General features: G+C 42.4%; 5 protein-coding genes and 1 long non-coding RNA gene across 10 annotated transcripts; 3 read left to right on the forward strand and 3 right to left on the reverse strand.

Moving 5' to 3' along the window:
• The first annotated feature begins 5,128 nt into the window (after positions 1-5,128).
• cltca (clathrin, heavy chain a (Hc)) lies at positions 5,129-38,168 on the forward strand. Of its 2 annotated transcripts, XM_084941411.1 has the most exons (31): positions 5,129-5,459; positions 16,072-16,279; positions 19,260-19,528; positions 19,685-19,846; positions 19,928-20,041; positions 20,571-20,744; positions 22,587-22,784; positions 22,876-23,076; positions 23,731-23,883; positions 24,037-24,159; positions 27,884-28,021; positions 28,113-28,277; positions 28,392-28,572; positions 29,376-29,539; positions 30,653-30,778; positions 30,865-31,007; positions 32,121-32,355; positions 32,461-32,583; positions 32,666-32,811; positions 32,897-33,080; positions 33,171-33,363; positions 33,635-33,792; positions 33,883-34,155; positions 34,306-34,623; positions 34,876-35,007; positions 35,107-35,217; positions 35,302-35,472; positions 35,561-35,782; positions 35,973-35,993; positions 37,307-37,382; positions 37,659-38,168. In XM_084941411.1, exons 1-31 carry the CDS (start codon positions 5,418-5,420, stop codon positions 37,790-37,792), a joined length of 5,058 nt encoding a protein of 1,685 aa, XP_084797537.1. In that variant the 5' UTR covers positions 5,129-5,417; the 3' UTR covers positions 37,793-38,168. The 2 variants fall into 2 exon arrangements, with proteins under 2 accessions (XP_084797537.1, XP_084797538.1); XM_084941412.1 differs by lacking the exon at positions 35,973-35,993 and having other exon boundaries at positions 5,130-5,459.
• Positions 38,169-40,279: 2,111 nt separating this feature from the next.
• On the reverse strand, positions 40,280-41,909 carry ptrh2 (peptidyl-tRNA hydrolase 2). The gene is made up of 2 exons (XM_084941413.1): positions 41,805-41,909; positions 40,280-41,458 (listed from the first exon to the last, which is right to left on the reverse strand). Exon 2 carries the CDS (start codon positions 41,447-41,449, stop codon positions 40,940-40,942), a length of 510 nt encoding a protein of 169 aa, XP_084797539.1. The 5' UTR covers positions 41,450-41,458; positions 41,805-41,909; the 3' UTR covers positions 40,280-40,939.
• Positions 41,910-42,701: 792 nt separating this feature from the next.
• On the reverse strand, positions 42,702-48,340 carry LOC146378570 (uncharacterized). The gene is made up of 5 exons (XR_014801475.1): positions 46,471-48,340; positions 45,662-45,718; positions 45,098-45,387; positions 44,713-44,773; positions 42,702-44,638 (listed from the first exon to the last, which is right to left on the reverse strand). It is a non-coding gene; the product is annotated as an uncharacterized LOC146378570 (long non-coding RNA).
• A 71-nt stretch (positions 48,341-48,411) lies between these two features.
• On the forward strand, positions 48,412-94,577 carry LOC146378571 (vacuole membrane protein 1-like). Of its 4 annotated transcripts, XM_084941418.1 has the most exons (12): positions 48,415-48,569; positions 50,093-50,192; positions 50,291-50,432; positions 53,329-53,419; positions 54,475-54,585; positions 65,363-65,587; positions 68,532-68,663; positions 76,522-76,602; positions 76,741-76,857; positions 79,558-79,619; positions 92,577-92,679; positions 93,730-94,577. In XM_084941418.1, exons 2-12 carry the CDS (start codon positions 50,105-50,107, stop codon positions 93,871-93,873), a joined length of 1,296 nt encoding a protein of 431 aa, XP_084797544.1. In that variant the 5' UTR covers positions 48,415-48,569; positions 50,093-50,104; the 3' UTR covers positions 93,874-94,577. The 4 variants fall into 4 exon arrangements, with proteins under 4 accessions (XP_084797542.1, XP_084797541.1, XP_084797544.1 ...); XM_084941416.1 differs by lacking the exon at positions 93,730-94,577 and having other exon boundaries at positions 48,412-48,569; positions 50,090-50,192; positions 92,577-92,984; XM_084941415.1 differs by lacking the exon at positions 93,730-94,577 and having other exon boundaries at positions 48,413-48,569; positions 92,577-92,983.
• Positions 94,578-96,648: 2,071 nt separating this feature from the next.
• rps6kb1a (ribosomal protein S6 kinase B1a) lies at positions 96,649-118,199 on the forward strand. Its single transcript, XM_084941414.1, has 15 exons — positions 96,649-105,253; positions 106,239-106,282; positions 107,018-107,138; positions 108,592-108,660; positions 109,179-109,326; positions 109,419-109,476; positions 110,616-110,716; positions 112,080-112,170; positions 112,261-112,351; positions 112,471-112,578; positions 112,688-112,750; positions 112,833-112,910; positions 113,000-113,107; positions 114,253-114,365; positions 115,707-118,199. Exons 1-15 carry the CDS (start codon positions 105,182-105,184, stop codon positions 115,969-115,971), a joined length of 1,530 nt encoding a protein of 509 aa, XP_084797540.1. The 5' UTR covers positions 96,649-105,181; the 3' UTR covers positions 115,972-118,199.
• Positions 118,200-118,344: 145 nt separating this feature from the next.
• rnft1 (ring finger protein, transmembrane 1) lies at positions 118,345-123,098 on the reverse strand. The gene is made up of 9 exons (XM_084941420.1): positions 122,915-123,098; positions 121,996-122,444; positions 121,838-121,914; positions 121,650-121,750; positions 121,368-121,521; positions 121,110-121,268; positions 120,941-121,006; positions 120,739-120,840; positions 118,345-119,243 (listed from the first exon to the last, which is right to left on the reverse strand). The coding sequence occupies exons 1-9, from the start codon at positions 122,938-122,940 to the stop codon at positions 119,109-119,111; spliced, it is 1,269 nt and encodes a 422-aa protein (XP_084797546.1). The 5' UTR covers positions 122,941-123,098; the 3' UTR covers positions 118,345-119,108.
• Positions 123,099-143,440: the final 20,342 nt, after the last annotated feature.

The raw sequence follows: 143,440 nt of genomic DNA on the forward strand, positions 1-143,440 counted from the left end.
GATAAATAAGACACACCAGGACAGAGCAAAACTACCAGTAACAACTTTAAACATGGAAAATATTATAATGCTGCAAGCGATGTATTATATGCATGAATCTGGGACCTGACTGGTGATGCCATTTCATATACACGCTAACCCAGCGGTCCCCAACCTATTTTGCGCCACGGACCGCTTTATGCCCGACAATATTTCCACGGACCGGCCTTTAAGGTGTCGCGGATGAATACAACAAAATAAAACTAGTACCGGTACCGAAAAAAAGATTTATTCATAACACACGTGAAAAGACCCAGGAAAACAGAGTTAACGATAAAAACGATAACAAAATAACGCTGAAAACCGATAAAAACCCTGAAAACCATACATTTCAGACCTGAGCCTCAACTCTCGCAGCCCGGTACCAAGCGACTCACGGACCGGTACCGGTCCGAGGCCCGGGGGTTGGGGACCACTGCACTAACCCACTGAGCTAACCAGGAACCCAGAGAATGGAAGTATTTCTTCGGACTTTTCTGCTGTTTAAATAATTTTCCATTTCCAGTCCTTCTCACTGCCTTTTTATTGAGTACTTTAGCATTTTGATTGTTCAGAGATCATATGCTTATGCTTAAATATGCGCCTCGTTTCAGTATGAGAACAGGGGCAAAACTCTTCCATCATTTTACATTCACAGAGGTCTAATTAGAGCCTCGTTCCACTAGGTGGCATCAAAATCCAAATAACTGCCTCGAGTGAAACCAGTCCTTTAAGGTTTTATTGAAATACAGAAAAACATGTTATTGTAATTCAATTATCTCAAAAATAGTCAATAAAAGGCTCATTATTTTTCACCTTTCACCTCATGCAAAAATGTTGTGACAATGCTGGTGCTGATTTAGACTGTCATCTGTGGCTTGTGACACACTATACTGCTGCCTGTTTGAAAGGAGCAAAGGCCCTCACACAGTCAATTAGTAACTTCCCCTTGAACTGTTGTTCAAAGGTTAGGCTACAATGTACATGTGACTGAGGTGCATGAGCAGAAATGTAAAGGGTCAAGATGGTCAAGCATTATTTAGCGTGAGTGTGTGTGTGTGTGGAATAAACTAGAAACTGCTAAATTATAAACACAAAAACACAGCGTGGCATGTGTCCCTTAACCACTGGCTGTTTTAGTGACACAGGCAGATGAAGGAAAAGAGGAAAGGGGAAAGAAACAGAAGAGGAGCTTTTCAATGTCAGTTCCGGATCCCAGTGTCAGTCCCTCTCAGTCATTCCTGATGGGATCCTCCCAGCCACAGGAAGACATGGAGCTCCCATCTGTGGCTAAATGCTTGCCAAAGCACTGGGGTGTACTAGCGGTCAAGAAATGGGTAAAGGAGACAGTCACCTTTTTGTAAGTTGCTTCCAGTTACACATATCCCTGAGTCCAAGCATGGCTGCTCCTTTCACTGAGCTACATGGAAGACGCTTCTGTTATAAGACAATCAGAATGAAAGACCAGGGCAAGGGTGGCATAACTACCAGTGCTGCCCCTCATTTTGCATGAAATCTGCAGCTATACTTTCAGTGTCAGCAGGCCAGTGTGACGTGCTGATAGTCCCAAAGCCACTCTTTCATCGTAACACACATGGTGTCTCTGTCTTGGGTTTCCTCGCCCTGTGAATCCATGGCAACAGCAGCCTGAATGGTCTATTCAGGACACTCTCTACTACGCTGTCCCCTGAAACTATAGATAAGTAAACAAACGCCATAGTTGGTCTGTTCCAGATACAGGCACACATTATAAGTAGATGAGTTCTTTTTATAAGACTTGGACAAACAAAATTCATCAGTTCATTTCCAGAAAAACCTAAATTAAAAAATCTCGTTGTCCTCTGCATCTCAGCAGCCTCCACTGAGCTTGCTTCATATGTGCTTCATGTGAGTCAAGAGTGACAGTCAGGCTGGTTTTCACACTGTGTGCATTCGTGCAGATGTGTTTATGTTTGTGGCCAAAAACCTTCATCCCAACAGCAGCCAGACTGTACAATATGCACAGAGGATAAATCAGTGTTGAAACAGCTAAAAAAATAAATATGGGTCAAAATGCCCTTGATGCAGTATAAAATGAAGTCTTTGTGACATTTCTGTGTATTTTTTGTGTATTTTTCTGTGTATTTTAGCACATTTTTGGCAGTTTTACTTTTTCCTCATTCATTTATTGTTTTCTACTGTATGTCTAATACAGTGTGTCTAACAACTGTGAGATTAATAAAGTCTATATCCATCTATGTTGTAGTAAAGAACAAATGTGATCAGATAAGATAAAAGTAAAGGAGCTTAGATGGGTGGGATCTAACCAATGAAGGGTGTCGATACATAAGAACATATAAGAAGAGTTGGCCATTCTGACTCAGTTATCTTTATTTTATTAGATATCCATTAGTCAGGGCAGCACGGTGGCACGGTGGTTAGACCTTCTTGCCGCACAGCAAGAAGGTCAATTCCACCATCAGGCCGGGTCTTTCTGTGTGGAGTTTGCATGTTCTCCCTGTGTTTGCGTGGGTTCCTTCCGGGTACTCCGGCTTCCTCCCACCGTCCAAAGACATGCAGTTTGTGCGGATAAGTTAATTGATTAATCCAAATTGCCCATTGGTGTGAATGTGAGCTCGAATGGTTGCCTGTGTCTGTTAGCCCTCTGACAGACTGGCGACCTGTCCAGGGTGTACCCTGCCTCTCGCCCAGCACCCCCTGCGACCCTGAAAAGGTGAAGCGGATGGATGATAGATATCCGTTAGTCATGCTATGAATCATCATCTTTCGTATAAACACTGAATCCTGTTTGTTTGTTTTTTAATGTGCAGAACTGGCTTAGTCTCTGTTGTTGTTCAGTTCCCATCTGCAGGGAAGAACAACAATAATCTGATCAGATGTTCACCACCTCAAATTTAATCCCCTTATAACCAGAGATGGGCAGTACCGCGTTACTTGTAACGCGTTACTGTAATCCGATTACTTTTTAAAGTAACGAGTAAAGTAAGGGATTACTATTGCAAAAACGGTAATTAGATTACCGTTACTTTCCCGTAGGAACGCTGCGTTACTGCGTTACTAAAACCGTGATTTTTTGCGAGAATGTCTCATGACAGTGACGTAAGCAAGTGCGACGTTCGTGACAACAGCTGTGTGCAGATCAACAATGGATCATATATCGAGTGCGGAGAGAGTATGAGCGTGCAGCGTTTAAAGCGTGGAAGTACTGACCTTACTTTGAGTTTGATTCCATAAAAAGTGACAAAAACATTAGTGTCCGTTGTGCGTGGGAAGAAAACTTCTTTTCACAGCGAAAAAAACCCCTAAACTTCCAAGCAAGCACCGAGTAGCTACGGCATAATTGGAAATTCACAGAGAAACTCGCGGATTCTTCCACTGACCGCTGCGGCTCACCTGCACCAGGGTAAACCTCCGCCTGCTTTACAGGTGAAAATAGAGCAACAGGACCGCTGAGTCTTTGACTTTATTTATTTTCTGCTGTGTTTTACTTGCATCTATTTGAAAGAGTGAGTGTAAACACAAAAAAATATTTTATTTTATGTGCTGGAATGTGCAGAAAATAGGTTTAAATGTTAAACTAATTTCTTCCAGTCAGAGAATGTTGCATATAATTAAATTTTTGCTTGATGCATAAAGTTAAAAGATTAAAACTAATAAAACAAGTTTTAAAAAGAGACTTTTCCATTTTATTACATTTTGTATGATGGATTATGCAAAAAAAGTAGAATTGGGCTGAAAGATCTATCGCTTTATCACCTATTCAGGTTGTAAATCGTGTTTTTAAAAACGAACTAAGTAACTAAGTAATTAGTTACTTTTGAAAATAAGTAATCAGTAAAGTAACGGGGTTACTTTTTTGAGGAAGTAATCAGTAATTAGTTACTGATTACTTTTTTCAAGTAACTTGACCAACACTGCTTATAACACACTTTATGCACAGTAATCTTGGAGGATGGTACCACAGCTAGGCATCTTGACACATGATTGACTAATACATGCAGATCTAGTCGTTTTCTTGCGATGTCTGTTTCCTCAGAAGCTATAATTGCTGGCTCGACAGAATAAAATTTCTGCTGAAAGGTCAGCTCACTTAAGAGATGGCTTTCCCATAATTCAGTTTTATGTTGAGCAATAAGGTTACATCCTCTGCCAACAGAAATTGTGGATGCAAAAAAGGGAAATGAATACTCACTAAAATGCATGCACACTCCACCCAACATGTATTGCATGCATCTGAACAAAACAGAAAATTTCTGCTATTAGACTTTCTAACCATAATATTTCACACATTATAATTCTTTTGACTGCCAAATTATAGAAAATAGATTCTAGTCGTCATGTGAATTCATAGGTATAGATTTCAGGGAGAACACAAGGGGACACAGCCTTACAAATATGTAGGACACACAAAGTTAATAAATAAATAAATAAATAAATAAATAAAAAGCTGTAAAACTACTGAGGAATGTGTTGACGTGTTAAGTATACTTTTACAATTAAAGACATTTTCTTGATAAATTAATGCAGGGGCGATTTCAAAAATTCACCAGAACAAGTCCCCCCAAACCCCAAGGCTGAAATTAAACAACACAAACACAATGGCCTGTATAAATAGGCACTGTAGTGAAAACTTAGTCCTTTAATGTGAACCATGCTGTGTACACTGCGTACTGACCAGTAAGTTCTTGTTAAGGATCAAGAAAATATATATTATGATAAGGAAAGAATCTCCTCTGAGCATTTAAAGTGTAATTTAAAGTAATTTAGCGCTGTCCCGAAATTAGAATAAAGTTGAATTACTCGTTTGAGTACCGAGTTATCGGATTGGCTGAGAGGAACAAGTGTACAGCTACTATACACCGCGTAGGAATGACGTTAATTTAGAAAGACGAATGATGTGGCAAAAATCAAAGGGCGAACAGAAAGAAGTAGTCCCACTTTTACGTTTGTTCTCATATATTTTTATGCTGAAGTTCATTGTCTTATTTTGATATTTTAAAGAACAATTAAAATGTTATAAATGTTTCAAACAAACGGCAACATACTAAGCACAGTTCACTTTTTAAAAGTCGAAATACGTATCCATCCGCCTTATTGAGTGCACTTCCATTTCCGGGATGTTTTCTCTGCTGACCAACCTCCACCGCCATTGCAGGTCCAGGGAGTCGGTGTAGTGACAGTCGTTAGCCGGGGAAGACCGCAAGTAAACAGTTAAGGGAAGGAATAAAAAACAAATAAAGTACAGTCACACCGACAGCGCGTTTTAAATAAGGCGTAGAATTCGCTTACAATTGGACTTTAGACTAGAGACTTCCTGGCTGTCCGGCTAGGATCTGAGAGAAGCAGCCGTAGTTTGTTAGCATTAGACGAGACCGGAGGAGAGTGAGAGAGGAACCGCCATGGCTCAGATCCTGCCTATTCGCTTTCAGGAGCACCTGCAGGTATGTGAATCAATGAATGGTTAAATTGTTTGATCAAGTTCATCTTTCGGTCGCAATAACTGCCAGACTGGCTGTCGCTTCAGAGACTCTAAACACAAGTTTGAGATTGCTAGCAAGCTAAGTTAGCGTTTGGTGCTACGCTAACTAGCTTGACAGGGTGGATGACGTTTGTCTTGGCTAGTAGCATCAAGCATTCTTGCTAACACTTTGCTTACCCACCCTTGTTCGCTTCTTTAAGTCTGAAATACAGAAATACAGCATATAAATAATGCTAATAGGTCGTAGTGATGAACGGAAATATGTGTTTACCATTTCTCATAAGTATTTGCCCCATTCACAGCAAAAGTGTTCATTTTCTCGGAGTGGCTATTGCTGTCGTTGGTATTAATCGTCACTATCAGTGCCTTGTAATCGTCTGATTCAGAAATGAAATAGTTATCCTTATTGTCGCCTGTTGCGACACCGCTCAATCGATTTCTTCAAATCACCATACGGCGCAAAAAAATTATTAAAACTTCTACACCCGCCTTATTTGTCTGCGCCCTGATTATATGTACCGTCGTGTTAATTTGAAAGTGATTATTTGACCTTAAGGGGATATCACGTTGGCTGGTTGTACAAATGATCATGTGGTATGTTAGATAGCAATCCAGCGCCCGTGCTGAATGACTTTGCCAAAGTTAACTGTGACTCAAGAATTTACGGAGCCTCCTTTTCTATTCAGTACTCTTTCTTTTTATCTCCGAGGCACACCTTGATCGCAACGGAGCTGCTATTAAAGATTTTTATACTATTAGTAAGTTCTTCCTTTTTGTGCACCCCCACGTATTACCTGGATTGTACGTACTTCATGCTTTAAATGGCCACACCTTTACTATAATGCCAATAAAACTGCTTTCGGGTCAGGTGGAGGAAACAGGAAGCCTATGGGTCAGTCTAAAGTGCTCCTGACTTTCAAGATGTAATGAATAAAACATAGACTTTTCGTGTCTAAATCAAGCTTCAAATGGGAACTCTGATCCACCCAAGTCTGTATTTGGTCTTTATTAAACAATTATCTCTGTTATCCAATGACTAAAGGCTTTGGGTGTCACATGAGAGTAATAATTTGGTGTCAAGAAAGACATTTTAAGCTTTGATCAGTAGAACTGAGTTGTAAAAAGGGGGTCAGACGTTATGTTCATTGGCTTTGGGGGTTATTGTAACATTAAGTCATTTGCTCAGTCACAGGTTAGCTGAGTGGATATTTGAACACCAGGTTCCTGATGTTACTTTTTCTTGCTGTTCAGACTCTGATCCTAATTGCATGTCTTAAGAGATTTAGCAATGTAGTAGTATGGTACTGCTGTTCTTGTTCATAGCAGGTAAATGCTATGGGTTAGTCAGACTGTAATTTGTGTCTGATAAATCTGTCAAACCAAAGATGATTAACATTTTCAGTACAGCGCAGCATTCCCTGTTACTACATTCTTAATTCATAAAGAAGTTAATTCATGTCACAGACATTGATGAGTTAATATGTAGGCCTATCACATGGGGTTGTATGGAGGCTGAGCTTCACAAAGCTATGCAAAGACCTTTTGTGCCTAGAGTTACAATGAAATTATTATTGAATGATTTTTGACTTGCTTATTAAGTCCTTTTGGTTGTAGAAGCAAACAGAGCAATACAAAATTGGCAAATTGCATTGTGACTTAACTAGTATTTTATCTTTAGTGAGGGGAAAAAGCGCTGTCATCCCCTAACAGTGCATCTTTCTCTTTCAAATGTGTTGAACATTTAATTCATTGAACTCACAAGTTTCACAGTCAGCTGCAAGGTGAATGTATTTTTTGTGCTTGTTCTTCGGTCCATCTTTAAAAACTGACGCCATAGCTTTTAATTAATGTACTGTACTGTAATTCTCAGACTCATCAGGTTATGTTATGTGACAAACACAAAGGGATCTTCAGCACATATCACTAATGCGTGACCTGCATATGCTGTTTCATTCATCATGCATATGGAGTTTCTGAACAAATGCATATTAGAATCACTGCAAGAATTTCTTTTACTTTTGACTTGGTCAAACTCTTTAGCTGTCCGTTTAATTATACTCATGAAGTAATCGTTTTTTTCTAATTATACCAGCTAATGGTTACCACTATTATGAGTGTGTTTAAGCTTGGATTATCTGTGAGAAACATCTTATATCTTTCTTAGTCCAATTACTGAAAAACCAGATGAAGCTGAACTCGTTTGATCAAATGAGTAACTGTCAGTGCCTGGATGCAAAGCCTGTCGTTTCACCTTATGGTTGATGTTCTTTTTGATTTGTTCATATGGAGCAGAAATATTTACATAGTGCTGCTAGCCGTGTTTTATTTCTTAAGCTAGTTGGCAGGAATCCATCCAATATAAGATTGTGGCCCAATGGTGATATTTTATAAACAGTACTATTGTGATCACTAGCCAGTGCCAAAACCATTTATACTTTTATTTTATGGACAAATAAAACATAAATTGTGCCATGGATACAAGAATGTTAAAAAAAAAATCAGTTTCTCTATCATTACATAACATATGAATCATCATCACATCTCATTTTCCAATAGGCTAATCTAAGTCCACAAAGCTGCCTACCAGTGTTCAGCTTATATTGTTGCATTCCTTTTAGGTACTAGTTAGTAGTAAATCACCGTATAGGCACTGTTTGAGTCTACACCACTGTGTGCTTAGCTGTGATTAACAATGGATTCAGAGCCTGTTAGATAGACTTGAAATTACCTCAGGTATCTCTTTTTTTGTTTGTTTAATGTCTTAGGCTGAAAAATTGGATGTATCATAAAACATTCTTTGTGCAAATATGCATATCTCAGTTATGGACCATTATAGCTCCTTCACATCTAGCTCTACTGCTTTATTTATACTTTAGACTCAAATGTCCACGGTGAGACCGTCCTGATGTCAGGTCATGGTTTATGCTTTTGTTTTTCACCCGTGAATTCTCAACCAAGCGAGTTCAAATACGGACAGACTTTAAGATTTGCTTTAGTGTTAAGTCAAAGTCAAACCCAATTTCAATCACTCACACAGTTTTGCATCATGATGTATGCAGGGATATTGTTTTCAATGCCATGTTCAAGGTTTTTTTTAAAGCCTAAAAGTGATTGTGGATCACCCTTCAAGGCTGCTGGGTGTCACCAGTGTTGGGTGATAGCTTAATTATTTTGCTCATTATTCATATTCTGACCAAACTGACATAAATGTCACGAACAAACTGGATGTTTGCTGATGTTGTGCTTAAATGGATATTTAAAGGTATGCTGGTTAATCAATTAGTCAGCACAAAGCTTGAATAAAAGCTTTAGATTAATCAGTAACTAAAAATTATGCTTGAAACCACATAAATTTGGTTCTATACTTTTGAATCTGAACTTTTATAGATGTAAAACATGTCAAAATAGGATTGTTGCATTAATCATGTCGATTTTACTGGATCTGAATTGGAGAGCTGAGGCACTGAGCTAGCAATACATGTTAAACTTGGTAGTCTCAGTCTTTGCAGTTTCCTCCCTCCCTTGGTCTCCCCCACACTATCCATCTGTGTGTCATCCGGTCTACTTGCACATCTTGCATTTTTATATATCATCCATTTATATAGTGTAGTGTTGACTCCAGTCAAACAGACATGATAGCATAAGTGACAGTGTCACATCTTTCCCTCACGTGGTATAACCTTCAGTTTGCCATTCAGAAAAAGAGATAATTGTCATTTAGGTTTTAGTGGTGTGATTGTTCTGACAGAAACCAGTCTCAAAGTAAGCATGGGAGTGTAATCTTCAAAAATGGCTCCAGTTTGCGTAATGGCAACATGGTATCATTCTCTGTTGATGAAGACTTCCATTTTGCATTTAGTAAGCAGGGTTTGACAAGGCAGGCTTCCTATCCAGTGCCCAAAGATAATCTGATGATATGTAGGGAAAACCATAGATTGTGTGTTGAGTAAATACAATATTTCACATGCATAAGTCCATAATTGCATGTTACTCTTATCTACTTTTGGTGTACACAGGTTTTTTTGTCTTGAATGTACACAGTAATTTGTTACATTTGCAAAAGATGTCTTCATTTATCTCCCTTGGTTAAGATTTTGAATTGTAATTGTAAAACACTGCATTAAAATACACTATGACAGAAAATGTATACATTTCCGTAATTGGGCTTTATTGCATGACAGCAGGCCCACAATATAGTGAAAATTTCAAAAAGTTTCTCTTACTTGTACTAGTCTAATTCGAATACTAATTATAGCTCAGAGTGTCATTATATTACTGGACTTGGCTGTCTTTTACAGTTGTACTAGCTTCTTTTCCTTTGAAATAGAGTTTGATATTCACAAAAAATAGTCATTTAGATAAATTTTGCCCTACATAGGAAGACCTTGAGTTAAATATGCAAATTTACGCAAGGTGCAAGAAAGAAGAGGATGTGATTATTAGTGGTGATCTTTCAAATAAGTGTTGTGGTTAGCTTTAAATTAGGTGTTTGTAGTCTGAGAAAGGATTTAGTTCCCTGAAAACCTGACAGCTTTGTATCTATAGTTAAATGCACTCACAGTAGTATTTAATAGCAAATTGATTTAGTTCAAAGCAAATACTTGTACATCCCGTCTGTTTGCCTGTTGAGGAGGGGCAGGTTGTTTGATGCTTTTTACAAAGGTTTGCATGTCACACTTTGACCTGTGCTAGTAAATGACCACCTGATACCTCGTGACAGGCTGGCAAGGATACAGATTTGCTGAACACTTGACATTCTGCAGCAGCCTCTAAATGTAAGATAAAGCTCTCATTTAGGGAAAGAAGGAAACTGTAGTCTCACAACCACCTCAGCAAGAAATGACCTGAACTGGAGACAGATGATGTTCAGAACCCCTTCCATCTTTTTTCCTTTCTAATACTATAATTGTAAAGGCAGCACTTTTTATGCCTCACCCATGATCCCATGTCCCCCTCCAGTGGCCCATGATAGCAGAGAAGGCAGGATTCGGCAGGCCTGTTGTTTCAGTCCTGGTAGACAATGACTCCCTGGCTTCCTGTTGTGGAGTATTGCAAACAAGTCCTGCTAGCCTCAGCACATTACATAGCACATCCTTCCCTACCCTGCCTTGAACTTTACATGTGCAAAGTTTATTTTCTGCTGAACAAGATGCTGCTTTCCTTTAAGGGAAGAGCATACAGGTTAAATCTACTGACAGGACTGACAGGTTGTTGGAGAATAGTTCAAATCGTTCTGTGGATTTATTGTCATTGTAAGATTATGCAGCAGCCATGTGCTCAGTTGTTGGGCCTTTACTAAATGTGTTTGACTTGACTTTCTTGGAGTCGATTAAAGTCCATTCTTACTAGGGTTATATATTTGTTTATAGAGCAGTTGCTTAAAATTTGACCTATTTTGGAACAGTACATGCTTGATATATTATTGCATTGGTTGCAAACAGGGTTTGGGGCTTCTTGTGGTAAAGAAAAATGTAAAGATTTTCAAAATATTTTTAAGCCTGTTAAATATTTTTTGTTAAGCAGAGTATTGACAGCATATCCAAAAATGGATGAAAGAAATTGAAACATTATTAAGATTATATAGTGTTTCCAACTTTTGGCCAGAATGGCCTCTCCCTCTCCAAGGGACTAAGTGAATAAGTACCATCATATGGGGTGTTAATTATATTTTTATCTAGTTAGTTCTCATTCCCAGGATATGACTTGCTTAGACTTGAGTTATCTGTCCTTCTCTGAAGTTCAGTTGTTGTCACTGTGATTAAAACTGATAATTTCCTGTACTGTGATCTCAGTTCCTGTTGCAACCTCACATTGAAGGTATTGGAGTCAGTCCATTTATGACATAAATCGAGGTCATGAGTGTCTATAAACCTTGGCTAATGTGCTTTTTCCCCCCCAGTAGATAAAAATGCAATCTGCATCTGCTTTGACTTTTTTTTGTCTCAAAGTTTCAAATTGGGATCTTTTTATTAGGCTTTTTGTTCTGAATGTCACGTTTGTCCCTTGTGCTGTTGAGAAATACATAATTATGCTAACTTGACTAATTGGTGTATAACTGCAGTAAATTGTCAATAAAGCATGTGGATGGGCACTTTCTGCCACTGATAAGATTACAGGGCACTAGTGGTGCAACGGATGAAAAATCTCACGGTTCGGATCGGATCACGGTGTTAAGTCACGGATCGGATCAATTTTCGGATCAGCGAAAAAAGACAAAAATTGAACATTTACTTATTGAAGTATTTTTTGCCTGTTAAAAACATTCAACTCAAGACTCATTCCACGCAATTATTAAAAAACAAATTATGGTACAATATAGGGCAGTATAGGGCTTTGTATCTACCACTCAATTCAATTCAATTTTATTTATAAAGCACCAAATCACAACAGCAGTCACCTCAAGGCGCTTTATATTGTAAGGTAGACCCTACAATAATACATACCGCTCATTATATCGCACTCTGCTGTGATATAATGAGCTGTCACGGTCACGTAGCTTTCCGTTGTCCCGGAGGTCCACCCATTTGTAGTAGTTAGGGCAACAGAAGATGCCTGGGACATTTCAGCCATAACTTAAATCTTTTCCTGCTCATACATGCTTGGAACGATCTTGCCACTAAAGTGGACGCGAAATGGGATATCATAGCGTGGCTCAAGCACGTTCATCATAGTTTAAACCCCTTGTTTTGCACAAAGGAATACGGCCTCCCGTCTGCAGCTAAACACCCCAATAGCTTTTGTAATAGCTTTAGCCCGGTCGGATTGGGCAGCAAAGGGCTGCTTAAATACCGCAAACTCCTCTGCTCCTCCACTTGGATCGCTAGCGCTGACCATAACTATCGCTTGACAGACCCACCACGCCACCATACACATACTTTTTTTTCTTCTTTTTCGAATCTTCGGATCACATGCGTGCCGAACCGTGGAGTGGGATCGGTTCGGATTACGGATCAACCGTGATCCGTTGCACCACTACAGGGCACATGGCCAGGTATCTTCCTTAGCTTATATAGCATAGCAATTTTCATCAGTAAAGGAAAAAATGATTGATCATGGAAAAAATAACTAGAACATTATAATCTGTCATTGAAAAAAAAATAAGGCTGGGCTTTATTAAGCTACTTCGTAGCTTAGCAAAGTCCTACTAAAACATTTTTTGACAGATTTTTGAGCGTCGTGTACCACATAAAATTGGTTCGAGGTCAGTAAACACAGCCAGAATTCATAGATAAGGCGCACCAGATTATAAGGCGCTCTGCCGATTTTTGAGAAAATTAAAGGATTTTAAGTGTGCCTTATAGTGTGGAAAATACGGTAGTCTCTGCTACATCAGCATTTACGTGTTCTAGGTGATCGATTCTGTAATTATCTTTCTTAAATGTGGTTTTTTTTTTTTTTCTTTTTCTTCATTAAAAAGTGTTTTACCAGGTACTTTGCCTACCCTTCATAGTTGTATGCATTCTTTATTCTCTTTGTCAACACTTTCTAAATACAGATTGGTTTGATTTTCACTCTTGCTTCATGCAAGTCTCTCGGAGGCTCTTCCTTTGTTATCCTATCATTGATCAACTGTGGAGGGCAATACAAACAAATTTTTAATTTCGATTATGATTTTGGCGTATCAGAATTAAAAGAACATGATCATACAATATTAAAAATGCATGCTCATCATATTGGCATATCATATTCAAAGAGTACTGTCTGTTTGCAGAGCAACAGAACTAATCTAACTAACCTTTACCCTGAAAACACACGACAGTCTGCGGTATAGTTAATGCGTAAAGACCAAAAAAAACAACGTTTTATGTGAATCGTTCAAATTGTCAACTTGGATATCAGTAAAAATGAGCTTGTGCAGTGTGTCAGTGCAGCACAGTGACATAATTGTGTAGCTCTAGTTGGTTGGTTGATGTGTTAACAGCTATGCAGAGCAGTGCTAGACTGAATGGTTAAATGATTTTCCACATTGTTTGTAGCTCCTTTGGGCTGACCTGCTTTCAGCCAAATTCCTGCTCAGTGATGTTGCAGCAGTGTTAACCCACAGTAGTGTTTTACTCTAAGGTTTCCATAGCAAAACAGTCTCCCAAACCAAACTGTGGTGTGGTCAATCAGTCTGTTTGCTTTTCTTTATTCCATGCAAGAGGGGTAGCATTCATTGTGATAAGGCCATGCTGGTCTTTCCTGTTTTAGAAATGCTTTTCATGTGTGAATGAAAGGGCTTCCTGCTGATCCAAGAATAGATGAGAGGGAAGCGAAACGCATAAACCTGTTTAGAAATATTGTGTAATAATAGCTTCTTCTTGTGTTTTAAAATGTAGAAATACATCTGTTTGAATTAAAGAGCACTCATTTGAAAGCAAACTAGTAGTTCATTTACACAGCAGCTGCATGGGATGTTGCCATAACTGAATAGTGAGTTCTTGGTTATGCTGAACATCTATTTAAATTAATTTAAGCTATGTAGTATCTCTTGCTGTGTTTTCATGAAACAAACTGTTGCTAGATATTAGTGAAAGCTGATGTGTTCAGGGTCAGAAGGATTCTCCACATAGGCCGTTTCCCTTTGTCCGGTGTTTGAATAAATGTTGTCTTAGTAAACAAGGCTTCCATACTGGAAAATGGCAACGATAAGAGGCATGGAAGCTGCAGTGACGTTACTGTATGATGTCACCTCTCCACTGTTCAAAAAAAAATGTTCAGATCAGTTTTCAGTTCTTTCCTCATAGCTTGTAGTAAGACTTGTTCTGTACAGTTGTTTGCACTGTCATTGAGAGGGAACCAGGTTACACACTGAGTGTGGTTGGGGCAGGGTTGTGGAGAGGGTGTGTCCTGTCATTGATAAAAGGTCTCTTTCGTTGAGCAGTTTTCAGAATTGTGAGTGTGTTTGCTGATTAGAATTGAACTGGGCAAAATTTTTAGAAGGGGGTCACATTTTTATCTCTAGAGTCTTAAAAATGAACATTTGCCAAAAAAGATGGGAGTGCTCCAATATGCTTAAAAAAAAAAAAACCCTCCAACATAAAACATTTCAGCACTACAAGTGAAAGTGTAAAATTTTATGGCTGGTTAATTTAAGCAGGCAGTAATAGTTTGTGCACCTTTAACACACAGATTAAGATTTATTAAGCGTTATTATAAGTATAGTAACAGCTGTCTACTAAAAAGACACAAAAGATATTTATGTCATTTGCACCCACGGATTTATTTTGAATAAAATGAGAAAGCATTGTAACATTTCTGAGGCCATTTTTCCTGAAAGCAAAGCATTATACAACCATTACCAGCTTTATTCACATTACTGCAATAGGATATATGTTTATTTTTTGTAAATGATTGCTGTGCATGATATAGCAGTTATGTCTGATCAAAGATGCAAATACTTGGCCATAAATAAAAATGTATATACACGGTAACGGTCTTGGGTTTAAACACAAAACCGTGTTCTAAATAGTTGTGATTATTCAGCAGTTGTACAACTGTGGTATATTACTCATTGACAGCCAAAAATTGGAGGAAGTTGCAACAGCAAAACATGGTGCATGGGATGGTTTTTGTAGTTTCATTTCCTTTTAATTTACGTTATACCAGTGTTGGCTGTATGTGGTTGATAATTGCCTTTTTCTTATTTTTCATGTTCAGTATTATTCGTATAGTTAAGCAATGAAAACTGCTTGTTCTTGATACTCTCGCTCAGAGCTGGCTTTGCCCATTGCTCCTCTGACTGTCCTCAGCAAGCACTGCTGTGTCAGGGTTTGTGTAAGGCAGGCAGGATACCCTGTTTCCAGCCTTTGTCAGTAAGCAGATCTGCAGAACTTGCTGGTGTTACATGCGGCAAATTGTTTCACACACAGCCTGAGGCTTTATTTTTACGCAGGTTAATTTTTTAAGGTCCTGTCTCTTTTCATGGAACACCTACAAGTAATTGAAGCTAAAGCTAAGGCGTGCTCTAATGTACTTGAGTTTCCCTCAGGGATTCAAATTGGTGTTAATTTAGGTAAAAGTTGGACAAAATAAAGCACCAGTGGCTGTCTATATGACGTGACAGAATCCTCTTCATGCACTGATATTGGTATATATTGTGTTGGCAAACCAGCTCCTGTGAAACATAATAATTTCTGAGAAGTCAGACTTTGAATAGTTACTGTTAGTCAGACTAAAGAGACACTTGAGTGTTATGTAATGATGTTGCAGTTTCCTCTTTGGCCCATACTTTGAGAACTTGGCTGTGCATTAGCTCTCCACCCAGGCCAGGCAATAACTGTTACATCCAGTACAAAACTACATGTGTCCAAAGAACTGCTGCCTAGCTCCAGTATGGTAAACTCATCCGCTCTCTGTGGTAGTGCACAGTAGCTGAGTTTAAAGTCCCAACATTCTTAGTGGACCCTGTTGTTTGGTCAACTCCTGGCATTAATTTGACTATAGATTTGTCAAAGGCTTAGGTTGAAATTGTGACAGGAACAATGTGACGTATTGTTTCCCGAGATGATCTTCATATTTACCTAACGAACCTTTTGCTGCCCAGTTCTGTTCAGGCTCACATGGTTCTGCTTTTTTCCGCTTGTTTCTTTTAGCTCCAAAACTTAGGGATCAATCCGGCCAACATAGGCTTCAGCACCCTAACCATGGAGTCTGATAAGTTCATCTGTGTGCGTGAGAAGGTGGGTGAGCAGACTCAGGTGGTGATCATCGACTTGGCCGACCCCAACACACCTATCCGCAGGCCCATCTCAGCTGACAGCGCCATCATGAATCCAGCCAGCAAGGTCATTGCACTTAAAGGTATGGCAGTTTATTTACATTTCAAAGGCTGCATGTCTCTGAGTGCAGTGCATTACCAGAGAGAGGAAAATGTGTTAAATCCTGTGTGTTAAATATCAGGGTTTAACACAAACGTTAACTAACCACTTGTAAGGGACTTACAGCATTTCATTAGGACATGTTTTTCTTCTATATAGCAACATGTTATCCATTTAAAATTTTAAGAATATTATGAATTATTTTCATTTATTTATGTCCATACACATCCAGCTACTTTAGTTTTCCATTGTGGATTAGTTTTTAATGGCCAACATGTATGTTTTTGTTTTTTTTCTTCCTCCAAACATTTGTCCTGTAAATACTCAGAATGGGATATTTTTTATTCTTTTTGTCCAGCATCCATGATTGCTTTGACTTTTTTGTTGTTTTTGTTTTTGTCTTCTCTTATTTTTTTTTCCTTTACTGCTTTCTTATGTGTTTGCAGACGGTGAGTTGAAATTTAACTACTTCATTGTGGAAGTAAAATCCTGTTTAAAGCAACATTTATAAGCTGAATGTCCATTTGAAGCATAGAGACTACTGTAGAGTTTGTTTGCTCTTAGAACCTCAGCACTAATGGGCTAGGTTTAAGTATTCTTTACACATATCTTTAACCAAGTTTTAGTGCATTCTTGAAATTCCTTTCCACATCTCAGCCAATATTCTGTAAACAGGATTTAGCTTTCACAGTCTTACAGCTTGCTGGCATTTCATCATTTTTGTTTTATGTACAAGTGATTTAGAACCTGTTGCAAGTGTGATAATACTGTGGGTAAAATGATTTCATTTTAATTTGCATTTCTTGGTTTCCGTTTGAAATCCATGTCCTCTTCCATCTGTGTTATGTTGTAATTAACTTTCTTCATTTGTCTCAAAGCTATGCTTAATAATTTTTATTAATTGTTCACTGTAATAAGAACTAAATATTACAGTTTGTTACAAGACCAGAGAGCACAGGAATTTATCTTGTAATCTGTGCGAGAAGTCTAATGCCACCTGTCATCAGCACTGACTTTACTTCACATGGTCCTAATGGGACTTTACTCTGTCACGTGTAGTGCCCGATGAGGATTGAATTGGGTCAAAACATAGAATGAATAGTAATCTGTAAGGCTTGCTTGTCAGGGTGTGGAAATGATAAAATGACACTTATATGTGATTGCTATTAAGAATGATGAAACGTTTACTGTGGTAGCTTATCCAAGAGCTCAGAAACCTTGAGTATCCTCACGTGTTTAGCCCATGAGCTTTTACTTATGCACCTTTTTAAAGATTTTATGAGCAAAGCAATTTTGTTTTGTTTTTTTTGGGGGGCGGCAAAGCTTTGTCCCTGTTTTCTCAGTGATATTATGTCACGACTTGGTCATTTCACACACATGCTGCAGCCCTGGTTTTGTTCAGGTTCATGCCTGATGGAGCTGCTTGTAAGAATGTGAGTGTCTCACTCACTCAGCTTAGACAGCTGCCTGCGCCCATATCATGAAACAGGTACTTGTTTGGTGATTGCACAATGAGCATGTGGGTGTTTTGGGTCCTGCCTCTTGCTCACTCAGGTCCAGGCAATAGTCTTGTCTAAATCAAGTGAATTTCCAGTAGGGATAACATGTATGACTCAGATTTTCTCCTGTTGTGCAGTAAGCACATGTTGACACCTGTGGACAATGTGTCAACATGAGTCCCTCCACATTGTCCACTATTCATGTGTGGAAAAAAACATACTGTATCAGTGATTTATTTATTGAGGGAAATGGTGTCCGTTTTTTTTAAGGCAGTTCATAAAAATGCTTTAAAAAAAAAAAAGTACCTTATCACAGCAAACAGGAGCTATATATGTACAGGAACAGGAAGCACAACAGTATATAGAGAGCAGCAGATGCAAACTGTTGCCTTGTATTTTTGCAGTGTAAGGTCAGTGTAGCTCTTTCTTGTTCAGTCCCATAGTGAAGATGCTTAGTTGACCTCGTCTTGTGACACAGTTTGAGCATTAACTCCTCCATGTAACCTAAGGTTGACCACAAAACACACACGTACACACACACCGCCAGACGCTAATCATGATTGAATTTCAAATATTGCATGCTCTTTGAAATTTGGCTGCTACTGCTGCAAGTGGTCCATTTACCAATCTGCTTATTGTACTTTGGCTTAGTAATGGCAAAATAATCTTCACGGTTTGGCTGATGCATTGGTCTTCGCTTTTCTGACACAAGGTAAAAAGTGAAGAAGTCACACTGCTTCTTAGTAAAGCTTTAGCTTCTCAAATTAACCCTAACTAATAATACAGAAAATGCAGGTGAGTGAACTTTCTTCTAATTGTTTCAAATATGTTTGAAACATTCCAAATATTTATTATTTTTAGCACACTATTTAATATTCAAAACACCGTACTCACTAGTCTGTGTTCTCTAATCTAGAATGACTTGTACTAAGAAAGAGGTAGGCATGTATTGACCCATTCGGTGACAGTCGGCACCTCTAATCCTTCATTAATTTTGTCACACGTGGAAAATGACTTTTCTCAATAATTGTATTCATGTTGATAATTCTTCATGCAGTCAGTGGCAGTAAGCAGAAGTGTTTTTATTGGCTTCCTACATTGATGCACCATTTGGTTTATAATATGAATTTGTAGGCGCTTAAGTTCACGTTGAGCCTATCGCACCTTTTGTATTCTGGCAATAAATTCACTTTCTCCTTTTTTTTCTCACTGCACTTCATATGACAAAAATTGCAAAATGCAGCTTGTTTTTCATCTTATCAGTTGTGGCCTTGTTGCTTGATGACCTCTGTGCCATCAAAACAACATTTCAAATTTCCTGTCTCTTTAAAAAAGGAAAATGGTGTGCTTCTTTTCCTATGGGAGGTTTTTGTGTGCGTCTCTCTGTGTGCACAGACTCGCTCTTATCATGAGCTGTAACGTTCTCCTGTGGCCTGGTTCCTGCCCTGTTTCTCCCCCTTGTAGCTGCCAAAACTCTTCAGATCTTTAACATTGAGATGAAGAGCAAGATGAAGGCGCACACCATGACCGACGATGTTACCTTTTGGAAGTGGATCTCTCTTAACACAGTTGCACTTGTGACTGACAATGCCGTCTACCATTGGAGCATGGAGGGTGACTCACAGCCTGTGAAAGTCTTTGACCGGCACTCTAGCCTGGCAGGCTGCCAGATCATCAACTACCGCACTGATGCCAAGCAGAAGTGGCTCCTGCTCATCGGCATCTCAGCTCAGGTAGTTTGTTCTGCATGTGTTCTGGTTTAACAAAAAACAAAGCCAAGGTTCGTAATCTATGGTCGAAGCATGTCAGTCACAAGGAATATGCATTCATAATTACCTTATGCATGTTTATATCTATCATTCTGGTGGGGGGGTTGTTTTTTCTTTCAGCAAAATCGAGTGGTGGGAGCCATGCAGCTGTACTCTGTTGAGAGAAAAGTTTCTCAGCCCATTGAAGGCCATGCTGCCAGCTTCGCCCAGTTTAAGATAGAAGGGAATGCAGAAGAGTCAACTCTGTTCTGCTTTGCTGTCAGAGGCCAGGCTGGAGGGAAGGTGACTGGTTTTTACAAACATAATTGTGAAAAGTGATTTCTCTCGTATGGTTTTGTTACAAATGTTTTGTCCTCATCATAGTTGCACATCATTGAAGTGGGAACCCCACCAACTGGTAACCAGCCATTTCCTAAGAAAGCAGTGGATGTCTTCTTCCCTCCAGAAGCCCAGAATGACTTCCCTGTAGCCATGCAGGTATGTTTGTGTAACTGAGCAGCTGGCTTTAACAGACTGAAATCAGTAGCATGAAAGGTAGTACTAGGTTGGCAAAACTGTAGTTTATCAGTGTTTTAAAAGACCAGTTTGGCTGATGATGTGTGGTGATGTTTTTGTTTTTTTAATTGTTCATAATTTCTCTTTTACTGACAAGGAAATCACTGTTAGAATAACTTTCTTTATAGAGCGCCAAATCACAATAACAGTTGTCTCCGTTAACCACCAGACCATTTGTCCACCAAATAGTGATGTACAACAAACATCAGCCACTATGGTTGCTAAATGTCATCTTATTTGCTGGTAGGCCCATATTTTTCATCATGGCTGGTCATCCGTGTATATTACACACATGAAATCCACACTTTCAAAAGCAAGTCTCTTTGATTTCTGTAGACATCCCTGACCTCTCACTGAACTCAGAAATACATTTTGAGTAGGTACTGCTTTGGTGATGTTTCAGATAGCAATGCACAGCTTTATGTAACATCACTAAATTGGTTTTCGACAGATAAGCTCCAAGCACAATGTGGTTTTCCTCATTACCAAATATGGCTACATCCATCTCTATGACTTGGAGACTGGCACCTGCATCTACATGAACCGCATCAGTGGAGAGACCATCTTTGTCACCGCTCCACATGAGGCCACCTCAGGCATCATTGGGGTCAACAGGAAGGGGCAGGTAAGAATGTCATGATGTGCTAATTCTAACTGCTCATGGAAATTAAAGTGATGCCTGGAGTTGCTGTCTTGTTCATGTCGAAACGGAACGTGAAACCGTATATTTTCCACTCATTTTCCGAAAAATCTGTATATAATATATCATAATATCTTAATTTATAGTTCAGTTTTACTATTTAAATCTTGTTTCATCTCTAGTCCTAGTAATATCCAGCAAATATGACGCTGGGCAACAACAAACATCAGCTGACAGCAGCATCTCTTTGTTTGTCTGTTGTCATCAGGCAGGTTCACTTTGCCAGGAGTCATTATAAATAATCCAAGGTGTAGTGTTTCACATACAGAAAGCAGCGACTGTTGTGTCTTACTGCTTTTCTGAAGCAGAACCAGAGAAGAGAACTGGATACAGCTAGCTGATGAATAATGATCCAGCCAGGCCACACACCACATGAATAATTGAGCGCAGAGAGGAAAGCTGATCTCAGACTGTGACAGATCTCACAGTCTGCCAGAGCATTGCCTGTGTGTGTGTGTGTGTGTGTGTGTGTGTGTGTGTGTGTGTGTGTGTGTGTGTGTGTGTCAGTCACACGCACACAGAGACAGTGATCTGAGAGAATAGGCCACTGTCTGCGCCACTTACTGATTCTGGTTAACTGGGTTGGTTACCAGCAAAATTAGTAATTGGATACTGAGTAATAAATTACTCCAGTGCTATATACTTCCATCAAGTAGCCAGGTGAAAGGAAAATTGGTCTCAACTAGACTAGCAGCATAATGTTTACCGGGGGCGGGGCGGTTAAATCAACATAACCATATTTTTATGGAAATGTCGGGGAGTAGAAAAACAGCACATCATTATTACCTCGTAAACATTTCAGGTGGGAAAACGGTGACATTACGTTATCATACAGTGCTAAGATGTTGAGCTCATGAATGTAAAATCAGTGAGTGCATGAGGAGTGCTCTATCCTGGCCTGTCAGTGACATGCATTGATTATAGGTGTAGCACTGAACTGCTGCACAGAAACCCGACAGGGGTGGGGGAGGTAACATGGAGAATTTAAATGACAGAGTACGGGTGGAAAAAGGCCCATGTCCCATCAGCGTGTGATGCAGAGTGGGAAGCACATCCTGGTGCTCTCTGTCAGTGTAGATCCTCCCGGTAGTGTCTGCCTGAAATGAGTTTTGCTATTTGTTCTTGGTGGATCTGTCTCAACTAGGTTTATCCTAGCATTTAGGAACAAAATGTTAGGCCACCCTGGGGTTAGTGTGCAGGCTGGTCTCCCTCATGATAGTAATTATCTGACTTTAATATCAGCCTCTACAAGCGTACTCTCCTCTGGACACATGTAGTGCGCACTGAGCAGAACACAGGATGAACACTAGGAAACCTTTTGTTAAACTCCTTTTCTTTCTTTTTTGTTTATTTTCATGTATTTACATTTCCACATTACTCCCATTTAGTCCAGTAACATTATAGTAAATAATCCTGCTTGAGTAGTTGCCAGACTTCACACACAAGCCCTGTGTTACACTGAGCCACTAAAATAACATTTGCATTCAGCACCCATATACCAGTGCTAGACGGAGTTTAATTTCATTGCACATACTTAAATTGAACATCTTGACTACTGCTTTATTTATTTTTGGTTACCTGAGAAAAGTGTATTGAATCATGCCTCTGTGGTCATAATGTATCTAAGATGAGTTCAAGTACAAAAGACTGTTTTCCCAATCAACGTTTCATTGTGTATTTGACCAAATCTGTGAATCTGTTCCACATGCCTGACATAAACTTCACAGATTGACTTGGACTTTAAAAATGTCTTTTCCTGTGGCACAGGTTCTGTCTGTCTGTGTGGAAGAGGAAAACATCATTCCCTACATCACCAACGTGCTGCAGAATCCAGATCTGGCTCTCCGCTTAGCTGTCCGCAACAACCTCACGGGAGCCGAAGAGCTGTTTGCACGCAAGTTCAACAACCTGTTTGCTGCTGGCAACTACTCCGAGGCCGCCAAGGTTGCTGCTAATGCACCAAAGGTACATTAGTGACTTTCATGGTCTTTTACTGCCCGTTTTGTCTTTTATCATTGCTGTATGGCTTTTCTCATGCTGACATTTCTTCACTCAGGGCATCCTGCGCACTCCAGATACCATCCGTCGTTTCCAGAGTGTTCCCACTCAGCCTGGCCAAACCTCCCCCTTGCTGCAGTACTTTGGTATTCTGTTAGACCAGGGTCAGCTCAATAAGTTTGAGTCCCTGGAGCTTTGCAGGCCTGTCCTCCAGCAGGGGCGAAAGCAGCTTTTGGAAAAGTGGTTGAAGGAAGACAAGGTACTGTACATCCATCTAAGCGCCAGCTCGCAGGAAGTCGCTCTTCCTGAGTTGCCTGTTATGTTTACACAACTTGCCTGTTATCTTGGATCAAGCAGGGTCATGTGATATGCAAGGAATTTAGGAAGTCCCCTTCAGAAACTTTGAATCTACAAATTCTCCATGGTTAAGAAAAAAGTGAATTATGCATTTGAGTTGATTTTCATTCACTTAATATTTGCTATATTTTCTATATCAGTGGAGAACCAATCCCAACAGTCTTAGAGAAGTCCATCAAGAGTCCATCAAAGTGTTAATACTATAATCTAGATCAGATCTCTAATCCCTAAACCTAACCAAGGAAGGTAAAAAGAAACTAAAATCCGGCAGAACAGCTTGTGATAAAAGACCGAAACAGCCTGTGAGGCACACAACAATGTGTCCCGCTGGTAAAGTTTCTGCCTTTCCTCAGCCATCCCTCAAGACTTTATTTGAAGCAGTGCATTGTCAGGGATTGTAACATCTAGTCCTTTTACTGAAACGGTGTTAAGATTTTTTTATTGTCATACATTTATTATTTGCATTTAAACAATGTTTTTTTTGGTTGTGGTTGTTGTTGTTGTTTTTTTCCATATTTGTCTCTCTTAAACGTCTGATGCTTCTTGTGTATTCCAGTTGGAGTGTTCTGAAGAACTGGGTGACTTGGTGAAGGCGGTGGATCCTACCTTGGCTCTCAGTGTGTACCTGAGGGCCAACGTTCCCAACAAGGTCATTCAGTGCTTTGCAGAGACTGGTCAGTTTCCTAAGATTGTCCTGTACGCCAAAAAGGTATGTCTAAGATTGCATTTGGCCATTACTTTTAATTATCTGTACTCTGGATTTTATTTATTTTTTAATCTAGTTTAATGAAATTGGTTCTGACCATTAAGTGGAGTGGAGAGAGCTTGTTGGTTATTGTAGCATTTTCTTTCTTTGTTCCAGGTCGGCTACACACCAGACTGGATCTTTCTGCTCAGGAATGTGATGCGGATCAATCCAGAACAGGGCCTGCAGTTCGCACAGATGCTAGTCCAAGATGAAGAGCCACTGGCTGACATTACACAGGTAGGATATGAAGGATATGTAGTGATGCAGCTTGTTTTTATTTTTGATACAGTAGTTCAACAGAGTTATTATTTTATTTTGAAATTGTGTTATGTGACCTTGAGGTCACTTAATTATCACTTTCTCTGTGATTAACCAGTCAGCCTGAAATTGTCCCAGAATGTAAACAAATAGAATTTTTAAGTGCAGAATGAGTTTACAGTGACAACAGTCACAATGCAGACTTTATTTGCAGTAGGCATGGTTGCAAACCGTATATGTGTGAAGTTAGAGAAGCATGCGCTTTCTTAAGTGAGTGAATGAATAAAACACGCTTCATGTTGTTTTCATGTTTATTTGTCAAGTACTTGGTAACAAATAAACAACTGACCAATACAAAGGACAACAGTCGTTGTTGTGCTCTGGAGCCTCCGTGATCTCAGTGTAGGGGCACATTAAGCAGTTCTCTGGCTGCCGCAGGTTCCGGTCAGTGTTTCTCTAGCTAGCAACAGAGCAACAAGGACTGCTGTCACCAGCTGCAGTTCAAGAAGGTGGAGTTAGCTGTATTTGGCCACAGAACCAGAGCCTCTCTGGGATGGCCTGAGAAAGACATTGAGGACCACTACAACAACAACCCGGCCACACAGCAAGGAGTGCAGGACAAGAAGGGTAGCTGGGTAGCATTAGCCGAACTTTCAAAATAAAGGCACGGGTGGTTCAGTAGTAAATTGAAAAGGATGTCATCATTCTGTTAGGCAGAAATGACAACCAAAAAAAATACTATTTGGTGTTTATTATTGTGTCATATACTTATGCCTGCCTACTTCAGTGTGGAAAACACTGAATAAGTTTATTGAGCATAAGTATTAGAGATGGCACGATACCACTTTTTTATGTCCGATACCGAAATCATAAATTTGGATATCTGCCGATACCGATATGACTCTGATATAGTGCTCTGATATAGTGCTCTGATATAGGCCAAATGCAATCTTAGACATACCTTTTTGGCGTACAGGACAATAGATAGATAGATAGATAGATAGATATGATATATAGAGATATTAGTATTTTATAATCAATAAAACTGTTTTTTTTTTTTAAATATCTTGTTCATACTCAAGTTTAAAAAAAAAAAAAAAAAAAAAAAAAAACCCACTAAAGCTATTCTGTTAAACCTGTATGCAAAAAATACACTGCATCCAAAATATTTCATAGTTCAGCAATACTGAGCTAATAGGGTTGCAAAACTCCCAGCAAAAATAATAGGAAACCACCCCCCACCCTCCGCCTCGTGATACTTAATCGACGTAATCAACCATAATTTAATGCACGTGTTAAAAAATAAAAAGCACAGAAATCAATTATTTTTCTACAATAATTAAATAGATTCAACATCTTTCTTCAACAGAACTGCAGACTGCACAGATGGTACTTTCCCAAAGGAAAAAGTACTATAGCTTACTAGGGTATGTTAGACTTAACAGTTACTATATACAGTAATGGACTTCTACACATTTACATCAGATTAAAACTTTGGTTGTAAGATTCAGATAATTATTTATTAAAAACTAGGGCTGCTCAATTAATCGAATTTTAATCTCGATTACGATCTGGGCTTTCAACGATCATTAAAAATGACCGAGCCGATTATTAGCCCCTCCCTCGTGCTTTACTCTCGCGCTGCTCCGTGTGGCAAATCGAGCGCACCTCTCTGCATTTCGAACACGTGTCACAACAATTAAGAGCAGCGGTCCCCAGCCTTTTTTGCGCCACGGACCGGTTTATGCCCGACAATATTTTCACGGACCAGCCTTTAAGGTGTCGCGGATAAATACAACAAAATAAAACTAGTACCGGTACCGAAAAAAAGATTTATTCATAACACACGTGAAAAGACCCAGGAAAACAGAGTTAACGATAAAAACGATAACAAAATAACGCTGAAAACCAATAAAAACCCTGAAAACTATACATTTCACACCTGAGCCTCAACTCTCGTGGCCTGGTACCAAACGACTCACGGACCGGTACCGGTCCGAGGCCCGGGGGTTGGGGACCGCTGATTAAGAGGACCCGAGGGAAGCTCGGAAAGCTAAGCAGACGTTATTTGGAGAGGAGAGTGACTGCTGTTGGTTGAAAAGAGAGGTAAAAAAACTTCAGTGGTGTGGAAACATTATGGGTTGGTGGAGTCAGACGTGGATCAAGTAGACACAGTGTGTAAACTTTGCTACAGTGTAGCTGCACCACAGAGCAACACTGCAAAGTTCACTAAACATAGATGTTTACATTTTTCATTTATTTTTTATATTGCAAACATTTGCACTGTTATCAGTATTTGCACTATTTTATATTATTTTTTGACAATCTTTAAAGTCATTATTCAACACATTGTTATTGTTAAATAAATATCGTCAAGTAATCGAGATCTCAATTTCAGTGAAAATAATCGTGATTATCATTTTTGACATAATCGAGCAGCCCTATTAAAAACTAGACATTTTAAATGAGAATAAGAAAGAAAAGTATGTCTTTGTGCCCCCTTTTCCCTGTTAATGCCCTATCGGCCCCCCTGGCTAAACTTTGCTAGATCCGCCCCTGCACAGTTACGTCGGCTACGTAGAAAAAGATCCTGGTGTAGAAAGTAATATTAAATACATTCTAACAACAGCTTATCAAGCTTCAATGTGCTGCTGCTGTTTATCTGCTGGTTTCCTCTTTCTGGTGCAAAGTGGGCCAAAAACAAACAAGAGAGACGGACTCACGACAGAAAAGCCGATCAGCTGATCATTGATCAGTTTCATGATTGAAGGAGAGAGAGAGAGAGAGAGGCAGTCGCTCCATATATCGGTTGTTAAGCTCAACGCTGGAATGCTTTACAAACATTCAGAGATGAACTTACACACTTGTTTTACTTCTCTCTGGGAAAACTTCCTCAGAGATGAAATGCTGGTTTGGTAGCGAGGCTCCAAATGCTCAACCAGACCACCGACAGGTCTTGCACGCCACAACCGCTCTATCACGTGACGTGTACTGCGCCGACGTGCTACGGTTATGAGCTGAGTTACGCCATGTCGCAAGTTTTGTGAGGTGCTTTTGTGATATTTAATGGATCGGATTACATTTTTTATTTCTCTCCGATATCCGATCCAGTAATTTAGGTCAGTATCGGACTGATACGTAATATCGATCGGTCCATCCCTAATAAGTATATAATATACTAGTTTATAATGGTGGAAAACACTGAACAAGTTTATTGAGCACATGTTTATGTTTCTAAATCTTGCCTTTCACATGGTATAAAGGAAATTCACCTCTTCCTTTACTTCCTGCCTGTGCATAACCTCCGTGCTGCAAGTGTCAACCGCTGACACAGCTCGTGTTCCTAAAGTGCAACAGAGCAGGTGATAGGAACACAAATCATTGCATCACAGGCAGGCTTTTTTTTTTTTTTTTTAAACAGTTACTGTATTCAGACAACTTTCACTTGTCATTGCAACTTGTCTAAAAGCTTCAGAGAACTGTGTGGGCTGCATTCCTCACATTTAATCCTTTAAGTGGTGCCGAACATTAGACTGCTGACAAGAATGTTGGGTTTATATCAAAGGTAAAAGCTACAGTAAATAAGTGCTACCATATTTGAAACAAACAGGCCTTTTTTGTTGTTTTTTTTAATACTTCTCAGCTGTACACATGTAGTCTAATTTTTGGTTTATTTCTTACCTGTGGTTCTGTTTTTGTCCAGATTGTGGATGTGTTTATGGAGTACAACCTGATTCAGCAGTGCACATCATTCCTTCTGGATGCCCTGAAAAACAACAGACCCTCAGAAGGACCTCTCCAGACTCGCCTGCTGGAGATGAACCTCATGCATGCACCACAGGTAGACCAATATGCACGCACTTGAATAAATGAAATGAATCCATTTGTTAAGCATGAATCACTGTTTTCTAATGATTCGTCTCATGGTGTAGGTCGCTGATGCAATCCTGGGCAACCAGATGTTCACCAACTATGATCGTGCCCACATTGCCCAGCTGTGTGAGAAAGCTGGACTCCTGCAGAGAGCACTAGAGCACTACACTGACCTGTATGACATCAAGCGTGCTGTGGTGCACACACACCTGCTCAACCCAGAGGTAGGCTTCACTTACCTACACAGTCAAAGTGTTTTCCCATCTGGCAAATGTGTCATTGCTTGTTGTAGATTGTACAGCCTCTGAATTAACATTTTTTCCCCACACAACCTCCAGTGGTTGGTGAACTACTTTGGCTCATTGTCAGTGGAAGATTCTCTGGAGTGCCTCAGGGCCATGCTCTCAGCTAACATCCGCCAGAACCTGCAGATCTGCGTCCAGGTGGCGTCCAAGTACCATGAACAGCTCACCACACAGGCTCTCACTGAACTCTTTGAGTCCTTCAAGAGCTTTGAAGGTGAGACATAAAAATTCATACTTAACATTCTTTATTATATCAGTAATCCATAATCCAGCCAATACAAATAGCTCACTTGTACCTACTGCTCTACATGGTTTTTAGGGTTTTCCATTAGATGGTAGTACCTGCTACCAGGTACTTCTTTAATACCTACTTGACCGGGGTTCCAAGCAATCTGAATGTGTGACGTCAGCAGACTACATGCCACTGCTTGGCTAGTCAGTGGCATTACACAATGAGTCATGAAAGCATCTCCTTCACCAACATCAAAATTGCCATTTTTGAAACCCAGTAATAAGGGACAAGCATTTTAGATGGTACTCGATTATCAGGGAAAACGAGACGAGTCGATCTGAGTAGGTACTAATAGAAAAGGGCTGTAATGAAACTGATGGAAAACCCAGTTCAGTTAATGAGGAAGTATTGAAAAGTCATTGAAATAGTCATGTTTTATAGAACTGCGTCAGTTTGACTGAAATATTTCTGTAACAAGACTAGCTGCTGGAAAAGCATTTGGCTCGTCTGTTTCGTTACTGTTGCTATCACCTCCTAACCCTGTACTTGGATAGATGTTGCTCAGCTATCAGTCAGATATGTAGGCCAGAACAGAGGCAGGGCGATCGATAAATAGTGCAGGATGCTCTGGAGGTGAACTAGTGCAGCTCATCTGTAGTGACTGGAGTGATAGAGCATAAAGGTGCGGTAAACTAATTGGGGAAGAACAATATTTTAATGTCGGGAATGTCCCTATCCACATGGATCCCATTTGAAGCTTAATGTTAACTGTGTGTTCCCCTCAGGTTTGTTCTATTTCCTGGGCTCTATTGTAAACTTCAGTCAGGATCCTGAAGTTCACTTCAAATACATCCAAGCTGCCTGCAAGACGGGCCAGATCAAAGAGGTGGAAAGGATCTGCAGAGAGAGCAACTGCTACGATCCTGAGCGTGTCAAGAACTTCCTCAAGGTAGTGACAGGGATGACTGGAGCGATCAAACACTGACACAAGCAGCTTTTATGACTTGGACTCTTTTTTTGTTATTCTTTTGCCCTCGCCCGTTATATCTCAGTTTCTCAGTTGGTTCCTACTGGTGCTTGTTTGTAAACTGTAACGCTGTCAGAACTTTATCAGTCGTTTTATGAATTTAATGTTGGGTTGATCAAACGTTTAAACTCTCCTGAAATCTCTATTTTATAATCAGACGTTGCTTACAGTGCTTAGCCTGTCTTTATATTTTATAGAAAAGCCAAGCTGCACACATTGACAGTTTACCTGTATTTGTTGCAAATTGTTCAACCAGCAGTCCTGATGGCAGTCAATTATCTTTTGTCCTTTTCCTCTTTTGTCTTTGGAATGGCAGGACATGTATCAGGTAAATCTATTCCTCCCCACAGTGCAGGATTCATTCCCTGCTTTTCTTTCACCCCTTTCCCATTATTTTCAGACACATGATTGAAACTGGGATTTGTATGGAGGCGTATATGTTTATACACCACAGTCCATACACCTACTGGGGTGTATCTATGTATAGCCAGTGATCTATTAACTTTACATAGTCGTAGTCATTCATTGGCTCTTGTGTGTGCAGGTAACGGTGACCGTGTTAGGCTCCTTTACTTCACATTTAAACACAGAAAGTGTCGGTTTGTGTTGTGTGTAATCTTGTAAGGAGCTTTTTTTCCAGTGCAGCATGTTGTTGGATAGTCGTGTCAAGATGCACAATCCCAGTTTTGTTTTTTAAATCCTGTGGATGGCAGCAGTGTTTCAGTACTGCTTAGTGAGAACTGGCATCTCTGCTTATTAGTATGAAGGAAGTTTATTGTTCTTTAGTGCGAAACACACAGGTTGTTTTCAATAATTTGACCATCCCTTTAGCCTCCCTAGGTAACAAAGCCAAGACGCTTGATTTTGTTTCTATGTGGTTTTTTAACTGATTAAGTCCTGATACTTTTAAATAACAGACAGTTTCATTTTTTAGTGATTATAATTATAGAGGGCAGAAACCAAACCAATCTAAACATTCGACTGTGTACAGATTCACTGACTACACTCTCTTCCCCATTACTCTGTGATGCACAGGAAGCCAAACTAACTGACCAGCTCCCACTCATCATCGTCTGTGACCGTTTCGACTTTGTCCACGACCTGGTCCTCTACCTGTACCGCAACAACCTGCAGAAATACATTGAGATCTATGTTCAGAAGGTAAGAGTCAACACAGAGACATTTAGTTTTCAGAGCACAGTTCATTCACAGATCAAGGAGAGATTTATTGTGAAACCTTTGCTTAGGTAAATCCGAGCCGTCTGCCTGTGGTGGTTGGTGGCCTCTTAGATGTGGACTGCTCTGAGGATGTCATCAAGAGTCTGATCCTGGTTGTCAGAGGACAGTTTTCCACGGATGAACTGGTCGCTGAGGTGGAAAAGAGGAACAGGTGCTGCACACATTCAACTTATGTTATTTTCTAAAACATAATTAATTTTTACCTGACACTTATTCTTCAGTGTAATTCAGGGAGCTGTATGGACGTTAACAAGTGAATATCAGGAGGGAAACTGTGATGCAGATGTGTTTACGGCTTCTTTTGGAGCTGGCTTTTGTCAAAAAACTTTTTTAATCATTTGAAATAAAAAATTATATATATATATATATATATATATATATATATATAAAAAAAAAGCTATACTATACGCTTCTTCTGGGCTATATTCTCAGCAGCATATTAAACATATCAGGTCCCCATGAGGAGAATCCTGTGCTAACGGCTGTCTAAATGACTCGGGTAAAGTTTGTAGCATGCGTGCTTGTTGTTTTTGTCTGCTTCCACTTGTCTTTGCACGAGGATGATGTCGGAGTAAATGTGCAGTCATATTCGTTGTGTTCCCACTAGTGCTGTCAGCGTTAATCTGAAATGACGTTAACGCCACAACACGGCAAATCTCCGTTAACGAGCTGCCGCGGATCGCCCCGTGCGTGGGGCTGGACGGCCAACACGTTAACGAGCTAACTAACGCACTAGTTCCCATCAATTGAGCACTGCGTGGCACATCCGACATACTGTTTTACTTTAGTCCATGACGCGCTTACCTTCAGGGTCATACTTCACATGAAAACCAAAATAGTTCCAAAGGCCAGATCTGAATGAGGGTGGGGGAGGTTCAATTTGCCATGTTGCAACGAGCTTAGCTTCTGTCTTGCTAGCTTGCGCTGCGCTCAGCGGATCTGCGCTCGACAGTGCAGCCTAGGCGGAGTAGTCGAACGCAGATCCACTGAGCGCTCAACACAGACAGCATCGTCAGAAGAAAAGTTGATCAAATAAATTACAAATTTTGTATTGTTCGATACATATGTGTACTGAACCGAAAGCACTGTATCGAACGGTTCAATATTGATACGAATATCGTTGCACCCCTAATATACATATATATTATTTATATTTGTATAATTGTATTACTCATCATTTACAGCTTACTGAAACTAGATTTGACCCAAGCGTCAAAGCTGTATACGTAGCCAGGGATAGTTCTGACATCTGCTGTCCTTACAGGCTGAAGCTGCTCCTGCCCTGGCTCGAGTCTCGTATCCATGAAGGCTGTGAAGAGCCAGCAACCCACAATGCTCTGGCCAAGATCTACATTGACAGCAACAACAACCCTGAACGCTTCCTGAGGGAAAACCCTTACTATGACAGCCGTGTGGTGGGAAAGTACTGTGAGAAGAGAGACCCCCATTTGGCATGTGTAGCTTATGAGAGAGGACAGTGTGACCAGGAGCTGATCAATGTGAGCAAGATGATTTGATGCCACAAGTCCAAGTTTCAGCCTATCCAGTTCTGTTGTTGTGAACTTAACTGTAGCACAAAGCACTGTAATTCTTTCTTCCGTCAGGTCTGCAATGAGAACTCCCTCTTCAAAAGCTTGTCTCGCTACCTTGTACGACGCAGAGACCCTGAGCTGTGGGCCAGCGTGCTGCTGGAGACCAATCCCTACAGGCGACCACTTATTGATCAGGTACGCACACAAGTTTTGTGGGTTTTTAATCCCCCTGCCCGCCAGCACTGCTTCTCTAAGCTTACTTACTTTGTGCTGTCAGGTGGTGCAGACAGCACTGTCAGAAACCCAGGACCCAGAGGAGGTTTCGGTCACAGTCAAGGCTTTCATGACTGCTGACTTGCCCAACGAGCTCATTGAGCTGCTGGAGAAGATTGTGTTGGATAACTCCGTCTTCAGTGAACACAGGTATTTACCAGTGCTGTACTGTTCATCCCGAGTTATTTTAAAACTGCACAGAAATCCTGAGATCATCTTTTTCTTTCTCCCACAGAAATCTGCAGAACCTGTTGATCTTGACGGCCATCAAGGCTGACCGTACTCGAGTGATGGAATATATCAGCAGGCTAGATAACTATGATGCCCCTGACATTGCAAACATCGCCATCAGCAATGAGCTCTTTGAGGAGGCCTTTGCCATCTTTAAAAAGTTTGATGTCAACACCTCTGCTGTGCAGGTCTGTTCTTATTTTCTCGACACTTGGACAAATAATCGTATTACCTGAAGAAGGTTTGATAATACTGCCTGTCTGCCTCCTGCCCCACAGGTGCTGATAGAGCATATTGGCAACTTGGACCGAGCCTATGAGTTTGCAGAGCGCTGCAATGAGCCCGCTGTGTGGAGCCAGCTGGCCAAGGCTCAGCTGCAGAAGGGCCTTGTTAAGGAAGCCATTGATTCCTACATCAAGGCTGATGACCCCTCTGCATACATGGAGGTGGTGCAGGCTGCTGATACGAGTGGTACGGAGAATGATCTCACTAAATTAGAGCAGGTTTCAGTGAAGGCTGTTAGTTGTGTGCTAGTGCCACTTTAATTGAAAGCAATTAATTAATCAATCAATCAATTACATCGATTGTGTTATCGGGTCTTAGATGGCAGCCTGTGCAGTAGCTTTGCTTGTGCAGCAGATATCGAAGGTGCACAGAATCTGACAGTGTTGCAAGTGTAAAGGGGGAAAAAGGATTACTGTGAAAACAGAGCAACAGCCTCATTAATGTAAATGTGTTGCAGGTAACTGGGAGGACTTGGTCAAATTCCTGCAGATGGCTCGTAAGAAGGCCCGCGAATCCTACGTAGAGACCGAGCTGATCTTTGCTTTGGCCAAAACCAATCGCCTTGCTGAACTTGAGGAGTTCATCAATGGGCCCAATAATGCTCACATCCAACAGGTTCAGCTCACTCTCACGCAGCTTTGACTCTGACGAGCCGACGGGTCATCGATGAAATAATGTGTTTATTGTACTTTTTATTTGTTTTAGGTTGGTGACCGCTGCTATGATGAGAAAATGTATGAGGCCGCTAAACTGTTGTACAACAACGTTTCCAACTTTGGTCGTCTGGCTTCAACCCTGGTGCACCTCGGAGAGTACCAGGCTGCTGTGGACGGCGCCCGTAAGGCCAACAGCACCCGCACCTGGAAAGAGGTGTGCTTCGCCTGTGTGGATGGACAGGAGTTCAGACTGGCTCAGATGTGTGGTCTCCATATCGTAGTGCACGCCGATGAGCTGGAGGAGCTGATTAACTACTACCAAGTAAGAGATCGATGAGAAGCATTATTGTCCTTAAAAGAAATTCAGAAGTTTGAAATCTGGCATAATGATTTTGAGGTGTGCAGCTCTCGTAGTTTAGCCCAAAAATGAGCAAACATTTGACGGCCTCCCATCGCTGTTGTTCTCTCTCAGGACCGTGGTTACTTTGAGGAGTTGATTACCATGCTGGAAGCCGCCCTGGGCCTGGAGCGCGCTCACATGGGGATGTTCACAGAGCTGGCCATTCTCTATTCCAAGTTCAAGCCCCAGAAGATGAGGGAGCATCTGGAGCTCTTCTGGTCAAGAGTTAACATCCCAAAGGTCCTGAGAGCAGCAGAGCAGGCTCACCTGTGGGCCGAACTTGTCTTCCTGTATGACAAATACGAGGAGTACGACAACGCCATCATCACCATGATGAACCACCCGACAGATGCCTGGAAGGAGGGCCAGTTCAAAGACATCATCACCAAGGTACCGTTTAATTGGATATCACAATAACGACTTGTTTTTTTCTTCCCAACAAGGATGCACAACGTTGACCGTTTGTGTCTCACATTAATGTAGCAGTAAAATCTTGGATGGTCTGGTACGAGTCAAGCTAATTACAATTTTCCAGCAGTCTGCAAAAAACCGAAGACAATACATTTATCTCCTAATGCAGTGATTTGCAGTGATTTGCTTTAGAAGCATGAAATCATTTCTTTCCTTCTGTGTGTGCTGTAGGTGGCCAACGTGGAGCTGTATTACAAAGCCATCCAGTTCTATCTGGAGTTCAAACCATTGTTACTGAACGATTTGCTTATAGTGCTTTCCCCCAGACTGGACCACTCACGTGCCGTCAACTTCTTCACCAAGGTACATGTTGTTCCATGTCATAATGATTCAGATGCATCAGGCTGCTTTCCTCTGTGGTTCAAACTGGGCTGAGCACTGAGCGCACTTGTATGTTAACAGGTGAAACAGCTGCCTCTGGTCAAACCGTACCTACGGTCAGTACAGAACCACAACAACAAATCAGTCAACGAAGCACTTAACAACCTCTTCATCACAGAGGAGGACTATCAGGTGAGTAACTGTGGATTTAGTTCAATGTTCTGTTATTTCAAAAATACCCACCTCACTCTTTCATTTTCTGCGTACTCCTGCTAGGCACTGAGAACATCAATAGATGCCTACGATAACTTTGACAACATCTCACTGGCCCAGCGCTTGGAGAAGCACGAGCTGATTGAGTTCAGGAGAATCGCTGCCTACCTGTTTAAGGGCAACAACCGCTGGAAACAGAGCGTGGAGCTCTGCAAGAAGGACAAGCTTTATAAGGTGCCCCTTCCATTTGAGTGCTCAGGTTAAGGTAAGCAGGTGTGTTGCACTGTTCCTGACCCTCTGTGTGCTGCCTCTCGCTCTGCAGGATGCCATGCAGTATGCTTCAGAATCCAAAGACACAGAGCTGGCAGAGGAGCTGCTGTCCTGGTTCCTGCAGGAGAACAAGAAGGAGTGTTTTGCCGCCTGCCTGTTCACTTGCTACGATCTGCTACGACCTGACGTGGTGCTGGAGACCTCCTGGAGGCACAACATCATGGACTTTTCTATGCCGTACTTCATTCAGGTCATGAGGGAGTACCTCAGCAAGGTGAGTCGGCTCTTCTCAGGTTTCCTGTTAGATGGTCACTCAAAAGATCTGAGGACACGTTGGCACACGAGGAATCCTCAGCGAAATAAAACTTGCACAATTTTGTCTGAATACTTTGCATCTCCAGCCGCGTCTGCCAGTTTGTTTTTTTTAAATGTTCATCTTCTGTGCTGCTCCTCTTCTCTTTCAGGTTGATGCAGTTAAGGAACAGGTGAAAGTTTAAAGCTCTGTGTTTGATCAGCATTCAGTTTAGGAGATTGCAGCCTGGAGTGTGCATGGTTTTAGCTGTAATGCTCTTTGCGCACTCACTCAAAAACTGATCAGTCGGTCAAACTGGTTTTGTAATTGTTGGGCAACTATTCATATAAGATGTAATACAAAATGCTTAAACTTGGTATAACCGTAGCATGTAAGTATGTAAGTTTTATTATTCAGTATGTTGTTCAGTGGCGTCGACGCAGTGATTTGAAGCATTCCTGTGAAGTTGGGCGCATCAACAATTATATCTAAAGTGCATTTACCTCCAGCTGTGTAACACTGTTGGATTTTTGTGTTGCATTCTGATGCTTGGGACTTGTTGCATGTGTGTTAACCAAAAACAAAGTCTTGCTCATACATACCTGCAGGCTGTTGGTTTGCCCGGCTTCATGCACAAGGCTTTGAACGATAGGAAGCACCTGAAGTAACCTGGCTCCGCCTCTAAATAAGCTGCGTCTTACTGCTGCAGCAGTGTGACACATACAGCATGGGACACTCAGCAGCTTTGTCTCACTGCATTTATTTAAAGGGCTGCTGTTTGTTACACTGCATGGACAAACTGAATGTGCACACAGGGTGTGGAAGTAAACTGCTGAGCAAGCCTTTATTACTGTATTTTAGAAACAACATGCATCCAGCTGCTGCTGCTTTCCCCTTTGGACCTTAGAAGTCCATTCTGCATATTGCTGCTAGCAGTTATCTGACTCACTGCTCAAAAAGGTTCCTCCTGCTCTCACTTGTATTCATGTATATTGCTGGTTGACAGGAACAGACTTATTTCCTGCCTCTGTCAGGCAGAAGCAGGGAAAAATTGGACCATCATAGCAACCCTAGTCTCAGCATTTATGCCCAAAAAAGATGTTAAAACAACAACTGCTGTTTTCGACTGCAGAAGCCGTTACTGATCATTCACGTTTCATTAGTTGACTATTAAGAAATAAAGGAGAGGAATTTTGCTACTAAACGTAACTGAGGATGTCATAAATGGTTGTATTTTTAAAATCATGCAAAATATGGCACTTTATTAACGTTTTTATTGCAGTTGGAAGTTCTCAGTTGCCTCTGTGGGTTCATGTAATCCCACATTGACACGTATCGTTGAGCTCAGGGCTCTGAGGGGTCGCACCATCTGCTGCAGGAGTCTGTTATTGTTGCTTAAGAGATCGTGTGTTTACCCCTACTTTTTTTCCTAACCTTGAACCATGTAAGTTTCATTTTTAAGGGTTTCAGCGTTTTGCTAAATGTATTCATGTATTCTGTTTGCAGGTAGATAAACTTGAAACCTCAGAGTCTCTAAGGAAAGAGGAGGAGCAGGCAACAGAGACGCAACCCATCGTCTACGGTAACATCAACGTCCACTTATCGTGATCAGTATCCAGGAGAACGTTTGCTTTCTCGTCTTTCACTTTGTGGTTCCAGGGTCTTCTGTAGTCACTCAGTTTAATCACCGTGAATTCGTTAAGTCATGAAAGGTCCTGAAAACCTGGCTTTAACTTCTTATTATACTTCTGATGACATAAAAACAAAACCAGCTTCCAGTCTAAGCTTTTAAATCAGAACGAGAAAACAAAAACAAATGCGCATGTGTGAAATGTTTCCTCTGTGTGTCGGCTCGCAGGAACACCCCAGCTGATGCTGACAGCAGGCCCAAGCGTCCCTGTGGCCCCTCAGCAAGCGTATGGCTACGGCTACCAGGCGCCCGCAGGATACGGTCAACCAGCAGCTCAGCCAGGCTTCGGCTATGGCATGTAAAGACCCCAGCTCCTTATCTCCACTTACAGGGTGGAGCTTCCATCCATCCATCCATCCCCCACAGTCCTTCACCACACCATTACCCTCTCGCTCTGCCTTCAACAGGGAGAGGAGAACAGCAACAAACTCGTCTTCATCTTTCTTTTGTTTTTTAAACGTTTCTTTACCCCCCTTAAACTGCCATGAAGGACTCAGTTTTATTTCTGTTGTCAAACGAAAGGTTTGAATCACAAAGATTTAATTTCCTCACATTCCGTATTGACTACATTAATTTTTCTTATGTTTATTTTATTTGAATGGGAAATGGTTTATGTACAATGGGAGGGTTGGTTTGTGGGAAGAGCTGGTCTTCTCCAAAAAAAAAAAAAAAAGAAAACCACACAAACACACAAAGGTCTGTTGTGAAGCATCTGGTTTGCACTCTGTAGTGAGAAGAAATTAATGTAGAACCTCTTCCTTTTGATGTGCGTGAGCAGCTTCTTCTTTCAGACTGTAAAATGCATTTAATTATTGTATATTCAGACACATGGCCGCTGCTTCCGTCCCCACAATCCTGAAACACTACGTTGTCCCATTAATGCCCCAAACTCAAACTTCAGGGCTGGTTTGATGAAGAAAATCCCAGAAGAGTATTTTACGTACAATTTACAGGAAAGTTTGGTTCTTTCCAGCAAAGCCTATGCAGAAAAACATTTACTTCCAGATGACATGTCTATGTGTTTTACACACGGCTTTAATGTGGGACGATTCCACCTTAGGAGGGGCTGCAGGCCTGTTTGTGCTCGACTAACAACCCCCCCCCCTCCCTTTATGCTGTGGTTTGTTTCTGCAGGAGAGATTTTTCAAACTTTATTCTCCTGTTTGATTAGATTGAATGTTATTAAGTTGAACTCCTCTAAATCAGAAACAATATCACAACCCTTGTGGGATTGTGAAGGTTTTTTTTTTTTTAAGGCTTGTGTGTGTATACAGGAAATCAATCATTAACTCCTTTGAACTTATATTCTTATCTCAATTACCTTAGATTTAAATTGTGCACTTAAGATACTTGATTGTGCATAATCAGGATCATAATGAATGAAACAGCGGTTTTGTTTTCCACTTAAAAAATAAAATAAAGGCTTCTTGTTTGTCAAGAAAAGTGTGACCGTGTCTTGCATGTGCTGTAACAAACTCTCACAGTTCTGATGGGGGTGATAACAGAGTGACATATACATTTATTTATTTTTGTCTCTACTACAACAGTAACGATCAGTGATTGCTAAATCTGAAGTCCCAAACTTGATGCAGGTGCAGTACTAAACCTTTGTTGAAGAGAGGAAATGTGTAGGAACAAAGTTGGCGCACGTTACTGGACGACCCTGAATGTTCTGTTTGTTTTGAGACATTTCGTTTTCTGTGGCTGGCTAACAGGCGCTTGTGTGCGTGCTCGGTTTGTACTGCTATAAATGTTCAATATGCCACCCAGCTGCGAATATATTGTGTCATGTTTTGCCTCTAGGGGGTGCTATAGTAAAATAAAGCTCTATACAAGTCATTACAGCTATTATGCACTAAAACCGGCACTGCTTAAAAAATACTAAGGGGCCGCTTAAATTACAAATCAGCTCCCGATTAATAACATTCAATTTGAAATTCTATGCTGTCATCAGATGCACAAATAGCTGATGTTCCATAGGTTTTAATTGGATTCATGTCAGAGGAACGCTCTGGCCGCAAGGCCGAGCTTTGTCCATGTCAGCAGGATCCCGCTGCACCATCTAAAGGTCTGACAGGCAGTCTGAGAGGTACATGCCTGTAGCTAACAGCAGTCAGGGTACCGCTGGACAGCAAGTCTGGTCTGTTGGGCCATCCAAGGATAAACTTCTCCAGACCATCAATGACCTTCTGCCAAATGGGTCATGCTGGATATTATTGCTGCTGGCATAACCGTTCACCATGAAATCTCCAGACTTTGTCTGTTACAGGTGCTCAGTGTGAACCTGCAGTCATCTGTAAAGTGGAGGACCTGTTATCAGGTGAACGCCAGATGCACCGGGCTGTGAGGTCATCCCACGCTATGTCAGGATGTCACGCAATGAGTGTGTCGAGCAGTTCAGTCAGAAACATGCACAAGTAGGCTGCTGAAGGGGATTTTGTGGAGCTCTGCATTTAACTGACCTTGATGTAGTGCGATGATAAAGTGTCACCTTCGTTTTTTACAGTGTAGAAACATTGCTTATGATTAAAACAATGACGTGAACGTCTTTTCCCGACCCGGAAAACACGAGGTCAAGCAAAGAATCGCGGTGCTCAGACGATATGACTGCACTCACGTTAGACTACCTAATAATGTGGCAGCAGATGTTACTGTGTTTCATAAAAGTGGGCAGGCAGACGCAAAACGTTATCAGGGCTGGGATTTTTAAATACGTAGCACAACAGTGAAACATTGGTTGTATTTAAACACATGGCTCTGATCTGTAGCCTTAAATTCAGTTACATGAATGTATCCAATTGTCTTTATTTATTTGGCACTTTTCTAAACTCACATTTCAAGTGTTTCACACTGAAACGGCTTCATACGAAGCAGATTTTAATACAGCAGCGTGACATCATCTCCTTTCCAGTCAGTGCATCTTTCTTTACCTTCTAGAGAATTTGACCAGCTCATATGATGACTGACGTGTAGACAAAAGCTTTTCTCATTTTAAACATGTTAAAAATAAGGTGGTGATTTGCTGAACTGCTGTTCTGTAAAACCTCCACCTCTGCTTTGTAACTGTGGCTTTTATCAGCAGCACCCCATCAATTAGTTTTCTACTTACACATGTAAAAAATCATTTGCGACCACACAAATGAAAAAAACCCAAAACATTATTTTATAGGAAAAAATAAATGCCATTGAGTCTCAGCACAATTGTGATGTTACATTCATTTAAGCTGCTCTGCTGCTTCAGTGCAACATCACAGTATGAGTGCCTACAAATCATTCTCATTAGCAGTACATAATTTGGACAAAGGTTATTAAATAATCATATTTCTGAGCGTCCCGTTGATGTGAAGAACTGCTCTGTCACTGAGCTGTCACAGTAAAAGTACAAATGTGTCATTACTGAACTAAGCCCTGTAATAAAACTCCTGGTAGCTCAGCTGAAAGCTGGATCTCTAGTAGAGCTTCAAGTCTCCAGTGACACTGTCGATCAGATCGGCCAGGCCCGGGCCAATGCCCAGCACGGTGCGTGAGCCCGGTGCGATCTGTGTCCTTCCTGCATCCTGGATCAAGCTAACGGGAAGTCCCACTTCCTTGGCGCGGCCTAGCAGATCAATCAGGGTGTCCTCGTCAGGCGCCTTCACCACCACTTTGGGCTGGCCACAGTATTCCCACTGTCTGAGCAGCTCAGGGTTCCTGCGTTGGACCTGCTTGTAAGCCGACACAGCAGCATGGGAACACTGGGCAGCAACTTTCCCCTTGCCCATCTTTAGGTCATTCCTGACCACCAGAATCATTTTGAACTCGCCTCCTTCTCCCATCACACTTGCTTCTCCAGAGCCATTCCCTTTCAACAGACTTTTGGATGTTGCGCCAAAGCGGGCCCCAAGGCGCCAACCAAGAAGGAGCCCACAGCCGAGGCCAGCTGCTACACCCAAGACCAACGGGCCATACGACAAGTCCATACTTTAAACCTGGAAAAATCAGAAACAGGTTAGGGCTACACACACACACACAGAGGACTGCCCCAGAGGAGGTCTCTGAATAAATAAGTCTTCCCATCTTAACATAAAAAATGTCCATGTTCAAATTTCCATTTTGCGCTGTAATTCGGGAACTTTGCTTCAAAGAGGTTCGAAGGCGGGTTTTTCTAACTGGTTAACGTGCTGTTCACGTGCTACGCTCGCTGACTTTGAGCCGAGCTGCTGAGCCTCCTGGTTACAAACACGTTTGAAAAGCAGGCCTTCAGAATGACACGAACAGACGCACACGGTAGAAGAAAGGAGGAAACAGCAGGACCACACCGGTCACATTTCATACCTACTGCTCGGCAAGAAGAAGCGTCTTCTGCCTCACTTCCCGTCGCTTGGTGATGACGTCACACAACAGCTGTTTCGTTTTTGTTAACGATGCTCCGAATTTGCATGAAATGTACCAGCTTTATCCATCTTAATCTCTTTTAAACTATACACTGTACCTATTCAATCTCTTTGTTATATTTCATTCATTAGTAATTTTTATTAAAATTATTTTAACTACCGTAACCAAACATTTCCCCAGGTATTTCTTATCTAGTCTGAAGTGAACTTGTGCTTTTTCTTTAATCAATAACCGAAAAAATTACGATAACCAATTAAAAAAAAAAACATACTGCGTACATGTTCTTCAGAAACACATCTGCTGACGTCGTTAAGCCAACAGGAAGCGGTTTCGTTTGCACAGGTTTTTTGTTTGTTTTGTTTTTTTAATTTATTGAGCAATTGAAAATACAAACGCTCAAAGAGGATAACAGTGATAACAATACAAATGACAACGAACAGAACAAAAGTACAAGAAATATAGAATTAGAGGAATTATGAATAATAGAAAAAAATACAATTTAAAAACAAAACAGAAAAGATTCATATGGCAGACGTTTACATTTTGCGTAAAGGAGAGCAATGAAAAGATAAGATAAGATAAGTCAAAATTTAGAATAGCAGGAGACGGGAAATACCCTGATAAATATTTTTGGCATATTTGCTCTTAGTCTTTTTAAGCAAAGAAAAAAAGTAACTTTAAATCATTAATAAAACAAAGAAGGCTTCGAGTTCCTCGATTTAGCACAATGGATATGATATTTACCCAACAGTATGATGATGTTAATAATGTCTGAGACACCCAAAGCTAGATGATCCATATAAGAAATAATATGACATAGTTCAGATGGTTCAGGATTCAAAGTGTTTATTGTCATGTGTACAGAAGAAATAGCATTTCTCTGTGCAATGAAATTCTTCCTCTGCTGTCCAAACACAAATGCCAAGTTAGGTTGAAGGAACAAGATAAATAAAAATAAAAATAATGAAAGATAAATAAATAAGTACAAAAATAAGTAAGTGAAGACAAGTGAGGTATGCAGATGTCGATGGATGTACAAAGGAGCTTAATGTGCAGAATGAACTTAGGTGGTGGCAAAAATCCAATTTGTTATGTCATCACCAAAAACATTGTGTGATAGTTTGCACAGGTCTTTGATTCAATGACGCCACATAAATGAGGGAGGAAGCACACTATGAAACTCACCCATCTGAAGGGTGAATCACAGATAATACTTTGTAAATAACTGATATTTTATTAAAGACTGAAATCCCCAAATGTTCTCATGTGTTCCTCAGAAATAACATCTTATTTCAGCTAAACTGAAGCAGATATAAATGCTTCAGTCTAAAGCCTCGTTAGTTATTAGCCTCGTTAGTTCAAATCAGTGTTGTGAAAGCTAGCATATTAATGGAACAAATACATGACAATATAAATATGGAAGAGTGTCCTAAAATGGTTTGAATGGTGGAGAGTTAGGATGTTATTAAGGAGAGAGGGTCTTCTTCTTTTTATAGTTGCTCCCATTATGGGCCACCATAGTAGATCCTTTGCCTCTATCTCACCCTATCCCTCCAACCGTCTTCTGTTACACCAACCCTCTGCATGTCCTCCTCTACCTCATCCATGAGCTTTCTCTGTGGTCTTCCTCTTTCTGCCTGCCTGGCAGCTCCATCTTCAACATCCTTTGCATCAAATAAATTTCCTTCCTGTTGTCGCCAAGTGGAATCCAGTGGTTTTCAGTGTTTGGAGTAACACTCGAGGGTCATCTTATTGTTGGGTTTTTTTGTTTTCTGTGTTCGCCGTATCATCGTAGGGTCTTTACATTACAATATAAATCGCCTGGAGGAAACAGTTTTGTGATGTGGTGCCATAAAATAAAACTGAATTGAATTGAACACGGCAGCACGGTGGCACGGTGGTTAGCACTGTTGCTGCACAGCAAGAAGGTCCTGAGTTCAATTCCACCATCAGGCTGGATCTTTCTGTGTGGAGTTTGCATGTTGTCTGTGTGGGTTCCCTCCGGGTACTCCGGCTTCCTCCCACCATCCAAAGACATGCAGCTTGTGGGGATAGGTTAATTGGATGATCCAAATTGCCACTAGGAGTGAATGTGTGAGTGAATGGTTGTCTGTCCCTGTGTGTTAGCCCTGCGACAGACAGGTCGCCAGTCTGTCCCTGCGACAGACCGGCGCCTCTCGCCCTATGACAGCTGGGATAGGCTCCAGCGCCTCCCGCGACCCTGAGAAGCAGAAGCCAATGGATGGATGAATTGAAGTGAAAATCAAGCTGATTAACAAAATGAAACAAAAAAATTACAGACATTACTCAAAGTATGAAAGTGCCATTTAAAAATCATTCAAACATCATGTAATAGAGAAAACACAGCCGGGGAGCCTCCTTGATCAGGATCTCAGTGCTGCGTGTCTCAACAGGCTCAGGTTCAACATACTTTTACCAAATAAATACATGAAACCTTCAAAGTCTAAGTTTTCCAATTATTTACTCTTTTATTTAACTTGAAAGCAACGACACAGCGCTGCACGAAGAGAGCCACAGATGAGAGAGCCCCGTTACTGGCTGATGTTAATGCTACTGCGTTAGGTGGAGCGTAGACTCATATGAATTCCAGTTAGTTGTTAACAAACAGGATGGACGCCGTGTGCTGTACAGTCAGATTCCCGCAGGTCGGAGGCGGAGTGACGCAGACAGAGGCCACCAAAACGAGCACACCGAGGAGGAAGCCTCCTAACTTTACTCCTTCCCACACGACCTTGACACAGTTACACCACCAACTAAGCACAAACACATAATACTCAAATCAGCAAAGCACAAGGGACCTGTTTTAGTGTGATGTGCGGTTAAGTACCTCATCTTTGTCTTTTCATTTTGTGCCCAAATGTTGTGATGTTGTATCTTATTTGTGGCATCTGTGCAAAGACAAAGGCACAAAATCAGCAGCTTGTGGCAATACGTGTTATGGTTGCTCAGGAATGTACAGTGTCTCGTTATGAAATAGTCCCAGTCATGACCCACAGATATGAGATGTTAATTCATTACCGTTAAAATGTGAGTTTTATTGCAAAACTAAGGACTGTAAACCCCTCTGTTTGCAAACAGTCATCAAAGTGGACTCACTCAACCGCAGGGAAGCACTTCCCAAAGAGTGGAAGGCGAGGAAGAGCTAGCGGTGAAGCTGCTTTTAAATATATTTTCCATAAAGATGCTAAACAATGATGCTGTGCTATGTTTACCATAGTTTGTGTTTCTCCTGGACTCCTCTTGGAATTGCAGTGCAGCTCTGTGAAAGTGAAGAACGGACAGATGGGAGAAAATTCAGTGTAATATAGAAACTGAGATTTGCTCATCAAAGACTGGAGCGTGCTGCGAGTAGTTTCAGTTCATGTCAGTTGCTGGTTAAAGGTGTCACTGAGTAACGGAGACTTTTTTTAACCAGCATAAATGACCACATTGCTTGCAGAGGTTCATTTTCCTGTCTGGTATCCAGCTGCTTCTATAACTCTCGTTGCTCCTTTCTTAGATCCTGCAGACAAAAGATGAAACGTTTGAGCTCAGTCGGCAAACTTTATTCATATTTAAGTCTCTGACTGACTTTCCAATCAACTCGTCTCTGACAGCAAAGAGACTCGTAGCAGACGTGACATCCGAAAGATGATGAAGCTGTTCATACCTTCAGTGTTTCTTCATCCTTACTATGTAAGACTATCTCCTCCAGTTTGTGGTACAGGACACAGAAAATCTTTGCTACAGCTATCAATGTGCTATTTGGTCAAATAAGCAATTTGAAACAAAATTACCTTCAGTTTCTGCATAGCTGACCTCATTTTCTGACCTTTCCCCCTGAGATAATACAGCTGAAAGAGAAGCAGAGCAGAGCATGACTGTTTCTGATTTAGCTGGAAATTCTTTCAGCTTTTACACGACTCCAGCCATTAGAGGCAAAATGTGGTGTTAAATCGTTACAACAAGTATAGCTGGAGACCCAGACGTCACCTCAGCAGGCAGATGTTCATTTTTGTGTCTCAGCTGCCGATTCTCTGCCTCCAATCAGGACATGAAATCAACACCAGTGATTTGCTTTTGACATCAATGAAATCTGCGACGTTTAACAGTGGCCAGCTGGTCACAGGGTCGAGACCAGGCCTGAACTCTAAGGTGAAACAGCGTTTGTCCCGATGTCTTTTGGCTGAAGTCAAAATGCCTCTCACCATTTCTCTTATTAATGTTTTTTCATATTCCTCCTTCCAGAGTTTTCTCTTTGTTTCCATCTGTTGCTGTAACCTGGATACACAGTCAATCATCAACGATGTCATCATAGCGGTGCCATAACTTATTTTGAAATGTTCCACAGAGGAGTGACGTGCACAGCGTTATTCCAGTTTGTGAGACTACAGCCCATGAATAGTGTGTATATAAAAGTCCCTTCTTTGCCATTAAGTCTAGTTTAGCTGCTAAGGTTTAATATAACAAGCTCTTTTTTCTGCCTTCAGGGCCGTTATCTTCTCTCCAGGTAACTACACACATGCCGGGACATGAGCTGTTATACCAACAGGTGCCATATACTGTCAAAGAAGTGCAAATATTTTAGCCCTGTTTTAGCACTCACATGCTTTCCTGCTTCTCTCCATCACTCCTGAAGAGCTCCTGCATCATCCTGCTGAATCTCCAGGTATCAGCTTTTTTAAACATGCTGGAGGTTTAACAGGTTAAAATGTAGTTTAACAAACAAACATGTCTCTGCTTTCCCACGGAGAGCTAATCAAACCGGTACATTCCACTTTCTAAGTGACATTAACTGCCGCACAGGGAATACAGACATCGTGCAAAACATAATCCTGGGACTTTCCCAACCGTGACCCCAATAAGCCCAGTGAGGTTTTTAAACTTCAAGGTAACACTGCCCCCTATTGAACAAAACAGCTATTTTCTGTTACAAGCAGCTGTACATGATCTGACAGTAATCAGATTACATCCCGTCCACTTGCCCACATCACTGAAATCAGACTGCAAGCTGAGACGTGACAGCGTTGTGTTATGAAGGATTGTGTAACTATAAGCCTTTCATCTAGCTCGTTTGATGAGTACTAAGGAGCACGGTATTACAGGTTGATATTTTGCTTGTATTTCCCATCAGACCTTTTTAAAACAGACAATATTTCATCTCGAAGATTGTGATTTAAACACAAAGACAAATAAAGAACACGAATATGTTCCATATTAGAAAACAAAGATCGGAGGTCTACGTGTACAAATAAAATCTCCAAATACATTTCTGTGGAAAAACTTTTCATTTGAAACTATTATAATGTTTTCGTGCTTTTTTAAAATATGAACTAAACGACCTCTGACATGAATTGTTAAGAAATATACTCTAAAACACTTCTTCAGTAAAGACTCAGAGAAGAGAAACACACAGAACTTCTTGCTAGCAAGGGCAGCCTCCAGCACTGAGGCTCGCGCTGAGAAACTGCCCCGGTCTTTATTTATACTTCAGTGGGTGCTTGTGTGTGTGTGTGTGTGTGTGTGTGTGTGTGTGTGTGGTCCTGCTGATCAAAGGGTCATATAGCATGACAGCACAAAAGGAACATCCTTGGTCAGGAAGAGGGTAGTCTCCCCCTCACCCTAGATGGTTCACCCTAGATAACACAGTGAGGAAGTCCAGCAGTTCATCTAAACAAAAGGCACTTAGACTAAAACAGACATAGCTACGTTAACACAATAAAACAATAAAACAAGGTACGACCTCTTCCCATGCTCCCAGGATGTAGGTGTGCATTCCAGTGTGGAATACACACCAAGCCTTTGCAGCCTGCTAAAGATCACACATCCTATCACTACACAATTGATTATACACCTCTAAGCATATATGGTTAAATATTTCCTAATACAAATAACTACATGCAGTATTCTACCATATGCAAACTTATATCACTGAAAGATTATACTGACTAATAAGTACAATTTTCCACTGACATGAATATAACTGATTTCAGAGCTACCACGTCCAGGCAGATGCTGAGCAGAGGGTGTACTTTGTCATTTTAAGATCACATGTCGTGCGGTCAGGTGGTAAATGACACCTGCTCCGGACTCTTCCCATCATTCCGCCTTCTTAACAAGATCCCAGGAGACAGTAAACCTGGACTGTGTTCGAGCCCTCGCAGAAACACCTTCCACCTGTGGGAGAAGAGTGAGCCGCTGGACAACTTCTTTTAACTCTGGCAAATGAGATGAGACAGGAACTCAAACACGCCAGCAGACAGCTGAGGGCTCTACTTATGACCTGAAAACTGCAATGTCCTTAGTTTTGGAGTTGTTTTTTCTAATTTGACACGATGCCGTTCATGCATCCTCAATGCGAAACCTGCAGAGGACTGAGACGTGTTAGAAGTGCGCTCCAGGAAAGTGATCCACTTATTTATAGAGTCTTAATTAGACTGCCTCTCTGGAGGTTTGACCAGGAAAAAGATGAAATCTCTCCCTCTTTCTGTGTTTGTGTGTCTTTCTTCTGTGAGCCCCCTCCCCAAAGAAACCCAGCATCACTGCTCTATCCCTCACTGGCCCCCTTCATCACCACACCCTGCACTCGAGTTATGATGCAATTCGTGGGGAAGCGTGCTCTTGCCCTACATTGCTACTGGGGCTCCACCGCAGGGTGTTTTTTACAAGCTCAGAGCTCATTGCAGACGAGACTCCAGCTGAACGGTGAGTTTCCTCTCTGTGCATCATGCATTTCTACAACAGACTTTGGTGTCATATTTAAGGCCTTTGTTTTTGTTTTGCACTCAGTTCATATCCCGTCTCCAGTGTGCAGCTCTCATTTGTGTTTAACAAAAGTGTGAATCGATTACGCCGTATTGGATTTCTCATCTGGAAGTGTGTGCGCTCTGTCTTGAATTTCTCATTGTCTCACTCGCAGTTACTCAACAGGTCTGAGTTGTTTTGGTAGAAGCGATTGCGCAATCAGGCGCTGGAGCAGCGCTGTGCTATGAGCCTCACATAAGCAGAAGTGTCGTTATGAAACTGTTTACTGGGTGCTGGCTGTGACGCACAGTTTGCAGTTTAACTCCTGAACAAAATAGCTGTTCTGCAGAATAAAGCACACATTTGTGGCAGCAAAAGTTCATGTTTTGCACAAACAGACCGGTTTGGCTCAGATTTCTATTGTCGGGATTGTTCACAGGATATGATGAATAGCATGGTTCTTGGACAAAGCTTTGTTTTCTCATGTGCAAACGAGCAAATGATTTGTTGCAGCATTGAGTGAGCGCTTCTAATGAGCACATGTCCTGAAGGTTTGACATCTGCCACTGAGTCTATGTGCAGTTCTTTATGTATAAGAAGAACATCGTTTTTTGGTGTGCAACATCTCAGTAGCACAAATTAGCCTGCAAACTATTCACAGCTGCCAGTGTGAGCCGTTTCAGCGATCAGGAAGCGTGTTTCCATTGAAACATGCTGAACATACATTTGTGTTCAGATCCTTGAACCTTCAGCAAGCACTGAGTGGAAGTCTCACAAACTATGTACTTCACATTCATCTGGGATGCATGTGCTGTGCAGTTTTATTTTTGCAGATTTTAAACAGCCAGAGGTGCACAGCTAGGGCACAGAAAGAGGGATTAAGCTCTGAGAGTATGTGTGTGTCTGCAAGAGGAACCGGCAATTCCAGCAGATGGTGAGCTGCACACCTCAGTGTCAGAGTCCCCATCTTGATGCTCACTGATTCCTGAGAGACACGAGGCTCTGTAGTGACACACTTACATGCTTGCAGGCACGAGCACGGAGGTGCGTGGATCTCCTGTGAACAAACGAAGGGAGGAAGCATAAAGCACAACACCGTCTTACACCGTTAAATCTATTATTTAAACATATTGAAGATAGGGAACAGTTTTTTGATTACTGGGAGAAACTTCTCAAAAGTTGTCTGCACAGAAAAATGAACAAGATTTGCATGCGCTCCCAGTATCAGCGCTAATTAAGGTACTTATTAGGTCATGCACAGGCCTGACTGGGTTACTGGCGCTCTGCAGGATGCAGGAGTAGCAAAAACAGCAGCTGTTTACCCCGTGTGCAAGTGTGTATGGAGACATGCTTGAGAGTGGAAAATGTTCTCCGTGTTATTGAAAGCGACTCTGTGTTTGTTTGGGACCAGTAGCGCTTTCAGATCTGGCGAGCAGATTAGCATGCGTGACGCTGCGCTCAAGGCCCGTCTCTTGTCTCAGCAGGACGCCTTCCAGATGAATGAGATGGCAAAGTGTGGGGCCGAAGGTGAACTACTTCAGAGGCGACTGGGTGTAAAGGAGCAGCAAAATGGGGAGCTGGGAGGTAAAGTCTAAAAATGCTTAATGATACTATAAGTGAACCAGTATATAAATGGTTCTCCTGTGCGCCCACATTTGTTTGTGTGTGTTCTTGAACGATAGAAGCCTCGGGGCTCCCTGCGGATGGCGGGAGACAGACGGACTCGGATGAGCGCGAAGCCCTCGTGTTATGGAAGAAACCTCTGCTCACGCTTCACTACTTCACTCTGGAACTGCTGATCACCCTGAAAGGCTGGACGTGGAGGTGAGAAACAGGGGAGCCTCTCCCCAAATGACTGCACTGTCTCTGATCTGTTTCTGCCTGTGGCATCATGAGCGAGTGCTCTCAGTCAATAAGAGCTTTAACATTAATGATCATGTTAAAACAGGCAATGTGGTAACATTAGACTTTTGGTGAATTAGTAAGATACAATGCACAAGCCGTTTCAGTATAGCTTCTTTGCATCTGCTCAGCTGTTAATGACGAATAAAAGGAAAAACTTGAAACATTTATGTCCTGTGAGTTTGTTTCACTGGGAAATCAGCATATAGATTTGTCCTATTTAAGCAGTAGTTTTTTCAGTATTATTTATAGTGACAGTTGCTGCTTTCATTGCACGAAAAGAGGAAGAGGCAGCACTATGCAGTCCTCACTTACACAAGAAGGATATAAACACCACCAGATCAGATGTACCGTTGATTGTCTCAGTACTGTTAACCGTTGTTTTATCTTCAGTCTCCACCACAGTGCAACAAAAACACCACAGGATCTGTTTACATATATATATTTTCACTTTGCACTCCTCTTCCTTTCTACCAAGAAAGTCTTTCCGCCACACACACTGGCATGATCCCACCAACAAAGCAACAACATCAGCTCAGACTCCGTCAGAATTTGTCTTGACAGCATGTTCCCTGTGGTGGAAAACGTGTCTTTGTACACCTAATAACAAAGAATCCAGAAGAAGGTCAGAGTGTACTCTCAGTGGGGCCTTTGCGGTTAAGCGTGTCAGGACAACGTGTTTATTTTCTAAAACTACAAGAGGATGTGGTGAGCCGCAAGCACCACGAGCAGCGCTGTGACTGAGAGAAGCTGCTACTCCCCAGCACACATGCAAACACATTAGGGCTTTAGTGCACTCGCATGCAGAGAGGTTTATCCTGGATGTTGTTAAAAGCGGTTTGTAATTACAACATGTGGGAGTCCTCAAGGCAACAGACTGTCCTGTCTTGTGGCTATGCACTTGTTGTTCTTAATATGTAGGTAGCTTGTGAAACAATGGAGGATTAGGATAGGGGAGGGCATGTGGTGAGAAATCGTTACGGTCAAATGAATGGAAATTCTGGTTGTAATAAAAACACATTTGCAGTGTTTTTTTCTATTCTTGGATGTGTGTGATTTCAAAGACAGGGGATATCCTCGATACTGTCATGGCACACACATAAGCCCCACCCACCTACGGTTTAAACCTCAAGGCAAATTAAATCATGCAAAGATACTCTAACACAGCCCAAGAGTAAAACCTGGACTAAATCCTAATCTCATCATTAGATGTCACCAAATTGCAGATCACTGAATTCTGTTTTTTACCAGGTGTAAGACAAACGATCACTGTTCATCTGCAGTAAGTGCAGGCTGTCAGTTCACTGTTTACCTCAACGGTCAGTATGTTTATTTACTGTGAAGGAGGCTTTAAACTTTGTCAAATGAATCCAGTGCCGGTGTCAGTCAACCTTACTTCTGACTGATGTGATCTGGAGTTGAGGTGTTGCAGCTATTCTGAGCTTTTCAGTAAATGCTGCTGTTAGCTTCACGTTAGCTGCTGTTAGCTTCACGTTAGCGGCTGTTAGTCTCAATTAGCTGCTCTTTGAAGTGGGTGTAACACAGTTGGACTTGGACATTAACTGGCCTAATGTTAGCTTGTGACCAGCTGTTGTTTAGCCAGCTCACTGTCAGAGCTTTGAGTTAAAGAGATGAGGCTGGAGGTGAGTCGGAAAATGAGGGAGAAGAAAAACATAAGAAAAGGAGATGTGAAAATATACATGCACAAATGTTAAATGGCTATAAATGTAGCCGGTCTTTAGTAACATACGTAAAACAGCGACATCCATCTCCGACCACTGTATTGAAGTTGGAGAGGTATGGCTTCCACAAACAGGCAGCTGCTCCTAGGTATTTTTAATGGATTAATTCTGAGTTTATTAGAATGCTTCCAGTTCTATTCTATTCTATTTCTATTAGCTAACCTCTAATTAGCTACAAGAGCCAGTTTTCCATGTCAGTGCTAATGTGGTGTGCTCCAGTACCTGAAATAAGTGAGTGAAGCCGACAGCACATGGGGGCAACTGTTTGCTCTGACTTTCTCACCGGGGGCTAATTTCATGCTACTCTAACTTTTCCTTTAATCAACCCTAATTATTTGCACCTGGGACCAGCGCGCATGCGCTTCAGTTCACTCCGACAGTGTCTCCGTGTCAGCTTGGACAGTAAATATGTGAAAGAAACGGTTTTAACAAACGCACAGACTGACTGTAATGCATCAGCTGGCCAACCTTTTCTACAGATGTACACGTCCTGAGTCACTGGGCAAACAAACAAGGTTAGCTTAGCATCAACCATAAATCTGATGATAGCATAGTTAGCTTCTGTCGTTTTGTTTTTTTCATAAAACGTTTAATTCTAACATTCAAAATAAACACGTGAGCATTATCTTTTTGCGGTGAGTGTACGTGAACGTCTGTACAATAACTTATTTTTCAAAATCTATAAATGTCTTTGCTACTGTCGCGAGAGTTTCTGCTTTGGATTCATTCTGCTCTGTATAAAGTTGCTCGAATACTTCCTCCCGTCCACACATGTTAACGAGGTGACAGTAACGGCACTTATGGCCGACCACGTGCTTTTATAGGCTGCATATTACTCGGATGTGTTCACCATCTGGAAGCACGGCCTCGTATGGGTGAAGACCTGCGGTGATTTGATTAGCTTCCAACAGATGTCTCTCTTGTCCACAGTTGAAATCCTTCTCTTTCACTAACACTTCCTTGTTGACGATCCCTCTGGCGTCAAACTTTCCCTACTAAACATTGTCTTTCTGCTTTGTTTTCCACCAACTTCCGTCTCAAGTTTGTCTACCTTCACTCGCTGCTTCTTCATCCAGGCTCTGGCAGCAGAGACAGACTGTGTTTGGCCTGCTGACCCTGCTGATCCTCCTCTCCATTGCCTATCGTATTGAAGGAGCACACACCAAGGTGACCAAAACTCTGCACATATTGCATTTCTTGGCGTATACTAAATATTCATATGCAAAGAGGTTATTAATGTAGTTGGTCCTGTGGCAGTCACTTTTTTGATGATTATATTTCCTCACCTTTAGCCCACCGCAGCACTGAATGCAATATGTATATTTGCTGCAGGGTTGTCCTGCCCGTGCAGTCACATCAGCTGTAGCGAGTGCCTGAAATCTGTGGTTTCATCTGACAGTATGTTGTTGTCTGACAGCTGATATTTGCATAAACGTGCTTAGTTGTATCTGCCAGTTTCTTATAAATATGCTTCTAAATGTCCAAATGCAGCATGCCGTGCTGTACAATCCCCCAGAGACGGTTCACATTTTTGCTGTTTTTAACGCCCCCTGGAATACGGAGGAAAGAAAATCAGCGTTATTTACAGTCATGGAGTTGTGTAACCACTTCTCAGTAACTACACGTAACAATCTCCCTTGGCTGGCACCCCGCTTCCCCGAATCCGGCCAGTAAAGCCAGAGAGCTATGTGCTGCTGTTGTGTTCCTGGGTTTCCTGGGAAATGGAGTCACTGGTCAGAGCCCCCACCCCACCTTCTCCCCTCTTCCCGTAATCTACACACTCCATGCTTCCCCCTGAAAACAACCTGCCTGGGCTTCCAGGAGGAGGTGTAAACAGCAGCGATAGATGGAGTGATAGTGGGGGATGAACAGAGAAGGAGAGATCTTGGCTTTCTTCTGTTTGCTTGTTGTGTAAGAGCTGGCTGCCACCAGGAAAGAATAATGGTGCTCTGTGCTGAACACTCCTACCCTACAGCTCTGTCCTTTAAACTCAACAACCTCAGGTTTCTCCCTCACTCTCCTTCCTCTCCCTCTTTCTTTCTCCCAGCCTTTAGAGGACCCTCTGTTTCACACACTTTTGCTCTCACCTCCTCTCACTCTGTCCCTTCCTTGCTCACACTGTGCACACCCCCTCCCTCCCCTTCCCCTTTTCTTGTTTTCTTCACACTCTGTGCATGTGTCTCTGCCATGTGGTTGACCGTCCCTCTCTCTGGCCTCTGCAGTATGTGTGCTACATGGAGAAGAAGACGCTGTGGTGTGCCTACTGGGTCGGTCTGGGCATCCTCTCCTCTGTGGGTCTTGGCACTGGCTTGCACACTTTCCTCCTTTATCTGGTAAGACGGCATTTTGTGTGAGTGTTCAGTCTTTCACGCTGCAGTTATTCACTTGTCTATGCATGCCTGTGACAGGGCTCAGAGCCGATGGATGATGGTGGTGCTGTGACGCAGGTATTAAAAAAAGCTGGGTTTGATGCTGCTGTCAAGTAGTTGCTTTTATTAAGAGCACTGATAAAGAGATTTTGGAGGCTCCACGTGCACTTGCATGCACATGCATGCGTGAGTGTGCTAATGTGTGTTTGCGTGCGTCTGCGTTTCACAGTGAATAGGTGCTTTGGTAGCCACGCTGTTTTGACAGGCAGTCCAGGAACAATCGCACTCAGTGACCCCTCTGACTGAGTGCACATGAGGATAAAAACACTCTCCCTCCCCCGATCTGAGCTCTTTCTCTTTCCTTTCTCCCCACTTTCCTGCTCCCTACCGTGCCACTCACTCTCACTTTCTCTGTCACTCCCTCTTCTTACTTTCTTTTTTGTGCCTCTCCTCGCCGCACACTCCCCGTTTTCTCTTCATCTCTCTTTTTAATCTAGTGCCAGGCGTGTTGGCTTTTGCGTCTCTAGCGCTGACGAGAGCAGGGTCCCCAAACATCTGCTTGTTTGACTACTCTCAGCCCATCTGTCATCAGGGAGTCCACCGTCACACTCTTGTGCCCTGACCCAGTGGAGCTGAACTGGAAACTTTGAAGTGCGTGTCCTCCATGCTGCTGTTTTTAAAAGCCAACTCTGGTGCTCTGAAATGTAATTTGAGAGGCGTTCCTTTGGTTTCTTTTAGTCCAATAGCGGTCCGGCTCACTTTCTTTGCCAGTAAGATGTCACCATCTAGTGAGCGTGGTCGTTACTGCAGGCGGTGGTGTCACCGGGTTCATGACAGAACTTGATGATCCTTGCTGGAGCGGCTCGTGTGCATTTTTATAGAGATTTGACTCATACTGTTGCTCGAGAGCTGATACTGTGATTTTTAACCAAAGAATTTCATGACTTAAAAAAAAAAGTACAGAATTTCCAATAAAAATAGTTTGAACAGAATTACTTTTAAGCATTTAGTGTTTCACTGTAGGAAGGAAGTGCTCCTTACTGACAAACCTGCAATTTGTGATATGACTCCAACACTGACAGAAAACATCGTGATCAGGCAAGAATATTCAAACCAACACAAACAGGGATTTGCCAACAGATTACTTATTTCACGTCGCATTTGTGTCATTGGCTCCTGTCCAAATTTTAATTGGTGTTGGCCAATCCAAAAGGTACAAAAGTGGCCTTGGAGAATTATAATTATGCGTCTTCTTTTGTGTAGAAGCGCTGCTAAATGAGCTGCGTCGATTACTCTGTGATTTTCTAGATTTCTGGGTCCTGAAAAAACATTTTTGACAAGTGGTAAGTGAGCACCGGAGAAAGCTAGCAGGCTTCTTGTTCTGTTTTTAGGAACTGGGTCAGTGATAGTAAGTGGGTCAAGTGCAAAGCACTCGCTAAGATGCCTCCATAAACTTTTAAGTCCAACACATGCTGCGTGACCTTTCTGGGCCTAGTTTCCATTGTGTTCATAAACTGGAATGACAATTTGAAAAGGCAGAACTGGAGTTCATCTGAGCTCTCAGTGTTGATCACTACCAATCAACATTTGGGAAAGACGCCACCGCTTGTAACGGAGGTGCTTCCTGTGACTGTGACGAGGATATTGATGGATATTAAACGTAACCTTATTTAAAGAAAAACAATGACAAATATGTATTCAGCTTGTAAAAAGTGTGATGTTTACTCGAGTGGTTCTCTGACACATTTAAATTGTTGTTTAAAAAGACGAAATCAAGGATGATGCCACTTAAGGAATTTTAGACATTTTTAGATCTTTTCTGTCCTTTTATGGATTAAAATGATTCAGTAATTAAATCGTTGTTAGATGCAGATGATAAAAGTAATTGTATGCCAGCAGCTCTGCCTGAGAGCTGAGATTATTTTAGTTCAAATTTAAATCTAAACATTGAAATTCAAAATTTTTTACAAACAATACTTTCCTGCTGTTTCAAAACAGCGCTGGGGGAAATACGGTACGACTTTGTTTTTATTAAGTGTCAGTAGGTGGTGCAAGCGGCCTTAACATGTCTATAATGCAGGAAAAATCACATTCAGAATAGAGTTGTAATTTTGTATCCAGTTTTGGGGTTTTAAAAAAACATATTGTAAAACATTGTAGCTTCCTCACATATTCACATGAACGATGAAAAGTGTAATGTTAATGTAAAAAATGGTCTCTATAAAGAATAAACTGGACACTGATCCATTTATTTACTTAACAAATGTTTAACAGTGTCGTGTATATATGAGCAGCCAGCAGTTAAAAATCACAGGACTGTAAAAAGTGCATCATTTACTATCTTTATGTGAATTTGTAGAAAAATGGGACTCCTTCAAAGTTTAAACACCACCGAGGTCCCTTTCAGCACTGCTTTCATGTGACCTCACATGACACTGTGGTTTCTATAACTTTTCTATTTTATAAGTATTTCTCCTGCAGTAACTGCTACATTTTTTCCCATCAGCCACAGTGTTTACTCTGATGTAGGAAGTCGAAGAGGCGAGCTTTCGGTTGATGTGCCGGGCCTACACTGCTAATAGATTAGCTGGAAATAAATGACACCACATCATATATTATTAGGCTGCTTCCTTCGAAATTGGCGGGAAGCAGTCAACATTGTGAAAACAGCACGGAGGCTCCAGCAGGGGGGGGTACTGAGCCTGTATAGGCAAACCAACCCAGTCAATGAAACCAGAACAGAAGTGGCAGCTCCTCTGTTCTCTGACATGGCCAATTGCTACCCCGTGTCTCCGCTCTGTGTTTGCATCCTGCTGAGACTGTGGGAGATCATTGTGCGTGGTTCAGCACTGGTTAATGGAGAAAGATAAAAAGCTGCAACTCAGCCGTAGAAAAGGGGGAAAAGGCACACTTGGCACATCATCAAGTGTACTTTATCCAGCTGCTCTGAGAAAGGAGGTCGTGGGTGGGTGCTCACAATGCAGACTATGAAAGCGGCCGCAAAGGCGTTACAAAAGTGTGTGTACACTTTAAGTCCTGCACCTGTGCACACGTCCACCGAAACGACTGTGACGAGCGGGACCAGCTCACTTTTTAAAGTTACGAGTGACGAGTCTTGTCACCGCTGTGTGAGTTCTCACTGAGACGGGGTTCACGTAGAAAGCTGGGGAACGTCGTAAATACTTTAGAAGAGAGCTCATCTGAGTCATCCACCATTAAATTACTTTCAGTAATGACTGTTGCCATTAAGTCATTATGGGCAGCATGAAAATGATTGCGCTCGATGTTAAGTCAACAGAAACAATGAATTAAAGTCATTATAATCAAAGCACATTTCTGTTTACATAATAACAACTCGGGTCGTCTTTTTTTTGCAGCTTCTGTCTTTACTTTGTGACTGAGAGGTGCAAACACGTGCACTCATTTGAGCAGTTACGAGGAGAAATGAGTCAACAACAAAAAATACATGTTTGTATACGACTTATCATTTGTTTTTCAAACAATGTGAATAAATAAAACCAGCGGATCGTCTAAATAAATGAACATTGTGTAGTTTTCTATATTGAGATTCTTCTAGGATTGCTAAATTATAGGTTGCACAGGAGGTTTGTGCAGAATATACAGAGTTTCCCCAGCAACCCTCCTAAAATTAAGTTTTGTCTGTGGGCAATTACCAGGAGCACAGCTTTAATTAGTGCCAACTATCACTAAGCGCTGAGCAGGTCTGCGAGCGTGGCTTCCACACACTGGCCCCGAGTTGTCGTCGCTGCCACTGTTGCACAGTTTTATGGATCAGCTGCTGTTGTATAGTTAAGTGCTGTCTGCTAATTCGGGCTAATAAAGCCATGTCAGTGTACTGAGCTAATAACTGGGTCGTGTGTTCCTGAGATACCGTAGCGCCCACTCTCCTGGCCACTGTGGGGCTGGTGCAGTGATGTGAGTCCTGCTGTCATCCCAGAAGCAAACAATAGGAAACCTTCACCTTCACCTAGACAGAAACCTGGGTGCTTTGTTTGAGCTGTGATTCACGCTGCTCGGCAGTCGGACCTGGTCTAAATTTTCCACTACTTGTTTTTTTTCCCCCTGTGTGTGTGTGTGTGTGTGTGTGTGTGTGTGTGTGTGTGTGTGTGTGTGTGTGTGTCACCAGTGAAGCTGTTTGAGAATTGATTAGCTGAGGGAGCTCCTGGGAAAGCTGTAAAGGTAACCTTCTAATTCATGGGGTTTAATTTGTATGTAGAAGTTGCCATGAAAGAAGTTACTTGGCTTCACCCACGCATGTTCAAACATGACCGGCACATTATTTCTCTGTTTGCCAAAGAGACGACCGATACGTTGCATACTCATGAACCAGAACATGGGTGACACATCAGGATCGAGTTCAGTTTCTTGAAAAGGTGCTGTTGACTCACTGCTGCTCTGAAGTAATGGATCTTTCCCTTTAATTGCAACGCCTCTTAAATTCAGTTTAAAGCCATTCATTTTTAACTACTCGATAGTGTGTCAGAACTTTTATCGCATGGCTCTGATGCTCTCGCTGATGAAGAGGCAGAATTACTACGTAACACTGCAGCTGTTACAGAAATGACTGAAACTGGAATATAACTGCAAACAAGACTTTTACTTCCTGTGGGGAAAAAATGGGAAAAACTTTGTGAAAAGTACGCAGCACAATTGCTTTCATTCATGACTTTTAAGTAATTCGTTTCCTTCATTAGTTTGGAGACATAAATATGCCCAAACATCTTGTGACTTACTCATCTTCACCAAAGTTTTTCAAAAATGAATACCAGAGAGATGTGTGCGTGTGTGTGCGCGTGTGTGCGCGTGTGTGTGCGTGTGTGTGGTATTTCTAATGGCTTCTCCGTCTTAACTGTCTCACCTCAGCTATCTAAAGCATGCGTCTCTCTGTGTCTTAGAGGCCCCAGGAGTCCTGGTAATACTAAGTACAACAACTATTCGTTCTGAAGCGCACACACGCACCCACACACAGTCGCACCCACACACAGCCGCGCGCACACACACACACACACACACACACACACACACACACACACACACACACACACACAGCCACAGGAAGCAAATCCTGGGCCAAAGTGGGCTTAGTGTGTAGCCAGTCTGGAATGGCACCAACAAACCCCAGAACAAGCCAAACCTGACCAGACCAAACCAGAGCTCTGCTGGCAGACTGGTTGTTGAGCTTTTTTTCAAGCATAGTTTTGTTATGAAATTCTTTCATAAAGGTCACTCGGTGCTTTTCATTCGTGCACCCTCAGGTGGATCTGTTGGGCCGGCGCTCACTCGTACTCCATGTTCTGCAGATAAGGACTCTCTCTGGGTACCAGGAGTCTGTCTTCCTGCGTTAGTGATATTTGTACATCGTGCTTTCTTTATAAATGAGAACGAAAGATGCATTTTAGCTGGTGTTGGTATGGAGAGTAACCTTCAGTAATAGTAATAAATCACACAGCAATAGTTCATTCATGTAGCTGTAAAAAGCTTGATAATATATTAAGTAATCCAAAGTGTTCAGAATAGTTACTCTCATTGAGTAACGTAACAGAATACGTTACAAAATACATTTTGGGGCATGTAATCTGTAATCTGTAGTGGGATACATTTTAAAGTAACCTTCCCAACACTGGATAATATAAACAAATAATTACAATTTCTCCACTATCAATGATACTTGTGATATGGGCCAATTAAAATCTTTCCAAATTAAAATGCTGTCATTGGACTCTAAACTTTCGGTCAGATTTAATATTTAATTGAATCAATTTTAATGTGATTTAATTTCAAGTGCAAAAGCAAAAATGCACCAAACTCGACTCGTTTTTCATTCTGAACATTTGTTTTGCTGCTCAGACGTTAGAAGAAAAAACTCATTCATCCGTAATCGATTTAAAACAACAAATATGGATCCTGGTAAAAATATTTAATTCAGCGTATTAACTATAAATTTAGTCTAAAATCATTTGAATTGATTGAAGCTGATTCTGTTTAAACTTTATTTCAGTGAACATTTAATGTCAGAGTGTTTCTCAACACAGAGTCCTGTGGTTGGATGTGTGTGTGTACTCCCCCCCCCTCCCTGCTCCATCACTGGCCTCTCTCCCGAGCTCTCTTGCCTCCCTCAGAGATCCCGACCACGGCTTCCTCAAAACGAACTAACCTCTAATGTTTGTCCTGCGCTGCCTCCAGCAGTCTCCACTGTAAGAAGTGGTGAGCAGGTTATGCTGGCCGGACCATGTCTAATGTTCTTAAATGGCCCTTAACAACCACAGTGACCTGTTAATAACTGGACTATCGTGCGGTCGTGGTCACTGAAAAGTGCTCAGTTTATGGTCACCCATTAATGTCTTGTTTGGGCCACGAAAGCGTCTGCATTTGCCACTATCGACCAACAAGGAGTCCGCTCTGTGACTGGAACAGTGATTTGACATTTGATTTGTGAGAAGAAAAGAAGAATCTGATACACTGCGATTTTTATTAGTGAACAATTTTAAAATTAGGACAAAAATACCAAAAATGGAGGAGAAGGAGAATAATGTGTGTTTATATATGATCTGCAAATGTGCTTGTCTTGTGTTCACTGTGACACATAATGAAACTTATAATAATGAATCGTTCATTTATGAATGAATAAAATGTAGAATCCACTGCATTCTCACATGAAGTCATCATGGTTAGGCTCTTTGCATACATTCTTCTATGTATATATCTGTGAACCACAGACTACATATAACAGATATCAGCCATTGTTTATGGGATGCTACACTTTGCTGCCTACATTTTGTTTTTCTAACTCCAGAAATATTTAGGTTTAACGTAGCAGGAGGCAAACTGAATGACTGACCACACCTGTGCAGCTTGGTTTCCAGGCAGGCTCAGAGTTTGATGCTCTTAATTCCACAAAAAAATGACACGAAGCTGAGTTACAGTTACAGAACTCGTGTCTGTGTCATCATTCTCTGTCGGTTTATGTTATTTGTACAGTTATATTATTGTAATGACAATAAAAACTTTCAATTCAATTAAAACAAACAAAGGGCTCCTAAAAATATCCAAGTCTCCACTTAGAATGATGTTTGTGTCTTTGTTACCAGCATCAGGGGTAAAAAGGGTCTGTGGCTCATACTGACTTTAGATTTTAAAAATCCCACACCGATATATTTTGTTTCATTTGACATTTGCTCTATGTTTGGACCGTGCACTCCCACTCCCTCTATATTTATGATATGGTCACCACGCATTCAGACACCCCCCCCCCCCCAGATCCAAAGCGAGTCCACAGTCTCATACCCAGGAGTGGGGATCCCAGGCACTGGTTTCTGCACGTCACCACAGGAATGCCAGCAATGCTCCAGTATGGATCCCATTGTGTCAGAAAGGAGCTTTGTCAGAACCGATGTGTAATATGGTGGCTGCAAACATCTTCAGCATTGGGCAGATATCAAAACAAACATGGAGGTAGAAGAGTGACTTGGCTAGAAATATTTATTTGTTTGGTGTTATCATTGTTAACCTCCTGAGACCTGAACTCTTTCGTGGCATTTTTACTTTCTCTTTGCTGTTTGGGCTGATTGGGGCCTGATTCGTGTAAAAACAAAGAATTACCTGATTTATTTTTTTAACTTGATTTCTGTTTCTGAGAAAAACGAGATCCACATACATTCACTTTAACTTTTGATAGCACAGTGGCAGGATAACGTCCTCGTAAGTGGATATCAGGCCCATGTAGAGCAAAATTTAGTATTTTGGTCTGAACAACCCAAAATGTGATGTCCACATATGTGGACGCCAGGTCCTAGGAGGTTAATAGTGATCGGCACAGAAGAACACTTTCTTGGGAAAATTCCCGTGTATTTACTACTATTGGCATATTTGTTCATATTTGTTCATATGTGTCATATGTGTCATCGAGTCAGAGGCCAAATGAGACGGCGAGCAGCTCCCTGACAGTCGTGGGTTGGGCCGTAGATTAATATTGAATCACCTGGACAACATGAGAGGACTGGACTTTTGTGTAAGCTGAGAAGCGGTGACACAGCAACGGCTGAGAGCGAGAGACTGCTCGCAGTCACTCCGTTGGCAGGCTCTCTGTGTGTGTTTGGTAAACAAACGTTACCCAAGATAGAGCAGGGAGGTGTGAACAAGAGGAATTTTTTCTTTCCTGTCCACAAAAATATTTTGCTTGATGACTTTGTCTGCACACATAAGTTGTGTTAAGTATCTGAGGGCAGAATGATCCCACTGGAGAGTCGGTGAGGCAGGAAATGAGCCAGGGGAGGATCCAGCCTGACTGGGTCAGTGCTGGGAGTTTCTAGGCTTCTCTTTCTGGGTCACTAAAGATTTTCCTCATTTGTCTTCTGCTTTGGTAACCAGTGCATGAGCATCCATTTTCCCTCCAGGTCCTGGGAGGCTGATATTAAGTGTTAGTGTGACTAACATTTTGTTTCAGGAGGTAATCTGTGTCATCTAAGAGGGCACAGTTCCTAGAGAAGACATGGCAGCTTCCTGTTGCCTCACACACACCGCTCTCCTGCCCTCCCACGTTCCACTCTGTCCTGTCCTGCCTTGTCCCATGCAGCTCCGGAAGTTCCACCCCCACCCTGGGCTTGCCAGATTGCTTTTGTGCTGCATTGCGTGATGCCAAACTGCCCCTGTGCGTCACTGGGAGCACCCTTCCTACACACACGCATGTTGTAAATACATGCTGCTTTGTCACACCGTCCTACTCGTGGGCTTGTCTTTATTTGTATTACAGAGACGGTTGGGTAGTAACTGGTAATGCAAAAGTTTTGCTTTATAGCACATGTGCATATATTAGTGGGAATATTTTTTTTTAAGTTCACTTAGTGACCTACAAAGTAACTGACTGCATTTTTAAAGTTAGCCGTCCTCTCATGTTTGTAGAAAACTGGATCAATGATCTTATCGTCCTGTACAGAATAACCACCAAACATTTGTTTCCGTGTCATTTTCAGATAGCAAACGTTAAAAACCGGATTTCTTTCACACTTTTTGTCTTCAGCCAGCAGAGCCTCGGCAGAACAGCACGTCAAAGTCAAATGAATCATTTTCATTAAGAGCTCTTTGCCTTAAATTGCTTCTGTTTAAATTAAATGTCATCATGACAGAAATGTGGTGAATGTTTGTTTTGATATTACTGACTTTAAGTCTCAGTCTCCACAGGAGCATTATGGGGGGGCAGGAGAATTATGGGGGGGCAGGAGCATTATGGGTGCTGGGGGCAGGAGCATGCACGTCTCTATACTCCTGGAAGCCTCACTGAGGCAGAAATGGAAACCAGGCAGGTCTTTAGCATCGCTCCTGTCGGGCAGCAGCATCACAAACTGAGCACATCCAGAACGTGGGACGATTTTCTTTTTCGCTGCTCTTTCCTTCATTATTATTACTTAATTATTGTAATTGCGCGTGTACAGGTATGGCTACACGTTACTGGATGTATTGATCTGCTTGTCAGTGGGAAACGCTGGTCACCAGCTTAGAAACTGTTGTATTAATGAAACACACCAGAGCTGCTCTCTTTTTGTTTCTTTGAATATCACAAAGCAAACCCCGTAAAAGTTACTGGAACAAAAAAATAAAAAAGTAAAGTGTTTTTTAAATGTTGTTTATTTCATCCAGTGAGCTGTTTGTTTTATTTTGTTTTTTTCCCCCAAAGCAATACTTTGATCTTATTGGCGTTTTTTCATTTTTGTGTTTTTCTGGATCCAAAGTTGAACCCGTGCACCACCAAACTCCTATTGTGGGCCACATACAGCCCACTTTAATCTTTAGTGGGCAGACCAGTGAAAATCATCTTTCTTTCACTGTACACACGTTTATTTGCACATTTAATACCGAAGATATTTTAATATTAGAAAAAGACGTGCAAACGTGTGCTATTTCTGTGCACGGCAGAGAAATACTGCTGTAGTTCATACACTGTAAGAAATGTGTGAAACTGCAGACATGTTTACATATTGATTGTCATAATAATTATGAAACAAAGTTTTTATTAAAAATAATTCACCCAGTAAAAAAACATTTTTCTGCCTTTTAATTGTTCATCTATTATCTACTTCCTGTGGTTTGGTATGAATCAGTTCTTTGTTTATCGGAAAAGCTGTAAAAATGATGAAAATACAGTTAGAAGAGCAAAATGACTCGATTGGGCGAGTCAGGCTGACCTGGCGTTTCACGCCCTCGGGGTTTTTTACACGTCACCCTGAACTGTTCCCAAAATCGTTCATCTTTTTTTGCGCTGCCAAACTTGGTGGGTGAGTAAGTACAGAGATGTCGAGTGTGTGCACACCAAACGGTTTCTCAGCTTTGGTTTCCACCTTTGATCGTTTCCATGTGGGGCCCTCCACTCTGGTGCTGACACTTTTAGTTTGAAAGGGCAACTCAAACGTGATCATAGCTGCTTTTCAACATTTCCTGCTGGCATTTTTAATTCACACAGCAAGGAAAGAAGGAAGAGTCACTCGTCATGCTAATTTGCAGTCAAACGTTCCCCATCTTTATAAAATACAGGAGCGATACTGGCCCACGGATAACTGCCTTTCTGTTCCTCAGTATTTGACTCAATCAGTGTCTATGCTAATAACAAAGGGGTCTTCCTCTCTGACTCATATCCTTCCAACAGGTAGACTTACTCCCACTCTTTTTTCCCTTTTCACTTTATCTTCCTTTCTTCTCCACCTCTATCTCTGTCTTTCTCTTTTTCCAGGGACCACACATAGCATCGGTGACCCTGGCGGCCTACGAGTGCGGCTCTGTGGATTTCCCCGAGCCACCGTATCCAGAACAAATAGTTTGTCCCCAACAGGAAGCACCAGCATCAGATTCTGGTGCTGAGCAGGTGGGTGTGGAAGCTGTGGGGTCAGAGACGCTCCAGGGAAAAGTCTCACTGTGGACCATCCTCTCTAAAGTCCGTCTGGAAGCTTGTATGTGGGTGAGTGTGTGTTACACGTGTAGCTGTGGACATTATAGATGAGAACATTTTTAAAAACCTGCAGAGTTCGGCTCCTGTCATCGTTTCGGTCGCAGTTTGCAGCAACCTTTCATATTAGCCACAGCTCGTAGCAGTGTTCAGTGTTTGTGATGCTTACAGGTGGATATCTCATGTCTGCTAAATGTCAGTTTCTCATGAACTAAGAAAAAACCATCTTTGTGGATGTATTCTGTGGGTGTCGTTACGCAGAATCGCACCAAAATCTGAATGCTTTTAAAGATTAAGGACAGCACGCTCAAAACTGTATCCTAATACAGACTATTTAAACTCTTTGGCGCCATTCTGACCATATCAAAGGTTATGCTAATTTATGCTAATTAACTTGCTTTTTTTTACCTTTCACACTCAAAGCAGAAACGACACAAAGGTGCATTAAAACTGGGTGCAAATGTATTCATTGATAAGTCGTCTGCTTGGAAAACCCCTGCTCCTTCCTGTGAATTTCCCCTAACCAGCATCAATGGTTTCACACCTCTAACCAGCCCTGTGGCTGCAAAGACCAACATCTCTTTTTTTCAATCTATGAGGTTTTTTTCAGACGTACATCAGAAACATTTTTATCTCTTTATATGAAAACAGCTGCTTTCAAACACTTGGAAGTCTCGTATTAGCAGGTGTCCACTTACAGAGCGCGTGGGTCTGCTTGAGTTTTTCTAAAATCACTGATGATAACTTGCACACAAAAACACAACAGTCACGCTCGATTATGTGCGCTTTTGTTTACGTTTTCTCAGTGACGTGTGGACCTGCTGAACATTCGGAGAATGGAGAACTTGGCGTCTGACACATTAGATGACTTTGATCATTGTCCATTTCCCTTTTCCTCTTAATGTGGAAGGTTCAGAGATGAGGGGGAAATGCATGTTATCAGTTACGAGGCTTTACTGGAACTGGGCTCCCTGCTCAGACCGGCGTTCATTATGTAACTTTATTTTATATAATTATGCATTTACGGTCCTTTGACTTGATCTTTATTTAATACGTTTTCACTTTAAACGTCCCTTCCAACCTTCCACTTTGTGTTACCATATATGTGTCTACACACCGATCCAGCATGTAAAAAAAAAAAAAGAAAAGGTGTGCATGTTTTATTAATTGGCGCAGCACGGTCGTTTCTCTGCTTTCAAAATGGCGTCGCATTTTGCTCCCAGTCGAGCTGCAGCATCGTGTTACGAGCAGCGATATCCAAGTGTGTGTTGGCGGGGGGGGGGTGCTATCCAATCCCCTCGGATTCATAACCACCCACTACCAACCAACCACTGCCCCTTTGTAACCTCAGCCTGGCACGACCTCGGCCGAGGCTTGTCGGCGATTCAGTTGGAAACACCTGTCGCACCCACGGCTTCAAAGCGCCCACGTCAACATTTCCCCTCCTTCTCCCACCTTGCGGATACGTCGCTGATGAGACGCGTGTGATTCCCCTCCTACCTTCTGTCCTCTTTGTTGTCTCTTCTTCTCTGTGCTCGGTGGACAGAGAAGCTCAGAGGTGCGCTTTAAGAGCGGCGCCGTGCAGGTAGACGCGTTTCGCTGCCCCCCACACAAACCCACACGGCCACAATGCTCACACAGAGAGGCAGAGCTGCTGAATGGAGCAGCTGCCAGGGAGATTAAGACACATCTCCATTATGAGGAAAAAAACTGGCACATTTCATCAAAGACTCCAGTGTTAACAAGAGAACAGGGTGTCCAGATTAAAGATTGAGTTTGCCAGGTTTGGGGATAGCACCGCCTCTTGAGAATGATTGTTTGGGCTTGTTGTTGCTGCCATGGTTGCTAACTACCTACTAATCATCTTCTGGCTCCAGCCATCCAGCAACATACAAGTAATGTGCCTGCGATTAGTCAGTTGTATCCTTCTGGGGGAGAAGTTGTTTTGTGTTCCAACGAGACAACTGAAGTGCAAAAGGATTTTTTCTTCTTTTCGTTGCTGTCGGTGCATCGAAGGGTGTCGGGATGTGGTAAATCTCGAAATCACCCATTTGTCATCTGTAACTGAAACTTAAACTAACTGTATCTTCTTGTCCCCGGCTTTGTGCATACTTTTCCTTTGTGCCTGGAAACATTAAAGTAATGAGCTGTGAGCAACTCCAAAAACGCAGCATTTCTTGGCGGCTGTTTTCATTGTGTTAATTAAGTCTGTAACCCTCACCCGCTCTCTCCCCCCTCCGAACTCCTACCCTGTTCTCATGTTTTGGTGGATGAACTTGGTGAACCGACTGAAGTGCTGAGGATTTATTTCCCCCCCAAATCACTTCCGCTTTCTTCCTGTTAAGCCCCCTACAATCACACAATCGTATGGCTACAAGCTCATTGTCGCTGTCGGACATGGATGTTCTGGTTGCTTGGACGAGCTCCCTCTCCCCCAAATTTGTTAGCACATCTTAAATTTTCTTGAAAAGGTTGCAGGTTGGAGAGGAGGAGCCGGGAGTTTCACACACCCTGGACCCGTGTTTAACGTATCCATGATCGTTTAATAATCTGCCGGATTTATTTCTTGTAAATCTTTTCCGTTTTATTCCCATTAAGCGCACTGATCTCAAATCCCCGACGTCAAGCATCGCAAGCTGCTTTGCATAGTGGATATTGATATTTCATGTCTATTAACCGTCTGAAGGCAAGAAAAACATGGAATGATTTAGCGTAACAAAAAGTCATTTCACAGCCAGATGTCTTGAGGCATAATTAATATTTAAAGCTGTGGCATCACTTAACCGCAGATCTTGAATACAGTATAAGTGTTTTTAATAACTGCGCTCTACATCTGAGATATCTGTCCAGAAGCTCTGTCGATTGCAGATTTAATGGCTTGACATAACAGAAGTGTGTGTTATATATGAAATCACATGATGAGCAGTATAAACATGAATGAAACGTGTGTGAACAGGGTGTGGGCACAGCCATCGGAGAGCTGCCTCCGTACTTCATGGCGCGAGCGGCTCGGCTGTCTGGCACTGAACCCGATGATGAGGATTACCAGGAGTTTGAGGAAATGCTGGACCAGGCAGAGGCCACGCAGGTGACACGCTACTCATCTCAAACTCATCATCTTCATCATCATCATTCTCTGTAATCAAACTTCCCCTCTCCTACCACCTTCTTTCCTGCATCGCACATCTTTTCGGTATAAAACTTCTTTTTTCTGTCGTTTCCTCTCCGGTCGTTTGCCTTCATCACTCCATCACATTTTTTTTGCTCTATACCAAAAGTCACATCTGATGTGGCAAATTTGCTTTTGTAACCTGCGTGTTTGTGTTTGAACCTCCCCTCGGTGTCTCAAGACTGCAGCGCTTTCACAACGCTGTGACTAAGGGAACAGCAATGATGCACTAGAGTAAAATGTTCCCGCGATATCCGGGCCCTCGTTGAGTAATTTCCTGTTTGGGTTTTTTGGGTTCTCATGTCTAACATCTCTGCAAATGTTTCAACAATGCCTAACAACTCTGTCTAAATATTTATTTTTCCAGCCTCTTGCGATTATGAATAGAGGGAGAGGAATGAACAGAAACATGCATGTGGATTTCCAAAGGCTTGTCATGTGTCTGTCCATCGTCAGTCAAAGGCTGCGGAAGGTCAGGTGGATAAAACGACCAGCTGCTGCAGCGAGCTGCTGCAGCGAGCTGCAGCCGACTCACGTATTTTCTCATTTTTCAAGTAAACTCTGTTTTGAGCTGCGAGCAATAACTTAATTTTTTAATGAGGGTGTCTCAGATATTAAAGGACTGCTACGTGTTCAGTGTCCGTTTCATCTTTTGAAGCATGCGTGTAGGATCTGTGACTTGTTCAGCCACAGTTGCATTCTGGGTAATTAAATAATTGTAAACATGGCCGACATACGGACCTCTGGCCATAACTGACAAAATGCTTTTTAGCACTTTTTGTATGTGTAGCATAAAAATTGAGAAACAATTGGTGCTTATCTTTTTCCACATTTTAATGAATTATTTTTCATCTATATTTACAAAAATATATTTTGAAATGTCACCATATTTTTTTCTGTAAGGTACAGAATAATTGTTTTAGCATATTAAAATAAAATTTTAAAATTTTATTTTTTTAAATTTTAATTTCTCTTTGATATTTGGGCTGATTGGGACCTGATGAATGGAAAAACATGAATGGAAAAAAAATGAATGTAACCTCATTTTTGTTTCTAAGAAAAATCAGAGCCACATCTGAGGATATTCATTTAAAATTTCGATAGAACAGTAGCAGTATAATGTCCTTGTAAGTGGACATCAGGCCCTGGATGCACTGGAGTAAAATGTTCCCGCGATATCCGGGCCCTCGTTGAGTAATTTCCAGTTTGAGTTTGGGTTTTTTGGGTTCTCATGTCTAACATCTCTGCAAATGTTTCAACAATGCCTAACAACTCTGTCTAAATATTTATTTTTCCACCCTCTTGCGATTATGAATAGAGGGAGAGGAATGAACAGAAACATGCATGTGGATTTCCAAAGGCTTGTCATGTGTCTGTCCATCGTCAGTCAAAGGCTGCGGAAGGTCAGGTGGATAAAACGTCCAAAATTGAGTATTTTGGTCTAAATAACCCAAAATGTGACGTCCACATATGTGGACGCCAGGTCCTATAGGAGGTTAAAAATTGTTATTTCCACCTTATTGAATTTAAATCGGGGCCAATTTGTTGTAGTTAAACACAAGTTGTTGTTTTTTTTTAAATGAGCAATTTAAAAATGTAATATTTTTTCTTTTATATCAATTTAATAAGTAATAAGTTGCAGCTTTCAGCACTATTGTAACACAGAGGAGTTACGCAGGTTTGAACTTTGATCTTTCTTTTTCTTCTCATTCTACCCGATCAGCTTAAACCACGTTGTAACTGTTACGCCTTCAGTTGGCTGAAGTAGTAATCGGTGATTAGTTGTCACAAATGAACTTTGAAGTCAATAATTACAACATATTTAAAGATGAAGACGTGCGGTTCCTGAGACGAGCCGCTGTTTCCATTATCAGCAACTTCACCAAATGTGGACGAGGGCTGCGCTGACACAGACATCAAACTTCGTAAAGCTCTGAATATTTACAGATATGTCCATGTGCTTTCTTTTCATGAGCTTTATCATTCAGATTTGTGGTTTTTATGAACTCAGTGTTAAATCCTACATGTGCTTTTCCTTAGGCATAAATATATTTAGACTGGAGTCATTTAGCATATAAATCAATGTTTACACCAAAGCTTGTTTCAGTGGAACAACAGCGCAGCAGCACGCTTTGATCGAATGCTGAATTTTGCCGTTGAAACAGAGAAAAGCAAAACAGCAACTTCAAAATATTTTGATATTAAAATGAAATCTGTTTCAGTCATGAAAGCATTCAGTCTGCATGTGGACGCACTCGTTAGCTTAATGTGAGCTCAGGAGTTTCCTTTTGAACCACGTCAGGCTGGACTTGAAAAGGAAAACAAAACGTTGGCAGGGGTGCACGAGGTGGGCGCACGTTCACGTCGATTCTGGATTTACAATTATTATGTGTGACGATGTGGACTGCGCGTGGTTTTTGTTCACACGCGCATGCAGCCCTGATGAAGCGGCGCCTCCAACTTTAAAAGAAGAATCAAATAAAAGGCAGCTGTGTAAAGAGTCGAGTTTCTGGAGCGTCTAAGATCTCCTGCTTGTTTTTAGATAAACGAACCAGACGCAGGAGCGGCGTGCTGCCTTCCTATGCTGCTGTTCTCCTCACTTTGCATCTCTCTCCCCCCTCCTCTCTTTCTCTCTCTCTCGCTCTGTTCTGTGATATGTGGTAACTGTGTGTTTGTGTATATATGTAATGTGCACTTGTGTACTTTGATAGCATCTGGAGGCAGGTTGCTTGCACCAGCACAGACCTGCTGCATACGGAAACGTTTTTTTCTCTCACCGGGGCTTTTACTGTTGCTCGGATGTTCTTGGGATTCCCTCTTTGGCTCACGGACATCCCACAACACGTCTCTTTTTTCTTTTTTCCTCGTCCACTATTTAGCCTTTTATTAACTGACGTCGTTTTATTGTGGACGTTAGCGTTCGTCTGCTGTGGAATAGCTTTTTTTAAATGATATATTAACAGCTGAGCATTAACGGCAGCGGTGGAAACAGACTCCACTGCGACTGGAATGGACAAACTATCACTGGATTGTTTATGAGACAGGAAGTGGTTAAATTTTTCGTGAAGGAAGTGACCCCCTCTAACCCTTACCCCGTTCCACATACGTACCCCCCCACCCGCCTCCCAAAAACCCCAAACACACACAATAGCACACACTCCCCCCTGTGGCAGCGGAGTCGGACTAAGATGCTTTGTACCCTCCATCAGTAAGAGAGGTTTCTTAGGTGCCAGCATTTTGACTTAAACCCGCTGGTATTTCTCCCACCCTGCACGTGCCAACTTCCTGCCACAAGTGCACGTGATGCGCAGCAACAAAGCACTCTGGGTTTTTCCTCATTCATTCAACAGAACTATTCAAGAATAATGAAGTCATGCCTTTTCTAACGGCTCCAGACGCTGATGTCATGAACATCAGTTTTTTCCCTGCTTAAATCAAGCTCCGTGTGAGTGAGAGCACCAGAGAGGAATCCTCAGCACTGACACGGACCATAGCAGAACATCCTGCTGGGGTTGGATCTCTTATAACTTCATTAGAAATGACTTCCTGTTGAAGGTTTTTTTTTCCTTCGTCTGGCATTGAAAGCGTTAACAGGCTGCGAATTCTTGATTGCCAACTCCCAGGATCCTATCTCCTGTAACTCAAATCAGGGCCATCTGCGCTGGGCGTATGCCTGCCTTCCCCCCTGGCCTACTGCACTCAAAGGCTCTCTGTGCTGTGGTTTGCCCAGCCTTGTCACGTGACTTCTCTGAAAGTCCCCCCTCCCTCCTCCCCCCTCTTTATTTCCAGTAAACTGTTTGAAAGGAGGGGGGTGAGTCAGAGTAAAACCAGCTTCCCTTTAACCACAGCTTGTTAAAGAATTTGTCAACGTGGACTCAGGGTGTGTGTGTGTGTGTTTGTGCGCGTGTGTGTGTGTGTGTTGTGCCATTGGACAGATTTGAATTTGTACCTCTTGGTTTTTTTGAAAGGCGACTATAGCTTCGATTGCGTCAAGAGTCCTTAATCACTTCACTTCCTCTGCCAGACAGAGCGGGCGCAGGCTTGTCAGGAGTTAATGAGATGAACTTTAGCCGTCTTCATGTCGGGGGGCTCGCGAGCGCTCTGGAGATGTCTTCTATGTAGAAGAAAAAAATGTGCATGGGTGTTGACTTGTGTATAGGCTATGCATAGATTTTTCCTTGTGTGACACTTTGATTTTCCACATGGAGCAGATTGCTGGGTCACTGCCTGCTTTTTGTCCATCTGAACTCTGCCCCTCAAAAGTCAAAACAAAGTGATCGCTTTGTCGACTTTTCCACAATGAAAAGTCCGCAGGACGTCAGACCATGTTCAATAAAACAATGGAACGATCCGGTTTTTGCAGTATATTATTATTCTTATATAATGCTGTTTCCTTTCGATATCTAATTCAAAAAAGTAAACAGCTGTACTCAGTTAAAGCTGGTTTGAATCTGAGTCCTTATGTTTGAGGAGTTTCTTTTTATTTGGCCACCTGCTTGAATTAATATTGATCTTGTAACCAGCAAATCATCCACAATATATTCACTGGTCAAATCATCTTAAGGCTGTAAAATGGAAATGTTCATAAAACATTACAGACCGAAACCTGTGAAAAGAGGCGTCTGACTCGCCTATAATTTGGTTCTTAAACGAGGGCTTGACTGGTCCGATCATCTCGAGTAACAAATCAAATGTGGTTTTGTGTCCTTGTGTGGTGACTGAAGGTTGCTGAGTAAAGATTTGTGCTGAGCAGCCAAAGCTGGAACCAAAGCTCCATCCTTTCATGACGCTGCACCCTGACACCATCTTAGCAGATGTCACCGCTGCTAAGCCCAGCCTGGCAGGTCGGAGGACGCTGTATGTGTTGTTAATAAGCTGCCAACAACAAAGACGGGCGCTTCCCTGGTCCAGAAACAGAGTTGTGTCCGTAGTTGTGCTACAGTAAATCAGTGTCACGAGTTAACACACAGACACATTTCACAGCCTCTCCTCACCTCCTAAGGGACCCTCTGTTCACACTGATATATACTCTGTTAGTGCACACGCCAAAAGCTCACCCAGCACCTAATGTAAACAATGCGTGCGTCAAGATATGGTGAATGAACGGGACTCGAGGCTGCGTGTGTGCGGCGCCCAGCGGCACTGTAGGATGCATTAACAGCCACAGATGTCAGGTATCCAGACACGGTCGTCAGCAGTTCAGCTATAAACCAGCCGTACACATTCCTTCCTTCCCTGTCTCCCACCAGCTGAGCATTTCTTTCTCTCACACTCTCACACTCACACACACACACACACACACACACACAGGCTAGAATTAAAACTCCGGGGTTCATGATTGGACATCAGCAGAGGCAGAAATTCAAACTGTGAACCAATCAGATTGTGTGTCCGTTCGCTCCCCCCTCCACCACCTTATTAGGCGACCTCCCATGTCTCTCAAATTTCCCGTCTGTTGGGTTGCACCCAGTAAAGAATGTCATCAGCACTGTACTGGTTTTGTTGACCATATTAGGTATGATCATCTATTGCAGGCCCCCCACCACTCAATTTTGAAGCTGCCGTGTTTCACAAACTGAGGCCTTGCTTTCAAAAAATAAACCCAATTTTTAGCCTTTTCATCTGATAAAATTCCTCTTTTCAGTTAAATTTGGTTGATTTTTGTTTTGTTTTTTTTTCAGGTGAGGAAAAAATGCTTTTGCTAAAAGAAAATAAAGTTCACAAACATTTAACACAGATCGAATGAATATTTTACTGTGAAATATGCATTTAATAACCTGAGGAAGGTTCTAAATGTGTCATTTGTTTTGTTCAGGAAATATTTGTCTTTACAGGAATTAGTGGTTTGAAACCAAAATAATTTTGTGTCCATACGAGCAGGTCGAGGGCTCGCTCACTGTAAAGAAGTGTTTTTAATTTTTTGCATGAAAATATTCCCACAGATATCAAAGGAGTTTAATCTAAAAATCACAAAGACAACCTCTGTGACACACACACACATTTATAACCCTAACACACACAGCAGCCTGATATTTCAAACTAATCTGTCTTATTTCAGAGAAATACTCTTAGAAAAAATATCTATTTAGATCCATATCAGTCTCAGCCAGTAATTGACATAATTAATATATGTAGAGCCTGTAAGTGTTACATGTTTACATTCCCTGTCTATGACAACAATTACATTAATTTCTAAACAAATATTATTTTGGTGCAACGACTTTGAGAAGCTGAGAAAATGTGGAAATAATAAAGACAGAAAGCAGACTTTATTTTCTAAAACCAAAAGATGAAAATATTAAAAATCAACTTGAAAGCAGTAATTTTACCAGCTGTTATATTGCTGTTTGTTTGGCTCTCAGTCGCAATTTCTTTTGAAAATGTAAATTTTCGCAGACGTGGATGTTGTAGAAATGCTGATTGTAGAAACGTTTGCCTACATATTATTGTGCCGTCCCTGCATCTGAGGTTTCCTTTTAAATTCACACAGTTTTCCCAGAAGTAGTTCAAGTAAAATCCAAACAGAGCTTCTCTTCCCAGAAAACACATATTGAGGTCAAATCTGTCTCATTGCTGTGAAAAGAGGCTTTTGTGGAGATGTCAGTGGGGCCGAGTGAGACCAGCAGAAACGAAGAATTAGTCACTGGAATAACACGTCTGTTGTCGTCTTCTCACATTTTCACAAAGGAATTAATAAGTTGTGCTGTAGGTAAAGAGCAAGCACGCCAAACCAGTTTATTCTTCCTCTGCAGAGTCTACAGACGACTTTTGTAATTAAATGAATTTTCATATGATAAAAATCCATATTTACAGCAGCCAAAGCTCATCTAAATCTTTAAACCCACCTTTTCCCAGTCAAGCTTTTAAATAAGCAATACGACAAAATTCTCCCCACCTTTGTAGAGTTTTTACATTTATTTTGATTAAAGTGTATGAGTGAGAATTATGCTCATGGAAATATTAAATATAAAACCATCCTAAGTGCAGTTTTTAGAAGGCTCGGTGATTTTTGAGTGTTTGGAAACTAAAAACTGTGATTTGAGAGGTAAAGACAGCTCGGAGCATTAAGTCTGCACTACTAAAAATCCCAATTTTGGAGGATTTGCTGTGTTTCTGTAGAAACACATTTGCAGCAGGTAGAAAATGTTCCTGTTGCAGCTGCAGCTTGTTTGAATTCGTGTAGAAATCAGCAGAGACGAGAAAAATCAGGAATTATCTCATTTTTCGTTTCGCTGGACGCTGTTTTTGTTTTTAGATTAAAAAAAGGCAGAAGGTTGATCTCTGCTTCACCAACACTGGATTATAAAGAGGAGAAATGACTAAAGTAAGGCTCTGATTTCAAGATCTAAATGCATCCGTTTTTTAAATGTGACATTTGAGCAGTTGTTAAAAAGCTCTTTGGATGCAGCGCTGCAGCCGTTTGTTTCTCACAACTGTGAAATTTGTTCTGCTTCAAAAACAAATTCCCTGAAACAGAAACTTCAGCTTCTTCTCATTTCAAACAAATGAATTTTACCAGCAAGTAAAAGGAAAATGAAGAAAGCAGCAGTGATCAGGATGATTATCACTGAATCTGAATGAAGTATTTTAAAGACATTGTGAGATCTGATTTTTAAAATCAACGCTGATAATTAGGAAATTATTTAATTTGACTGTTTTACCTTTGAGTTAAAAGAAACTGGCCTGTAGATCTGACATCAGCCTTCAGTTTATTAACAGTGTGTAAATGAACAAATCTGCGGAGGTGATTTTCACATTTTTCTCTCTCTTTTTTTAGGACTTCTCCTCCCGGGCAAAAGTCGGCGTACAGAAACTGATCCAGAAAGTGGGGTTCTTTGGGATTTTAGCCTGCGCCTCTGTAAGTCCCACACAAGCTTATTTCGATTCTTTCTGTAATAAAATGCCATGAAATAATCCTTCTTATTCTGCAGACGCCCACACTAAACGCACATGGATGCATTTCTTGACTTTGATCGTGCTTCTGATTTTCCCTCAGATTCCCAATCCCCTGTTCGACCTGGCAGGAATAACATGCGGACACTTTTTGGTCCCCTTCTGGACTTTTTTTGGTGCAACACTGATCGGAAAGGCGCTCATCAAAATGCACATTCAGGTAAGCGACATTAAACAAGCCCCCGTGGATCTCTGTGGCTCATAGAAATAGAATAATAGAAGAGAGCTGTGTGAATGCGCAGCGTCACATCTGTGTGTTTGTCGATTCTGTGCTGAAACAAAGCATTGCAGAGTTTGAGATGTAAGTGCATCTTTAATGGGGACAAATGCATGAGATCGTCAGTCGCACTGATGCAGTGACTGCTCTGGAGTCGGCTCCGGAGTGAGGAGGCCATTTTGTGCAGCCAAGCAGGGGGGGAGTCAACCATTTTGTGAGTGCAGCTGCAGCAGCACAGAGCCCTGTACTGTGTGTAGATGGTCCAAAACTATAGGGGGAAAGCAGCTTCATCCTGCGTTGTTGAATAAGGAGCTGTAGGTAGGAGACTTCCCAAATACTTGTTCTAATCCTGGAAAATCCTCAATTTGCGTCCAGGAATTTGTGGTATGTCTGCGATCACCGTCGGGGGATCGGCTTGTTTTCTAACCAAACGCAGGAATTTGCTCACTGTGACACAGACGGGTTAAAAACACGGGAAGCATTTCCACAGCAGCTGTGTGACTCGGCGAGCACCAGCAGATAAACATCTGCGGGGGGTAAAGGAGGACGTGGAGGTGGTGGCTGCACATGCACGGCAGGAACAATCACACACAAAGTGCTAGATTACACCCGGGGCTCCCAGGGGCCCCCCGCTGACAGAGGTGTGGCCCTCTGTGTCACGTAAAGAAGACCCCCCCCCTCTGCAGGCCCCCCCGGAGCTGCTCGCTTTAATTGTTCTGAAAGTTTGTTTCTCATGCAAATGATCTGAGTTTAACATCTTTGTGCAGAAAACAAGAAGTGTTACGAGACGGCCGAGCAGGTGACAAAGGGGGATTTTAAGGCTGTGTGTGTGTGTGTGTGTGTGTGTGTGTGTGTGTGTGTGTGTGTGTGTGTGTGTGTGTGTGTGTGTGTGTGTGTGTGTGTGTGTGTGTGTGTGCGCGCTTCAAAATGATCTGGGGTTGTACCTGTGCTCAGGTGTGTTCTCTTCATTCGCCGTCTTATTTCTGCTTCCTGCTTTCAGAGCTCACTGAGCTTCAGGTGTGAGAGGTTATCGTCGGTGGCTTTGGGACGCAGCGGAGGATCCTGTGTTTGTGATGGTCACATGGCAAATATTAAAATATTCTGAAAACAGTTGTCAGAACATGCATGTACGTGTAAACATGGCTGCTTCCCATCAGTCCAATGATGAGCTGCTTTTCCCATGTTTGTGTGCCTATAAGGTTAATTTGCACTGGGACGGGCAGAGTTCAGGCGTGTGAGAGCAGACGTTACTCAGCTTTCCTGTGTGTGTGTGTGTGTGTGTGTGTGTGCTCATCAATGCTTTGTGTGGGAGAGCAGATCAACTGTCAGCTGTGGGGGCACAAACGCCTCATTTCAGGTTAAATAATTACTGTAACTGTCACAAACTCCAAATCTTACCAAGTCTATTTGTCTCATTTCTAGTCAAAAAAATCTGCCAATGAAACAAGTGATCCAAGCTGCAGCGTGGAAAAAAACACGAGTGGATATATCTGAGTGAAACGTTACTCTGTAGCTGAGAAATGAGACAGATTTACTTGGTAAGATTTGGAGTTTTTGCTCTGTTTGTTTTGTGTGAGATACAAAGTGTCAGTTTTTATATAGTTCTGTATTTATTTTTGTAACATGTAATATTTTGACTGCGAGCCTGTCATTTGTTCAGCTTCTCCTCCTGTGATGCTCACAGGCTGAACATCGAGTTTAAGTGCAGCCTGGCACAGCTGATCAGCTGATCACGCTTTTAAACAATTGTATTCACCTATCAAATGATTGCACTTTGTGTGTTTCCCATGGTTTTGTCAGCACATTTATATTTTCCAAATGGTGTTGGAGGTGAATAGTGCGATTTAAAGTATTGTGTTGGTCAGCACACTTTACATCACTGCAAATTGTGACTGTATTTTTTAAATTGTTCTTATTTAAATTGACGGCGCTGCTCTTGTCCCGTCATTACACGATATAGAAAACGCTGGTGTATCTCTCTTCCCTATAATTTTCAGTATATATTTAGTGTCTTCTGCAAACTCAGGATCTAGAATTTGAAAGACGTTTCTGTGGGTTTGTTTGTAATGACGGCTCGGCTGCTGTAGTCTTCCTCATGGCGATGGTGAAGGCAGGCGAGAGGTTCGTGGATCAAACAAACACATGCTCTTTTAGAAGAACACACTAACAGACAATAACTGAAGGACCTTGAAAAATTAGTGGTCAATTATTGTCTGCATGCCCCTCCCACCACCACCAAAGCTGGAATGATCGGCAGTCGCCTGTTTGTCGCTTCTGTACTGGTGACTAAGCAGGAACCGGACAGCAGCTGGATCCAGGCCCCTCTGAAGCCATGACACATCTGATTCTTCATGTCTCTGCCAGTGTGTACGTCACACACTGGCTGTTCTAACGGCAGCCGAGGTGATTCGCTGACGTGTGTCACGGTCTCTGATTTCTTGCCCTTTGTTTCTGCTTTCACACCAAACCTTTTTGGTTGTGTGACACACAGTGATTGGGGAAACTGAGTAGTGTGAGTGTTTGTGTGAGGAAGGAGGTATTAAAGGATTCAAACTATAATGTTTTACTGCTTTTCCCGCTATTGCTGAGCTCACGGTTCAACGACTAACGTGTTCTTCCTCCGTGTGCTTCTTTGTCATACAGAAACTGTTTGTGATCATCACCTTCAGTAAGCACATAGTGGAGCAGATGGTCTCCCTAATCGGGTGAGTAACCCTCACCGGGTGTGTGTGTGTTCGTGTGTGTGTGTGCGCCTGTTTGGTCACCAAAAGTACCCTGAGCAGCACCTACCACGCACCAAAGAGTGAATGCAGGACGTGATGAATGGGGGACTTTTTGGGTGGCGATGGGGCGTTTAGGCCCCACTGTGTCAAACGGGCCTCCTGCTCTCGGAGGTCCTGACAGACGCTGTGTACAGTGGCTCTGAGGGACTTCAGCAGATGTTTACTCTGTCTGAGATTCGTTGTGCAGACCTCGAAACAAGGTTTTTGTCACAGTTAGCTCGCTCCTCGCTCCTCGCCCCTCGCTCCTTGCTCCTGGCTCCTGGCTCCTTGCTCTGCTCTGATAGTCTGTGTGCTGATTAAGGGCTTGGATTTTTCCACTGGATGATGACTATGAGCATGAACATGTCTTGACTATGGCAGAAACCTCTTCCCTGGTTTATCACATGTTTTTTGTTTTGCTTGCTGTTTTGTTTCCCGTGTGTCTGCGTAAGTGATCATAGAGAGCTGCTGCTGGTACGAGGAGGCCTGTCATGTGCGAGCTGACGGTGCCAGGGGTTGATTAACCTGGAAGCCTGTGTGGAGGAAATGCTGAGTTTCTGGAGAAGGTTGGAGAGACAGGTTTTATCTGTGTAGTGGACATCCTGTAAAAATGAACCACACAGTAAATACGGGCTTCTTGAAATTAAGGCCACGATGAAGCTGAAAGATACTTGGAGTTGGGAGTGGGTGCTGACGGGGGCCGTGATGGGTGTCCTTGTAGCGATACGGGGGCCTGCAGCTGGAAAGCGACACACCTGCTAGTGGGAGTGGCATTTATATTACACGCACTCGTAGGTGCACTTACATACATGCTGAAAGGAGGAGGTCAGATTGCATCAGCTCTCTTCCTCACTGTTATTGTCACTTTGCACATTTACTGTGTGTCTGCTGTGAGTTTGGACGTCTGCAGTCAAAGTGTTAAAAAGCAGTTTTTCTTTTGTCACTGTTTTTAGTTTTTATACAGACTAATTAAATTCTGTTGTGAAGGCACAAAAGCAATGCTTGTGTGTGTGTGTGTGTGTGTGTGTGTGTGTGTGTGTGTGTGTGTGTGTGTGTAATTTGTAGCGTGAATTGTGAAAGACATGTGCCCACTAGCAGTCACTGTTCATTGAACTGCAGACTGAAGGCAACAGATCATTGGTTACTGGCCGGTTTCAGTCTGACTCGCTTCTTCTCTAAAGGAAGTTTCACTCATTACAACTTGTCAACCGTCGGCTTCCTTCCTCACCGAGCCCTTTCTATCCTCACCTCTGATTCTCGATGCTGCTCTCGCTCTCAGTCACACATCACCTTATGAATGGGTGACAGCGTTTCCAATTTAACCCTTTCTGCACCAGCGCTCTGCCACGTTAACTGTGGAGGTGCTTTCACATAAATGTGCACCTTTCCACGCACCAAATCTGCAGTTGCCCCCACCTGCTGTGCGCTTGCACGGTGTGCACACACTCACACAAACTCAACCATTTATCCTCTGGATGCCCTTTTTCTCAAAACAAAACAAAAAAGTCACACTACTCCATGTGTCACGTTCTGTGTCTGGTGGTCGGCAGACAGACCTGAGCTCATACATAAAACTATTTACTTACATATTTACTTTTTTACACCAGATTGTATATTTGGACATTTTATATATTATTTGCACTGGGTTGGAGATGCTCTGTATCTCATTGTACAACTGTATAGTGACAATAATAGCATTTTATTCTATTCTATTCTCCAAAATTTGTGTTGGAATTGCTCTGAACGCTGATTTCTTACATTTCTTTTCTGTTCATGTAAACAGTGAAATTCTGACTTTACATGATCAGACTTCAAATGTTGATTGACAGCCACGTCTCCAAAATGCTTTTAGTGAAACGCACTCTGGACGTGGGGTTCGCCGTCGTTCGCGTCGTGATTTTGGATTCTTAATATGTGTCTTTGTTTTGGTTTGACTCCAGTGCCAGCCTTAGTGGGTGAACGAACGTTGGACTTTGGCTCTAGTGATTTCATCCTCACATGACATAATACAATACAAGTCATTTCCTGCTCTAGGTGCGCTCGCTGGCACGCGCACACAGACGACGCAGAAATCAGTGGCTGCAGCACCTCAAGCCTTTTTGTACACATCACTTATTTTATTTTTACACCTGGTAAATAGATTTTATTACCACGTATCAGTGTTTTTGTTTGACCTCTTTTTTTGGATTTATACTGAAGTTGATAAAGGTTCAATTCCAGTATTTAGCTTTCTGACAGAGTGGAACATTTTTCAGTGCCGGTGAATCCGAGCATGGCTGTTATTAAAATAACAATGAACCGGGTGAATTCCCTGAAACATTTACTGCAGTGCGAAAAAGCCTCTAGTTTCACAATAGTCAAAATGTGCATTTTTGGTGATAAGAACAAAAGTGTGTGTGTGTGTGTGTGTGTGTGTGTGTGTGTGTGTGTGTGTGTACCTCTTTTTGTTTGTAAAATGTGTTTGAAGACGGGAGTTTTGGCGTGCTCTCTGCTGACCGTCATAATCGAGTTTTGAATGAGCTTCTTTTTAAAGATGTTTTAGTTTTCGGTCGTCTGCGATCAGTTTAAAACGGGGAAGTCGTTTTTCTGTGAATGACAAATGGAAAGTGTTGAAATTCATTGACTGAAATTCAGTTTCATAAGAGGTTTGGATCATGAGGCTCTAAAACTGTCAACAGGAATTTTTATTACCTCTCAACCAAAAAATGACCAACTTCAGTTTTTCCTTCGTTTATCTACCAGCTAGAAATAAAATGTGCCTTTATTTATCTATTTATCTATTTATCTATCTATTTATTTATCTATTTATCTATCTATTTATTTATCTATTTATTTATTTATCTATTTATTTATTTATCTATCTATTTATTTATCTATTTATCTATTTATCTATTTATTTATTTATCTATTTATTTATTTATCTATCTATTTATTTTTAAGAATGTGCACAAAATATAAATGATTAAAATGCCATTACACGTTTGCTTTTCTGCTGTTCCTTTTGAGTATTTAGGTTTGTTGGAAAAATAATTTTTCATTTCAACTATTCAGTGAATTTCTTTCTTTTTCAGCCGTTTCTCTGGTTGCTGTTTGGTGCACGTCAGACAGGTCAAACCTGGTCTATTACTCCTTCATTATTGTTGAAACAGTTTTCTGGCAGATAGTTTTCACTCTTATCCTGCTGAGCCGAGCATTCAAGGCTACATCCACAGGTTTCTGTCAGTAGCAGCAGGGTAATGATGAAGATAGTTTTGCTTTGAAGTGCAACAAAGTCAGAATAAAACCCTCCTCAGATGCCTTCAGGGCTGATAAAAGAAACAGATAACCAGGTCAGACAGGCTGAGGGTCTGATCAGACTTGTTAGGTTTCTTTCGTCCTGTGACTAATGTTCAGATGTCTGCTCTGCACGATGAGCCGTGTGGACAGTCGTTTAGGTCAGGAGGAAATTCTGCAGACTCACGTTAAGTAAGGCTTTCTGTACATAGTGCTCCTGTTCTTAATTAAAAGGCTCATTTTTCATATCCTTGCACATTTTTTGCAGATTTTCTGATGTCAAAATTTTCCTAATTCAAGAGTTTTTTGTTTGTTTTTTTTAAACTTGCTAGAAGTGACTTTCTAACAGAGTGGGAAACACCCTGATTCTAGGCTTCGTGTAACACCTGGGCTCTGTATCTGTTCCTCCCTTTTCTCCGCTCTCTTATCTCAGCAGCAGCTCAAAATCACCCACCACATGTGGCAGTGGAACAGGGAGCTTTCCTGTGTTTGAATCCAAGTTTTCCATCCTCTCGTTGATCTTTTGTAAGTGTTCGGGTGAACAGTTTACTCTGATTCGTGCCATTTCTTCATCAACCATTTGTAACCGGTAACTGGACAGGACATAACAGACGCTTTCTCTAATTGGAAGACAAACTGCAGCGATCCAGTTGTGTTTATGCTTGTCACAGGTCCCTGTGGTGGAACTGGATGAACTTTCTCTAAACGCCAGATGAGAAATTTGTTTCATATTATCTCATCTTCTGACATCACACCCTGTTCTTCACTAAGTCAGCAGTAGGTTGTTTTGTATGGAGCTTGACAATTCCTTCATAGCCATGGATGAAGGGAAGGGTAGTCTTTGTCAGACTCTGAGAGAAAACCATTGACATGCAGAGAGGAGTCGAGACCTGAATAGGTTGTGCTGTAGAAACCGGTGTGCTGAGGCCACGGGGAACCCCAGCACGTCTTCATAAGAATGCACCTATTTCCATGCGAGTCCATCTCTAAGACATGAGTCAATTACCAGCACAATGGGCCTCCAGATGGCTGTTTCTGCTGCATAAGGCATTAGGAGATCCCAGCATGCAGCCCTGCTCGGGAGGAGGAGACACGGGCCAGAGCAGGCCGGTGGGTGATAGTGTGAAGCACTCGTTGAATCATAGAGGAGCATTTCAAGTTAGGCTTTGCATTTACATGCAGTGTTGTGCTACGATTGTAATGTATTAGGTACTCTTGGTGGAATAACAATGAGTCGGTAAACTCAGCTGGATTAGGTCTCAGGTTATTTTCAGCATTTACTTTTTGTTTTGTGACAAGAAAAATCCTTCTAAGCAAACACGACCAACGCCGCGTATTTGAAAATGGCAAAGTGATGGAAGTGACTCAGTCGCTTGTGAGGAACCGTTTAGATTCAATTTGCTTTGTTCTGTTTCCTCTTGAGTGCAGGGTCAGCGCAGCTTCCCGTGGACGTTAACTGTAAAACAACCAAGCTGTGGCTGCTGGAGAAGTTACTGAGAACCATGCAAATCAAACTATTCTGGGTGTTCACAGAAGGGCAGTTATTTATGCACACGTACTCAACTTCTGGTGTTTAAGGTCTGTTACCGCTTGTTTCCACTGAATTTCACTTGCGTTGAACACTCGCGCCTAGTTCATATAGAAACTAGGTTTGTGTGGTTTCGTACTGAATGCCGGGGTGTCTGGCGTGAAGGTAGCTATGGTGCACTCGCAGGCAGGAAGGGATTGAATGATCTGGCACCGCATTAGTCTGATTGAAGCAGAAGGTATCCAATTGTGGCAGTGAGATTTCTTGCAATTTTAAAAAGAAGAGCGCATTGAACTGCATGTTTTGCTGTGATGTTTTGTACCTTGAACGTTTTTGAAAATGGTGAACTGTCATCTCACCTCACTGCACCTATAAATAGCCCTTATTGAGCATATGAGCAAAGTCTTCCTGTTAACCCAAAGTGCAGGAAGGGAGTATTTTCAATACTATTAGTCACTGGCTCTGTTGGTCACCTGAGAACTGTACTGACAAAGATGGCATTGATCAGTCTTTCCACTGCCAGGCCTGTTCACCCAAACGCATTCATGATGCGATCAGCCGGGGCGAGACAGCGAGACTGAGCAGTGGCGTGGTGGCAACTGTCCTTTTATACGCCATCGTTAAATGTAATGTGTGGCTCAGCAGAGTGTACTTTTTTTTTTTTTATCTTCACTTCTGATTACCCAGATTTCTGCCTGACAGGAAAACAGCGGCAGGAGCAGAGAAGTCCAAAGGTCTTAGTACAGCCATGTAAAGTAATAATCTGTCGCTCAAGACTGTAGATCCTGCAGGCCTGTTTCTGCCATTAATGGCACACTGAGATACTCCAAAGATCTGAATGGAAATATAGCATTGCTGAGTAAGTGTGTGTGTGTGTGTGTGTGTGTGTGTGTGTGTGTGTAAAATAGAATGACGCAAAGAAAGGGAGAGGTCATATGTGCTGCAGGTATGAGCCTCTGAGGCATCATGTGTGTGTGCCAGGACGTCCTGCTCCGTTCGACTGATTCTTTTGATGCCGAGTCGTTCACCGCACATGCTCCACACTCATCAAATCATTCCTACTATTACTAATGTATTCATCAGGGTGGCAAATGGCCCGCATGTTGTTTTAGGAAACAGTACGCCATTGATTCACTTTTAGAGCGGCTCATTTATCAGGGGAACACAACGTGACCTTCAGCTCTTAATCAGCATCATCCACTGTGAAGTGTATTGTTTTGTAAATCCCGCAAACATTTTAATGTGTGCTGTAATTTCACCAGTTGTCATGAGGATGTGTCTGTGTTCTGTGAAAGGAGTCATCCCAGACAGGACCTGAGTCAGAGGCCAGCTGAGCAGACGTCCGGGCCCCTCTTACTCCCAGCCGCTCATCCGTCACACCTCAGTCAAAACAGACACATCATCTCACATCAGCCTAAGTAATGGGAGGGGAGGACAGACTGTGAAGAGGGTTGTTTCTGATAGTTCTATCTGAACGATCACCGCTGTGGAAAATAGCTTTATTGTCCAGGTTTGGGTTTTTTAAGGCCTCAGACTGAAAACCAGGGAAACGACTCATTTTAAATGTGACAAGACAAATAAATATCTACAATCAAATTTCAAGTATACCAAAAATGCACTTGTACAGTGTCATTTTTGCAAATCTGAGGACTAAATTAGTCACATTCAACATTAATGTAGTGTGTGTGTGTGTTTGTTCAAGAATAGAAAAGCGTGGCAAATGTTCATAAGAGCTTCGCTTTCCATTTCTCTTTCCGTCTCTGACCACAACCTCGAGGGCGCATCGTCAGAAAATAATGATCTGGATGCTTTCAGTGCTTTTTCCTGTTTTGCTGGTGATGTCTTTTGTCTTGTACAAACATCATTGGCTCCTTAACTAACACGTCTAGGATGGTTCATAGAGGGGATCGGGCATTTGCGGTTGTGGCGCCGAAAATGTGGAGCGATCTACCTCTCCACGTTAGAATAAAACCCAACTGTCCCATCTTAAAACACATTTTTCCCTTTCTATACTGTATGAGAGTTACCAACTTTTTATTTGAATTTATTTTCTTACCTGTTTGATGTTGCTAATGTTATTGTTTAGTTCTCTGTTGCTCTCTGTTGTTATTAAATGTGCTTTATAAATAAATGAAATGAAACATTGTTACAAAAACACTCCATCTTCTCAAAGTCAACTTTTTGGGATTTCCTTACCTGGATGACAACAATACATCTCATTTGCTAAAACTTTCACTCTCGCAACGTATAGTTTTGAAGCGGAAGCTATATAGCATCCTGTGGCTTTTAGCAGGTAGCTACTAACCTGTGTGGTTACAAACTACTAGCATTTCACATATATGACACACCACAGAGGCACTGTATAGTTCCCCAGTGTACTGTACACACATGTACCTTGTTACTGAGCGACTGACGTGCTGCTTTGACTGATGCTTGATTGTCTCATAAATATGTGACCTTGGAGAGTTTCTGTTCTTCACATAAACCTAGCGTGGGTTGACAGATTCATTTCCCCACTCTGGTATTTTTGAGGGTCTTCTTAAACAGAGTTTCCCATTTGTAACTCACTTGTAAGAGCTAGGTGTCGTCTCATAGGAAATAATGTCATTATAGATCCCGCTACACAACCGTCCCCACAAACCTGACATCACAGGTTAGATGGAGACACCTACATCTCTCATCTTCTCATTCATCTGCTGCTGTAGCCTGAACAGTTTGACTTGTCTGGATGCGTCTCAGTCAAGTGTGACTCACTGAATAACCCCGTGGTCCAGGCCTGGTTACCCGGTGCCCCAGCAACTCCATACATCCCCAACACCAAGAGAGTTTGTGTAGGCACGCTGACCTAAACCTGGGGTGTGTGGGTGGTCACAGGGACTACAGCAGTGTTTCATGTGGGAGGAATAATAGAAAGCTATAACTGGTCCCCCTAATTTCCTGGCAGCTCTGCGGAGAGGAGAACACGAGTCTATGCTTCTGTATATGTAGGTGTATGTATGTGTGCTGGCTGACACAGATGGCTGCAGAGCAGGGATGTGATAAACACCCTGGGCAGGGGGATCTCCGTCCAGGAGTGGGCTCCATGCTTTAGTGGTGAAGTCATTGGGAAAAAGCCCGGTCGAACTGGAGGAGGAATAGACACGCACCCACAGGCACACACAGATTACCTTACAACATTTGCACGTGAATCAAAATTTTCCCGACTATAAAATGAATCGCACTCCTCCCCTAATTCCATTATTCCGTTATTCCAACACTTAATAAAGTTCAGTTGGAACAGTAGCAATTTACTGAGGCGTGTAAGCCACGAAAGCCGATTTAAAGAGAAATTTGCAGTGTCAGTGTTTCGAAGAGAGATGAAGAGGTCAGAGTGCCTCAGGTTAGCGCACCACCTATCCACGCTGTGCTTCTCGCAGCGTTGGCGCTGTTATGTTAGGTGTGAACTGTGGCCCTGTGCAGCATTGGGTAACACCAGCGATTGCCTAAGCCAGTTGTTGTGATGGTGTTGTAACCCGTTGGACCTGGCCAGGGTTTGGCTGTCATGTGAGCCCTTGTTCTCTATCTTCCTCTTCCTGGATGTCGGGCACGTGTGTGCCTGCTCATTGTGTGTGTGTTTGGAATTTAATTAGCATTAAGGACACAAATTGTACATTTTAAGAGGATCTGTGTTCAAGTGCCTTTGGAGGTGGCGGCCTATGGAAGGGGCATACATGTCAAAGGTCACCTGTGACTCACTGCCAGTGGAATTTGGGTGTATGGGGAGGGGGGGTTGTTTCTCTTTCTTTTGTCTGTTTTTGTCTCTTTTCCCTTTGCAGCATTAGAACATATTGCTCTTTGAACAGAAGGAGTAAATGATAGTTTATTAAAGACAATTTTAAAAAAGGCTGAGATTGGGCTGCTAAAATTAACCCAGCAGAATGAATCGGCTGCAGGAAGCTTGAGAGATGTGGGGGTTTCCTTGTTTTCTCAGAGCCTCTTCCCCCCCATCCTTTCTTTCCTGATTATTGATCAGGTTGCACCTTGTTCACAGTTAAAGAACAGACACGTCGCAGGTTGTTACAGGGTTAGTGCAACTGAAAGTGATGACAAGTTGAGCACACGTGAGGGTTTTTTTTAAATTTGCATATTTGATGGAACGAATAATTTCACAATGTTCACGTAATCCAGCAAACAAGTTTTCTTTGTGCGTCACCCACATTTCTTCGTTTTTCCAGGTGTGAGGATTAAATAAAGATTTTCTTGATGCACTTCAGAGACAGAAAATGTTATTCTGTTTTCTTTTACTCTCCATTATTTTTCTAACATTTAGCATTAATATAATTTTTACCTGCTTCAGCAGAATTATAAAAATGTTCTTTTTAAGTCATTGAATTTTTAAATAATTGAAACAGATGAAGAAGTGTGTGTGGACGGTGATGGCAGTGACTTTTCCCCCAGAATGAAATTGGTACCTCGACTGGTATTTGATGTTCTAACCTAAAACTGAGTTTGTAAAGGGCAGCAATGTTGGATTTTACCAAACACTCTGATTGTCAGTGTTTTGCCTTTTGTCCATGTGTTTATTTTACACAGATGCACAGTGTGACCGCACTCACAAGTATTTGGAAAAATGGAAAAAGTGATTTGGTTTAGTGGTTTTGTACGAGGATGGCAGTGCCCTGGTTTCTGCTGTATCTCTGGACGAGCTCTTCACGTTCAGAAATAGTGATCAGCTTGTGCACAGCTTGATTAAAAGCATTCTTGAAATAAAGGCAGCAAAGTAATAGTTTTGTTTAAACTCGTATCATATAAAAGAGCTCCAAACATTTAAGTCTTGAACTCTGATCGCATACAGGACATTTCCAAATGTGGATTTTCTTTCAGCTGATTGATAAAAATATTTACAGTGGGGCTTTCATGCATTCCTCCTGCTGCGCCTCTTATTGTCAAAAGTTCACAACACAGATGATAATAAATGAATTTAATTCTTTTACATATTTAGTATTGACTGCTGTATTATAATAATTTATGAAAGGATGTATTTACTCAGTTGACTAAATGGAAACTGTTTGATGGTGATTATTAATAATCACTCTGCCTTCATTTGTGCTGGTGTATGAACAGCAGCTACTGTGTGAATATATCCACATAACACACAAAACAAACTTTAAATTTAAAGCCCAAATTAGTGAAAGCCTTTTTTTTTCTTTTTCTTTTGAAGGGAAACAATTTAATTCTAATTGTTGTTGATGGTGTTCATGCATGGAGCCTTCTATGATTGAAAAGGCACCTACATTTTAGGACTTAACAATAATACACAATTTTTCTTTAGAAGAATGAAGTAACAAAAGTGCCGTCTTCTGTTTCATTTTTGTTTTGTTCGTTTTATAAATGTGTCACTGCTGTTTGATGTCTCTGAATGTGAACACACAGATGATTTTCATGTGAAATACACAAAACTTTTGCTCCAGTTTTTATCATTACATGATGACAAGCTGATGGACAAATCTGTCATTTTATTGTTCATATGTTAAAGCTGATTATTTGAATAAAATACGACAACTTGAAGGGGATTTTTGGCATTTTATAGTTTAATGAGCTGAATTATTGCTGACATGCAGTTTTACTAATATTTTTACTAAATAAAGGTGACCAGAAAATTTAGACATGGCCAACAGTTTTTTAATGAGCATTTTCGACTCGATATAATAAATTGACAGGAGCTTTTAATGTAAAACTGAGACTGTGCGTAAAAAAGTGTATTAGGTAGTTTGTTTTTTTTAAATTACATAATTTGCTCATTGTTCGAGGCCTCAGTGCTTCTGAGTTTTCTTTTACTCTTCACTGCTCGCACAGAATTTCAGCAAAGCTGCTGTTAAAGTTTGGTCAGGCTCATTCTTTGCCACATTTAATCCTTTTGCTGTTTTTCGCCACTTTAACTCTGAAACATCTCTAAATGCAACTTTCACAACTTTGGCTAACATGTATATAATTCATGCACAGGTGACACAAATCTTTCATTTATTTTAGGTATCAGAAAGTCTAAGTTAATCTTCTACACTTGTTCCACACACTCACACACACTCACAGGTAAATTACAAACACACTTACAGTAGGAATTCTTAAATCCAACAATTTCTCAGCACCTTGTGTCGGAAAGTGAAAATATATTCCCCAAAAAACACAAAGTCACTTGATATTTAATGGGAAGACCAAGAGAGCGTCCTCACTCTGGCATTAAATTCTTGTTTTAGACTGCTAGCTTTGAGCTTCTTTGTTGGTGGATTTGCCCTGGCTCATGACTCAGTGTTGCTCATCGTGTAGGAGATGATTCGCCCGCCATTTCTGAAAACTGTTTCTTTCCTTCTTTGTTCTTGCGTGTTTACTTTTATTTGCTTTTAACTCCTGTGTTTTCTAGTTGTTGTGCTCAGATTCAGCGTCTCATCCAGGTTTTATATTTTAAATAAGTTTGGTAAGATTCTGTGTGTGTGTGTGCGTGTGTGTGTGTGTGTGTGTGTGTGTGTGTGTGAGAGTGAGAATGTAAGAGGAATTTTGTGACATGGGGGATGGGAATAGCAGAGGCTTTGTTTCCCTCCAAAAAGATTTTTGATAGTGTGTGTCCTTTGCATTTTCTATTGTGTAATTTAAAGCGTGATCCATCTGTTAGACTTCCTGTCTTCTTTGTGACCATTCACGTGTAGGATATCCATTACCCGTTATAAAGTTAATCATTAGTAAAAGGCTTCCTCGTTGTTAACTCAATCATTTAACACAATCTTTTCTCTTTTTTTTCTCACCCTCAGATAGCAGATAGGTGTGTGTAGATTGTGTGCGTTTGTACGTGCGTGGAGGTAGGGAGGGACGGAAATGACAAGCCTCCTTCAGAGAAAGTTATCAGCTATAAACTCGACCGTATGTGACATGACTGCCCACGCAAACCTGTCTGAAAGTCTTTGATGGGTCTCTGAGCTTTGAAGATGCCTTCCCAGTACGAACAAAAGACACAGAAGTGGAGCAGAGGGAATGCTTTGAAACAAAAGCTCAGAGGATGTAGCTGACGGTGTATAGCTACAAAACAGAAGAAGTAAAGGTCTTTAGTATGTATTTGTTCAGTGATTAATCACTAACTCCAGCCAAGGGATGGGCCACTGATTTGCTATTCTAGGGCATTCTCTGCAGTCTCTCACGTCTTTTTTTTTCTTTTTGTGTGTGTGTGTGTGTGTGTGTGTGTGTGTGTGTGTGCGACAGAGAGAGAGAGGGAAGGGGGTTCAGTAGTATCTTGTAGTTGGTGGCTAAACCTTGTAAAGGGTTTTCCTAATATGGGCCGTCTTACTGGAGTTCCCTCCCCCTGTGGGCCATCCCCCAGGTCTCAGCCAGTGATGACACAGCGTGGGTACGACTCACTTCCTCATTAATTGGCTGAAACCAGTTCTTACAGGAACCGCCTGTGATAAATGTGAGAGTTCTGAGAAGTCATTCATTTCTCCTCGCTGCAGCGGCAGAGGAGGCACTGCAGGGGAGTTGAACGAGTTCACCGATGTGTGTGTGTGAGCGAGAGGGAGGGGAAGTGGAGTGTGTGTGTGAGAGGAGAGACAGCGGAGTGGGAGAATGTGGGTGACTACTGCTGCCGCAGCTGCCGACTGAGAGCCGGCCAACTTTACTTCAGCTGTTTTAATCTGGGTTTTTTTTTCCTTTTGTTTTGATTTTTAAAATTTTCAGTTTGTTTCCGAGTGCTGCTGTTTTTGGGTTTTTTTTTATTTTATTTTTACAGCTGTGCTAGTCTGTTTTTCTCTGTGTGTGTGGGGATGAGCAATGAAGGGATCGCACTCGCTGCTCTCCGTCTTTCTCTCTTCTCGGAGAGAGGAAGCAGGCGAGGCCGACACTGTACAGGAGACAGGACAGCGTGCCTCCCTTTGTTGCTGCCCTTGGGCTGGTGAGTAACAATGATGTGATGTGATTTGTGCCCCGCAACCCCACCCCCTCCCTGTTCTTTCCCCAATGCATCCCCCCTCCACCCTCTACCTCTGTCTTTCTCTCTCTACACCCCCCTCCCCCCACTCTTTTTCCTCCTCCTCCACCACCAACACCACCAACCCCCACACCCCTGTTGGTGGAAACAGAGCTGTTCCACTGCTGGGTGCGGCACTGCAGAAGCCCTTCAGGGAGTACTTGGAGGCCCAGAAGGCCAAGCTGCACCATCTCACTGGAGAGGGGATCCCAGCTGTAAGTACAAGGGGCCTCAGTGCCCAGCTTCTGTTCATTCATGTTTGCAGCCTAACAAAAAGTGGAACGCACCCCACTTTCTCCAACCTTTTTTGTTCCCTTTCCCTCCACTTTGTTATCCCGTTCTTATGCCTAACCCATTTTCTATAATGGGCGCACCTGTTTTACTTGACTTTTTATTCATTTAAAAAATCATTATTTCATAATCCAAAGTTGTGTGTGCATTATAATCTGTAGAAATGACACGGGCCTGTTTAGGGCTAGAATGACAAAGTAGCTTAGGGCGGGCTGGGCGGGCTTGAGTTCAGGGAGGAGAAAGAGGGGGGAGAGGGGCCAGTGTGGGGTCTGGCTTCACTTGCTGTATTGAAGTGTACTACTGTAGCACTGCTGACTCATGCTCGATCTTACCAATTGGGAGAGTGCGTCCGAGCGTGGTCACTCCCCTATGTGTCACACACAAACACTTGCACTCAGTGCCCCGCCTGAACCCGGCACTGACTGTGGAGCGGGGCGCCCACCCCCTCCGCTAGTGACAATCCATCAAAACCCCCATCTGGGGAAAAAGAGCCAGTTGTAGCTTATTTGTCTTTGAAAACTTTGTTCCTCCGGCTCTTTATTTCCCACTTTTCTCCCGTTCTGTGTGATTCAAGTGATTGAGTGAAAATATTTTTTCCTTTGAATTCTAGGAAGGAGAAGAAAAGGATCGACTTTGAGTTGCACAAGGACAGATTAAGGCATTTCTAGAACAATGTTCCTTTTTTCTTGTAACTTGAGCCTTCAGCAGTTACAGGGTAGAAACGAGGCAATTTAGCTTGGTGGAGGCAGGCTGCAGGCTGGGGTCAGCGGGGGCGTTAAGAGGGAGGACGGTGGGGGCTGCCGCGTGTTTTATTACCCCTGATCTCTATCTGTCCTGCACATGGAGCTGGATCCCCACCTAGCCTACAGCATCAGGAGCAGAAGGGAGAGCAGTGTGTGGGGCAAAGAGGGGCTTGTTCTGGAGCTTACTGACAGAGCTCCTCTCTCTTCTGTTCTCTCTGTGGTTCCTGGCAGGAGGAGAGCTGGCTGTCGTGGCTCTTTGAGAAGGTTGTGGTCATCATGGTATGCTTCTTTGTCTGCTCCATTGTCAACTCCATGGCTCAGAGCTACGCCAAGCGCAAACGGCAGGAGAAGTATTCGGAGAGCAAGGCGGAGTGAAGGCCGTCTCCAGATCAAATCGGTCCATCACCTCCAGGCTGCTACCACTCCTTTCCTCCTATCTGCTCTTCCTCCTGGCTGATCCCCCGCTGTGTATTTAGGGAAATATGAGCCCCATCTGGTTTCTCTCTTGTGGTATTAGCGACTTGGACTTCTATTTGCTTGTTTTCAAAAGCTTTGCATTTGGTAGTGATTTCTGTGATAGTTCTCTGTAAGGTAGGTGTTTGCTGGGCTGCATGTGAGCGCGTGGAAACTGCATTAATGTTGGTGCTTTTAGGAGCTCCACGTGATAATTCTCCCCAGTAGGCCTTAAGCTGCACTGTTTATTCCACTGGTGTTTATTCCACTGGTGTTTATTCCACTGGATTCGTCTAATCTGAATAAGCTAGCATCGTTGGAATCGTGTCTTATAAAACCAGCACAGAGTTTGTTGTTTTTTTTATTTGGTTAAGAAACAATGACTTATTGTGCATCTCTGCCAGCCTCGTAGGAATCCTGTATTTATGCTGGACTGTCGCTCGGTGTCAGGCAATGGTAACTCTTCTTATTTCTAAATATTGTTGAGCTCCAAGTTAATTGTAGTAGAGATGTTAATAGATGGTTCCAGTTGTAAATGGTGCTTTAGACAACTACTTCTTTTGTGTGTACAGTAAAGCGCTCTGTAGTACTTTTGGAGAGAAATGATAAATCAGCCATGAATCACCCGCTGGTCCCTTTGTCTGCCCTTATTGTTCTGCTTCCAGGAAGAGAGCGCATGACTCAGCCCGGGGCTACTTTACCAGATGCAGCCGTATATTGAATCAGATCTACAACTGTGCGCGTGTGTGAGACTGAGAGCAAGACGGAGATAGTAGGTCGTGTTGGCATGGCTGCCACATTTGTTGCTCTCCTTTTTTGTTTTTTTTCTTATCTTTTATGGATTAAAGCAGACTGCGCTCCACTAACAGCCTGGGAGTCTGCCTGGGAGTCGGAGCGATAGCCGGCGATCCCTCACACTTAGAGACGATCTCTGTTATGATGTCAGATGTTCTTCTTTGTCTTCTTTTTTTAAAGCCCTCTTCTCCCGCACGAGGACGCCAGGCTCGTGTTTGATATTACGCGAGCAACTCTTAAAGCAAAAGCGCTTCTATCCCATTTTTCTCTTTCTTTCTTTTTTTGCTCCCTGGATAACGACAGTTGGCTCTCGGTGTCCGCGGTATCTTCCTTTTTTCAGTAATTGCCAGTGAAATGTGCTATTTCTTCTCTGTACCGCTGTTGTGCTACGCTGGACTGAGCGCAGCGGGTGCTAGAGCAGGCACAAGCAGCGGGGGAAAAAAAACCCTCAAGTGCACAGTGAAAAGCGTCTGTGCCGTTACCTCAGCTGAACCCTCGAATGAACTCGTTGCACTGCGCGAGTCACGGAGCCAGGAGACGAATCACTCGAGTAGATTCGAAACAGAGGGGCACTGTTGAGCGAGCTGAACCCTGCGCTCTGCACCGGCTCCAGTCAGAACATTCACATCTCCTCCTTTCTCCTGTCGTGGTAAGTAGGATTAGGGCTCTTTCTCTTTTCCTTTTTTTTCTCCCCCCCTTTCATTGTTGTCGTTCTGTACATGCATACGTCTCAGGCATGTCCGTCACACTCTCGGCCTGTCAGATAGCTTATCAGACTGGTGTTGGCTGTTAAGATTGCAAGGCGACAACAGTCTGTAGGCTGTCTGACATTTCGGGCTCTTTCATCTGACCAGCATCCTGTTTTGTCCTCCTTCTGTTATTGTCATTGTTTCAGTTAGCATCAGTTCCCATTTAGAGGTGTGTGCCACGATGTCACTTCCCTTTATCCCAACCGCTCGTGAAACGTCGGCGATACGGGTCTGTTATTTATTTCCTCCGTGCTGACGTCTGTGAGGGTTTTTCTGTCGGTCTGTGTGAGGAACTGTGAATTCACATGTTTGCAAATGCACACGTAATGATGTCAGCGATGTACTTCTATGTGCACGTCTGTGTGAGTGTGAGAGTTGGCTCTTTCCTCTTGAATTTCCAGAGAATCCAGACAGCGTACACCTTATTGCAACACATCATATTGTGACACTCGGTGCTAGGTATGGTACATGCAGTGCTTACCCAGCTTTCCTTCCCTTTCACACTTCCCTGTTCTGTTTTACTGAGAACTTTCTTCTATTGCTCAATATGTACTTTTTTCTTTTGTACCGAGCTGCATTTTATTGGAACAGCTCTTTGAGGGGGTGTTTTTTTTTGTTTTGCTTTTTCCAACAGCCACACATCGGTAATTACACAAAGCTGAAAATCATTGCTTGACCAGTGAATGCTTGTGCTGCACAGACACATTTTATTTTAGGTTTGTCTTTTTCGAGAATAGAGCAAAAGCTGCAAACGTACTCCCGGTGAAGCAAAATCACGCTGGAATGGCTCGCTGGCTTAAAAAGTGCTTTTCTTGGCACATTCAGGACGTCCTGTTCCATAAGGGAGCCCCTTTTGGCAAATACAGTGTGTGTCTGTGTGTGTGCGTGCGCATGTTTGTCTAGAAATTCTGTTTATATTTCTACGTGTAAGTGCCTGTAGTTCTTGTTTAATATGTCTGTACCTGCTATTTTTAAAGGTGTACACACTGTTTTTTTTATTCTACTTTTTCTAAATAAAGTCTATTAAAAGGAGGATTTGTATTCTGTTCATTATTCGATAAGTCTCGACTACGCAGGTTGGCGTTTACCTTCAGGCCTCCGAAGAATCTCACGTGTCAGCCAAGAAACTGGGACTGGGAGGATACAGAGTCCATCACAACTCCGATTTCCACGTCTGATGTTTCAGATCCAAACTGTTATCACATTACTGATTTGCCCTCTACACTGACATCATCTCCATTTCAGATTCCAAGCTAAGCTTTTGCTGAGTTTGGGCTCTCGTCACAAATGAAGTCTACTTAATCTGAACAGCCTCTCCACGAAGTAGTAAAATAATACTGCATCAGTTTTAAATTATTATTAACACTCTCATAACCCTATACTGCATACTAAATACATTATACCCTGTGCTTTGGAGCAGACAGCTGCAGTATTTTAAAGCGATAAATACTATAATATTTATGAAATGTCACATGACTTCTGTGTGGTTATGAAAAAATAAGAACCCAGTGTTGGTGGGTGTGTTTGAACACAGCGTGATCTTGTGTCCTGAGGTCAGGCGTGTGACCTGTGCCGAGTCCTGTCCCGTTCCCAGAGCAGCCACACCCAGAGCACCATGAAGATGACTATTTCCACCCACCCCACCCTTCCCCTGGGCTCTGGCTGAAAACTAACATGCAAATCCTGCCTGTCTAAACAGGTTGGGGGACTGATAGTTAAGCAGTGACACTGCTTTTGTCCTCTCGCTGGTCTCCCCATATGCTGTATAAACTATATTACAGTTAAATCTGGTGGCGCTGCTTCTTTCTAGCACCCTCCTGCCTGCCTATGGCTCGCCACCCCCTCACTGTCTCTCGCTCTCCAGTTTGTGCCCCTCCTTTCAGCACGCTAAACACCCAGGGATGCTGAAATATCACTGACTTCATCCAACACCCGCCCACCCGCAAGCCCACTCTGCATTTGGTTATCCACTTAGTTCCTTTCACATTCTGTCTCATTACATTATGCTGACAATGTGGATTTCTTTTCTTTCTTTCTTTCTTTTTCTAATTCAGAATCACATTAAGGTCCTTCGTTTTTGTCAGCAGCGGTCACGGGATCGTGTCAGACCACAGTGGAGTGAGCAGGCGGACCAAATGGTACAAAGATGCCTTGCAAAGAAAAGTCACCCCGTTAAAACATGGAAAAGCCGAACGAGCTCCAAACCCTATCGTCTAGAGAACTGCCCTCTGAGAAGGATTTAGTGACATAATGCCCTGTTTAGGACGACAGCTGTGCTACAATATGCCGTTTATATACAGAATGTGATGTCAAACTTAAACCTGGAGAAGATGTGCCCTTCCTGTCAGGAATTAGGAGACATCCTGTGTTCGATAGTTAACTGTTTTAATTTAATACTTTTAATAATTGAGATGATTTTTCTTTTTTTATGGACATAAATGATTATTCAGTGCAGAGTATTTTACATCTCACAGATAAGCATGTTGATGTTTGGCAATATTAGATTACAAAAATATAAATGTTACTATGCGGAGCGTAAATAATAAACAGGTTCGGTGTTGGATATATGAAGTTTTAAACTAAATAAATAAATATTAGCATACATATTAATACAGCTACATTTAAACAAAACGCACCTGGTGTCATGTACGTATACAGGACTCATTTGCAGACCTTGTGCCTGCTTACACACATATAAATGCAAATATAGAAACAAAAGACACACACAGCAACCACCCAAACTTTTTCATTTTCCAACTTGTTGCATTCAGAAGCCTCGGTGGTCTGACTGCACCAGCATATTCATTTCGAGGACTGACCAGTTCAACACCGTCTCCTTAACCCTGCCGTACACGTTTCCACGCGTTTCTAAAGGCCTTTGTTGTGCTTTGGTATGTATGCCAGGATCAAACGGGCTTATCAGCAGCTTCAGACTCCTCATAATTCACTCAGAGGAGAGATATGGGCCTCGATTGGTCGAGGCGGAGCGTCTAGCTGAAGTATCAACACTTGCTTGGCTGGCCCCTGGTGTTAATGATTTACAATTACCTAAATAAAATGGCTCAAACAATTACCACGTGATGATGTATTGTTTCTCAGATGGAACAAAACACATCTCCGTGCCCCGAGCTGACCCTAAATCATGTGTGGGTATTTTAACAGAGCATAATTTGGCAGAAGCGTCTGCTTTTCCTGCCCACACAGTGCCAACGGAGCAGACAGCCTAATGGCTGACGCCAGGTGGCCATGTCGGGGCACCGTGACGAAACACACATCCTCTGCTCTTCCGCCTGCCTTTTCCTCAAGCCTTTCAAACTTCAGGACTGACTTCAAGTCAGTGCAACGTTTTAAAAGGATCTGAACTTTTATATTGATCGGTGAATTTCATTGCGCGCGCTCTCTACTTATATGCAAGTAAAAAGTAAAGAATAAACTTTGTTTTTATTATACTGTTAAAGGATCTTCAGAGCAATTTGTCACTGATCAGGTTTTGTGTACCACTGTGCCAAGGCTGCTCTCGCAAATGTGCCTGCTGTGGTAACAGGACAGAGAGGACTCGTACTAAACCTGCATGAATGGCTCGTCACGTTTTTCACAGTTTGTCCTACCTTCATGTCCCAGGAATTCTGCCAAGGAAACTGCGTCATTCAGGTGTGGCATACATACAAAGCGGACGTGAGCGCCGTGTTAAGATTAGGAAACACAATAAGGCAGAGCATGCCTGAGAGTAGAATGGGCGTAAAATCGCCGAAATGTACCACATAGCCCAGCACACGCTGTCCGAAACTGCACACCCCCTTTGATGTGAGTATCACTGAGTCAACCTTTGGAATGCCTGAAATCTGACGGCACGGACTCTCCTCCGCACGGGGTTTGATCTCAGGCCGAGGGCTGCTTAAGCTCAGCTTTACGCGTACGTGCAGGTGTCTGTCATGACATGATGCCATCTAAGGAATATTACAGGAATGCCTCACAGTGCCTTCCGAGCATACCATTCATGCTGTCCTTTTTTGATTTCAAATTAGGCAACGCTAGAAAAGAACCAGAAAAACCGCCAGTAGCTGATTTTGAAGAAAGTGCTGTAGGGTGAGGCGACACGTTCACTTACTGGGGTTTATCAGAACCACCTTTACTGGTGGCGCTACAGAGGAGGTCAACAGTCCTGGATGTTAGCAGGATTACCTCCTCACTATGGCACTGCTGTCAGGGCCTGTGTGCGGGCTGCTGTGTGCATTACACGGCAGAAAGCCTGCCTGCTGTGAAAGACTGTGTTCTGTCAGAGGCTTTTGTTCAAATCTAAAGATTGGTTTAACATGTTACACACTAGCTACTGTTAGCAATTTAAAAAGGAGCTTCTGTTGATGTGTCAGGAGCCAAAAACAAAAACATGTACATATGTGTGACACCACAGCCCCGGTGCCTAGATTTTGACATTAAAATCATGATATTACTCTCTAAAAACTTCAACTCTCATCTTTTGTGCCATTCTGCTCAGAGCTAATTTTAGTCTTGCCCTCATTCTCTGTATGTGGCCTCTTTACGCATGCGATGTGGTTATATGAATCGTGCCCGTGCTGCAATCAGCCACACACAGCAAACTAAACCGGACACACACATGCCAGACTCCACCACTCCAATGTGCTGTGTGCCCACATTCATGTAGATCTCTCAGCGATATTCCACTAAAATAGCTTTCCGTGGCCTGTCTGCCAGTCTCACCTCCAGATGCTTTCCTCTTGGTTTCCTTCGTAGTTTCAACACTGAGCCCCGCAGTATTTATCACTATAACTCCCCTTTATCTCTGAACAAGGACCATGGAGTTTAACTTTAGGCGGTCTAGTTAATAAATTTGACAGGAAGTTCTCAATTATTTGCTTATGCCAGTGTTTGACTGTAGTCTATCTTGTAATACAATCAGTATCTTGGGGGAAATTACATTTCTTCAAGGAAATTAAACATTTATTGTCCGACTACTTTTTGCATGTTCCACCAAATATTTGGTCTGTGGGAGCCCATTGTTAGGAAAAACACTTCTGATTACAAAATCCCAAATTTTTGGTTGGATTTTATTTTTTTGGGAGGGTAGAAATAATCTTGCATAAAGCCTCCATATTTGCAATAAAAACCTATTTGTTTATAATAAAAATGCTAATATTTCAAATTAGCCATCTCTAAATTGCTTTTTTGTTTGTTTTCATCCTGATGAATCACAAAGTCAGAATAACATTTAAATATTGTTTATCTTGATTTTAATTTCAAGGAAGGAACAAAAAAGCCCCTTTTTGATTGCAGTTATCAGCAGGTACTATACAGTTATAGGGGAATGCCTGCCATTATAATAAGAAGTCTTTAAAGGGCAACTGTGTTAGTTAAATTAGTATTGCACTGGTGTTTTTGGCTTCTATGACTCTGACTTTCATCAGCCACGGCGCTAACCTGACGCAAACACTGCTTGAACCCACACTAGTGACTGGTGGCCCTTTGCTTTGCTACAGGTGCGCAGATGCATAGATAGCTGACTTTTCAACGTTCACTTTGCAGTCTGTACTTTCTTTTGGAAAATAAACTTCCCCACCCTCTTTTGTGCGTCAGTGTGTCGGTTTTGCTGTCACCTTTTCACACAGCTTAGTCACAATATGAAAAATTGGCGTCAATGACAGGGCTACTGCCTGGTTACAGGGGAACACCTGCCATTTAAACGAGAATCATAAAAATTACACCGTTTTCTCGTGTTACAGCCGTTTATTGTTCACATAAAACACATTCAGACTGGAGTAGAGCCCCCGCCCCCCTCGAGTTTCTCAGTAAACCACAGGTGTATGCATTCAGCAAAAAAAGAAAAATGAAGACGCTGACAGCTTTAACCTTCAGTTTTTAAATTAATGGCCTTCCATATTGACAAAGTCTAAACACGAGAGCACAACCCAGTCAGTTGATATGCTAAGTGATTTTGAACAAACACAATCCCGACCTCAAGTCATCACGCAGACCCACAACAGAGCGCCGTGACTTTCTACCAGTGTCTCTTCTGTTCTTTTGTAAACATAAACAAAGCTAAACAATAGAGAGAACACACACACAGAAATCCTATTTTGTTACCCGGTGCAGCTGGTTTTGATCACTGGGTAAAGCAAAACAAACTATCAGATGGATTTGAGGCAGCGCTCAGAGTAACGCTACCCTGCGAGGGGCATTTCCTCAACCCCGCAAACCGCTCCGGCAAATAAAAGAAGGCTGACCTTGTGGCTCCTAAAGTGAAAGACATGCTGGGAATTTCGTCTGTAATCATTGTCACTTTTCCTGTACTATGCAGGAGGTCACGCATAGTTGAAGCGTTCAAAGACGCACTGTCTTGCAAGAGGGAGCACATTTATGCTAACTGCTTTCACTTTGTCTGAGCAAAAGTGACCGACTGATATAAAGTGTATATTTTTAGCCCTTTATCAGGGAAATAGGTTGAAAATCCACTTTTACAATCCACTGTTTAATTTGCGATAAGTGATCCTAATAGTTTTGCTGTCACAGCAGATGCATGTGGGTTGATTAACTTTCAGTCTTCCCTTTCTTATTGTGCAGAAAGCCGTAAGTGCACCGTTTGAAACTGGAGCTGCTTTTTCCTGTCTTCACCTCATATTTAACACTGGGAAAGTAATTATGAGCCAATACAGGATACAGAACATACATTAAAGAGGCAGATGTTTTCCTCTACCCTGTAGTGCTAATTATTCTATTAGACTGTTGTGGTGTGGGTTTCCCAGTTGTAGAGCTACTGGTTGTAGAACTGCCTTCTCTTGACTAAACTAAAAGCAAATGGCGCTTTCCTTACGCTGTTCAAATCACCCGAAACTCAGCAGCAGTGTCTCTTTCTGCTAATAAAAATGAACTTTTTCTGAGCCCTTTTAGGCAGGAACTGTTTTTTTTAACCAAACTACACCTGTCAACCACATTACCACAAAGGAGGAAGTGTGCATCTACCTGCGACGGTGTAACAGAGTGCAAACTCTGGTATTGTTCCTCTCAGCTGGCTGAAGGCACCTGTTGGTTGGCCAGTGTAAAAAGGAGAAAGAAAATAGTTCCCACATAATACTTCTCACAAAGTTTGGGTTTTTCTTTTCCTATTCATGTGATTCTGTCATATCCCAGAAAAGGAAGACATCTCTACAGCTGATATCTCCCAAACCAGGTTGTTCACACCAAAGTATTTTTCATAGATAGCCAGGGTGAAAACACAACAGATGAACTGTCTCTTTAAGAGTGAATCTGTGCGGTCCTCAGTAAATCTGATCATTATGGATTTATTGAGTGAGCTTTAGTTTTGATACCTCGCTGACACTGAAACAGGTGAAGATAAACACACCATATATTTATGCATTTTACTGTATATTTACTGTGACAGATCAGACAGGGCTGAATAAACCGCTACGTACTGTTAGCCTTTGCTTCCAAAAATGTTGTCGACATTAAATTTCTTTTTTTTAACCGCTTCCCCGACACACACACACACACACACACACACACACACACACACACACACACAATCCTTTCAAGGACAACATGATGATGACTCACGATGAAGATATGGAAGAGTGTGACACTTCTCAACAAAAGGACAAAAAGCAGAAGTGTAGTAGGCTTCTAAATACAATGTGAGGAAATAGCAACAAGTTCTCATTCCGCTTCTTTCTACAGGTACCGCAGACATCACAGGGTAGCATGCAAGCTTCTCTCAATATAGCGTCGACAGCATGGCCATAAACGGCCTCAGGCACAGATGCTCGTGTGCTACCTCTGTGTGAGCTAAAACACCACAGGGTTTCCTGTCTGTGTACTCACAACAGGAAGGTACACTTACCTGTACTGCTTTGATATCTCTGTATCAGTGTAGACAAATTCTAGAGGACATCCTGAAGCTCTAAGCCAAAGGCGGCACAGTATGTTTCCTCATCAGTACGATACAAAGAAATTCAAATATATATTAGCATTTGGTGCATTTTGTAATGGTTTTGGATTAGACGAAAGCGTGGCAATACAGAATGAATAAACAGGCATTTTTCAGGATGAATGAATGAGGAGAGAAGAAAAAAGGATTGCCTTTTTCTTGCTGCCACCTACTGGCAAGAAAAAAGGGGGGATTGTATACAAACCCTGATGTGAAATACCTGAAGAAGTCGCAAAGAGCAGAAAATGAGCGTCTTATACTTTGGAGCCTTTATAACAGCAGATATTTTGACTCAGACGAGCAATGATGACTCATGTAAAAAACAAGTGTGTCAGGCCGACAGAATGATACTGAATCGTCTGGATGGAAGTCATCATCATCATCATCATCATTATTATTATTCACACCCCTGCCCAAAAACCTGTGCAGGCTAAACACGCGGTGCTGAGCAAGTTTATTAAACCACAGCCCAATGGATGCTTCATGCCCCAGCTGTCCTCAATTAAGAATATTTAACAAAATGATTTTTTAAAAATATTTCTGTATTGGTTAATCCAGGAGTTTGTGCAAACTCATTAATCTAAATGATATTTTTATGTTACCTGTGAACGTTTAAATTTACTGTTATACACAAAAGCTGGTTTTAAATTGGAAAGCATTATATACATGTATATATATATGTGTGTGTGTGTGTGTGTGTGTGTGACTCATTCACACCTCCAGCCCTTTTTCCTGTGTCCGTCTATTTAAGTGCTTTCTGTCTAACATTCACATGCATTCATACTCTGATGGGTGCATTGGAGGGCAGCTTGGGGTCAGTTGGCAGACTGGAGCTGGGAGCACACAGGGATCGACCCATACACCGTCGGTGACCTGCTCTACCCCCTGAGCTATGTCACCAGCTGAGCTACACCACCTGGTGGTCAACCACCACTAGTTTTAGTGGTTGAATTTTATGTTTGGTCAATTTCTGATTTCTCAGAGAAGTCCAGTGTCACTGGACTGCATGACTCGTTTACATGATCAGATTATGATGAATATGACTGTCTGTACTGCAAGCTTGGAAAGCAGCAAAAGGAAGCTCTGCTAAGTCGAGGACTGAAAATTCTTACAATCTGCTGTTGTGAGTAGGCTAAAATAAAAAAGGAGCTTACATTATACATCTGACCTTTGTTTGATGAATATGTAAAGTTAGTGTTAGATTATGACATGGAGCACTACTGTGTCACATGACACAATTTCTGATTTTTTTTCTGACCCAAGTCTAAAACTATCATCTATTTTAGAAAAAAAAAACACAGGAAATGAAATACATTCTCTCATAAACATGTACTATAAATACGTTTTTATGCAAATCTTTAAATACAATTCAAATGTAATTTGCACAGACTGGGAAATAAATCATCCACCTATATTTATTCGTTCATTTATTTATTTTTCTTATTAGTGTGTGTTTGTTTGTTTATGTTGGCACATCTGACCACTTTCCCTCTTTCAGTTACTGGATTTATTTTCCTGATCTGTCGTTACTGGGACTCTTTCCTGATGTTTTCGTCCAGCCTGAGCAGAGTAGTGCCGCCGGCCGACGCTAGAGGCTCTTTTTGTTGCTGCTGTTCGATTCCTGTGTTGTTTTGGTTGGTGAGCCCATGCTTTCTGCTGTAGCCGGTTGTAACGGTGATGGCTCTCACATGAGGTGACGGAGCGGGCCTGTGTTTTGTCATTTAACGCCAAGTAAGGTGTCGCGGCCATGGCCGCGGTTTTTGACATCGATTTGGATCAACCGGATGAGAATGTCTCTGACGAAGAATTTGAGGATGGGGTGAGTTGATGCTAACGCTAAGGCTAATGTCCCTGCTGTTAGCCAGTTAGCTAGAACTAAGCAGCTCCGAGGCCTAAGTTGCTAACACCGGTGCCCATGTATCCATTATCGGACACATCATCTTACACTCTTTTCCCGCGTATTAATGTGCTTTCACATACAACGTTAGCTACGATGATATTAAACATACCAGTTACATTTTCTGGATTTTACTTAAAGTTTTGGACGTTGGATGGCTTAAGTTAAGGTGGCCAGCCCTCAAGTACAAGTAAGGTTATTCTTCAGTTGAAAGTGTACAAGCAGAGAAGATATCAACGCCAGAGGGTAAAGAAATCAAAAAGAAGGTAAAATGTCAGATTAGAAATATAGCATAACGAAAGCTAAACAATAGCAATTGACGGTGTAGTAGCTAGGGCGTAAGGGGTTGTCCGATAATGGAGCTATGAGCGGCAACGCTATTAATCGGTATTTTTAGAGGGATGCTCTTATTGCCGTGTAACTAGCTACATTAGCTGCACATGAATGCTATATCTGCGGTTTGTTAGCTACTTTAATTTAATCAGTAGTGTATCCCTTTCTGACCGTTTTTTAGAAAATAATAATAATACAAATAAATTATGCTCCAGCCGACCAACAACAGGCTGAAATGCTACCGGTGCTAGCATCACTGCAGGTAAGAGGATCACACTTTTGCTAGCCTTCCCACCGCGGTGTAATGTCGAGTCTGCTGTCGTCGCTGCGTTCCTGGTTATCAGTTTCGTTTAAAACTGATAGTGTTAGACATACAGCACGTCCCTGCTTAACTGTATTGGTTAGCCGTGAGGCTGTCCTAACTTTGAGTGAACTAGGCTAATAAAAATATATCGCTAGAAAATGAAAAAGTCTGTAATGTACCTCCGATTGATTCCTCCCTAGTAAAGAACAGTTCTCCCTCGCATTCCTGTGTGCCTAAATGTTGTGTCCCGGTGTCCCCTTTTGTTTCCAGGGGCAGCTCAGTGAGTACATGGAGCAGTGCAGTAGCTTTGATTTGTGAGTATAAGCGATGTTGTGATTCACTGTGTTTCGAAAAAGGGAACAAACCATTTTTTCTTAATTGGATGCGTGGGAGTCAACATTTCAGGATCTGGGAATAACCTAAATCCCGTCATAGCTGTTTTTAAATTGGTAAAAGAACTAACCAATTTTAAGCGAACTTGATTGTACTTCTGAGCCATAAGAAATTTGCAACTAAACTTAATGGAAAACTAACATAAGTTATGTAGTGCCAGACCATAACAACCCTCTGTAGCAGGGTTGTTTTGTTTTCTAATGCTGGGTCGCCCATTAAAGTGAACTGAAACCTGGTAGCTTTGAGAGCCATTCATGTATCCAGGTGGAGACCTGTGGTGCTGTGTGAAGCAGCATTTAGCAGGTAAAACAATCAATGTAATCTGTGATAATCCTGTTTGGCTTCTTTGTTCTCACTTGGAAATATCTGAGGGATCTTTGTGTGGAAGTGCTTTAGCAGTGGGCACTGATCTCACTCAGCCAGTCCCCCCACCCCAAACAAAATACATAAAAATAAATAAATAAAATAAAACTAGCATCAGAAAAAGTCCAGCCATTACCCAATGTTGTCATGGTGCTCAAGTGTTTGTGGCACTCATCCATACTTCTCCTGTATGGCCTGGAAAATGCTAACAGTGTTGTGCAAAATATTCTGAACCTGTGTTTCATCTTTACTTTCTTATCTTCTTTATTTATTTTTTTGCTTTGTTTTGCCAGTAACATGGATGACTGTGAGAAGTTTGAAATTTCAGAGAACAGCGTGAACAAGGGAACAGAGCAGATCAGGCCCGAATGCTTTGAGCTGCTGAAAGTTTTGGGAAAAGGTGGCTATGGAAAGGTGAGGACTCAAGACTCTCAAATCGGCATTTCTCTCTGACACATGTTTTCCCTCCTTTTATTGACCCCTCTTGACTTGAAAGTTAGGGTTTGAAAAGGCTTAACTTAGATGTTCATATTCGCATGCATTTGATGCAGCGTTAATTTAAAAACAAAAAAACCCTTTGTTTTTAAAATCGTGTATATTTCTTAGCCTGGGACCTGGTGTCAGATTACCAGTATGTGTGGGAGGCATTGCAGATGTCTTGAAATTCCAGTGGGTGGAATGGGAAATTTGGCAATAGTTTACAGTGTCATTTTTGTTTATCAACAGCCCTCCAATTCCCACAAATATCTAGCAATATTTTTCCTGTGGTAGGAAGAAAGAAATCCTGTTTCACCTTTACTGTAAGCTCTTGAAGCAAAGAAGTAGAAGCCTTTCCTTGCATAGACATAAAGCATCAAAGTAATCCGTCTGCAGCTCCTTGTATCTAATCTTAGGACAAATGGAGATTTTAAAGATGAGTGCACATTGTAGGTTCTGCCTTATTTTTGTGGATGTAGAGCTCTGGAACTTCCCTGATGTTTCGTTGCTAAACTTGACAATGACGGAGCACATTAGTTATTTTGGAAACATTTTTCACGTAGCAAGCAGATGCATGACTTGCTCTGTCTGAAGTGGTTTTGCCTGAGATGTCAACAAAGTCATTTTCCGTAACTTGGGACTTACTTAGAATTATGAGATAACACAGTTGTATTAAGAAAAAAGAAGAAGAAAAATGTAGCACATTGGCAGCTGTTTTGATATCATCGTCATGTTGCATAATTTGGCAAAAGTTTCTCTGTATTTTTAACTGAGGGTCAGAACTCAAGCCTTTCCTTATAAGAACAGATGATTTTAGTCTTATTTTTTAAGAGTAAAGACAATGATTTTGAAATTCATACCTGAGCGATTGAATTTGTGTCTCGAATGTATAATTTTTCCAATTCAAAATATCTGGACCCCACAGCCAAAGGATAAGTGACGGTACATTCATCGTAGTTTTTGAAAAGGTGGTATTAAAAAGTCTTAAATAAGCTACAAAAGTCACATGCTTAAGCAATAATGTTAGCTATAAAATCATCTTATATCTCTCTGGAAGCTGTCAGCCGAAGTTCAAGATATTCAAACTAACATATAGATACAGTCAGTAAGACCCAGAGGCAAGCATTGGCATTACGTTCACCTGCTCTCACTGCGCAGAGTGAGAGCAGCGTTTCATTATGGGCGTTATGATCTTAGTTCCATGCCAGAGTGCGAGGGAGTGCTGCACATATTTGATGTAATATTAAAAAAAATATGTGTTGTATCACTGCTGCTTGTCTTTCAGGAAATGCATTTCTTTCTTTGTGCGCTTTAGTCTTAGATAAAATTTGATGTACCTTGTAGCACCCCTCCTTAAATGTCTTTATACAAATGTAAATTATTTTTGCAGGTGTTCCAGGTTCGGAAGGTATCGGGTGCCACCTCTGGGAAGATATTTGCTATGAAAGTTTTAAAGAAGGTGAGTAAATCTGCTTGCATGTACTCGAGTCAGGTTCATTCGTAGAAACTGGCCCGTGTCTGAATACACAATCAGTCTGGTGTTGCAGAGTTGATGTCCGAGTTCTCCGTATCAATAGCTATGAGCCGGAGCAGGTGATCTGAATATGATATCCTCTTACGCTGAGCTATGAAGCCAGAAACTAAGGACAAACCAACCTAAAATAATGGCACCAGGCGTTTTTCTCATGACACCTCAGAGCTGCTGCTTCTGTTCAGCTTGCCTTCTCTCTGCTGTCAACACAGAGCTCATGTCTGGCTCTCCTTGAAAAACCAGCTCATATTCCCTGAAGCCTGAGGTTTCGCTTAATGAATGTTTATTAGCTTAATGAGACTTAGCTGTAGCTACCATCTTGGCGTCCCGGTACCCGCTCTGCCTCTGCAGCTGATGTTTTAAAGGTTTCGTGCCAGCTAATGGGGTAAGATTTATTGCCCAAATAGTTTCACACCCTTGCACTGTGCTTTTCTGTCCTTTGCCAGGCCATGATTGTGCGTAACGCAAAGGACACCGCCCACACCAAAGCCGAGAGGAACATTTTGGAGGAGGTTAAACATCCGTTCATTGTTGACCTGATCTATGCCTTCCAGACGGGGGGAAAGTTGTACCTCATCCTCGAGTATCTGAGCGGTGAGAAGGAATTCCCAGTCATTCTATCAGTGCAGCTCCTCATTCCCAGTGTGAATACATTTGAACGATGAGTTTTCGTATGTGGTAACTAGGCGGGGAGCTGTTCATGCAGCTGGAAAGAGAGGGAATCTTCATGGAGGACACAGCATGGTGAGTTGGTCTGTTTCTGGTTAAACCTCGATCGTCTTCTTTTTTTGGTTGAGTTCAGTTTACTGTGCTCACAGTAAGCGCAGCTGCAAGCTTTCATTATCACGAACAAAGCCAGTGTCCAATGAAAACAAGGACAAATGTAAATATCATCCCTAAAAATCCTTACGTACCACGTGTGACGTATAAAAACAAATACATCTGACATGTTATGCACACACCGTACGCAAACATGAGTAGGTGGAAGTTGGCACTTATTAACATCCACTTTCACCAAAAACAGAGATGACTGTCTGAGTGACACCACTGAGAGGAACATTATCTACATTCATACAATTTGTTGTTTTTGACCAGACGTGTGAAGTTGTGTGTTTTGTTTGTTCCACACACTAACTCCTGTGACTGTAATGCTGTGATGTTTCACATTAGTCCTTCCTACCAGCTTGCTGAACAGATTGATTTGCTGCTTTATACGGTATTTGCATCTTTACATTAACTTGCATGTTTGCATATTTCATGATCAGCACCATGCATTTAGGATGTTAAACCACAGAAGAGGCATCTTAACACCCAGTGATGTGACTTTATGATTCACATTCGGTCAAAAACAGGTTCTCCAAAATATTTCTAGGAATAAAACAAAGAGACAAACAGTAGCTGCTTGTGTTCTGATTGGAGCAGACGGACGTATTTAAACTGTAGCCCCAAAAAGCATCACGAGGAAAAACAATCACATCGAGGAAATTGGCACACGGGGGAGTTTAAAGTTTGAGGAACTGACTTACGTGAAGGGAGTAGGTGATTGTAGGTGACTGTTTCTCAGACACTGAGCTGGAACAGTAGGACTGTTCAGCTGGAGCAGGGACTGAATGCTTGCAGTATGTGTCCTTTTGTCTTATAAACACAGTCTGTAGATGGAGACTCCATGAACCAAAGTGCTGAACAAATAAGGGTTAGTAGTATTCCTAGAATAATGAAAGAGACACTGAGTGCAGAAAGGCACAGGAGTGTAAACATTACATCATAACGTGGGCAAAAAATGTGCGTAAACATAGAAGAGTAATGAGGAAAAATGAATAGAAATGTCAATGCATTCGACTAAATATGGGACCTGCGTTGTGTTTTTCTTTTTCTGTTGACAGTTTCTACCTGGCCGAGATCTCAATGGCGCTGGGTCACCTGCACCAAAAAGGGATCATCTACAGGGACTTAAAACCTGAGAACATCATGCTCAATAACAACGGTACTGAAACACTAGGAGCTGCTTACTAAACGTCCGACTAGGGGTGGGCGATATAAACGATATACGATAGAAACGATATAAATTTGGCCAACGATAGAGATTTTGACTATACCGCTCTATCGCAATAGCGCATGTTGATGATGTCATCAAGCTGCGCCTGTTTTGGTCGAAAGCATCGCAGCGGCTACAACCATTATCATCTGCAAATTATGGCGGGCGACAGTCATAGCAAAGAGGTGAAGCACTTTTGAAATATGGGGAAAGCCAAAAACTGCGCTTCCTCCACTTCCGTAACATTGATTCATTAATGTTGAATTCTCTGCAGCTGCTCTATTCCCATGTAGTTGCAGTATATTAATAACTAACCTCGTGTTGTGGATGAATGATCTCAGTTGTTCTCTTGACTGAAGTTTGGCCCGTGTATAGCATCCTGCTATGCGATTGCATTTGTCCCTGACCACCAGAATCCCTCACGTTAACTTTTATCGAGTGGAAGAAAAGTTGGCGTTCATCCTCCAGCTTCACTGTGCTAATGTTATGCTAACATAGCTGTGTCGCTAGCAATCACGTAGCACATCATTATATACCAGCTAGCCCAACTTCAGTAACCCTACAAACATCACTGCTGTTTAGTTTTCTGTCTTCATTTATGTTGGAAGTGGTACATTTGAATTAGTTAAAAAAAATCTCTGTCAGAACATGGTATGAAATATTTAGGTGGAAACTAGCGAGCTAACTTCCTGCTAACATCTAACTCCGTTAAATTGAATAAATTCTGTTTTCATGGATGCCTGGATGTTAAACTTAATTGTTACACCTGGTAAAGCAGCAACGCTGATGATTTTATTAAAGATGAAAGAATTTAGACAGTTTTTAACTCTGTGTTCGTTTGACTTTGGGACCTGAAGCGGACGGAGTTTTGGACCCAGATTACTCCGCGAAGCTCCTCACTACGGCAGCCGTAATGCTCTGACAATCCATCAAGCAGTGCCGCTTACCAAAAACATTTTTTAACAGATTCCTGCAGCCAAAATCGGTTCGAGGTCAGTAAGCACAACCAGAATTCGTACATAAGGCACACTGTCGCTTTTTGAGAAAATTAAAGGATTTTAAGTGTGCCTTATAGTGTGGAAAATACGTTATGCAGAAGAAAAGAATATATCACGGTATATATATCGTTACCGCACATGCTTCAAATTATATCGCAATATGAATTTTAGGCCATATCGCCCAGCCCTACGTCCGACCTAGATACATGTCCTTCACCAACTGAGATTTTCTTGCAAATATCTTCTGCTTGTTTTGCATTCAACTATTAAAACACAACTTTGAACCTTCTAACGTGTCCTCATCCACCTTCTAGGACACGTGAAGCTGACGGATTTCGGCCTATGCAAAGAGTCCATCCATGATGGAACAGTCACCCACACCTTCTGCGGCACTATCGAGTACATGTATGGCAAACAGTCTGATGATTTACATCCACATCAGCACATTCATGCCTCTTGTTTGACACGCCTTCTCCTCTGCCTTTTCTTCTTCAGGGCTCCAGAGATCCTGATGAGGAGTGGACATAATCGTGCTGTGGACTGGTGGAGTCTGGGAGCGCTCATGTACGACATGCTGACAGGAGCAGTAAGTACAAACCAGTCAACGTCTTAATGCCGTAGCTAATGCAAGTAACCGGAACCGTTACTCACAGCGTCCTTATCGTGCTGCTCAGCTAATGTTTCCAACCTGCTGCTGTTCCTCAGCCTCCGTTCACCGGTGAAAACCGAAAGAAGACCATAGACAAAATCTTAAAATGTAAACTCAGCCTTCCACCTTACCTCACGCAAGAAGCCAGGGACCTTCTGAAAAAGGTGAGCTGTTAAAGCCTTGCTCCTCCCCACACGCTTCACACGCCATGTTGTGTCTCGTTAAAAAGCACTGATCTGCTGTCAAAAATACGAATATTTTTGTTTTTTCTAGTTGCTGAAAAGAAATGCCTCGTTGCGACTCGGGGGCGGTCCAGGAGATGCAGCTGAAGTCCAGGTAGGCATCGCTTTTCAGATGGAGCTTGAAAAATATGTTTTAAAAAACCACACAGACACAAAACAGCTGTCATGTTTCCTAGGCCCATACGTTCTTCCGCCTTATAAATTGGGACGAACTCCTTGCTCGCAAAGTAGAGCCTCCATTTAAACCATTTCTGGTGAGTTTGTCTTCCACACAGAGATGTCCTGTGTAATGTGGCCATGAAGGTCATTAACTAACCTGATTATTATTGTATTTTTTTTACAGCAATCAGCTGATGATGTCAGCCAGTTTGATTCCAAGTTCACCAGTCAGACTCCAGTGGACAGCCCCGATGACTCCATGCTCAGTGAAAGTGCCAATCAAGTCTTCCTGGTGTGTAACTGGTGCCTTTTACTCTGTGAAAGGACTAATCGTTGGTGATAAGTCACTCATGTGATAGGAGTCAAAGGACAAACAACTGCTTTGCTTTTAATGTGACCACTTGCTGAAGAAAACCTGACCGCAGTGCAAGTACACTCACCGGCCACTTCATTAGTTACACCTTGCAAGTGTTAGTGAACCTTCAGAACCGACTTACTTCTCTGTGGTAACTCACCAAGGTGCCGGCCCACATTGACAGGATAGCATCACACAGCTGCTGCGTCCGTGATGCGACTCTCGTTTCAACACGTCCCAAAGTGCTCGGTTGGGTCGAGTCTGGCCAGCCTTCTCCGGCATTAGCAGAGAATGGCTGCTTACTGGATTATTTTCTGTTTTGGACCACTCTGTAAACTCAGGAGATGATGGTGTGGGAAAATCCCAGCAGATCAGCAGTTTCTCAGATATACTCGGACCAGCCCATCTGGCACCGGCAACCACATTCAGAGTCGCTTAAATCACCTTTCTGCCCCATTCTGAACCTCACGCGTCATCTTGACCATGTGTATGAGTTTAGGGTGAATGAGCGAGTTGCTGCTCTGCCATTGGCTGATTAGTTATGTGCACTAATTAGCAGCTGGGACAGGTATACCTGACAGAGTGGTGGGTGAGCGTATAATAATGTTGCAGGGTAAGATCTATGAAAGACGACTCATAACCTGCGTGTCAGTGTTTTGTAGAGTTTCATTCGGTCATCGTTTGTGGTCAGATGATGTAAGGTAGGAAAACGCTAAATATCTGGTGCAAAGCTGATGTTGCTAAATTTACGCAGAGTTTTTAATAGAAAACAGTGCACTGACTGTTTCTGCGTTGTCTGAAAACATGCAAACAGCAGCTAGTTCTGGACATACTGGGTTTTTTTGTGTTTTGTTTTTGTTCCCCTTTTCGACAAGTGGGTCTTATGAGAACCAGTTAATGCGTCCCATCTGGTTTAATCCTGTTGGTTTTCCTGGAAGCTTCACTCACTTTTCCACCGCATTGCATGATATGGTTTACTCAGCATTTCATTGCTCATCATCAGCTGTGGGTTGTTTTTGGAAAGATGGTCTTTGAAGTGGGCTGAGATCTCTTTCTGTTTTTGTCCTCCACCCCTTCCCCAGGGTTTCACATATGTAGCCCCATCTGTGCTTGAAAACGTCAAAGAGAAGTTCTCCTTTGAGCCAAAGGTCCGCTCACCGCGAAAGTTCCCGGGAAGCCCGAGAACACCTGTGAGGTAACGGCATGTTGTTTTTCTCTGCAGATCTGTTCAATTTCACTGGTCATTTAAAAAATTTCCCAAAACAAGTCTTCATCCTGATGACTCACTTCTTGCTGACCTTGTGAATAGCTTAAATTTGCTTGGCTAACAGTAAGGCATTTAAAGTCATTAAAACTTCAATGAATTGAATAAAAACATGGATAGGGAAGGTGAGGGAAGTTTTGGAGTTTTGGGGGTAATTGTACGCATCCTTTCATGTCTAAGGTTTCATGAATAAGAACATTAAATAAAAAAACAACCTTAAAATGATTTATATACAAGCGCAGATGAACAACAACACAAAATAATTTGAAGCCAGAATGCAGAATCAGTGGACGGTACTCCCTCACTGCTCCCATTAAAACAGTAATTAGCCAGATGCTGCTGATCAAATGCAGTTGACTGATCATCAGTTGAGCACCACCATAAAGGCAGATGTTTTGGCAGTTTGCTGGTCTTGAGCATTAATGTGTGTGTGTTAACACAGTGCCAAGGAGGAACAGTTGCTGCTGCCCATGAGTTTTGAGAGGGTCACAAGACCATTTCCAAATAATTTCAAGTCAATCGTTCTACTGTGGGAAAGATTATTCCCAAGTAGGAAATGTTCAGCACAACTGTCCTTGTACCCAGGAAAGCCACGTCAGTCCGTGCACTACCTAAGAGCCACATCTCAGACTCGACAGGGAAAGTTCATAATAGTACAATTAGAAAAAGGCGAAGGTTGCAAGGACAAGGCTCTTTTCTCTAAAGAAGAACACGGCAGCACGGCTTAGATTGCAAAGTCGTATCTGTACACGCCACAAAACCTCTGGAACAATGTTCCAAAATGAAGATGTCTGGCAACAACCAGAGAATAACGCCATAAACCACCGGCCGAGCATGGTGGTAGAGGGATAACGATTTGGGCTCGTTTTGCAGCAACTATGGAACTCCTGTGTACCAAAGTATCCTTGAGCCAAATATGCAGCTTTCTATCTGACAGCTAAAGCTTGGCCTAAATGGGTCCTTTCATAGGACACATCAGGGAACCTACATCCAAATGTCTCAAAAAGAAAACACTAAATGTGGTTTAATGACCCGGTCAAAGTCCAGACCTCTGACTGAAGAGAGCTGGAAGTCTTACTGAACTGAAGCAACGTTGTTGTGTCGTGTTGTTTATTCTCAGGTTGTATTTAAATAAATAAACAAGTTGCTTTTTTTCTTCGTAAGTCCTGGTATGTGATGGTGTGCTTTGGTGTACTTTTTCACGACTGTAGCTGTGTGGTGCACATAACAGTCTTTGAGCCTAATCAAAGTATGTCATATCTTCTTCCTCAGTCCGGTGAAGTTTGCAGGGGGGGGCAACTGGCACCGGGGACCTTTGATGACTGGCAGCCCGTCTCTGCTTTCACCCAGCAGCTCGATGGACCAACCCATGGAGGTTTCAGCAGTGGAGCAAATGGACACGAGCGGCAGCGGCTTCACCGAGGCTTCTGCGCCGCTTCCCATCAGGCACCCTTCGGGCATCAGTGTAGGGCCCTACAAGAAGCAGGCGTACCCCATGAACTCCAAGCGGCCCGAACACCTACGAATGAACCTATGACGCTCGGCTCGCCTACGAACGCCGGCCCTCTTTGAGTGTCCCTTCCTTTTCCTTTTGTCCTTTCAAAGAGACTTGTAGGATTTTTTTCTTTTTTACTTTGACTGACGCTGTCAACGCCGATCACCAGCTCTTCCAGCAGCGCCTTCCCCTCCTTAACCGCCTGAAACCTCCTGACTTAGCCTGGGCCTTTTTTTTTTTTGTAACTCACCACAGCTAATCAGCAGTTTATAAATTAGCAGAGCGGTGTGAGAGAGGTGCTCTTCGACAAACTCTGTTCGAACGTGTGCTGAAAAATGCCAGCTGACGAGTGGGCTCAGGTGATTGAGATGTACTCAACTGGCATTATTGTATGATTTACTGGTGCTCTTTTATCTTCGAGTCTAGGGTAACGTTACTTGTAGTGTTTACGGCGAGTCTACTCCATCACAGTGAGAAAAGGATCTCTAATAAGGAGCGTTTGTTTCTTCCTCATCGTGACATTTTATCTGAACAGTCACTGTGAAATTTCGGATCGCGCTGTCAGTCAGTAGATTTATTGGATCATAGTTTCACAGGGTTAGGTCCTTTATATTTGAAGGACAGAGTCAGATCGCCTTTGTCACTAGAGCTTAGAGCAGGTGTAGGTGAGCGCGCCTGAAGGAAAGCAGCTATAAAAAGACAAGTGAAATTTCAGCCAAGTGCATCACTTCCACCACAGTCGATACCAAATGCTGGCACTGCTTTGTCTGACTGGAAGGCTTCCTGTGGGATGCCGATCCAGAAACACTGTTTGTTTTCTTTGTGTTGAATGTAAACAGACTCCAAAAGCCTTTGTGTGTCACTTAAATCTCCTGCTCTTATTTTTTAACTCATGCAGTCTCATTGCCACTGGCATGGTTGGAAACCAACAAGCATGTTGACCCAAAATACTCTGAGCCAGATTGGTATCACTGCCTTTTTTACTGACATTGGCTGCATTCATGTCTAAGGTACTGTGAGTGTGCTTTTTGTGCATTGTAACATGGCTTTAAGCGTAAGGGCGTATTAACACACACCTGTATGAATAGACCATCTATTAAGAGTGGGATGTTTGTGCGACGTAAAGCTGCTAGATGAGCCTTTGGAGTCAAGCCATTGAACCCTGTCATCCTAAAAATGACCAAAGGTCGGATTCAGATTCCCATAATGCTAATGAAAGCTAAATGAGTGACTTCTGTTGTTGTTTTTGAAATTGTTCCCTGCAATCCACAAATGCTGACTGTAACGTTTGGCCAAAACGAGCTGAAGCTTTGGGGATTTTTCTGGTAATCATAAAAATGAAAACGCAGGAAGTTTGCGCCTTTTTCTACAAATGAACTGTGTAGAAACTTCTTTTGGTTCATGTTTTAGGTTTTACTGACTGAGCTGATGTATTTGGATCATTCCTGTAAAGCAGCTGTGTTTAACAGCCGTCACTCCACTCGCTTACTTTGTTTATATTTATTTCAAGTGCCATTGTGGTTCCACTTCGTTGTCTACACTATGCAAACTATGTATTTATTATGTAGTATTATTCACATAGGGCAGCAGAATGTGTAAAAATTTGACTTCTGTTGCAATTATAATCGTGTACAGTGTAATTTTATTTCCATAGAAAGTCTTACAAGAACCTCAGATGCAGCTTTTTTTTTATGTTTCAAAGGCCCGAACGTCTTACAGTATTTATTTCGAGGCATAGTTTCACTTTGAAACCTTTTTTTTTTCTTCATTTTAGACTTTCCTTGCCAAAAACTTGAAGTGTAGTTTTTTTTTTGCAGTGGAAAAAGAGATGATGTTATGATGCAAAAACCAATGGGAATGGCACTGTGCCTTTGCTGACAGAGTACATCATGTATGTACAGTTTGCTGTATATTGTAGTTGTGTGAGTGCGTGTGCGCGTGTAAGGCTGGGATTGATTACCAACGCTGACGTCCTGTCATGCCTTTCTAGGATGTGTATATCTTTGTGATCGTGGTCTGAGTGGGAGGTTTGGTGTGACTGTCGTGTCTGAGACACGGTGACGTAAAAGTGGTGCATTTTGCTTCTGTTCAGGTATGTTTAAGGAGCATTTTACACACAGATGTTTGAACCATACTTTATCAAGCTTACTTGATAACATGTCTCGAGTTGAAAAGGATATTTTAGTCACTGGTGACATTTCTGTTGTGTCGATCCTTCACCTGAACTGTATCATGTACATAATGAAGTTGAAATAAAACATAAATGAACAGAGCCTGTCTGAGTCCTGCTGGTGCAACAGAGAACGTTTCAGCGTATCTCAGTGATAACGTCCAAGTTTTTTCCCATAAACTGGAAGCTGTTCACCAGGGAACCGTTCCCAGTTTGCTCCACAAATCAAGCCAAGAACGCTTAACTTAAATGTAGATCTTTAATCAGAGTTTATGGATCAGAGCGGATAAAAATAACAGTGAAATGATTTTTGTACATAAAATAGATGTTTCTCCCAGTCTTTGGTTTTTACAAAAACGGGGCAACGTCAGCCCTGTAAAAAAATAATTTGTGTAAATCAGTATCACAATCATCTGCAGTCCCCCAAAAAGCTGAAAGCAAGAAGTTTACTGTGTGCACATTAATGAGTAATTACACCTATGAGTTGTTCCAGAAGGTCAGCTCTGCAGCCTGATTTCAAACTGAATGATACAACTAAAGCAGATGCTTTTATTTGGCGCATTCGTTTAGATGAATCGGAATAGTTGCGATCACAAATTAGGTAACACTAGACAAGACGGGGATCAGGTGCTGTGTGGAAAATGCTGTGTGTAATTCTCTTATGCTCCTATATTCACAAAACATTTAAAAAAAACGTGGAAGTAATGAAATTTTCATTCTCGAGGAAAGTTTCAAAGACTAAAGGTGAAGAAAAGCAACACAAAGCGAAACGACTTAAATCGAGAAAATAATTTCTGTGAGAATAAGAAATTCTTTGCTGGAGATTTAACAAGAGAAGCCAGAAACGTGCCTATGGTTGTGTACCCTCACTGGCCCCGGCCAGCAAGGAGCCCAGCCTTTAACTGACTAATGAAACAGTGTGTACGACGTTATCTGTCAGTGGGGCTTGACAGCCATGAAAAGTCACATATTACATACAAAATAATACCAGTATCCCACACCTGAACCATTAATAAATCTGCAGGTGTGGAGACGTGGCTCCATCTCTCCACTTGTAGACCTTCTCTGTGATGACTGTGCGGCAGAGGGGGCAGCTCTTCTCCCGGTTGAACCACAGAGCGATGCATTCGTCACAGAATATGTGCTGCACAGCGGAGAAGTGAAAGCACATCAACACATTTTACACTCAAAAGTGCCTGAAAAGGGCTACTGAACTTCTTCAAGTTTGTTTTAGCTCCTTCGTCACTCTTTACACCAGCTTTGTCCTGATTGGCTGCCCCTTGCAGACATTTTCCAACAGCAGGTGGGGCGCACTTCTATGCTCAAGACTTCATAAATAGGCGGTTGTAGCTGTTGTAAAGTAAATAAATAAAGCCGATATGAAGGTACCCTAAATTTGCATTCCTCTAGACCAGGGGTAGGCAACTCCAGGCCTCGAGTGCCAGTGTCCTGCAGGGTTTAGAGCTCACTCTGGGTCAACACACCTGAATCACATGATTAGTTCATTACCAGACCTCTGGAGAACTTCATGACATGTTGAGAAGGAAATTTAGCCATTTGAATCAGCTGCGTTGGATCAAGGACACATCTAAAACCTGCAGGACACCGGCCCTCGAGGCCTGGAGTTGCCCACCCCTGGTCTAGAGGAAAATGCTCCCTTTCTTTTTTACCTCACTCGATGCTACTCTGGTGAGTTTATGCTCTCAGTCAGTCCCTTCAAATTTTATTGAATGATGAAAGTTTATTTTGTCAGGTGAAGATTAAAGTTAAACACTGAAACACCATGATGGATGCTCTTCACAGCAGTGAAATGGTGGAAATGGTTGCGTTTATCTTTTATATCAGGGGTGGGGAACTCCAGGCCTCGAGTGCCGGTGTCCTGCAGGTTTTAGACGTGTCCGTGATCCAACACAGCTGATTTAAATGGCTAAACGACCTCCTCAACATGTCTTGAAGTTCTCCAGAGGTCTGGTAATGAACTAATCATTTGATTCAGGTGTGTTGAGCCAGGGTGAGATCAAAACCTGCAGGACACAGTTCCCCACCCCTGGTTTATATACAGTCTATGTCACAGTCAGAGCTGTGTGCCTGATATAAAATCTAACAGGGAACATTTGTACACACTCTGACCTCACCATTTAAAAGTGTTTTACAGAAGCATCAAACACTGTAGCAGCAAATACAGGACTGTACTCAAGTCCTGAGCCACCCCTCATTACTTGATTTTCTATGAACAAGTAAACTTTTTATAGATTCAGCTAAAGAAATGGGAACAAATGTTTTGAGACAGGCTGCCAGCAACAAAGTCCCAACAGAAACCATTTCAGCTGGTTCACTGTCGGGGTGTCTGTCATGTGAAGACTTAACACTGATTCACTGGCCCTTGAGTTGGGTGCCTTCTTATGCTTGAATGAGAGTTCAGCCTTAAATTGCTTAATAAACAAAAGAAATTAAAAAAAAAAAAAGCATTCCTCTGAAAATGATCAGGTACAAGAACAGGACTGAAGATGAGTAAAAAGCAGCCAATGTCCAAAGAAAAGTCTGGCTCCTTTGGAGCAAATCATAAAGAAATAAGAGGGGACTCAACACTTTTGTGGCAGCGTACAGCAGGCCCTGGAAGTGTGCACGTGTCGTTTTACCTGACAGAGAAGTGCACGTGGCTCCCTGTACTCTCCCTGGCAGATGGGGCAGACATCTCCAGCCTCGTTACACTGACTCCTCGTGGCTGCTGTGCCTGTGCACTGAGAAATAACATGGAAACACACTTCAATACGGACACTTCAGCACAATCTGCATTTACCTTTAATTCACAATTTAAATATAAAGCTGTTTAACACTGACCTCGACTCGTAGGAACAGTCTCCCAGTTTTCATTAAAGACGTCCACTGACCATACAATCCTAAAAGCTAAAAGGGAGAGAAAACAAAAGTTTTCGATGTAATTGTCAACAGGAAACAGAACCCTTTTAGCATTTATACTACAAAAAATATATAAGCTGTAGGATCCCACCTTTAGTATGAGGTAGAGCAAAGCCAACAGGACCCCGAGTGTAAGTCCAGGGGTGCCTTCTGTCTCCTGGTAGGTGACTAGGTAGCGGAACCACAGTGGAACAGGCGCTATAGCCTGGTGGACTTGACCCAGCTCCTCACTCAACATGAGCCACCGGCCCTGGAGAAATAAACTTAAGCTACTGAACCAGCCCTGCCAACAGGGCTTTGGTTTTGTTCATTAAGTCAACAATGTCGAGAATAAATCCACAAATCAAACCTGAGTTCGATAGGACACCAGTGAAGAGGGCAGCAGCAAAATAAGGCACTTGATTCCCATGCAGAGGAACTTTATTACAAAGTTGGTGATGCCGACTGCCCAGAGTGTCTCCCAGAAACCCAGCGGCTCAATGGTTGGACTGAGCAGGATGAGGCTATGAGGAAGGGTGACAGTCGGGTTAAACGGCATAATGCTCTTCAACAAATCTGATCACACTCCACTTTTAGGTCGGACACTATATTTCTAGTGATACGTGAGGTGACACAATGGATCGTGCCTTACCAATGATAAAGTGTCTCTGTGAGAAAGGTGTAGTAAAGCAGTAAGGTGGAGGAGATCAGGAAGAGCAGCAGCCATATGCACTGCAGCTTTGAGTGACGATCCTGCACACAGACAACGTGTCGTATTAGGGACTTAATTAATATTCATAAACGCATCACAAATCAACAGTTTTTCAGCTGCTGACTCACCTGAAGAAAGACTTGAGTTTGAATGTTTTTATTCACATACAGAAAGGTTGTGAAGAGGCCAATCCCAACTGCTAAACCTGGTAAAGGAAGAGAGACACGATGACATGCGTTCTTGTGCTCACAGCTGTGGTGACACTGTTTTCTTCACTCCTGCTTACCCAGAGCATGTTGGATCACCAGCTTAGCGCACAGTATGACCAGGAAAGGAAGACTCTTTTGGAGCCAGCGGAAGAGACAGCGTAGCTCAGAAAGAGAGGCACTGGGTTCTCCAGAGTCCAGATCAGAGTCGGGCGGGTCAAGCTCGGGCTCTGAACTGGAAGGAGGCGCCCGATTATGTGCGTGTGAATGCGAGTGGCTGTGGGAGTTGATCCTGCATCTCCTGGATGACGCACCTCCACTGGACTCTCCGGGGCCACCGGTCATGGGTACTCGTACCTCACTGCTCTCAGGGCTGGAGGCAGCAGCACCACTGACAGGTGCCCTGGTGAAAAGCTCTGGTTGCAGAGTTAGGGATAAACCATTTCCCGCATGACCTCCCCGCTCAGTTGAATTAGGCTGCATTACAGTAGGAGACTCCCTCAGTTTCAGTACTCTTCTGGAATCAGTCCTAAGACACAAGAGCCTCGGTCAGAGTGTGTCCCGCTGCAGCTACGATCACGGCCATATTTACGTGTCAACTGACAGAGACAACCGACGTAAAGACGTTAATAAAGTGTTAAGAAGTAATGAATGGTTTAGCACTGTTTATGCTAAAACAGCAGAGACTCCTCTCTGACAGTATTGTGGTACTTTGGGGCACGAATGCGACTGGAGATCTGCTTTTTTAGGTTGGCTAAAGTTCACAAAAGTGAATTACTCTGACATTATTTCCACGTAACTCATTTCATTATACCAACGTAACTACCGTTAGGTAACCCCCCCCCAGACATTTTCAAGTAATAGTAATAAAAAAAGGTCCAAAGCAGCTTAGTGACAAAGACCGCTAACAGGTAGACTGAGCGTTTCCTACACACAGCTAGCCGTTAGCATTAGCAGCTAGCATGTTTTTTCTTAGGCCCCGTTTAAGCGTCAGCTCACCTGTCATTCTGTACCCGGAGTTTCATGGTAGGCTCTGGGTCTCCATGTAGAACAAAAGCCGACCCGCCAAACGAAACAAAAACAAAAAAAACAAAAATAAGATGTTAGCTTTTAGGCTAAGCCATAAGCTGCTTGTACAGACATGACGTTGTTTTTACGACTGCACACGTCACGACGTTTTTTTCTAGTTCAGGCGTTTTTTTTGTTTGTTTTTGTTTTGGTAAAATGACGCAACACCTCCACCTAGTGGGATATCCCAGAACTGCAGTCACATGACAGGCATAAAACCTTTAGAGAAAACACACATATGTGTCGTTATGTAGGCGGCTCAGTTTCCAGAGCAGGTTTTAGTTGCTCACAGAGATGGTGAATAAAACGTTTGCAGCTGAACCAGAGGATTTAGCCCCTGATGTGTCTTTGAGACACTGCATTCCTCTCAGCTCCAGTGTTGCTGCTGATTCTGCTGCTGTAGCCTTGGTATCTCTTCATTGGACATAATCGGATGTCTTTAAAAGCACTTTGCATTTTGTTATTAGAGCCTGAGTGGTTGCAGTACTCTTTTCCTGATCTCAGCTGCATCACTGCTCTGATCACGGATTTTTATCACAGTCACAAGTAGAAAGTCGACCAATATAGAGGTTTATCATTTCATCTTGGCTCATGATCTGGATTTCAGATCACAAAGCAGATTCCAAGCACAACATCCGAGGTCTCTCTCCGGAAGAATTCAATCCTAGGAACAGCTAAGATAATGTGCAGAACACTCCCAGAAAACTCCCAGGCATCTGGTAGTGTCCCCAAACTTGAAAAACACACATACCCCTCAGGGGGTGAGAGAGAGATTTTTATAGATATGCAGTAGAATGAAAAGCAATTTTTCCAGGATTATGGAGCAAATGCAAAAATGTGAGATGAGTGCAACACAAAAAGATTACACCAAACAATAAATAGACTGAACATAAACTGTGAATTGTATTTTATTCCCCCAAGAATGTCCCATACAGTTAGGTCCATATGTTTAGATACAATTTGTCTCTGTATGTCATTACAGTGGATTTTAAACAGTAAATATGTGACTAAAATGCAGGCATTAAACTTTAATTCAGTGAGTTTAACAAAAGTATTGCCTAAACTGTTTCAGAACCACTGTCATTTTTATACAGTATTTCATTTTCAGGGGCTGAAAGGTAATGGAACTATTGACTGACGAGTCGTTTCATGAGCAGATAAAAAAATCTGGAGTTGGACCTAGCTGTTCACTGCGGCTCTAAGTAAGAGAGATGACAAAATCAACAATCTGGTACATCCTTAAAAAGAATGAATGCACTGGCTATCTCAGGAACACCAAAACACCCGAAAGACCGTGTAGGAAAAAAGACACCTTCATGAAATACAGAAGGTTTGTGATCCACAGTCAAGAACAGCAAGGCCTGAGATTAGACTGTCAGCAAACAGCAATGTTGTAGAACCAGTTCTACAGCTGCCAGTAAAACCAGGTCACTGGTGTGGAGATACAGAAATTCTTTTAGTGCTGCCATATAACCTGCATCATTATAATTGCATTAATAACATTCTTTACAGCATTATTCCATTTAATAATATTTCTCACAGTATTGATATTGCATTAAAGTTGTTTATTGAAGATGTTCATTTAAGGATCCTTTTATTGTGTTAACTTATCCCATATGGAAAAGATATATAGAAATCTTATAAAGTTTGTATCTGTCTTGTGTGAAACTTGTATGAAAAGCAGATAAGAGTGAAAACAGATATAAGATCCCTTGAAAAATTATATAATGAAACTTGTATGTTTTGGATACTTACTAAAACAATGTATGAAAGTAATGAGAAAGTGGCCACTTTCATGAGTAAATCATATAAGTTTTTACTATTTCTTTTCCATATGGGATTACAGGTACGGCCAGGAGTATTTCATACACATTGCATATTTGTGCTTATCTCGAGTTGATGTTCGGTTCATTAAAGGTTTTAAGCGTCACTGGCGTGACTGTCCAGGTGATCCATGGTGTGGGAAACTAGAACATAGAAGGATGATTGCATACATGCTTACAATACATATAATACATATAATCTAGGAATAGGCCTGAGCAGAGGCCCAAATGTATTCAGCTTCTTGTTGCAACCTGTTGTGTTTTGTTCTACTTGGTAACAGATGACCGGAGTCGACAACCAGCCCTCAGAGACCCTGAAGGCTTGAAGTTATTGCCTTGTTTGGAAGGTGTTATAGAAATGAGAAGTTCTATGTCTGTTTATAGCCATCTAAGATGTACCATTTACTGTAACTGACGTCTTTAACCTATTTTTACGCCATGGGGGGGCGTGTACCTCACTGCTTTACGTTGAGTGATGATGGGATTGCTGATAGAAACAGCAGGATGAATTCTGAAGTGTACACTGTGTACGCTGCTCAGATAAATGCTGATTAGCCCTTTAAACCCTAACCCGTCACCAGTGACAGTTAGCATTTATAGCAAGGGTGGGCAACTCCAGGCCTCGAGGGCCGGTGTCCTGCAGGTTTTAGATCTCACCCTGGGTCAACACACCTGAATCAAATGATTAGTTCATTACCAGGCCTCTGGAGAACTTCAAGACATATTCAGGAGGTAATTTAGCCGTTTAAATCAGCTGTGTTGGATCAAGGACACATCTAAAACCCGCAGGACTGGCTCTTAAATCTTAACTCACGCATCAGTGCAGCCACAACATCTGGCTTCCTTTGCCACCTCTACCTTCATCTAATAGTCAAAATAAAATCACTTTGATCTATTCTCCTGTCCTTCTAGCTGTCTGCACCTGTTTGTAGTTCCTGTAACATATGAAGATGAACCCAGGTGCAGTGTAGAACTCATAAAGACACAGGGGGAAAAAAGTGTGCATGTAAATCAGTTTAATGTAAGATGCCCACTGTGAACAAGGCCAGCCTCTTTGTCTCGTTCTGCCCAGAGGTTCTCATCAACAAAAACAAGGATCTTCTATGCTCCGATATGTAACTGCCCAGTTGCAGTTATACGATATCTGTATGTAGCATATCCTGATACACAGTGTCTTTCAGATATTGGAAAGTACATTAATGAAAAAGGGGGATTTAGAAAGGAAGCACGTGAACTCAACAGTCGCTGTGTAACCTACCTGTAAATAGTATATGAGTCTTGGATAGTTATACCCAAGCCACATGTGACTTGAATGTGTGTGCATACGTGCATGCATGCACCAATACATGTCTGCATTTTTAACAGCTTTTCTGTAAGCTGGTTCATCAGAGCTCTACAGGGCTGTGCTGCGGCTGCACCAACAGCATGAAGACCTACAGCATGATAATACAGGATAGCTTCTGTATAGCTCAGTTTGTAGAGTGGTCGCCCCGTGATCGGAAGGTTGGGGGTTTGAATCCACCGAGCCGCTACCCTGAGGTACCCTTGAGCAAGGTACTGTCTCTACACACACACTGCTCCCTGGGTGCTGGATTGGTAGCTGCCCACTGCTTCACTGAGTGAATGGCTTAAATGCAGAGGACAAAATATGCCATATAAGGGCTTTGGAAATAAATAAATAAAAAACATGAACATGTGCTGAAACAGATTGTGATACTGTTAATAATGGTGTGTTTTTTTTATTTTTGGCTCAAATAAGTGTAATAGAACAGACACAAAGTTTCAAACTTTCAAAGTTTTATTTTCATATGGACAATACAGAAACACTTTTCCCTGTACAATGAAATTCTCGGTGTATGTGTACACAAAAGTCCACATTTTTCACCCCCGTTTCAAAATCCTCTGCATTTACACTTTGTGTAATCTGTTTGGGTTTTATTTTGCCAGGGTTTAAAGTTTTTGAACCTTTGGATCTCTAATTTGATATTCTAATGATGACTTTAATTCCTTGTGTCTCATCTGTTTGTCTGATGATATTCTTGTTTCTCTGTTACTTTGAAAGGTGGCTTTCTCTCATGTCCAGTGTCGGTTTTACTTCCTTCTCTGTGGTTATTGTGATCGTCTTCACCTGTGTGGGGCTCAGAAGGACACAAAGAAAAAATGTGTATGTAAATCAGTTTAGGCACAATGACCAATGGTTCTCATTAAGCTGATATTGATTGATATTTGACATAATGTGTTTTAAACAGAGCAACCAAATGCATACATCTGAAACTTGAACACTGAAATATTCATCAGGAAAGACCTGTTGTGGCAACCAAGACATCCACACTCGATCCCGGGGAAAATAAAGGCCCTGAAAAGAAATCATTTAACCAATTCAATTTTATTTGATTTTAAAGCACCGAAGCACAAAATCAGTCATCTCATGCTGCTTTGTGTTGTAAGATAAACCTGCCCTGCAATAACACAGAGAACACCCCAACAGTCAGATGACCTGCTTTGTGCAAGCACTTGGTGACAGTGGGAAGGAAAAACTCCTTTTCAGCAGGAAGAAACCTCCAGCAGAACCAGTCTCAGGGAGGGGCAGCAGCACCCGCGACCAGTTGGGGTGAGGGAAGGACGACACGACAAAAAACACACTGTGGAATTAAAAACAGCGTGGTGTGTCGGCACAGAGGAAGTGTGAAAAGGGTATTGTAGGATCTACCTTACAATATGAAGCGCCTGGAGGCGACTGTTGTTGTGATTTGGCGCTTTATAAATCAAATTGAATTGAATCGAAAGTGACTGAAACCCGCCCACTGAATGAACAATGGCTTATGAGGTCAGTTGTCATGACCTTTGACCCTGCATCCAGATGAACAGAATGAACTTTTTGGGAAGATCTGGTGTTGTAACCTTCAGGTAGGCACATTCACATTTGGACAATAAAAAAAAATCTATACTAAATATTCAAGTTACAATTGTACAGTGAATACTGACTAGTCTTGATTAGTAGCTTTAACTTGACCCTTCAAATAGCAAATGACAACTGAAAGCAGGCCTGACAAACAGGAAAGGTAAGTAAGTAAAATGTTATTTATATAGCACATTTCTAGATAAAAAGATCACAAAGTGCTTCAGAAAGTATAAAACAAAAACAGACAAAAGTTAACAAAATGCAATTCTAAAAATATGTGTTTTTAGTTGTTTTTTTAAAAGTCACCACTGAGTCCACAGATCTTAAGTTCTGAGGAAGAGAGTCCACAGTGGCAAAAGCTGTGTCTCCCTTGGTTTTCAGCCTTGTATACTGAATAACAAGTAGGCCCTGATCACATGACCTCAGGGACTTCCTAGGGACATAGGGCTGTAAAAGTTCAATGATGTACGCTGGTGCTTGTCCTTGAAGAGCTTTAAAGGTCAGCATCTTAAAATGGACTCTGAATTCAATGGGGAGCCAGTGCAGCTGTATAAGCAACGGTGTTACATGAGAGTACTTCGATGTTTTAGTCAGAAGCCTTGCTGCAGCATTTTGGACAATCTGCAGACGCTCCAGGGAGTTTTTGTATAGACATGTAAACAGTGAATTACAGTAGTTCAATCGTGATGAAATGAATGCATGAATAACAATCTCCAGTTCAGTATGAGATGCTGCAGGGCTCAATTTAGAGATGTTTCTTAAATGATAGAAGCAGGACCTTTGGTGATGTCCATGAGGTACCTACAAGTATTGACCTCAAAGGATTCTCAAGTATTAAAAAAGAAGCATTTTATTTCTGATTTCATTTGTCTGCTTTGAGCTCCTGAAAACAGAGGACCGTATAAACAGTTGGGTTTGTTGCTTGATTCAGGTTATAGTTTGTCACCAAACTGTGTTTCAGTTTCAGTAACATTCTTTCTTTTAATAACATCACAATTAGTAAATGTGATATCTGTTGTGGTAGCCAGCAGAATCCCTCCTTCAGCAAAATGTTGACAATTGTCCAAATATTTAGAGATTTCACCGTGCTAAAACAGATACTGTTAACCATGGTGTGTGTGTGTGTGTGTGTGTGCAGAAATGCTGGTTTGCAGTCAGCAGAGCCATCCTAAATATCATTACCTGTAGCCGTGCACGACTCATTTTGACTGTGCTGTTGCTAATAGTTTTGTTGTTTTGTGGCTTATGCAACAACTCTTTGTTGAAATTAAGGAATATGAGCTTAATCGCAAACAGTTGTGTAAAAATTATTTTGCCCTGGAAGGACATCAGAGACCTGATCTGAGCCCATTCTGCTGCGGTTTGAATAACCACTGTGTGGTTGGGATAACTGTGTGCCAGGTTTTATCAGCCTAACATCAGTGGCTATTCTCTCTGGTGCTCTGATGCTGGCTTGGAGCTGATCTCAGCCATTAAATTATAAAGCCCAGTTAAAAGTACTCCCAGGAAAGAACAGGAAAGAGGCAAAATGAAAGCAGAGAAGCAGAGCTTTTAGTGTCTGAAATGACTCAATTCCAAAAACACTGTATAGTAACCTTCTTATCATGCCACATCTGTCAAACTCCCCAATGTACATCTGGCTTTTGAGGGGAAATAATAGGTTGATAAAGCAATTCCCTTCCTACAGTGAGAGAACTTTAATATATATGCTGTTAATCTTGTTCTTCTGCCTGGTGCTTCGGGGCCACTGGGCAGCCATTAGTTTATTCACAGCTGTGGCCGCCCGCCTGCTTCTGTTCACCTGCAGCTTAAGGCAACAGATATGATCTACAGTTTGATGAATTAGGAAAACCAAAGCCAACGAGGAAAGTGCTGCTGAAGTTCTCATAGTGGATTTTATTGCACTTACATCCCTTCGGTTCCTTAGCCTGTGATTTCACTTCAGATATCAGGATTAAAGGCCAGGACCGTAAAAGTACAACACATGCACCTATTTCGATTGAGCAGTGATTCAAGGAGTGATCAGACACCTAAACAGCAGGAGGAACACGTTCTGCTTTTACTAGCATCAGCAAAGTCCTTGCATAAAGATCTACCATTAAATTTAGCAGCTGTCCTCTTCAAGGTTGGCTCCTCGTGAAGTGTTTATGTGTGTTTAGTTATTTAGCTAGTTAGCATATTGTATATTGCAAAGCTGGGAGAAGCTTTGTTGGAATCCTTGTTTGCTGTGACACAGAGGGTCATTTTGCTTCTTTATGCCCTAAATAAATAAAAAAATATAGCAAATATTATAATGGGTCAGAGAATAAAATTGCCTTTGGTGTAGCTGCTAGTAATTCAGAGTAATCTGAAAGGGGACATTAAGGACCAAGAAGATGCTGTGAGGGACTCCTGCTGGGTTAGGGCCTGATCGCTAATAATGTTTATAGATATTTGTGTTATGAAAATGCAGATCCTTTGTGCGTAAGGAATAGCAAACCTCCAGGTTCTGTTTGTTGTCTGGGTGCTATTGGCCCATTAGCATTTTGTTAGCTTCTTAACATGCCCCTGCATTCAAACAGTGATTGATGGACAGAATAAACTATCTGTTCTTCGTATTTCCTTAGCCCGAGGAAGTCATGCGTCTTCAGTAATGTGTGGTACAAATGTGTAAGCTTTTATATTTCTGTGTTAATGTGACCATAAACCTGAAGAGGAAGTAGTCTATGTAAAGATGAAGGTTACACTTGTACTCTATGAATATTTGTTAAAATAACCTTGATTCACTTGAGATTTAAAATCTCTCTTTTTTAATGGGTATTGGATAGTAAGTCTTACATTATAAAGCTGTTTGTTAATAACAACACTACATACTGAGCTGACGGAGGTTCCTGCACCTGAGCCCTGCACAGATAGCACCGCTTTTGACTCTTTTCCTGTTAAAGAGCTTTTGTCTCCTCTAAAGTCTGCCTTGGCGTTGCCTTGACACTGTACAAGCATGAAGTCAGCCATTGTGGTAAAAGGAGGTTAATGTAGTGCGGCTGTGAGAGCTGTTCCCCAGCTCTGTCGTGCTCTCTGTAATTGTGTTATTGCACTATGGAATTGTCAGCGGACTTGTACTGCCCCAGTCAAGACATCTGAGCCAAGTCTATGGAGGGAGGTTAACTTGACATATAAATTGCTATCTGCCAAGATGAATGGGGCTCGCCAGAGAGCAGATGAGGAGAGCAGTGACCTGACATTGCTTCTGACAGACTCCGTATATCCCCAGTCATCTTTCTCCCCTCTTTTCTCTGTACACGGTGCTGCTGCTGCTTCCTCTGATGTCTTACTGCAGCTGCCAGAGATTCTGTGGTAGTGCAGTCCTCCCATGCATGCTATTTATGCATGTGTGCATGCACAGCAGCATACCTGCACACCTTGAAGTGACTGTGGCTTTTATATTACGAAATAACAGTTTTTTCGCACAAGTCACATGCAAAACATTAAAATTAATGGAATCTGGTCAAACTAAATTTACTTTATTCAGTTTATACCAAGCATAATTTCCTTAATGATTAATTATTTTCAACAAATAAACCTTTAATTTTACATGTTTCTGTTTTTCATAATTATTGCTTCATTTTATGAGGGCAAAGGATCATTTTGTAGAGTGAAAAGCACCAAATATATTTACTGTGAGATATCTTGATGATATCTGTTCCCTTTAGCAAAGATGAGCTTAGTTATGACTCTGGTCGAGTTGTGTTATACTTGTTGCCTGCATGCATCAATAATATTGAACATTACTCCACTGTAATACTGAAAACATCGTGGAGTAATGGGCTGATTAATGGCTTGATGGTTAAATGCTGAGGTTGAGACTCACACTCCTGAATTTGTGGCATTTGGGACACAAAAATGTTGATTTTATTGTCTGTAAAGAAAAAAAGATCAATAAATAAATAATATATAAATAATACTTTGACAGTAAACATATAGCAACTTCCATCCAGCTGGGATATTATTATCAGGTTTTTAGGACTAAATGACAGCGGGATGCTATTATTATTATTATTATTATTATTATTATTATTATTATTATTATAATCATCGAGGAAGCTCTGCTAAAATCCTGTCATGTTGTTGTGGCCAACTGTTTCCCACCTGTTTGTTTTTTGGTGTTTTAAACGATTCTAAAGATAAAAATGTGGAGCTTAGAGGTGAATAGAGTTTACCCTTAAACTACTGGTAATTTCTTTTATAAAAAAAGTAGTTGCTACATGTATCCACACACCTTACATATACTACATTTTAATAAAACGTGACTGACCAAATTGTATTTACTACTTATTCTAGTAGGAGCTTGGGCGTCTGGACTTCTTTAAGTTGCTTGACGACGATTCATCTCATCCGAGAAGTTTCTTCAGTTCGAGGGTCTGAGTACTGAGTGGTGCATTCCTTTACCCAGAGATCTCCTAAAGAGTTGTAATCATTTACGTCCTTCCATGTAGACATAAAAGTGAATATTATATTAAATGCAGAGCATTCAAAGACACTGGAGGACAGACCTACCCTCCTACCTTACAACAGCTTCTGTTTGTTTCGTTACTGTTTTCTTTAATGTCCAGCAGGTGGCGCTGTATGATAAGTGATGAAAGGAAGCCTGGGCCCAGCGCTGATGTGTGACTGTTTTTGCAACACAATGCAAGACGAGGCAAAGACACACAGTAGATACTATGAGAGCATGTGTGTTTATGAATCCCATACATTTCTGACTGCTTGTTGAAACTCAACATTAACTACAGTAATGCCATTTGGTCAATATGAGCATGTGTCTGATGCAAGGACAGCAGATTCTTATTATGATGAGCTGTCTTGAACAAGCATCACAACACTTGGAGCGATTTACTGGTTTGCGGAGCACCTGGAGTGAGTCCTGTGCTCCCAGTACATCTCCAGCCCACGCTGGCAGCCACTAAGGTTAAAGAGTCATTCCACATTGACCTCTGCGTCACTGCTTCTTCAGAACATCCACCTGTCCTCCACCTCCTCCTCTTTAGGTCTGGTAGGCACTGGCACAGCTTTGTCCCTGTGCCCGTGGCACAGCTGCACACTTTCTGTTCTGTACCTCTTTCATCTTAATAGATGAGCTTCTGCCCAGCGACTACAGGAAAATAAAAAAATAAATAAAACACCCTTATCGGCCGCGACACGGCTCCTCAATTGTCAATCTGATCGATGTGTGCAGCTCGGATCTAGGCCACTGCATTAGTTGCAGAGGCTCCTGGCCGCTCGCCGCGGATGCACATCACTGCTCACATCTTGTTGCTGTTGTGTTGTAATTGTTTTGTTATTGCGGCTCAGACTGGCTATAGCACGCTGTCCATTTAAATGTTCGAATAGCACCAGACAGCCTAATGCTCACGACCTGGTACATTTCTTCAATGTCATCGTGGAACATCCGCCTACAAAGTATTTAGCTGTACTTATTGAAATGGTTTATTAAGCTTTCGTAAACACCCTGTCTAACATCTATCTAACATTTATCAGCTATTTATAAGCTGTCAGAGTTAAGAAAGTGACCTGAAGCAGGCATCACAATGAGCTCAACGCAGACTAAAGCTGCTGCAGTCCTTTAAGCGGCACCATGATGTTTTCTATCAATGGCATGTAATGTCTCAGCAGAGGTCCTCCTCCTCCTCCTTTCTCTGTTTTCTCGGGGGCAACAGCCTGAGCCGCCATGCCAATCCCAATAAATCCTCAGCTGAGAGTGGCGGCAGCAGCAGCAGCAGCAGCAGCAGCAGCAGCAGCAGCAGGCCTGCATTCTTCAGGAGCTAGCACTTCCCCTAATCTGCCCTGGAGTGTTGGAGCAACAGTTGGCCTGCCTGGCAGGGATAGAGGGAAAGGGATAGAAGAGGAGAGTGGAGGAGAGGAGGGGGCTCCCTGGTGACAAGAGCGTGATGTGTTTGTGAAAACACTGGGAATGTTGGAATTGGATATGTTCAGACTCTCCCCTAAGTGGGCCTGGAGAGATTCAGAGGCTTATTTTTGGCAGATGTGTTCATTTGCTGTCCTAAACACAGAGACAAACAGAGCGCATTAGCCTACCTGCCACACTTTCCTTTTTTTTCATGATGCGTGACACTTTGACCCCACGCTGGTGTGTGTTTGTGTTGGAGAAAGCAGAAGAAGGAAAGAGATGACGGGAAAAAAGGAGAGGCATTGGACTACAAAATGCCTTGCAGATGTGTGCAGCAATGGAGCCGCTTGTGTCAGCCAGGAGACTTTGTTGGCAACGGGAAGATCGTAACTCTGTGCCGTGAACGAGTTTGAAAGGTTTCGTATAAAACACGCAATTCGTGAAACGTATTTGCACGTCTTTAAGCGCATCCTTGCTGAGAAGGCGATCAACAGACTGATTGTGCGACAGACCTGGTCGATGCAAGGTTTGGATAGCTGACACAGCCCGTGCAGCCTTGATAGAGGAGAACAGGCCCCCGTGAATGAATTCCTCTCTGCTGGTCTCTAGTTTCAATTGATTGCTTTAATTTGGCCTATAATGAGTGGGAGGCCTCCCGTCTGCAATTAATGCATGAGTATATGTGTGTGAGTGTGTGAGTGTGTATACTTGTAGGTTGTGTTTAATTACTGCAGTGGATGGATGCTGTGTGGCCCAGCAGGATCCTGCAGGAATGGAAAGATCCACAACTGTGTTGGCATCCACTGACACCTCAGCCCACATTGCATCGGTGCCAGGTCTTAATGCCTTCCAGTCTGACGGAGGAAGCCAGGTTTTTTCATTAGTGCCACGAATCCCTGTGTTTGACCTTGTCAACTGAGCTCTGAAAAATCCAGGGACAAAGATTTTTCAGAGGAACTCAGGGATAAGGTGTGTGCTCACGAAAATTCTACATGACCGACTGAAAACAAGCAATTTTGGTTTAGCAGGCAACGATCGATAAAGAGTTTTTCCACAAGACTCGTTCACCCGTTCATTTATGGGTGAATGAAGTGCGTTAAATCTTGAAACTCAGGATTTAGTATCTGTGCTTGCCTGTGTTTGTCGTAATGCAAGCTTTTCTTTCCTATGGTTTGGTGGAGTGCACGTGAGTGCACGTGAGTGCATGTGAGTGCATGTGTTTCAGAAACTGTCGTCCGGGATCTAGAAAGAAACTAAGAGCGCCACCTCCCGCACTATGTTGTAAAAACGCCGTGGGTCTGTTTATGTGGACTTTTATTTTATTCCAGCTGTAGAGTCTGTGCTCTACATTTGCTCGTCTCTGTTTTACATCCAAGCGTCTCGTTCAGAGACATGCGAACAGACGCGTGCAGAGCAGAGGAGACAAATTTGAGGTGAAGACAAGTGTTCTTCAGAGTAAGACCTCTCAACGCCAAGTTTTATCATCCGTGTTTTTGAAATACAAGTCGGGAGGAAGCAGCATGTGGATCAACCTCAGCGTGTCATAGCCAATCACTGCATTTCACAGCAAGGGCTAATATTTGTGGCTGGGTTTGTTCTGTTGGCTCTGTACTGTACACAGCTTCTCTGGTTATAAATGAAAAGGAAGAGAAAGGACGATGAAATGGATCCCACACAACCCATTTAATACTTGCACTCTGCTACATTTTAACTGGAAATGTGCTTTGTAGGTCACAGTTTTTAATCTGAAAGCTCCGTTGAGTTTATTTTTATATTCGGATGGTTGTGTCATTGTCCCAATAATTAAGAACCTCTCTTTATGACACAACAGTGGGCACATGATAACATTATAGAGATTAAAGCAAAAACAAATAAACACCCTTGTCACCCTCCCTCTGCCTCTCATTTGTCTCCCCATCTCTGTGTTTATGTTTTAATACAATCATGCTTGCTCATCAGCAGAGGAGGCCAGACATCTCTTCTTTCTGGGCAACAGCAGTGGCGGCGGCTCCCCTGGGGCACAGCGGGGGCGGCGGTGGGCTTGGTTTGTTGTGTGCCGCCGCTGTCAGTCTGTAGTGAATGCAAATGAGACTGCTCCCTCTGATAAACTCTCTGTGTACTCCCAGATGCTAACTCGAACTCTCACTATCACCCTCTCCCTCCCCATTTCTTGTCCCGTCTATCTCAAGGTCCTCGGGCTGCGCACGGCGTCCTCCACCTTTGTTTAAATCACGATAACAAGATGCACTTAGCACTCAACTGTCACACACGCGCATCCAGTTCACGGTGGCTCTGTTACACTACAGGCATGCTGATTGCTAAAAGATCATTTTGAAAGTTTCTGGTTTTTGTTGCAGGTGACTCTTTAAAGCAGGGATCCCAGTATGCAGTGCACCTTTTGTTCTTATCACTATTGATTATTAGATACAAGGGGTGCTTCTGGTTCAAGGGCTGGAGGGTCCGCTTATAGATAACAGGAGTAAGACCATTACCACCACACCACGCCTCTTTACCTTCAACTGAGTCTTTGATTGGATCTGAATTTGAATTGAAATGCTCCGATTAGCTGAGAGAGAGAGTCTCAAGCACCAATATCCTGTCGTTGTATGTGGAAAACACATTCAGTTTATTTATGCTTCATTAATAACAGAGTGTAATTATTTGTCAAAATCTCCAGTAGGACTAACCTCAACCTCAGCTTAATTATGTTTGATTTGTTTCATGCTAATTTGAAGTATGAAGCAAACTTCTTAATGGTGTTTCGTGTTTGATTGTGCTCAAGCTCCTGATGGATGCCATTTGTTTTTTCCCCAAGTCATTAAGCAAATAATCTTCTGTTGATTGCCCCACGCTAATTACACTCGCCAATGCTGGAGGCTTCCGCGCAGTATTGAACAAAACAGCTGCACAGGTACGTCTGAAGAGGCTTTAGCTGAGCTGTCTGCCTCTCCATATTTTTGGCATTGTTCATAAAGGTGACTTATTGTTTCCAGCAAAAGCGGGAATCATACAGCATCTTTTATTCACGGCTCCTCAGCACTGGTGACACGACTGACCTTGCATCCTAATGTATAAGCTGATCCCAGCAGACCAGCGTGTCTGGAAAGATTTCAAAAAGAAACAGACGCAACAGTATTATCAACTATTTATGTGCCGCACAGACCCCCAAATACAACGTGAGACAAGAAAACAGCGTTGGAGATGAAAAAACGTTGTTTTCCCTCAGCTGCTGGTTATTGAAAGCATAAAATGTGAAAAAGTACAGAAGCAGCGTTTTCACTGAGGCTACGCACATTTCTCTGAATATGTTAAATGTGGATGAATTTGAACATGTACAGTATGTCTGTGTGTCACTCTAAACGTCTGTCAGCTCTTAACTCTGAAAGCCGAGTGATTTGAACCCTTCAGTAAAGGAAAAGATCCGCTGTGCTTCCCAAGAAGTTGAGTCAGCTTTAAAATCTGATCCTGTCCTTGTACTGAGTGTGTTCCTCCACACTGTTCTCACAGGCCTGCAAAATGATAGTATTAAGAGTGACCTCCAGTCATACCTGCAGCTGCTTCTGGAGACCTTTCGCATTTGCAAATGAAACGGAGACGGAATAAAAAGAACGGTTGTGAAGCAGCATTCAGGTCAGTGAAGTTGTAAACTCAGTGCTAGAAATAACTAGAGTGTTGTAGAGCTGAGGAGTGCATGATAACAGTGGTGTCAAAATACAGGGTTTTCAATGCACACACAGCAGCTACTTTATTAGGTACACCTGCCCAGCTGCTTGTTAACACACATCGCACAGCATCGTCTCAGTACGTGGTCAAGACAACCTCCTGAACATCAACCCGAGCATCAGAAGGGGGAACGGCGATTTAAAGGACTTTGAACGTGGCATGGTTGTCAGTGCCTGACAGGCTGATCTGAGTATTTCAGCAACTGCTGAAATTCCCCACACAACCATCTCTGGGGTTCACAGAGATCTGAGTGGGTAAAATGCCTCGTTGATGCCAGACAGCAGAGCAGCACGTCCTCAGTGCTTTGACTTGGTCCAATGACCGTTTTGCTGACCTGTATCCATCGTTTGATAGCTGCTCACTCACCGTGCTGTCGTCTCTCCATCGCTCCACTCATTTGCTCAGATTGAATAGTTAATTTGATATCATGCTAGGTTTCCAGTGGTTTTCCGGTGTACTGAAAATAATGAGTTCTTTGTGCTCAAGTTACACACCTCAGAGTGAAATCCTTCAAAGAGAGAATCGGTGACATCGAGGGAAATAATTTAGCTCGCGGTGAAATCATTTTCAGTCAGAATCAGCTGTGACGTGTCTCCTGTGTCGTCATAGCGACATCACAGCACCTTTACATCGGGTCTATGGGATTAACCTGAAATATTCAAACACATTAACACCCAGTGGTTGCCTTTTTACGTCACGTATTTATGAAACTTTCTAAAAAATGTTTGCATTGAATTCTGATTGATACATATTTCATATATAACACTGGACCATTACTGTAGTGGCAACAAACATATACTGTTTACCCAGAAAGGATTTCAGGATTAAGGGCAACAAAATGTAACTTGAAAGTGAACCCCCCCCCCCAATGAAAACAGGTCACTAACACATTTTTAGTCCATATGAGCACTTTGTGTTTGTGTGTGTATAATATGTTTACAAAATTCTGGATCATGGATGCCTTATGTGGACTCTGGATCCATCTTTCTGTGTAAAACACTCAGCATCTTTTTGTGTGTCTGTGGTTATTTCAGCACACTTACTGGCAGCCAATTATCTTCTTTCATACAGTTCACACTAAAGGCAGACATATCAAACATTATACATGCACCACACATCATACATCTGTCCACTGCTCTATGGCTATAGTGTTACTTCTGTAAGAATGCTTGTTATTGCCCTTGGCCTCAGCTGTGGCGGTAGATATCAGAGATAACAGCTTTCTCTCTCTCCTCCACAGTCCTCGGGGACAAACACAGACTGATGAGCCTGGCCCTGGAGAACAGTGGCTACCAGGATAGTTAACATTCCTGTTAGTGTAGCTTACCTCTGTTTCAGATAAGCACTACTTAGTGTATTTATATTGTAAGATGAATCACATGCACTGGAATGGATTTGGAATGCATCCCAAAGACTGAGGATAATGCCTCCATGCAGATTAACTTGTTGTGCAAAATGATGCAGGCATCTACAGTACTCCTGCACTGCTTTATAAATAGTCTGAGGTTGTGCATATGTTTGCAAATGAGCCCGCACAGCAAAAATTGAGCAAATTAAGTGTGTGTGTGGTATGTGTGTATTCCAGTGAACTTGTGCCTGCACGTTTGTCTGTGCACCTGTGTGTGTGTATATGTATGCATGTGTGTGGATGATTTTTCTTGCCCGGCTGGGTTTGTATAACTGAATGTTGTTTCCTCTGAGACCTGGCCCATCCAGCGCCTCCAGCTATGGGCTTTAACCCAAGTTGCTGTGAGCTGTGTGACCCACCACATCAAATGCAGCACGCACACACACACACACACACACACACACACGTATCTCTGAACACACATCCTCAGCTTTAATTTATGCAATCAGCACTCTCGATTTACATACATTACCGTGGATCATACATGTTGAGGCTTCTTGCAAGGTCACTGCTGCAAAGCTCCCCTGTGTGAACGGATGATACCATGTATGATAGCTGCAACAGTATATCACCGGTTTATCTCAGGAGCTGTAACGAGATTTGACACTGCACTGCGCTATATGCTACTATCCCTGCGCTGTCCCCGCTGCCTGCTGTAAACGCTCAAGACACGTGACATGCATAGACCTCATTATCATATAATTGCAGGGCACAGCAGCGAGGATGTCTCTTTTTGCACAAGAGCCCTTAATGCTAAACAATAGGCCCTCTGTTTCCTCTGTGGACGTATGTAATGGCATGTGTGCTGGTGAGTGCTCGTGAGAGTGGGCTGGACCCAGTGATGTCTCTCTCATCTACCTCTCTCCTTTCCTTATCCCTCCCTCTCTCTGAAGTGGTTAATATGCATGTTCGTGGACAGGGAACCATGTTCCTTTGGCTTCTGTCTTCCACTCTCAGCACGGCTCCCTGCAGGATTGGACATAGTGATAGCAGCAGGTCCAGCCCCACTTTCCTCTTTGTATCAGCCCACTGGAAAAGCTATGGATAATTCACCTCTCCTCACTCCCCTGTCTCTAACTGAGATGGATGCAGATGAGCCTTTCTGTACCTCTCGGTGTGTATGTGCATGCGTGTGCAGGAGGCGGTGCGCCTTAAGCAAGAAATGGACTGGTCTGTGTCTTTAGACTGGGCCCTGGTGAGGCAGGCGGAGAGTATAATCTGATTTAAAGCATGTCAAGGATTGTGAATAATTTCCTCATTACCCCCACCCCTCCCGTCATTTTCAGGGCATATTTAATTTAACAAGAAGAGGGCGGTTTGCACTCATGTGGTTTTGTGTGTGTGTGTGTGTGTGTGTGTGTGTGTATTTGTGCGTGTGCCACATCTGCTGAAGATTCCCTCATATCTTCCTGCTCAAGGAGGAAAGAATCAGTCGCTCTCTCTCTCCGTCTCTCACTTTGCCTCCCTGTCCGACCCCATGAGAGCTACAGCTGTCACAGTGTCACTTTTCCCATCCATAATTGAGGACTGTGCACTGCACAAAGCCCATGAAACCATGTCAACCACTTCCAGTTGCTCCTGTTAAATAATCAGGCAGAACCAAAAGTGCCAGGGGGAAATATGCACATGCAGCTGCCAGTATCGCTGACTTATGTAATCAGTTCTCAACTTACTCCTTTCCCCCAATCCACCCCCCCCAAACCAAGATTGTTCGCTCACCTCTGAGGCAAATCCTGTTCTAGAGTCGTCCAGTACAAGATTGCTAAAAGTGCCTTTAATGAGCTGAACACCAGCATTCATTGGTTCTTGGGGGTTGAAGGTGGGCGTGGCTTACTCTGAGCACTGTTTTATGTAATGTGTTTCCTCGATTTACCCTCTACATGTCTACACTTTCTTTTCCTTTGCATCCAACTCAGCCGTGCGTCACACCCAAGCAGCTCTCCTGCTTACATAACTGTCTGCTGCCTTACCTGCCTTTGTTGTCACCCTGCTGTGGTAAGCTATTGTTTTTTCCAGCCATTGCCGACTATTTGTATCTGGTTAAACTCTGGATTTGGATCCTCCTCCTTCTGTTTTGTTCTACACCACATGACCATGACAGAGTCTAGGTTGAGCTTGACAACAGCCTAAGAGACACTAAGAGAAATGTTTTGTGTAAGAAACATGTGAAAAACTGAGGCTACATGCTGCTAATTAAATGCGCTCAGCCACAGATCATCAGAATTCCTGTATCAAAGCATAAATTCTCGCATTTTGCGCATTTTGTGTCTGCACTGCCTTGTGTGTCTGCACTGCCTTGTGTGTCTGCACTGCCTTGTGCTGCACCGCCTTGTGTCTGCACTCCTTGTGTGTCTGCACTGTCTTGTGTGTCTGCTGTGCCTGTGTGTCTGCACTGCCTTGTGTCTGCACTGCCTTGTGTCTGCACCGTCTTGTGTGTCTGCACTGCCTTGTGTCTGCACCGTCTTGTGTGTCTGCACCGCCTTGTGTCTGCTCCGCCTTGTGTCTGCACTGTCTTGTGTGTCTGCACCGCCTTGTGTCTGCACTGCCTGTGTGTCTGCACCGCCTTGTGTCTGCTCCGCCTTGTGTCTGCACTGTCTTGTGTCTGCACCGCCTTGTGTCTGCACTGCCTTGTGTCTGCTCCGCCTTGTGTCTGCACTGCCTGTGTGTCTGCTCCGCCTTGTGTCTGCACTGTCTTGTGTCTGCACTGCCTTGTGTCTGCTCCGCCTTGTGTCTGCTCCGCCTTGTGTCTGCACTGTCTTGTGTGTCTGCACCGCCTTGTGTCTGCACTGCCTGTGTGTCTGCACCGCCTTGTGTCTGCTCCGCCTTGTGTCTGCACTGTCTTGTGTGTCTGCACCGCCTTGTGTCTGCACTGCCTGTGTGTCTGCACCGCCTTGTGTCTGCTCCGCCTTGTGTCTGCACCGCCTTGTGTCTGCACTCCTTGTGTGTCTGCACTGCCTTGTGTCTGCACTGCCTTGTGTCTGCTCCGCCTTGTGTCTGCACTGTCTTGTGTGTCTGCACCGCCTTGTGTCTGCTCCGCCTTGTGTCTGCACTGCCTTGTGTCTGCACTGCCTTGTGTCTGCACTGTCTTGTGTGTCTGCACTGCCTTGTGCTGCACCGCCTTGTGTCTGCACCGCCTTGTGTCTGCACTCCTTGTGTGTCTGCACTGCCTTGTGTCTGCACTGCCTTGTGTCTGCACTGTCTTGTGTGTCTGCACTGCCTTGTGTCTGCACCGCCTTGTGTCTGCACCGTCTTGTGTGTCTGCACTGCCTGTGTGTCTGCACTCCTTGTGTGTCTGCACTGCCTTGTGTCTGCACTGCCTTGTGTCTGCACTGTCTTGTGTCTGCACTCCTTGTGTGTCTGCACTGCCTTGTGTCTGCACTGCCTTGTGTCTGCACTGTCTTGTGTGTCTGCACTGCCTTGTGTCTGCACCGCCTTGTGTCTGCACCGTCTTGTGTGTCTGCACTGCCTGTGTGTCTGCACTCCTTGTGTGTCTGCACTGCCTTGTGCTGCACCGCCTTGTGTCTGCACCGCCTTGTGTCTGCACTCCTTGTGTGTCTGCACTGCCTTGTGTCTGCACTGCCTTGTGTCTGCACTGTCTTGTGTGTCTGCACTGCCTTGTGCTGCACCGCCTTGTGTCTGCACCGCCTTGTGTCTGCACTCCTTGTGTGTCTGCACTGCCTTGTGTCTGCACTGCCTTGTGTCTGCACTGTCTTGTGTGTCTGCACTGCCTTGTGTCTGCACCGCCTTGTGTCTGCACCGTCTTGTGTGTCTGCACTGCCTGTGTGTCTGCACCGTCTTGTGTGTCTGCACTGCCTGTGTGTCTGCACCGCCTTGTGTCTGCACCGTCTTGTGTGTCTGCACTGCCTGTGTGTCTGCACTGCCTTGTGTCTGCACCGTCTTGTGTGTCTGCACTGCCTTGTGTCTGCACTGCCTTGTGTCTGCACCGTCTTGTGTGTCTGCACTGCCTGTGTGTCTGCACCGCCTTGTGTCTGCACCGTCTTGTGTGTCTGCACTGCCTGTGTGTCTGCACCGCCTTGTGTCTGCACCGTCTTGTGTGTCTGCACTGCCTTGTGTCTGCACCGTCTTGTGTGTCTGCACCGCCTTGTGTCTGCACCGTCTTGTGTGTCTGCACTGCCTTGTGTCTGCACCGTCTTGTGTGTCTGCACTGCCTTGTGTCTGCACTGTCTTGTGTGTCTGCTGTGCCTGTGTGTCTGCACTGCCTTGTGTCTGCACTGCCTTGTGTCTGCACCGTCTTGTGTCTGCACTGCCTGTGTGTCTGCACCGCCTTGTGTCTGCACCGCCTTGTGTGTCTGCACTGCCTGTGTGTCTGCACCGCCTTGTGTCTGCACCGTCTTGTGTGTCTGCACTGCCTGTGTGTCTGCACTGTCTTGTGTCTGCACCGCCTTGTGTGTCTGCACTGCCTGTGTGTCTGCACTGCCTTGTGTGTCTGCACTGCCTTGTGTCTGCACCGTCTTGTGTGTCTGCACTGCCTGTGTGTCTGCACTGTCTTGTGTCTGCACCGTCTTGTGTGTCTGCACTGCCTGTGTGTCTGCACTGCCTTGTGTCTGCACCGTCTTGTGTGTCTGCACTGCCTGTGTGTCTGCACCGCCTTGTGTCTGCACCGTCTTGTGTGTCTGCACTGCCTTGTGCTGCACCGCCTTGTGTCTGCACTGCCTTGTGTCTGCACCGCCTTGTGTCTGCACTGCCTGTGTGTCTGCAC

Source organism: Perissodus microlepis, chromosome 10 (genome assembly GCF_051167445.1).
Source record: "Perissodus microlepis isolate ML-2025 ecotype Zambia chromosome 10, ASM5116744v1, whole genome shotgun sequence".
Classification (NCBI taxonomy): Eukaryota; Metazoa; Chordata; class Actinopteri; order Cichliformes; family Cichlidae; genus Perissodus; species Perissodus microlepis.

Coding starts and splice junctions, on each gene's coding strand:
- rnft1 (XM_084941420.1), bottom strand. CDS start 122,940: ATGAAACTCCGGGTACAGAATGACAG. Junction 121,915..121,995: donor GGTGATCCAACATGCTCTGG/GTAAGCAGGAGT, acceptor TTCCTTTACCAG/GTTTAGCAGTTGGGATTGGC. Junction 121,751..121,837: donor AAACTCAAGTCTTTCTTCAG/GTGAGTCAGCAG, acceptor GTCTGTGTGCAG/GATCGTCACTCAAAGCTGCA.
- rps6kb1a (XM_084941414.1), top strand. CDS start 105,182: ATGGCCGCGGTTTTTGACATCGATTTGGATCAACCGGATGAGAATGTC. Junction 107,139..108,591: donor GAAAAGGTGGCTATGGAAAG/GTGAGGACTCAA, acceptor TTATTTTTGCAG/GTGTTCCAGGTTCGGAAGGT. Junction 110,717..112,079: donor CATCATGCTCAATAACAACG/GTACTGAAACAC, acceptor TCCACCTTCTAG/GACACGTGAAGCTGACGGAT.
- cltca (XM_084941411.1), top strand. CDS start 5,418: ATGGCTCAGATCCTGCCTATTCGCTTTCAGGAGCACCTGCAG. Junction 22,785..22,875: donor TTGCTGCTAATGCACCAAAG/GTACATTAGTGA, acceptor TTCTTCACTCAG/GGCATCCTGCGCACTCCAGA. Junction 28,573..29,375: donor GTCCTTCAAGAGCTTTGAAG/GTGAGACATAAA, acceptor TGTTCCCCTCAG/GTTTGTTCTATTTCCTGGGC.
- LOC146378571 (XM_084941416.1), top strand. CDS start 50,105: ATGAATGAGATGGCAAAGTGTGGGGCCGAAGGTGAACTACTTCAGAGG. Junction 76,603..76,740: donor GGATTTTAGCCTGCGCCTCT/GTAAGTCCCACA, acceptor ATTTTCCCTCAG/ATTCCCAATCCCCTGTTCGA. Junction 76,858..79,557: donor TCATCAAAATGCACATTCAG/GTAAGCGACATT, acceptor TTTGTCATACAG/AAACTGTTTGTGATCATCAC.
- ptrh2 (XM_084941413.1), bottom strand. CDS start 41,449: ATGGACTTGTCGTATGGCCCGTTGGTCTTGGGTGTAGCAGCTGGCCTC.